The 144179-nt window shown below is 42.3% G+C and overlaps 1 protein-coding gene across 3 annotated transcripts; it reads left to right on the top strand.

Annotated features, from left to right (window-relative positions):
• Positions 1-90503: 90503 nt before the first annotated feature.
• Positions 90504-136267, top strand: LOC140200398 (pantothenate kinase 3). Of its 3 annotated transcripts, none has more exons than XM_072263672.1 (7): positions 90504-91025; positions 109709-110061; positions 113425-113678; positions 114050-114226; positions 117127-117250; positions 122685-122810; positions 126882-136267. In XM_072263672.1, exons 1-7 carry the CDS (start codon positions 90998-91000, stop codon positions 126930-126932), a joined length of 1113 nt encoding a protein of 370 aa, XP_072119773.1. In that variant the 5' UTR covers positions 90504-90997; the 3' UTR covers positions 126933-136267. The 3 variants fall into 3 exon arrangements, with proteins under 3 accessions (XP_072119773.1, XP_072119774.1, XP_072119775.1); XM_072263673.1 differs by lacking the exon at positions 90504-91025 and adding an exon at positions 107631-108501; XM_072263674.1 differs by lacking the exons at positions 90504-91025; positions 109709-110061 and having other exon boundaries at positions 113594-113678; positions 114055-114226.
• The last annotated feature ends 7912 nt before the right edge of the window (positions 136268-144179 follow it).

Genomic DNA, 144179 nt, shown 5'->3' with positions numbered 1-144179 from the left:
CAGTCTCATGTGTAGCACCTTATCAAAGGCCTTCTGAAAATCCAAATGAATGACATCCACTGCTTCTCCTTTGTCCATGCTGCTTGTTACTTCCTCAAAGAACTCTAACAAGTTTGTCAGGCAAGATTTCCCTTTACAGAAATCATGCTGACTTTGACTTATTTTATCATTAGTCTCCTAGTACCCCAAAAACTTATTCTTAACAATAGACTCCAACACTTTCCCAACAACTGAGGTTAGGCTAACTGGTCTATGATTTCCTTTTTTCCCTCTTCCTCCCTTCTTAAAGAGTGGAGTGATATTTGCAATCTTCCAGTCCTCCGGGACCATGTCAGAATCAAGTGATTCTTGAAAGATCATGACCAATGCATCCATTATCTCTTCAGCAACCTTTCTCAGGCCTCTGGGATGTACTCCATCTGGTTCAGGTGACTTATCCACTTTAAGACCTTTGAGTTTGCCTAGCACTTTTTCCTTTGTAATAGCAATGGCATTCACGCCTGCTCCCTGACACTCACGGACTTCCGGCACACTGCTAGTTTCTTCCACAGTGAAGAATGAGTGAAGTACTCATTATCTTCATCTGCCATTTCTTTGTCCTCCATTACTATCTCACCAGCATCATTTTCCAGTGATCCAATATCAACTCTCGCCTCCCTTTTACTCATTTTATAACTGAAAAGTCTTTTCATATACTGCTTTATATTATTGGCTAGTTTGCCTTCATATTTAATCTTCTCCCTTATAGCTTTTGTAGTTACTTTCTGTTGGATTTTAAAAGCTTCCCAATCATCCAACATCCCACTCACTTTTGTTGCCTTATATGCCCTTTCCTTGGCTTTTATGCATACTTTAACTTCCCTGGTCAGCCACGGTTGCCTACCCCTGCTATTTGAGAATTTCTTCTTCAGTGGGACATACCTATCCTGCGCCTTGTAAACTATCCCCAGAAACTTCAGCCATATCTGCTCTCCTGTCTGCCCCACCAGTATCCTCCTCCAATCTACCTGAGCAAGCTCCTCTCTCAATAGACAATAGGTGCAGGACTAGGTCATTCGGCCCTTCGAGCCAGCATTGCCATTCACTGTGATCATGGCTGATCATCCACAATCAGTATCCGGTTCCTGCCTTATCCCCATAACCTATGATTCCGCTATCTTTAAGTGCTCTATCCATCTCTTTCTTGAAAGCATCCAGAGACTTGGTCTCCACAGCCTTCTGGGGCAGAGCATTCCATTCATCCACCACTCTGGGTGAAAAAGTTTTTCCTCAACTCCGTTCTAAATGGCCTACCCTTTTTTCTTAAACTGTAACCTCTGGTTCTGGACTCACTCATCAGTGGGAACATGCTTCCTGCCTCCAGCGTGTCCAATCCCTTAATAATCTTATATGCTTCAATAAGATCCCCTCTCAGCCTTCTAAATTCCAGAGTAGACAAGCCCAGTCGCTCCAATCTTTTGACATATGAGAGTCCCGCCATCCCGGGAATTAACCTTGTGAATCTATGCTGCACTCCCTCAATAGCAAGAATGTCCTTCCTCAAATTTAGAGACCAAAACTCATTCCTCTGTAATTCACTTTACTCCATTGTGATACTGATACATGTGACTTATGCTTCCCCCTTTCAAATTGCAGTATGAATTCAATCATATTATGATCACTGGCTCCTAAGAGTTCCTTTACATTAAACTCCCTAATAAGATCTGGGTTATTACACAATACCCAATCTAAGATAGCCTTTGCCTGAGTAGGTTCAAGCACAATGCCATCTCATCAGCATTCAACAAATACCTTCTCTTGTGATCTGACACCAACCTCATTTTCCCAATTCTCTTGCATATCGAAGTCCCCAATTACAATTGCGACATTACCCTTATTACATGCCTTTTCCAGCTCCCTTTGCACACTCAACCCCACATCTTGGCTACTATTTGGAGGTCTATATATGATTCCCATAGTGGATTTTTTACCCTTGCAGTTTCTGAACTCCACCCACAAAGATTTGACATTCTCTAACCCTATGTCACCTCTTTCTAAAGATGCAATTCCATCTCTTACCAACAGACCACGCCACTGCCTGGGCCTTCCTGCCTGTCCTATCGATACAAAGTATATCCTTTGATGTTAAGCTTCCAACTCTGGCCTTCTTTCAGCCGCTTCTCAGTGATGCTCACAACGTCATACCAACCAATCTCTAATTGCACCATGAGTTCGTCTACCTTATTCCGAATTCTACGCACATTTAAATACAGCAATATCATCTATATCAACAATAAGGATGATAATGTGATAAACTGGATCAGCAAATCTGTGGATATCACCAAGATTAGGGGCACAGTGAACAGCGAGGAAGACTATTAAAGCTTGCAGCTGGATCTGGTCCAGCTGGAAGAATGGGCAGAAGAATGGCATTTGGAATTTAATGCAGAGGAGTGTGAGGTGTTGCACTAATGGAGGACCTACAAGGGTAGGTCGACCATGGTGAGCAGCAGGGCACTGAGAAAGGATCTCAGAATACAAATCCATAATTCCTCGAAAGAGGTGTCACAGGTAGATGGGGCCATAAAGAAATCTTTTGACACAATGGCCTTCATAAGTTAATGTATTCAGTACAGGAATTGGGCTGTTATGCTGAAATTGTACAAGATGTTGATGAGGCCTAAATTGGAGTATTGTAACAGTTTTGGTCACCTGCCTACAGGAAAGATGGAAATAAGATTGAAAGAGTGCAGAGAAAGTTTCCGAGGATGTTGCCGGGACTTGAAGATCTGAGTTACAGGAAACGGTTGAATGGGTTAGGTCTTTTTATTAAACATAGAAGATTGAGGGGAAATTTGATAAAGGTGTACAAAATTATGAGCAGTAGACAGAGTAAATGCAAGCAGGTTTTTCTTCCCACTGAGCTTGGGTGAACCTACAACTATAGAAGTCATGGGTTAAGGGTGAAAGGTGAAACATTTAAGGGGAACATGAGGGAGAACTAATTCTGTCAGAGGATGGTGAGAGTGTGAAACGAGCTGCCAGCACAAGTGGGCCGATTTCAACATTTAAGGGGAATTTGGATAGGGACATGAATGGGAGGGGTATGGAGTGCCATGGTCAGGTGCAGGTCAATGGGACAAGATAAATTGATGGTTCGACATGGACTAGACGGACTAAAGGGCCTGTTTCTATGACTCTATTATATAAGAGACCATTTGCTCCACTGTGACTATGCCAATTCTCAGAGCAACCTCATCAACTCCTTTCGCCCACTTATTTCCCTATAATCTCAGAGTTCAAAGTCAATTTATTATCAAAGTACATATATGTCACCATATGCATCCCTGAAATTCATTTTCTTGCGGGCATGCTCAATAAATCCAAAATAGAATAATAACCATAATAGAATCAATGAAAGACTGCATCAACTTGGGCGTTCATCCAGTGTACAAAAGACAACAAACCGTGCAAATACAAAAATAAAGAAATAATACTAATAATAAATAAACAACAAATATCCACAACATGAGATGAAGAGTCATTGACAGTGAGCCCATAGGTTGTGGGAACATTTCAATGATGAAGTGAAGTTGATTGAAGTTATCCCCTTTGGTTCAAGAGCCTGATGATTGAGGGGTAACAGCTCGTGAACCCGGTGGTGTGAGTCTTGAGGCTCCTGTACCTTCTTTCTGATGATAGCAGCGAGAAGAGAGCATGTCCTGGGCAGTGGGGATGCTGAATGATGGATGCTGCTTTCCTGCGACAACACTTTGTGAAGATGTGTTCAATAGTGGGAAGGGTTTTAGCCATGATGGACTGGGCCATATCCAGTACTTCCTGTTCAAGGGCATTGGTGTTTCCATACGAGGATGTGATGCAGCCAGACACTATACTGCCCACTACACATCTACAGAGGTTTGTCAAAGTTTCAGATATCAAGCTGAATCTGCACAAAAGCCTAAGAAAACTGCCATGCTTTCTTCATACAACACGCACAAGATGCTGGTGGAACACAGCAGGCCAGGCAGCATCTATAGGAAGAAGTACAGTCAACGTTTCCGGTCGAGACCATTCATCAGGACTAAGAGAAAAAAAGAGATAGTAAGAGATTTGAAAGTGGGAGGGTGAGGGGGAGACCAGAAATGATAGGAGAAGACAGGAGGGGGAGGGATGGAGCCAAGAGCTGGGAAGTTGATTGGCAAAAGGGATACAAGGCTGGAGGAGGGGGAGTATCATGGGACGGAAGGCCTTGTAAGAAAAAAATGGGGAGGGGAACACCAGGGGAAGATGAAGAACAGGCAAGGAGTTATTGTGAGAGGGAAAGAGAGAATAAATAAATAAATAGATAGATAGATAGATAGATAAATAGGGATGGGGTACGAGGGGGAGGTGGGGCATTAACGTAAGTTAAAGAATTCAATGTTGAAGTCATCAGGTTGGAGACTACCCAGACAGAATATAAGGTGTTGTTCCTCCAACCTGAGTGTGGCTTCATCTTTACAGTAGAGGAGGCCGTGGATAGACATGTCAGAATGGGAATGGGATGTGGAATTAAAATGTGTGGCCACTGGGAGATCCTGCTTCCTCTGGCGGACAGAGTGTAGGTGTTCAGCAAAGCGGTCTCCCATTCTGTGTCGCGTCTCACCAATATATAGAAGGCCACACTGGGAGCACGGGATGCAGTATATCACCCCAGCCGACTCACAGGTGAAGTGTTGCCTCACCTAGAAGGACTGCATAACCGCACAGGACAGGTCCTCCAAAATAATAACACAGAGGAATTTAAAAGTACCGCTATCCATATGCCCACCATTACTCAAATTACATTCAGAGTGATTTACATCAACCAATTAACCTACTAACCAGTCTGTCTTCAAGAAGTGGGAGGAAATTAGAGTAGCTGATGGCAGCAGGAAGAAAGTACAATGTCCATACAGAAAGCACCAGAAGCAGGATTCTGGAGCTGTGAAACAGCAGATCTACCAGATGTGCCAACTGTAACCTGAATTCCAATTAGATATTTACTCAGAACATTATTAACTGTACAATATGCATGCGGCAAAATAGTCAGAGTTAGGACTGAACGCTATTGTTCACTGCTTTACATATAAACTTACCAAGTTGTATAGAAGGGAGAAAGCTATTCTGGGTAAATGATAGCAAGACTAACAGATGTGTTCTGAAGAACCTGTGATATCTAAAATAAGATTCCACTATTTCTCAGCTGGTGTAAAGTGGAACTGTCTAGGTGTCAAAAGTTGGATACAGGTGACATGATTTAAAATACAAATTTAAAAATATATTGGAGGATTGTTTCAGGAATTTTCTTTAAGGGATGGGTGAGTTCTAACAGAAAAAAAAGCTGAAAATTCTATCACAATTGTAAGGTGAAATGAGCAGAAGGCAGAAAGAGATGGGATGGAGAATGTAACAAGATCACTGCAGGTGCAAGCAACAGACTTAGATGAAGTGATATACAGTTGATGACACCTCCAAAGACAAGAAGCAAAGGCACTGAGGAATGACACACAAGGTTAGAATATTTGTGTGTCTGTAACAAGTGAAGTTGAAATATCAATGTCACTGTGAGTACTGGGCTGTGGGAGATCGTTATGCCTATTTCAGCTGACTAGTTTATATGATATACCAAACCTTGACCAGGATCTTCAACACTTATTGTTACATCTAACCTAAGCTCAATTAAGTAAGTTTCACAAACATGAGAAAATCTGCAAATACTGGAAATCAAAAGCCTCGCAGACAAAATGCTTGAGGGTCCTGTTGAAGGGTTTCGACCCAGAACTACGGCTTAGCCTTTTCCATAGTTGCTACCTGACCTGCTGAGTTCCTCCAGTATTCTGTATGTCTTGCTTCAGAAATATTTTGTGTGGTTTATTTTGTGAAGAATCACACCACCACTATTAATGTTATGGTTTATAGGTTTCTCAGTTAGCAGCTTGGGTGATTTGAAAGTAAACGTACTGAGCACATTGACTTACAAACAATGCTGAATATCTTACAAGCATCACCAGCATGGTAGTTTTCCAGCTACCCTTAACATTCAAATCCTTCATAATTTCAGGCGATCACCTTTCTATAGGCAGTGAATGAAGCCATTATAAAAAGCACAGATTCAAGTCAACAGCATGTTTGTTATGTAAATTAGCTTCAGTCCCTCTGAACTTAATCTGATCATATTATATCAGAGGAACATTTCCACTTCATATGTTGCAAAATCTTCCTTGATAAATAGGGTAACGTAATGATTTTCACCTTCTTCGCATTCTTCTTTGAAATGCCCTTGAATTCGAAGATGGCTCAGTCCCTTCTGGTTTTGGGGGCTGTAGATGCGGTTGATGAGGCCAACGTGGGAATGATTTTATTAAATATAGTGCAGCCCTCTGAATTAAATGCTGAGATTTCAGTGAGCCACCAGATGGTGCTATTTAACCACAAAAGTTAACCAATCAATAAAAAATAATGACATTAAGATAAAGCTACAAACTCAGTCTAAAAGTGGGACTAACCAAATATGTCCTTATTAAACAGTGCTTCATGTCAGAACGTTAATCAATTTTTTCTATGAACTTTATTCGATGTAAGACAATTAAATCAAAGTATTGTGTACAGGAGATGTTATGTTGAAGTTGTACAAGATATTGGTGATCCTAATTTGGAGTATTGTGTGCAGTTTTTGACATCCACCTACAGGAAAGAAGTAAATAAGGTTGAAAGAGTACAGAGAAAATGTACAAGGATGTTGCTGGGTATGGATAACCTGAGTTACGTGAAAGATTGAATAGGATAGGCCTTTATTCCTTGGAACACCAAAGATTGAGAGGAGATTTGATAGAGGTAGACAAAATTATGAGGGGTATAGATAGGGTAAATGCAAGCAGGCTTTTTCCACTGAGGTTGGGTGGGACTACAAATAGAGGTCATAGGTTAAGGGTGAAAGGTGAAAAGTTTAAGGGGAACACAAGGGGAAACTTCTTCACTCAGAGTGTTATGACAGGATGGAATGAGCTGCCAGTGCAAGTTGTGCATGAGAAGTTTGGATAAGTTCATGTATGGTCAGGGTATAGAGGGTTTCAGTCCAGGCGAAGATCAGTAGGAGTAAGCAGTTTAACTAGTTCGGCATGGACTAGATGGGCCAAAAGGCCTGTTTCTGTGCTGTACTTTCCTATGGCTATGATTCCAATTAAATGTATTTGAGCGCTAGCATTCAACATCTGGTGTTGACTACTGCTGAATTCACCTTAAGACAATATAATCATCACTCTGTAAATGTCATAGAAACATAGAAAATAGGTGCAGGAGTAGGCCATTCGGCCCTTCGAGCTTGCACCGCCATTTATTATGATCATGGCTGATCATCCAACTCAGAACCCCGCCCCAGCCTTCCCTCCATACCTCCTGATCCCCGTAGCCACAAGGGCCATATCTAACTCCCTCTTAAATATAGCCAATGTACTGGCCTCAACTGCTTCCTGTGGCAGAGAATTCCACAGATTCACCACTCTCTGTGTGAAGAAGTTTTTCCTAATCTCGGTCCTAAAAGGCTTCCCCTTTATCCTCAAACTGTGACCCCTCGTTCTGGACTTCCCCAACATCGGGAACAATCTTCCTGCATCTAGCCTGTCCAATCCCTTTAGGATTTTATACGTTTCAATCAGATCCCCCCTCAATCTTCTAAATTCCAACGAGTACAAGACCAGTTCATCCAGTCTTTCTTCATATGAAAGTCCTGCCATCCCAGGAATCAATTTGGTGAACCTTCTTTGTACTCCCTCTATGGCAAGGATGTCCTTCCTCAGATTAGGGGACCAAAACTGCACACAATACTCCAGGTGTGGTCTCACCAAGGCCTTGTACAACTGCAGTAGTACCTCCCTGCTCCTGTACTCAAATCCTCTCGCTATAAATGCCAGCATACCATTCGCCTTTTTCACCGCCTGCTGTACCTGCATGCCCACTTTCAATGACTGGTGTATAATGACACCCAGGTCTCGTTGCACCTCCCCTTTTCCTAATCGGCCACCATTCAGATAATAATCTGTTTTCCTATTTTTGCTACCAAAGTGGATAACTTCACATTTATCCACATTAAATTGCATCTGCCATGAATTTGCCCACTCACCCAACCTATCCAAGTCACTCTGCATCCTCTTAGCATCCTCCTCACAGCTAACACTGTCACCCAGCTTCGTGTCATCCGCAAAGTTGGAGATGCTGCATTTAATTCCCTCATCCAAGTCATTAATATATATTGTAAACAACTGGGGTCCCAGCACCGAGCCTTGCGACACCCCACTAGTCACCGCCTGCCATTCTGAAAAGGTCCCGTTTATTCCCACTCTTTGCTTCCTGTCTGCTAACCAATTCTCCATCCACATCAATACCTTACCCCCAATACCATGTGCTTTAAGTTTGCACACTAATCTCCTGTGTGGGACCTTGTCAAAAGCCTTTTGAAAATCCAAATATACCACATCCACTGGTTCCCCCCATCCACTCTACTAGTTACATCCTCAAAAAATTCAATGAGATTCGTCAGACATGATTTTCCCTTCACAAATCCATGTTGACTTTGTCCGATCATTTCACCGCTTTCCAAATGTGCTGTTATCACATGTTTGATAACTGACTCCAGCAGTTTCCCCACCACCGACGTTAGGCTAACCGGTCTATAGAAATAGGCCTTTCAGCCCAGCATGCTGATGCTGGCTACAGTACTTATCGCCACTAACCCCATTTACATGCATTTAGTCCACAGCCTTCTATGCCTTTGCAGTTCTTCTACGGGTGCTTCTTAAACATACACCTCCACCACACACTCAGACAAATTCCAACCAGTGCTTGACAACCACATGTATCTTGGGTCATATCTAAAAGAGATGGTTACACCTTGGCCGCAAGAGCTCATTTCTGTGACCAAAGCACCAAGGCAGGGATTTTGCAATAATATGGAAACTTGGGAAGTCTTGATTGGAGTGTCAATGTGTCCCACTGTACTGAAGTTCTGACAGTATCAATTTCTCACGCAAGTGTGTTTAAACCTGAGTGTGGGCCAGATTAAGTATCATAAGAACATAAGAAGAAGAAGAAGCTGGAGAAGGCTACGACATCCTTTGTGCCTGCTTTGCCTTTCAATAAACTGCATGGCTAATCTTTTACCTCAGTGGCATTTTCCTACACTAACTCCTTTAAAATATAAAAGTCATCAAACTTGGGAGATTAAAAATGGAAAAAATGGAGTAGGAAAGGATGGTCTAGAAGACACAGTCAGTACCTGGTTGGATATTAAGGTCACATTGACCAGAAACGAGGAATGCAAGCACCTTGTTCTCCTTGGTATAACTTTTCAGAATCAGAATTAGATTTAATATCACTGGCATATGTCATGAAATTGGTAACTTAGTGGCAGCAGTACACTGCAATGCAGGATAGTATAGAAAAAAATGAATTACAGTAAGTGTATATGTTTTAAAATAGTTAAATTAAAAGTAGTGCTAAAACAGAAATAATAAAAAGTGAAGTAGTGTTCATGGGTACAATGACCATTTAGAAATCGGTCAGCGGGGGGGGAAGAAGTTGTTCCTGAATTACTCAGTGTGTGCCTTCAGGCTTCTGATCTTCCTACTTCACTGTAAAAGGTTCAAAGGTTCAGAAGGAGTTGCAGAAGTTCTGAAGCACATGCTACACTCAGGGCAGCCGATGTGCTGGATTCCATAACCCAAAACAGTTCTTATACAGTGTGATAGTGCCAACCCTGAAATGAGCCACATAAGCGGAACACCTGTACTTGAAATTTCTCAGTACTTCAGAAATAACTCCACCGCTAACCATTGCCTGTTTCTGAAAACTTTATCTGGTGCTGTGTGAGTACAGGGCTATTGGGTTATCTTCTCTTTCTTTAGAATTGCTATTGAGAGGAACCTCAATGAGGCTATTGGTGCTGTAGAAATCCGTCTGCACAAGGTGCATAAATCTCAGCAAATACGGATAGAATTAGGCCGGCAATAGCAACATTGCCAATAACATTGAATCAACATAAACAATAGGTTTCAATAGGTACATTTAATGTCAGAGAAATGTATAGAATGTACATCCTGAAAGTCTTTTTCTTCACAAGCATCCATGAAATCAGAGGCATGCCCCAAAGAATGTATGACCATTAAATGTTAGAAACCCAAAGTCTTCCCCCAGCTCCCCTCCCACGCACAAGCAGCAGCCAGGCAACGACCCACCAAACCCTACAAGCAAAAAGCATCCACGCCCTCCACTGAGCACTCAAGCGTGCAGCAAGCATCAATAAAGACACAGACTTGCAGTACCCCAAAGACTACTCGTTCACCCAGTAATTCGACATACCACAGGCTCTCTCTCTCCCTAATAAGGGAAAAAGAGATGTCCCCATTTCACAACGAGAGGGGAGACATAACAAACAACTCACTGATTTACGATGTTAGAAGTCTGTTGCATCGCTTTTTCTGAGCTCTGCACCCAGAGGTGGAGCCCCACAAAGGTGCAGCTCCGTGGACACACAGCCCATGACAACGAACCCGCTGCTCGCAATGTTCCATGTTCTCCCATGATGCTTCAGTCAGGGGCACTGGCCTAAGATCAGCATGTCTCCAGAGCAACGAAAATCCAGAACCCTCAAGGTGCGCTAGTCTTCCAGGCCGCGTACTTGGAATATCAAAAAGCGACCGATTGTGAGGCCCTGAGAGCAGATCCCATTCCCACAAAGAACCAAAGTCAGAGTGTAACTCCAGGTGACGGACTTCAAAAGGACTTTGAAAAAGAAAAAAAGAGATATCAAAGATAGAAATAGAGCTGTTTCTGAAGATGCAAGCAAAGGAGTTGCCATTTAGCACCATCTTGACTTTGTTCTGCCACAAATGTCATCCTTAAAATATTTCATTCGTGTCAATGAGTAGACAGACCAAAGCTGACACCAATTTCCAACATTCCTCTCTGAATCGCACTGCCCTTCACGCACAATTCCACCCAGACCTGCTAAACCACATTCTCCAGATCACTGAAAGAAACAAACACACTGATCCCAGGAGCTTGTCAGCCTCTGCATTAGTGCCACATCTTATGTTTACCTCTATTTCTTATGGGTCTTTCTTCTTGTTTTGCAATCCTGTGTCTGTAAGATAAAATTCTGGCAGTGAATCACACTACTGTGCACTCTCTCAAAGCCACATCTGCCTCTACCCATCACACCCCACAAGGCTAGATGCTGTTTGGACAATGGAGGGATCACTAGGCAAATCAGTTAAAGGACAGAAATATACTTTCAAGAAGGTTAACCTTATTGGAAAATACAAACGCATGCATTGTATTTTCTATGTATTACAGTATTTACTCAAAAGTACACATTGTATTTTCTATATTTACTATGTAACCACTGCTAGCTCAATAGAAGGTATTCACTATGTAGCCATGACTTTTGACCTGATCACTATTAATTCATGAAGAGAACTAGAATGAAACCAAGTAGAAAGATAACAGTGGCAAGTAGGGGGATGAAATATGTGGCAGTATGTCAATACAACACTAATTAAGAAATAACTGTGGTTAGGGATGAGAAGACATATGGTCTAAAATGTAAACTAGGACATAATTAAGTTGGGGAGTAAAACAATAATGGAAAGTCGAGAGCGGATATATTGATGATATGTAATCACAGGCCAATTGGATATGATAATGTAGCAAAGATAGGAAAATTGCTATAAAAAATGCTGTATACAAGCCTCGACGGGCAGTCAGCTACTAGCTTTCTGATTGTCTCAGCTTTGATTTGCAAATTAAAGTTTAAAACGTCTTGACGAGTTTTCTGCATCTCCTTGTCGTTTGTGAGAAATGAGAAACCACGACAAAATTGGCGTCACGAACAGGATCGGATAGAGACCCGCGAGGAAGGGAACGGCAGATTGGGACTCTTCCCGGTCCCTCGGGGACCCTCACAGGGCTAACAGAATTAAGGGTGCACCCAAAGAAAAAAGGTGAGCGCTTTTTGCGATAATTCGGACTAAGAATTCTGTTGGTTTTGGGGGTCTCGGGGACTCAGAAGTGTAAAGCAACTGCCGAAGGGTCTCTCCGATCCAAAGAATCTGGCAGAACTGGGGATAAAAGGAGGCTCAGAGGATTAATCAAGAGCATGGCAGTGCGGGTAAGTACGAATAAAGTAATAATAAGTTAAGTAAGAAAATTCCACGTGGTGTTGGTAAGTCCCTGTGGATACCACTTCGCACGAAACGAAGGTCTGAACAGGCAGGGAAGGAGAATTAAAAATCCTCGTGAATACCGCCTTAAGTGTAAGGGTCTGCATAGGCGAGGTGTAAAAGGTTCTGTGGATACCGCCCTAAGTAGGGGTCTGCACGGGCAGAACGTATTAAGAGATAAGGATAGTTTAATAGATAATTCAGACGCTGGTGAGATGAACCATAAGGCTAGGCATAGAAATAGAGTTAGAGAAATAGTATTATTAAATAGGCAAGTAGTGAGATTCTAAAAATACCATAATAGAAAAAGGAAAAAGAGAGCAACATGACAGAGAAAGGAACAGCAGTAGAAATATTGAGCAGAAAATTCCCGGTGTGTCAAGGTAAGATCGCGGAAATTTCAGAAAAATGTGAAAAAAGAACTAAAAAACTGGTCACGAAATGGCCAAGAGAAGGAACGTTTGATGTAAGCTTATGTGAGGAAATGGAAGTGCTAATTAAAAATCACAAACCCAAAGATAAATCTAAGAAAAGAGAAAAAAAAAGGGAACAAGAAAAGGAAGTGTTAAAACTCTTTAGGATGGAGGGAGAAAGGTTAAGAAAGACGGGAGGTATATTAATAGTAAGTAAAAAAGACACTGAGAAACGAAAGGAGCAGTCTGATAAAGAAAAGGAAAAGCATAACAGGGAGCCGGCTTCGGCTCTATACCCAGACCTGAAAGACGTAGAAAAACCTCCTCCCTATTATGCAGTGTCCGATGATAACAGGAAGAGTGGATCTAAATGGAGAAATTAAAGTCTGGGATACTGAGAAGGAAAGAAAGAATCACGAAAAAGAGCAGGAGGAACTACGGAAGGTAATCGAAGAAGACAGGGCAAAGATAGAACAGGAGAAAAAGGGAAATAGAAGAAGAGATCAAAGGGCTACAGGAATTAAAAGCGAAAAGGGATGAAGAGAAAGCTTTGTTATATGGGCACGGAACTGAACAGGCCAGAGCAGAAGGTAACTTGTCGGGAGAGCAAGAGTTAAGTAGCGAAAGAGAGGGTGCAGGAGAGTGTAGGCAGAGGATAGGAGATAGGAGCCTTGAAGGGGAAAAAGAGAGAGTGAAAAGGCAGATATTAGAAACAGAGGAAGAGATTAGGAAATTACAGCAGAGAATGAATTTCCAACGGGAGTTTGAGGATTTCATATGGGCCCAAGCAAATGCTAGCTCAAGGCAGAAAGGAAGAACTCCACGAGGAGGCCAAGGGAGAAAGAAAACCCCGGAAAGAATCATGTGGCAGCCAGTAAAAACGTGCTCAGAAACAGATGGGGAGTCAGGCGAGGAGGAGAGTCGGGAGATGTGGGAAAGGAAAGGGAGAATGATGCCGTGGTTAGTAAAAGGATTGGGACAAGTACAGTATATTCCTCGGGGATCCCAGGACCTGGAAGGGCTGAAAATCACCCTGCCCAACCTACATGAGGGTGCAGGGAAGTGGATTAGGGCCTTTGAGGAAGAAACCATGGGACGAATGTTGGCTATGGGAGATTTGAAGGTGCTGCTGATAAGGCTGATGGGAACCTCCAAACTACAAGAGCTGATGGAAGTGGCTGGCATACAGAATGCAGACAGCACACTGATTGACGGGGCCAGATTTGACACAGTGAGGCAGAGGGTATGGGGGGCCCTCAGGGAGCTCTATCCACCTAAAATGGACCTCAAAGCCATGAAAGGGGATCCACTGGGAGACACTGAAAATCCAGCAGCCTACATAGAAAATCAGTTGAAAAGGTGGTGACTGGAAACTGAACAAGAGGTGGAAGGCAACCCGTTTATGACCTGGATGTTCCCAAATACCGTTTTGGATGCAATGCCTCCCCAAGTTAAGTCTAAACTTGAGGAAGTGGCCGGACTGATGACAATGACCCCACAGGAATTCAGGGACAATGTAGTCCATGCGGTCAGAAAATATCGAAAAGACAAACGAAAGTTGACTGAGCAGCAAGAAGAAGTGCAGAGAAAGCTGATACAAATGCAGCTTGAAGAACTTAAAAAGAAGGAAAAAGAAAAAGGCAAGAAGATGCTGCCAGCAGTGACCGATTTAAGCACAGCCGTTGAAATGAATGAAATGCCATTATATGGAGGGACCGGTAGTGCCATAAGACAGAGTCCAGAAAACCCCATGCCAATAATAAACGTCTTTGGGGGAGCTTTTCTGCAAATGCCCTATCAGGGACAGGATAAATTTAAACAGCAGCAAAGACAGGACTGCAAATCCCAAGGAGGGAGGCAAAGAGGTTATGGGCAGGAAGGACCAGTAAGGAAACAAGGGGTAAGAGAGATACAGAGACTGTGCTGGGGATGTAACCAGCCAGGATACATGAGAAGGGATTGCCCACGTAAGCCATGGGCCGTCACATACCAGCGGGAACCAATGAGATGGGAACCACAGTCTAGCCAAGGACCAGTCCCCGCAGGCCCGAGTGGACCCGTGAACCCCTATGCAAGACATTAGGGGTGCCCAGAGAACTCAGGTGGGAAGGGACACTACCCAGTGATAACAAGGGAGGCAGAGGAGGAACCCATTGTTCAGGTTGTGTTAGAAGGGCAGCTGACACCAATGATGATAGATACTGGAGCCACGTATACTTGCGTACAGCCGCAGTATGCCCTTCACCTTCCCATGTCAGGAAAATTTATTAAGACTGTAGGGTTCTCAGGAAAAACACTGTTGACACAATGTACAGCTCCAGTGAGATTAAGGATGGGCAGCAAAGGAATAGTTTTGTCGATGTTAGTGTCCAAAGGAACTCTGATTAATTTGCTATGCAGAGATGCCTATTAAAACTAGAATTAAAATTAGAATGTACCAGAAGTGGGTTGAGTGTGGAAAGCGTAAATGCTCAATTACTAGTGCGGGAAGTCAAGAAAGCTAATGTCTTCTGGATAGGAGACATAGAAGATCAGATCTGGAAACCTGGGAAAAATGGAAAAAGGGCGTGCAAGCTATATTGCCCCAGGCTGTAGTGCCCAAATCCGAGTTACACTGCACAGTGATTTTTGACGGAACTCAGAACAAAGAGTTAAGGGAGAGATGGCACAAGGAGGCAGGCAACTAGCAGCACCTAACAGGAGAAGCTATAATAATTGGGAGACAAGGGGCAGCCCTGCAAGTCAGGTGGAATACCTTCTTAGAAAAATGGTACAGGATACCGGAAGCTGAGCCCCACATAACGCTGCTGGTAAATGAGGGACATCCGTCTAAAGACCTAGGACCCTTAGTAAAACATGTTGGAACCGTAGTGGTGTGGAGGAAAGTTATGCCACAGGTGTGGGTATCGGGAGACAACGACTACTTTAAAATAGAGGTAGATATAGATATAGTAGGAACAACAAAGGTGATCGAAGTAACTCCCCAACCACACCTGACGTTATTGGAAAAGGAAGAAGGCCAGCAGAGAGATAACAGGCTGGATAGATTACCATCTATTCTGTGGTCACAACATGACACGGATGTAGGGAGAATAAGAACAGCCAGTCCGGTAGAAATAAAGCTCAAAAAGGGAGCAGTTCCACCCAGGAGACCACAATATCCCCTGAAACCAGAGGCAGAAGAGGGAATAGCGCCAACGATACAGGGGCTACTGGAGGCAGGAGTACTCAAAAGGACAGACAACCCATGTAATATCCCACTGTTACCGGTCCTAGAAGCGGATAAATCTAAATGGAGACTGGTGCATGACTTGCGAGCGGTGAATGAGGTAGTGGAGGACTGGCCAGCGGTAGTTCCCAACCCACACACGCTCGTGACTAATGTTCCACCAGAGGCAGACTATTTTTCAGTGATTGATTTGTGTTCAGCTTTTTTCAGCGTACCCCTGGCAGATCAGTGTCAGTACCTATTTGTATTTACATACAGAGACAACCAGTATACCTACACTAGAATGCGGCAAGGATTTAAACATTCACCACACGTATTTAATCAAGTGTTAAAGGCGGACCTAGAGGGCATATCATTGGAAAGTACATTGATACAGTATGTGGATGATTTGTTGATTTGCTCCGAAAGTGAGGGACAGTGTGAACAGGATACCATAACCCTTTTAGAGAGACTGGCGCATGGAGGGCATAAGGTATCTAGAAAGAAGCTGCAATTTTGCAAGCAACAGGTAGAATACCTAGGTAGAGTGATAGCCAAGGGAGCGAGGGCAATAGCGCCGGATCAAATTGAGGCTATAACTAAAGCTCCCAAGCCCCAGACAGTGAGACAGATGATGACTTTTCTGGGACTGACAGGATATAGTTCAGATTGGATTGAGGAATATGCTGAAATTGTAACGCCACTAAGGAAAATAATGAAGGAGGCAGGACATACAAACTTGAGGAGTAATCTACAGTGGAATGAGGAGGCGGAAGTGGCTTTCAATACTATAAAGCAGGAATTGCAGTCAGCCCCAGCATTAGCTTTGCCTGACTACGAGAAGGCCTTTTATCTGTACGTATCCAACCGACAGGAAGGTTATGCCACGGCAGTTCTAATGCAGGAGACTGGCACAGGTAAAGCAAAGCAACCGATAGCATACTAAAGTGCAAAACTGGATGAGGTGGCTCAGGGGTACCCACCTTGTTATCAGGGATTCGCGGCACTATACTATGCATATGAAAAGGCATCATCCGTAACCATGGGCTATCCTGTGATTCTGTACACACACCACAAGGTAGCAGAATTACTGGAAAGAGGGAAATTCGTGTTGACACCAGCCAGGATAGCAGCATATCAGATGCTACTGATATTTCCAGATATAACCATACAGAGCTGCACCACCAGTAACATAGCTGATTATGTCCCTTTAGGGTATGAAGGAGAACCCCATGATTGTGTAGGGAAAACAATGACATTTGCTAAATTGAGAGCAGATTTACGGTCAGAACCATTAGAGGATGAAGATAAAAAGGTCCTGTTCGTGGATGGCTCTTGTTACAGGGATCACAATGGGAATCACACAGGGTTCTCAGTAGTGCAATAGGATCAGGCAGACTTCAAGGTCATCAGAAAAGAGGCATGTCCCCAACCGTGCTCCGCCCAGCTAGCGGAAATCAGAGCTTTGACAGCAGCGTGTGAAATGATGGAGGGAGAGAAAGTAGATATCTATACAGATTCAGCATATGCTCATGGAGTGTGTCATTTGTTTGGGGCAGTGTGGAAACAGAGTGGTTTTAAAAAGAGCAATGGAGATCTCATACAGCACTGTCAGCAGATTTTAGATCTAATAAAAGCGCTGATGAAACCTAAAGCACTGGTTGTAGTAAAATGCCAGGCACATAAAAAAGGAAACGATGCAGTAACAAAGGGAAATCAAGCTGCAGATGAAGCAGCCAGGAAAGCGTCTGGGTGTACATCCGCTGTTATCGCACCCCAGGTAAGTCTAGAGCCGGGACCTATAGTAGAGGACCTAATTGAAACACAGGGAAAGGCAACCTTGGCAGAAAAAACACTGCGCAGAATCATGTTCGGAAAGGAATTACAACCCCAATAGGTCATATACCCGTACCTGAAGGGCCATTTAAACACCTAGTGATTGACTATGCAGACATGATATAAACAGTAAGAGGGAAAAGATACATGTTGGTGGTAATCGACAGATTCAGCAGATGGGTAGAGGCAGTACCCTCGAAAGATCAAGGGGCAGGAACAGTGGTGAAATTCCTGACAAACGAAGTGATCCCAAGGTTTGGGATACCGACAGAAATTAGCTCAGACAATGGTCCAGCTTTCATCCAGAAAGTGGTCAAGTTAGTACTGCAAGCACTGAGAATAAAGCGAAGATTTGGATGTGTGTATCACCCTCAGTCGCAGGGTATGGTGGAAAGAATTAACGGGACCTTAAAAACCAAACTAAACAAAATCTGTGCAGATACTAAACTCAACTGGGTCGATGCACTACCGTTAGCATTAATGAGTTACCGCATGCAGACTAATCGGATGACGTGTCTAGCACCGCATGAAATGCTAACCGGAAGGCTCATGCCAGTGCCCCAGTGGAGAGGCCCATATAAAGGGCCTAGTTTGGAACAATTGGAATTGGAATTAAAACAATACATTCGGCAATTAACTATGATACATAAGTCTATCTATGCACAGGAAAAGCAGAAAGAGCCAGAGATCGATCAAGGGGAAGGACCAATCAAGCCAGGCGATCAGGTCTACGTGTGAGCGTTTGGAAGAAAGTGGAACGAACCCAGAAGGGAAGAACCCTTTACAGTAACCAAAGCATCACCCACCGCAGTTCAAGTGGAAGGATGCTCCACCTGGTATCATCTCAATCACTGCACTACAGCAGTCCCGCAGGTACAGTCAGGTGGGCCACCCGAGGTAAGTGATGAAGAGGAACAAACGGTAGGGGACAGACAAGAGCAACAAGAAGCTGACACTGAACCGCAGGAACTTGACCAAGTAATAAGGGAAATTTTTGGTCCTGAGGACAGGCCCGAAGATCCTAAGGATGGGGTTATGGATGGTAGTACTCTTTCAGATAATGGGGACAACTTGGGGGCGACCAGTCCCGCCCCCCGGGATGATACACTCAGATACTCTTGTGCAGATTTGGAGACCATTAATTTGGCAGATGTGGCATGGGACTGTTAGGATCCCACAAAACCAGAGAGAAAGGAGTAAGAGGAGCACAACGGTTACCTCCGTACTATGGTACCAGAACATGTGGTACCAATGGGAAAATTATACAGCAGGGATGATGAAGAGACAGAATTGTTATCTATGCTCAAGGGCAAGTCCGGTGCAATACGTAGCCCCCATGCCTTATAACTCCTCCACCTGCACGCAATGGCGAAAGGAGCGGAGGGGGCAGTGTGCGCAGCAGTGTCCAAGTGTAGTCAAGACCTGCAGCATGGGAATTTGCAGCGGGACGGATCCTTGTTATCAGAAACGTAATGATAACACCCCATATTGCCCTTATTGGTGTATGTTATACCAGGCTTCCTTGCAATTTGATCAAAACAAGCTTGCCTCTAACTGTAGTTACAGCAGACCGTGGGCTATAAATAAAAGAAGCCAGACACCCACTTTTGGAAAGCTTAAAATGCAGGAACATTTGAGTTATGAATGTTTCACACGGACGGGTGACCTCTCGGTTGGGCATTTCAGCGGCAACTGTGTTAAGATTTGGGATGTAACCCCAGGCCGAAGATACCAGACAGGTGCCCCTCTGCCCGAGGGGGCACTGAACTCCCAGACCATCCCATTAGCAGATACCTGGCGGCTGTGTGGACAGGAGGAGGGTCTGAGATCCACGCTTCCCCTTAACTGGGTAGGTACATGTACGCGTGTTATGCTGATTCAAGAAGTTGTAGTATCCCCTGAAATACAGTTTGACACCTCGAGGCAACAGATACTAAAACGGAGGAAGAGAAAATATGAGCCCCACCTGACGATTCGGATCAACAGTATAGGACAGCCGAGGGGTATACCTAACGAGTTTAAGGCAAGAAATGAGATTGCTGCGGGCTGGGAAGCACTTATACCTGTAATAGGGTTTAGCAAAAATGTTGAATGGATAAATTATATATATTATAATCAACAGAGATTCATTAACTACACCGATGATGCACTAGAGGCTTTGGGACAGCAGCTAGATGCAATCAGTAGAGTGGCGTGGCAGAATAGACAGGTACTAGACTGGCTACTGGCAGAGAAAGGAGGGGTTTGTGTAGTGTTCGGGGAACAGTGCTGTACTTCTATACCGAATAACACTAGTCCGGAGGGATCATTTACCAGAGCAATGAATAAACTGAAAAATCTAAGAAAGGAAGTTAAACAAAATGCAGGGTTTGGACACCAGTTCTTTGACTGGTTAAACAGTAAACTAGGAGGATGGGGAGCATGGCTGACCAAGATTGCAGTAACCATCGGTATTGTATTGCTAAGCTGTGCGGTCATTCTGTGTTGTTTTCTTCCATGCCTCAAGTCGCTTGTAGTGCGTGCTGCAATGAAACGGTTTCCGATGCTCCTGGAAATTGTTGGGTCAAGCCCTATGAAGAAGGAGGCACCGATGATGTGTTCGTACAGTCTACGAGACACGCAAGACGAACAGGAGAGAGATGAAATATGTGGGGATTAGACTGTGAAGGCTCCTGAGTCTTTTTCCCTGTCTCAGATACGAAGGGATAAGTTTTTGGCTCAGCAGCCTAGGGAGGTAGGGAGAGAACACTTTAAGTCCTAAGTGCAGGAAACTATAGTTTAACCCAAATTTGGGAGTAAATGCGGGGCTTTATTTCAGCTTTTGTGCATAGACTCTCAGTCCTCTCTCTTTCTGTATGACACCTTGTGGGTCTCAAAGGGGAGATTATATTGGAAAATGCAAATGGATGCATTGTATTTTCTATGTATTACAGTATTTACTCAAATGTACACATTGTATTTTCTATATTTACTATATAACCACTGCTAGCTGAATAGAGGGTATTCACTATGTAGCCATGACTTTTGACCTGATCACTATTAATTCATGAAGAGAACTAGAATGAAACCAAGTAGAAAGATAACGGTGGTGAGTAAGGTGATGAAATATGTGGCAGTATGTCAACACAAGACTAATTAAGAAATAACTGTGGTTAGGGATGAGAGGACACCTGGTCTAAAATGTAAACTAGGACATAATTAAGTTGGGGAGTAAAACAATAGTGGAAAGTCGAGAGCGGATATATTGATGATATGTAATCACAGGCCGACTGGATATGATAATGTAGCTAAGATAGGAAAATTGCTATAAAAAATGCTGTATACAAGCCTCAACGGGCAGTCAGCTACTAGCTTTCTGATTGTCTCAGCTTTGATTTGCAAATTAAAGTTTAAAACGTCTTGACGAGTTTTCCGCGTCCCCTTGTCGATTGTGAGAAACGAGAAACCACGACAACCTCTAAACTACCAGAGCGAAATTTCCACTGACATCTCCATGGCAAAGATACTGATCAGGTCAAGTAATACCACCATCTACAGCAATGGCTCAAGGCCCCCATCATTCAGAAGCTGTGTGCTTGCATTAGATAATAACTTAGCTACTTATTTACTACCTGATATACCACTGGCATTTAGAGCAGCAATGAAGGTTCTCCATTTCCAGCGGTGCTCAGGGCTTCCTTCATCATGTCAGCAGCCTCCTCTTGGTTTTCACTACTGTTAGTCATGCAAGTCCCGGGTGGAGACTCAAGAATACCATCACACTCAGATGTAGAAGGATTCTTCATTGCTGTTTCTGTAGCAATTTTGTTTTACCAGTCAGTGCTGTTAGCTTTGAGCTGAAGCACCTACCCTGGAGGACCTGTGGACCACTCTGAGTCTGTCTTCTACCCTTTGTGGTGTTTGGCATGGGTGACCCTTCCAAGAGCCAAAGCATAAAACCCTGATTCCAGCCAACGTAGCTTTCCTGGTCATTGAGGCACACAAGCCTCCAAACCCTACGGCAAGGTTGTGATCCTCTTGGACGATTAGAAAATTACAAGAGTGAATTCAGCTGTGGATTGCACCAACTCCATATGTAAGTGTGCTGCAGCCCGGACCTGGAACACCTGTCGGTGAAGTGTCGTCCCTACTATCTGCCACGGGAATTCACCTCAGTCATACTGACAGCGGTCTACATTCCCCCCAGGCGGACGTGGAGTGTGCTCTGAACATACTGCATGCCAACATCAGTGGACTTGAGACCAGGTATCCGGAGGCTTTGCTCATTACAGCCGGGGACTTTAACCAGGCCAACCTCAGAAAGGCACTACCAAAGTTATACCAGCATGTCTCCTGCCCCACTAGAGGCCCGAATATACTTGACCACTGCAACACAGCGGTCAAGGATGCCTACTGTTCCACCCCACGACCTCACTTCGGAAAATCGGACTATCAGGCCATACTCCTCCTCCCGGCTTACAAACAGAAACTGAAGCGGGAGGTCACGGTGTCAAAAGTAGTGTTGCGTTGGACAGAAGAAACAGATGAGGTCCTCCGTGACTGCTTTGAATCCGTGGACTGGTTAGTATTCAAGGACTCGGCAGCTAACCTCGATGAGTATGCCTCAGCTGTCACGGACTTTATTTGGAAATTCACGGAGGACTGTGTGTCTCGCAAGACGATCCGGGTATTCCCTAACCAGAAACCTTGGATGAATTAGGAGGTCAAGTCCCTTTTGAAGGCTAGAGCTACAGCTTTTAGGTCCGGGGATACCAGTTGCTACACGGAATCCAGGCATGAACTTCAGAAAGCCATTAAGGGTGCCAAGAGGCAATATAGAGCCAAGTTGGAAGCCCAGGCTAACCAAAGGGATGCCAGTAGACTATGGCAGGTTCTAAATGAGATCACTGGGCACAAAGAAAAGGCTGGGAACATCAATAGCTGTGGCACTTCTCTTCCTGACAAACTTAATGTATTCTACGCAAGATTCGAAAAGAAGAGGAGCGTCCCGCTCCCTCCGGATGAACCAGACCTGTTGGCATCGGGATTCATCGTCACCGAGGAGGACGTTAGAAGGGCCTTCCTGAAGATAAATCCAAGGAAGGCAAAGGGCCCAGATGACATCCCAGGATGGGTTCTCTGGGCCAGTGCAAGCGAGCTAGCTGGAGTGTTTGCTGACATCTTCAACTGCTCCTTGCTTCAGTCTAAGATCCCCTCATGTTTTAAGAAGGCAACGATAATCCCAGTGCCGAAGAAGAGCAAGGTGGCATGCCTGAATGACTATCGACCTGTGGCTCTGACATCAATTGCTATGAAGTGCTTCGAGAGATTGGTTATGGCACACATCAACCACAGCCTACCGGTCAACCTCGACACTTTGCAATTCGCCTACCAGAGCAACAGGTCAACGGCAGATGCCACCTCTCTAGCCCTACATTCCTCCGTAGAACACCTGGAGAATAAAGGTGCATACGTAAGGCTCCTTTTCATTGACTACAGCTCTGCTTTTAATACCATCGTTCCAAATAAACTGATTCCTAAGCTCCAGAACCTGGGCCTTAGCACTCAGATCTTCAACTTCCTCACAGACAGGACCCAGGCTGTAAAAATAGGGGACAAGCTCTCCTCTACAATCACTCTGAGCACCGGTGCCGCACAAGGCTGTGTACTCAGCCCCCTGCTGTACTCACTGTACACCCATGATTGTGTAGCCAAGTTTCCATCAAGCTCAATATATAAGTTTGCTGATGACACAACAATTGTAGGCCGTATCTCGGGTAATGATGAGTTTGAGTACAGAGAGGAAATTAAGAACCTGGTGACATGGTGTGAAGACAATACCTATGCCTCAACATCAGCAAGACAAAGGAATTGGTTGTTGACTTCAGAAGGAGTCGCGGACCGCACGACCCAATTTACATCGGTGGTGCGCAAGTGGAACAGGTCAAAAGCTTTAAGTTCCTCGGGGTCAATATCACAAATGACCTGACTTGGTCTATCCAAGCACAGTCCACTGCCAAGGAGGCCCACCAGCGCTTTTACTTCCTGAGAAAACTAAAGAAATTTGGCCTGTCCCCTAAAACCCTCACTAATTTTTACAGATGCACCGTAGAAAGCATTCTTCTAGGGTGCATCACAAGCTGGTATGGAAGTTATCCTGTCCAAGACAGGAAGAAGCTGCAGAAGATCGTGAACATGGCGCAGCACATCACACAAACCAATCTTCCGTCCTTGGACTCACTTTACACCACACGCTGTCGGATCAGTGCTGCCAGGATGATCAAGGACACGACCCACACAGCCAACACATTTTTTGTCCCTCTTCCCTCTGGGAGAAGGCTCAGGAGCTTGAAGACTCGTGCGGCCAGATTTGGGAACAGCTTCTTTCCAACTGTGATAAGATTGCTGAACAGATCCTGACCCAGATCTGGGCCGTACCCTCCAAATATCCGGACCTGCATCTCGGTTTTTTTGCAAACCTTACTTTCCATTTTTATATTTTCTATTTATGATTTATAATTTAAATGTTTAATATTTACTATTGATTTGTAATCCAGGAAGTGGGAAGCGCAGAATCAAATATCGCTGTGATGATTGTACGTTCTAGTATCAATTATTTGGTGACAATAAAATACGAAGTATAATGTAAAGTGTTTGCACAGGTGATTGTGATTATACTTCTGGAAGCATAATTATTCTGGATTAATGGACATAAATCAGCAAGACAGATATCATTTGTCCTTCCCTAGAGAAGGTTGTGTTTTTGCACTATTTCAGTCCATGTAGAGAAGATACTCATAATTCTGACAGGGGTAAAGAATTTCAGAAGGAGTAGCAACATATCTTAAGGATATGATAAAGCAAGATGGAAGTGGAATATGAGAAAATGATAAAAAGAACCATGCTTTCACTTTGGATGTATTCCATTGATTTTGCTGTTGCTGTACACTGGCTGATCTTCCATTTCTTGCTGTTGGGTGACCTGGCTGTTGATATATAATATTCTTTAGGGCACCATTACTGCCTCCATTTAGTAAAACAAAAGCAGGAAAATTCTATGCTTAGAATTCTAGGTGACTATTCTCCTTCTCCTTCACATGAGAAAGAATTCCTTGAGATGGTTATCTTCATATTACACCATACAATAGAAAAAAGAGCAAAACGGCTCTTTGTTATATTTCCATCAGCTAACCTAAGAAATACTGTGCACAGCAACATTCCACAAATAGTAATGAAATGGATGACTGCTTAATTTGATTCCACAAGCGCATGCATCTGACGCTGGTTCGAACTGTTCGGCAGCAGTCTCCTGCACCAATTAAGTGGCAGAGTGTCCCAAATAAACGAAGCGAGTCTCAGCAATTTTCTCAATTAGCTTTTGTTCTTTAAGAGTTGTCCCAGATAAGCAGCTGCCCCAAGTAACTGATGGCCCAATTAACCGGAATCCACTGTAATTGGATTAGTCTTTCTTCCCCATCTCAAGAACTAGATAGAGCGCCCCATGTGATAAAATGAAACAAGGTTTCCTTCTGGCTAAAACTCTATTGCTCCCTTCATTTGCCTTATTGATCTTTGTCAAAGTAAAATTTCCTATCAAAGGACAAACATACAGTGGATTCCAAATAATTGGGCCATCGGTTAATAGGTCAGAGGTGTGGGAGCTATGGCTTCTGAGCCTCCTGCCCAGTGGTAGTAATGAGAAGAGAGCATGGCCTGGATGGTGGGCTCTTGGATGATGGATGCTGCTTTCTTGTGGTAGCCCTCCACGTAAATGTGTTCAATGGAGGGGAGGGCTTTGACATTTTCCATTCCTGAGCATTGTTGTTTTTATACCAGGTAATGATGCAAAGTTCAAAGTTCAAAGTAAATTTATTATCAAAGTACATATTATATACAAACCTGAGATTCATTTTCTTGCGGGCATTCACAGTAAATACAAGAAACATAATAGACTCAATGAGAGACCACCCCCAACAGGATGGACAAACCATCTCCACTGCCTTAGTGCATTGTGTACAAAGCTGGGCAGGGAGATAAACACCTGCTCAAAAATCACCCGAGCTGGAAGCTTTCTTCAGGGTTTTCAATGAGGAAACTTGATGAAAATGCAGAACGTTAAATAAAACACATATTCAATTCAATACAGATCGTCACACAACTGAACATATTAATATCATCAACTTTTCCCGCGATCAGTGATGAACAAGGTAATTTACGCATGCAACTTTCTGTAGCTGTGCCATGGTCCAGAGCGAACACGTGGTGCAACAATAGCTTAATAGCAATGAACAATAAACATAATACTTCCTTCAAAGTACATCAACTAAGTACTTACCAATACTAGGAAAGCTTAAGACTCACAGATATTACTGATTCAAGGGCAAATAAAGAATGGATGGAGATGAATGTCTTTCTACCCTGTTTGCTCCAAATCGAAATCCGAATTAACCCGCACAGGTAATGATTTAAAAAACAGTTTACAAACCAGAACTAATGTTTGTACAAAACAAACAGCACCTCTAGAAGCAGAACACTCCCCGCCTGGCATTCCTGATGTCAAACTTACATTACTGAAACTAAAAGTCAAATAATCATTTCATCACGTGTTTAGCAAAAGAATGGACAGCCTCAGGGATGAGTCTTGAAACAGTCTAACTAACTGCACAGCCTTTAACCATTCTCACTTTAAAAATGTCATTCTTGAAGACATACTTGCTCATGGTAATGTCTGATGAGCAGACCAGTGACACAGTGCTCACCTAGAAAGACGACTAGATCAGGTTCCTCTGAAGTGGGTTGTGCGATCTTAATATGTCCCCCAACTTGCTGTAGCCCCTCAGAGTCAAGAAAGGGACAGAGTTTGGATTGGGAGAGGTTCCTGCACATCCTCTGCAATCACCTGTCTTTGAACAAGAAGGATTCTAACCTTTGAACCATACAATCACTCTGCTTTGAGGGGTTGCTGACAAATGTACCAACCATCACAGAAGTTGTCTGTAGCTATTCCTACAATCTTCGTTTTCACATAGATCTTACTTTCTCAGGGTCTGAAATGACTTGGGTGCCCATTCTCCAGGATATTAATCGTAAATACTCTGATAGTGGGCTGATGCATACCATCAAGGTAAAGTTCACCTGCTATGACCCAACCTAGGTCCAGTCATTGGGCATAAAGTGCACTATGCTGACCATTGTGCTGTTCATGTACTTTATGTGCACAGATGGTGCCTCTGCCAACCAACAGGAAAATCTCAGAAGAAGAGTCTAGTTGGGGAACATTGACTTCTCAAACTTCTGCTAATGTGAACATTGACTTCTCGAACTTCCGATAACGTGAACATTGACTTCTCAAACTTCGGCTAATGCCCCACCTCCCCCCGTACCCCATCCGTTATTTATTTATATACACACATTCTTTTTCTCTCTCTCCTTTTTCTCCCTCTGTCCCTCTCACTATACCCCTTGTCCATCCTCTGGGTTTTTCCCCTTCTCCCCCTTTCTTTCTCTCTCGGCCTCCTGTCCCATGATCCTCTCATATCCCTTTTGCCAATCAACTGTCCAGCTCTTGGCTCCATCCCTCCCCCTCCTGTCTTCTCCTATCATTTTGGATCTCCCCCTCCCCCTCCCACTTTCAAATCTCTTACTAGCTCTTCTTTCAGTTAGTCCTGACGAAGGGTCTCGGCCCAAAACGTCAACTGTACCTCTTCCTATAGATGCTACCTGGCCTGCTGCATTCACCAGCAACTTTGATGTGTGTTGCTTGAATTTCCAGCATTGCAGAATTCCTCATGTCGAGTTGCGGAATCTCATCAACTATGTCCTTAACAAACAGGAGAAATTCTGCAGATGCGGGAAATCCAAGCAACAAAACAAAATGCTGTAGGAACTCAGCAGGCCAGGTAGCATCTACGCAAAAAAAGAGTACAGTCAACGTTGTGGACTTCAGGAAGGGTAAGGCAAAGGAACACATACCAGTCCTCAAAGAGGGATCAGAAGTGGAGAGAGAGCAGCTTCAAGTTCCTGGGTGTCAAGAACTCAGAGGATCTAACCTGGTCCCAACATATCGATGTTGTTATAAAGAAGGCAAGACAAATACTTCAAAAACTTCTATAGTTGTACCGTGGAGAGCATTCTGACCGGCTGCATCACTGTCTGGTATGGAGGGGCTACTGCACAGGACCGAAAGAAGCTGCAGAAGGTTGTAAATCTATTCAGCTCCATCTTGGGTACTAGCCTACGAAGTATCCAGGACATCTTCAGGGAGCAGTGTCTCAGAAAGGCATCGTCCATTATTAAGGACCTCTAGCACCCAGGGCATGCCCTTTTCTCACTGTTACCATTGGGTAGGAGGTACAGAAGCCAGAAGGCACACACTCAGTGATTCAGGAACAGCTTTTTCCTCTCTGCCATCCCATTCCAAAATGGACATTGAATCTTTGAACACTACCTCACTTTTTTTTTAAATTTACAGTACTTCTGTTTTTTCACATTTTTTAATTTATTCAATATACATAACTGATTTGCTTGTTTATTTATTATTTAAATAAATAGATTATGTATTGCATTGAACTGCCGCTGCTAAGTTAACAAATTTCATGCCACATGCCGGTGATAATAAACTTGATTCTGATTCTCTGATTCTGGAAAAAAAAAGATGAGGGGTAGATTTAAAAGGCGGGGGAGGGGAGTGAGAAACACAAGGTGCACAGAAGGACCTGGGAGTGTTTGTGCATGAATTGCAAAAGGTTGGTTTGTAGGTGCAGCAGGCTATCAAGAAGACAAATGGAACGTCGGCCTTCATTGCTATAAGGATTAAATTTAAGAGCAGGGAGGTTATGCTGCAACTGTACAGGGTACTGGTGAGGCCGCACCTAGAGTACTGCATGCAGTTCTGGTCTCCTTACTTGAAGAAGGATATACTGGCTTTGGAGGCGGTGCAGAGGAGATTCACCGGGTTGATTCCAGAAATGAGGGGGTTAGACGCCTGGGACCATACTCGATGGAATTCAGAAGAATGAGAGGAGATCTTAGAGAAACATAAAATTATGAAAGGGATAGATAAGATAGAGGCAGGGAAGTTGTTTCCATTGGTAGGTGAGACAAGAACTTATGGACAAAGCCTCAAGATTCGAGGGAGTAAACTTAGGACGGAGATGAGGAGGAACTGCTTTTCCCAGAGATTGGCGAATCTGTGGAATTCTCTGCCCAGTGAAGCAGTGGAGGCTACCTCAGTTAATTTATTTAAGACAAGGTTAGATAGATTTTTACATAGTAGGGGAATTAAGCGCTATGGAGAAAAGGCCGGTAGGTGGAGATGAATCCATAATCCGATCAGCCATGATCTTATTGAATGGTGGAGCAGGCTCGACGGGCAAGCTCCCCCCTTCACTATTCCCCATCCCCTTTTCCCTCTTTCACCTTATCTCCTTGCCTGCCCGTCACCTCCCTCTGGTGCTCCTCCCTCTTTTCTTTCTTCCGTGGCCTTCTGTCCTTTCCTATTAGACTCCCCCCTTCTCCAGCCCTGTATCTCTTTCACCAATCAGCTCCTCAGCTCTTTACTTCACCCCTCCCCCATTACCTTGGGTTTCTCGCTCCCCGCCCCCACCTTTAAAATCTACTCATCTTTTTTTCTCCAGTCCTGCTGTAGGGTCTTGGTCCGAAACGTCGACTGTACTCTTTTCCATAGATGCTGCCTGGCCTGCTGAGTTCCTTCAGCATTTTGTGTGTGTTGCTATGTCCTGTAACTTCAGGTGTTGGGATTATGGTCACAGTCAATGAGAGTTGGCAGGGGTACGGAGACCTCCCCTCTGATTGACTGCACAACAAATCCACCGGCTCTGCTTCCAGAAACTTCTAATGTCATTAGAAAGTATGGTGAAGTAGTCTCATCTTTTGGATGCTCAGTGTGCTCACTTCATCAAACGTGGGATTGAGTTTAGGAGCCGAGAGGTAATGTTGCAGCTATATAGGACCCTGGTCAGACCCCACTTGGAGTACTGTGCTCAGTTCTGGTCGCCTCACTACAGGAAAGATGTAGAAACCATAGAAAGGGTGCAGAGGAGATTTACAAGGATGTTGCCTGGATTGGGGAGCATGCCTTATGAAAACAGGTTGAGTGAACTCAAGCCTTTTCTCCTTGGAGCAATAGAGGATGAGAGGTGACCTGATAGAGGTGTATAAGATGATGAGAGGCATTGATTGTGTGGTTAGTCGGAGGCTTTTTCCCAGGGTGGAATTGGCTAGCATGAGAGGGAATATTTTTAAGGTGCTTGGAAGTAGGTACAGAGGAGATAGCAGGGGTAAATTTTTTACACAGAGGGTGGTGAGTGCGTGGAATGGGCTGCCGATGATGGTGGTGGAGGCGGATATGATAGGGTCTTTTAAGAGACTCCTGGACAGGTATATAGAGCTCAGAAATACAGAGGGCTATGTGTAACCCTAGGTAATTTCTCAGGAAAGGACATGTTCAGCACAGCTTAGTGGGCTGAAGGGCCCGTATTGTGCTGTAGGTTTTCTATGTTTCTATCTGGGTCTAATCCTTCTGATTGGTTGGTCAAATCAAAAACAGCCAAATGAATTATATCTTGAAACACCTTCTGTACATGGACGATATGAAATTATGCACTCCTTCATCAGTAAAGCTAAAGCAATCAATTCAAATAGTTCATAAAAATGAACTTTGGACTAGATAAATGCAGAAGTTTAAACAGAAAGAAAGGTGCAATAGAACTAGTAGAATACAAAACAGAGCAGCAGGATACAATACAACCGATAAATGAATATGAAACATATACTGTAAGTATCTGGAATATAAACAAGCAAAGTGAATTGATCATAGTGAGATAAAGAGAAAACCTGACAGCACTTACCTCGAGGCTTAAGAAAATCTGCCAAACCGAAATCAAAAAATATAACAAAGGCAATAAACATTTTCTCTACACCAATATTAATGTATTCATTTGGAATAACATCTTGGTCCGAATCCAATCTGGAAAATTCACAAAGAAAAATAAGAACTGAAATAACAAATTTTAGAAAACACTATGTACACTCAAACACTCAGATTAACTCTCCTTAGGACAGGAGGAGGAAGAGGAATAGCAGCCGTAACAAAATTACACAACAGCTCAAACTTCTAAGGATATATTTTCATCATCAAAAGCAAGATTCAGCACTCCACATAGGCGTATGCAATTTTAACAAAAAGTACACACCACTAAACTTAAATGAAAACACAACCCAGAGAAATAAGGAAGTTATCACTATAGAAAGAAAAGTTAACCAATGGAAGAGTATGATCCTCCATGGAAGGCATCCCCACGATCGGAGGAGACTAGATGTTGATAAAGAAGCTTCGAACACTTAGCTCTGAGTTAGAGATCACTTCCCAGAAACTGAAAGGTTCTTTGTGGCAATACAGGACCAGCTGGTTAACACAATACATTATCAAAAATACATGTAATAGCCTGGTTAAGATTTTTGCTGCTACTGATGTAGGTTATTTCATTTAGTAGCTTTCTGTAGAAGCAGTGTGTCTCGCTGATCTGTTTGGGTTTTGGGTGAAGATAAGGAGCTGTGATGTTTAGCTTAGAAATGTTGTGTCTGCCAATCACAATGGTGGAATTGGGAGAAATTCTACAGAGAACTTGGCGGAGAGAGATTGTGATGGACACTGGTGGGGTTTGTGGGTTTGTTTGGCAGGAGCGGTGGAGAGGACAGGAGGGAAGATGACTGAGGATGCAGTGGAAGGAGCGTCCCTGTTGCACAATGTGTTTTGTGCAGATGAATGGCTCCAAGAAGGAAGGGCCAGTACTCCAGAGAGAGCATCTGTTTGTTCAAGATGGATTTTGAGCGGTGTTCGGGGTGTGCTGTGTGCTTTCACGTAGACCATAGGTCCAGCATGTGAGTAAAGAGACAACTTCAAGAGGAGTTCCAACAATGTGCACATTTGGACTGGGTTAACTGCAGCTGGCCCTTTTCTTCCCGCTACTAACTGTTCAATAAAGTTGAATTTTTTTAATATACTTTCTTTATAATTTTATGCGGTGTATGATTTGTTCTTTCTTGCTGACTGCCAATTGTGTATGCACAATATTTCCACAGCATTTGCTCAAATCAAGGTTTCTTTAATCAGAACATCACGACGTTACTGTTTGGTTGAATCCCAAATCAGACCGACCTTCGACGTATATTGTTTATGAAAGGTGGCCTTCTCATTGCTGAGTCTCGTGGCTGTTAGTAGTGCCGGCAATGAGGCAAGTTTCCATACGAGCCCGGTGAGGGGCTTCATACATAAACAACAAATTCAAGATGATAAGTGCAGAAAATGGCAAAGAGGAACCAGAAACAATCCAACACTTACGGCATTCTGCAGCAGTTTAACTCAATCTGATTACTTACACAGGCACAATCAAGTGGCAAACACCATTCAGCAAAATATTGCTTACTCATAAAAGACAACATACCTTACTATAAAAACAAGCTTGGTCCAGCTTTAGAGTCAGGGTCCAACAAATTATATTAGAACTGCTCCATTATTACATACAGGACAATCCATAGTAACCATCGGGATATAATATTACAGAATAAAAAATGCAAGAACAACTTATTTAATAGATATAGCCATTGCAAACACATAACATACCGAAATCAATAAGTGAAAAACAGCAGAAATATGATGAATTAATGGAGGAAATTGAAAGACTATGGAACACAAACAGGGTATACATTGTCCTTGTAGTAATATCCACAATTGGTATCAACCACAATAGTATTAAACAATTAAGTCTACACAACAATATTTACATAAATCTTCAAAAGCCACTATACTGAACAGCACTGGAATAGTGTAAAAGTTCCTAGCCATTGAGAAAATGAATGTGCTTAGCTATGCCTGTACTAGACTGAACATCAAGAAGGAATCCAGCCACTGACAAACAGATCACACATTGTGTTTTGATGTACTATAAGTCTGTAAGTTTTGTTCTATCTGGGAAATCACTGTATTGGCTCAAGCTAAGTAAAAAAAAACTCCAAACCTTTGCTCCAATTATTGCAATAAGGAGCTCAAAACTCAATACCAGAGCAGCAACTTGCTTACAAAATTAATTAAGAGTGCATTTATTTAAAATTAAAATAATTAAATGTTGCTTGCAAGTTAGACAGTACCTGGTAGTCTTACATATTTTTAAATACGTAAAGTAATAACATACCCCTTCACCTAACACAAACTGCTGGAAAGATCTCAAGAACACATTTCCTTCATAAAGATTAGCAGTGATTCAATTGGTGGCTTTTATTCAAGAATCACGAGCATCATTGTTCATGTCTCTCTGCTGGACCTTATGCACAAAACCTGAAAAGATGTCCCGGAGCTCTCCAATTTGAAACAGGAGCAATATTTTCCCTTGAATCAATACTGCAAGAACACCTTATCTAGTCATGATGTTGCTGATAGTCGGATCTTGCTCCGTATAGGTTGACCGCCTCATCTCCTCTATTATAATAACACCACACAAGTACCTGATCATAAACCCTTGCTATTGCCTTGCAAGTACACCAAAGTGTCTGTGAAAGTAGGAATACTTTTTTACTGTACCATACAATTCAGCTGCCTTGCTTTGTTGTCCTGTCTGATTGGTTAAGATTTTGGTTACTTTGATCAACGTGGTGGTTCAACCAACAATGGTCTATCCTACTTCTGTTGTTTACAACCTAGAAACTAAGACATGCTTGAAAACCACTGAATTCAGAAATAGAACATGGTTGTAATCATTCCCAGCTCAAATCACAACCTCTTATAACTTCTGTCTGGCGCTTCTGGTCACAAATCACCCTTGCATGCTTCATGCAATGTCAGTATCAGCCATTGTGACTCACCCTGAAAGAGAATGAGTTGAGTGAAAAATAAGCTGTAGGTTAATTTGACGATTGTGAAGATCATTTCTGATTAAATTTATTTACTGATCTGAAAATGAATGACCAACTCTGAATTAATCCTTAATTTTCAACAATTCAGGGCTAGCTGTGTATAACGAAGCATGCATCATCCAAAAGGTTATTACATTATGTTATATGGTCCTAACAGCTATGAGAAGCAACCTTCTATCACTGACACACTAATGTCATTTGCAGTATTTGTCCCTTCAGAGCTAAATCCATGCCTTCTCTTTCATTGAAGAGGATGGAAAAGTTCCTTACAACCCATGAATCATCAGTTTCTGAGTTTCTTTCATGTTGACGAGGCTTTGTGAAAGGTTTTTAAGTTAAAAAGGGGGACCACATTGTATGATCTACCAACCCATCTCTCATGCCTGTAATTTAATTGCATTTACAACTACTGCTGGTTTCTTGATACTTGCATGATTGGACAGAAATGGTTTAAGCCCACGACAGAGCAATATTGTCAATAAATATTGACAAACGTGGTTCAAGTTAGAATTTATTACGGTAATAAACATCATGTTTCCTTGCAAACTTTTGCTCATTCTGTATCCCTCACCACCAGCATTACATGCTATAATAGATCTGAGAGACTGCAGAAAACATCCACAAGGATGTTGCCAGTGCTGGAGAGCTTCAGTTATAAGGAGATACTGGATAGGCAGAGCCTGTTTTTCCTGGAGCAAAGGAGGTTGAGGTTTGCAGAGGCTTAGCAAATAATTAAGGGACATACAATAGGTAAAGTAGATGTTAGATGTTCACACGCAAAAGAAAATCTGCAGATACTGGAAATCCAAGCAACACACACAAAATGCTAGAGGAACTCAGCAGACCAGGCAGCATCTATGGAAAGAGTATAGTCAATGTTTCGGGTGGAGACCCTTCATCAGGATTGGAGAAAAAAAGATGAGGAGTCAGAGTTAGAAGGTGGGGGGAGGAGAGGAAGAAACACAAAGTGATAGGTGAAACTGAGGAGTGGGGGGGGGGGGAATGGAGGTGAATTAACGAGCTGGGAAGTTGATTTTGCTGCCCTATATGCCAGTGGTGTAATGGGCAGTAACGAACAGGTATGTGGATAGGGAAGATTTAGAAGAATATGGGCCAAACACAAGCAAATAGGACTAGCCTACTTTGCTCAGAATAAATGTGCTGGGCCAAATGGAATGCTTCCATGCTGCTTGACTCCATGGCTCTTGCCTTGGAATAGCTGGCATCTCTCTGCAGCATTCCACTGGGAGGAGCTGCAGTCTGGATTTCCTAAAAATGAGTCAAAAATGAGAGGGCTGAGGGCCAGTGGTGAGGGAGGTGCTGATATTCTGAGGGAGAACAGTACTTCGAGGGTCTGTAAAGCAACCAGACATCAGACAGCACTGAGCAAATAACATTGTCCAGACCTTCAGCAGCTCAATTCACACATGTACCTCTACAGTTGTCCCAATCCCAGCTAGCAAGTTCCACAATACAGCTCCCTGAGAACCATATTTTTCTCCTTGAAATCAACTCTCTTTTTACACAGGAAACCAGTCCCTGTAAAGAGCTTTCTGTTCCCAGGTGACGTCTCTGTTCCCGCGGGTGAAAGGTCAACTCTGGACAGTCTGCACTGATGTAAAACAGACGAAAGGCTATGTAGCTTTCATTGTTCTTTAATGAAAGAGGAGGCACATGGAAGATCTTTTAGACAGAACAGTCATAAGCACTGTAGTTAAGTGCCCTGTCTTCATCTGCAATGCTTGCTCGTATACCTGAAGATATGTAAACATGCACATACTCTCCCAGGTTGTCCTTCTCCTATACTACCACACTTGGACACAGATGGACAAGCAAGCATGCTTCCAAATCACCAGCACCTACACTATTGGACATATGGATACATGTACAGAGATAAAGCAACTTGCCAATATCATTGGTGGATTTAGTTAATTAAACCCTTTTTGTCGCTTGGACAACACTTGCTCACAATCTCACATTGATACAGCAGAAGGTGGGAACACTCTCCTGGCCTCTACCCAGCCTGAGGGGGAGGATAAAGTCCTTCTTGGCCTTTGAGTTTAATGTCCCAGGAAATGTAGAAGAAAATAATCAAACTTTTTTGTCACTCTTTGACTCGGTCCTGAAGAAGGGTCACGGCCTGAAATGTCGACTATTTACTATTTTCCACAGAGGCCGCCTGAACTGCTGAGTTCCTCCGGCATTATGTGCATGTTGCTTTGGATTTTCAGCGTCTGTAGACTTTCTCCTGTTTATGATTTGACATGATTTTCTTCTTTACTGCAATAGATAACTTAAAAATAGAGTGGCTTCACAGTTTTAATGTAATGAGCCCTTAGAGGGCACAAGTAGTATAAGATGCAACTCATCCAACAAAGAAAGTTAACTAACACTGAATGGTGGGTGGGGGGGGGGGTTAGAAATGAATGAAATATCATAATCTGATTAACAAAATTTACTTCCTACTGTTTTTCAAACCCATGCTGCAGTTCATCTGATGAGCCATATGCCAGTTGTTTATTGGCACTTCTGCTAATGCACCAATGACTTCCATGATCTCCTTCTTCCAATCTCTGCAAAAGCCATTGCTCCCACAAAATGCTGAAGGAACTCAGCAGGGTCAAGCAGCATCGATGAAAATGAATAAACAGTTGATGTTTCGGGTCAAGAATCTTCACCAGAACTGCCAAAAGAAAAGGAACTAAACCAGGATAGGAAGGTGGGAGGTAGGGAAGGAGTACAGGCTAGAAGGTGATAGGTGAAGTCAGGTAGGTAGGGGAGGGGGGTGAAGTAGAAGCCAGGAGGCGAAAAGTACATGAGAATCAGGAATGTGATAGGAGAGGAGAGCAGACCATGGGAGAAAGAGGAGGAGAGGCGCTCAGAGAAGGTGATAGGCAGGTGAGAAGAGAAGAGGTAAAAGGGGGTCAGAACAGGGAATTGAAGAAAAGGGAAGAGAGGGAAATATTACCAGAAGTTGGAGAAATCAATCATCATGCCATCAGGCTTAAGGCCACCTAGGTGGAATACAAGGTGTTGCTCCTTCAACTTGAGAGTGTCCTCATCATGGCAGTAGAGAAGGCCATGGACTGACATATTGGAATGGGAATGGGGATTGGAATTAAAATGGTTGGCCATGAGGAAATACTGCTTTTTGCAGATGGAGGAAAGTGCTTGACAAAACAACCCCCCAATCTATGTCAGGTCTCATCAATACAGCAGAGGCTACATTGGGAGCACCAGATACAGTAGATAACCCCAACAGATTCACAGGTGAAGTGTTGCCTCACTTGAAAAGACTGTTTGGGGCAAATGGGCAGATGTAGCACTTCTGCTGCTTGAAGGGGTAAGTGCCAGGGGAGAGATTAGTGGGGAGGGAGGAGTGGACAAGGGACTCATGGAGGGAGTGATCCCTGAAGAAAGTGGAGAGTAGGAGGAGGTAAAGGTATGTTTGATGGTAGGATCCCATTGAAGAAGGTGGAAGTTGTGGAGTATAATGTGAGTAAAGGAGGAATTCTATCCCTGTTAAGGCAGTAGAAAGATAGGGTGAGGACAGATGTCGGGGAAGTGGAGGAAATACGGGCGAGTGCAGCATCATTGGTGAAGGAAGGGAAACCCTCACCTTTGAGGAAGAAGGCCACTTTATTAAGTGCACCTGTACATCTGCTTATTAATGCAAATATCTAAACAGTCAATCACGTGGCAGCAATTCAATGCACAAAAGCTCGCAGACATGGTCAAGATGTTCAGTTGCTGTTGGGACCAAGTGTCAGACTGGTGAGCTAAGTGGCTTTGATCATGGATAGACTGTTGGTGAGTGTCTTAGAAAGTGCTGGTCTCCTGGAATTTTCATGCACTACAGTCGCTGGAGTTGTACAGAGAATAGTGAAAAAAAAAAGGAAAACATCCAGTGAGTGGCTGTTCAGTGGGCAAAAATGCCTCGTTAATGAGAGAGATCAGAGGAGAATGGCCAGACAGATCCAAACAGGCAGGCAGGTGACAGTAACTCAAGTAACCACACATTACAGCAGTGGTGTGCAGAACTGCATCTCTGAACACACAACACATCAAACCTTGAAGTGAATGGGCTCAGCGCAGAAGGTCACATTCGGTTCCACTCCTGTACCTAATAGACTGGCCACTGAGTGTGCATTAGCTTGTCTTAGTCCCTTCAAAGACTTATACATGTGATGTTTAGAAATGCCTGCTTCTGCTTCCCTTTAATATTGCATGATTAAGTTTATTATGCGTCCTCCAGTTTCCCATTTGTCCGAAATTAAGGTATAAGTGATTTAAAGAACACCACTGCACTTAAAACATTGAAGGCGGCAAATACTTGGAGAAAAATTAATGAATGGTGAAATGGCTTTTTTTTTCCCCCAAGGCAAGGAGAGTATTGCAAATAAGCTGTGTTAATGGTTCAGATTATCTAATATATTCTCTTATTTTTGCTTAGTATAATATTTACTTTTGCATGACCTGAGCTCAAAATAGATCCATCTGACATTGATAATTTTTCTTATGAGGAGTTCTGGATAAATATGTATTTCTGCCTCATTACTGTGGTTTATTTCTTTCAGATGATAGTAATTTATCAGCAAAGAATCAAGAAATAGCTCCTTTTATTCCTGCAGCGAAGTGGTAAATTGGTACATTAGTTTATTATTTTCACAGGTAGCGCGAAAACCCTGTCTTCTGTACCATCCGTACCGATCAATTCATCAAATCCTTCCAACAGTGCATTGAGGTAGTACAAGATAAAACAATAAGCCTCCTCAGTCCCAATCTCTTGACTTCTCCCCCGTATCTCTTCATACCCTGAATAATCAAGAATATATCAACCACTGCCTTGGCCAATGATCTGGCCTCCACTGCCACCCGTGGCAAAAAATTCCACAGATGCACTACTCTCTGGCTAAAGAAATTCCTCCTCAACTCCATTATAAATGGACTTCCCTCTATCCTGAAGCTGTGTCCTCTGATCTTAGACCCCCACCCCCACCATAGTAAACATTCTCTCCACATCCATTCTATAGAGGCCTTTCAACCTTTAATAGGTTTCTATGAGATGCCCCTCATTCTTCTCAATTCCAGTGAGTACAGGCCCTGAGCCATCAAACACACCTCATACGATAAGCCTTTCAATCCTGCAGTCATCTTCGTGAACCTTCCCTGAACCCTCTCCAATGTCAGCACATCCTTTCTTAGATAAGGGGCCCAAAACTGCTCACAATACTCCCCATTTTCTCCCCATTTAGTAAATGGTCTATGCTCTTATTTTTCTACCAGTGCATGACTAGACACTCCCCAACACTGTATTCCATTTGCCACTTCTTTGCCCATTCTCCTAATCTGTCTATGTCCTTCTGTGGCCTCTCTGCTTCCTCAAAACTACCTGTCCCTCCATCTATCTTCACATCCTCTGTAAACTTGGCCACAAAGCCATCAATGGCACCATCCAAATCAATGACATAACATAAAAAGTAGTCCCAACACAGATCCCTATGGAACACCACTAGTCACCAGCAACCAACCATAAAAGGCTATCTTTATTCTGATTCTTTCCCTCCTGCCATCCAGCCAATGCTCTATCCACAATAGTATCTTTCCGGTAATACTGTGGACTCTAAACTTATTATGCAGCCTCAGGTGTAGCACCTTGTCAAAAGCCTTCTGAAAGTCCAAGTACACAACATCTACTGATGTTCCTTTGTCTATCCTGCTTGATATCTCTTCAAAGAATTACAACGGTTTTGTCAGGTATGATTTTCTCTTAAGGAATCCATGCTGACAATAACCTATTTTATCATGCACCTCCAAGTACCTTGAAATCACATCCTTAGCAATTGATTCCAACATCTTCCCGTCCACTGAGGACATATTTCTGATCTATAATTTCCTTTCTTCTGCCGCTCTCCCTTTTTGAAGAGTGGAATGACTTGCAATTTTAAAGTTCTCTGGAACCATGCCAGTATCCATCGATTCTTGGAAGATCATTAATAATGCCTCGCAATCTCCTCAGTCACCTCCCTCAGAACCCTAGGGTGGATACCATCTGAGCCAGATGACTTATCTACTTTCAGACCTTTCAGTTTCCCAAGCGCATTCTCCCTAGTAATGGTAACTTCACACAGCTCTGCTGCCTGACACTATCCAACTAGTGCTATTGTCTTCCACAGTGACAACTGATGGAAAATACTTAATCAGTTCATCCTCCATTTCCTTGTCCCCCATTACTGCCTCTCCAGCATCATTTTTCCAGTGGTCCGATATATACTCTTATCGCTTTTTTTTACACTTCATATGTCTGAAGAAACTTTTAGTATTCTCTTTAATATTATTGGCTAGCGTACCTTCATATCTGTCTTTTCCTTCTTTATGACTTCTTAATTGCGTTCTGTTGGTTTTTAAAAGCTTCCCAATCCTCTGACTTCCTACTAACTTTTGCTGTATTATATCCTCTCTTTAGCTTTTATGTTGACTCTGAATTCTCCTGTCAGCCACAGTTGCCTGATCCTCTCTTTAGAATACATCTTTTGGATGTATCTTTCCTACACTTTCTGAATTGCTCCCAGAGATTCCAGCCATTGCTGCTCTGCCATCATCCCTGAAAGTGTTCCCTTTCAATCAATTTTGTCTTCTAATTCCCATTACTCCACCGTAATATTGATACACCTGCCTTTAGCTCCTCCTTCTCCAGTTACAGGGTGAATTCAATCATATTATGATCACTGACCCCTAAGGGCACCTTTACCTTAAACTCTCTAATCAATTCTGGTTCATTGCACAACACCCAATCCAGAAAGCTGATCCCCTACCTGCTCTAAAAAGCCATTTCCTAAGCATTCTACAAATATCCCCCCCAGTGATCCAGCACCAACCTGATTTTCCCAATCTACCGAAATATTGAAATCCCATTGCCCTTTTGACATGGATTTTCTATCTCCCATTGTAATTTTTAGACCACATCTTTACTACAGTTTGGAGGTCTGTATATAACTCCCATCGGGGTCTTTTTAGCCTTGCAGTTTTTTAGTCAGAACAGAAAATTGCTAATTTTATACAGTATTGACTAGCAGTTACGGATATTTACCATTTGGTAAGCTGTGTATGTTTGAATTCCTTACTTGCATTACAATCACCATTCACAAATGAGTTATCTGTCAATAGAAGCAACAAGCTAACAACTGATGACGTTTTGAAGTTAGGAAAGCAAATGACCCCCAGGTGGTGTGTGTGTTTAGCATCCTTTTGTTATATTCTTAACTCATCTCCAATAAGCATAAACTGCTATGCAAGAGGAAGCTATGCTCTTCAAATACCTTTCTTTTGGGTTGTCTGCACTCATCTGCAATGTATCCATGCCTGGACATAATGTTAATGCTTGCCTTGCTGCAACATCCACACTCCCTCCCTTTTGTCCTGTAGAGGGTAACACAAATCTTAATGAATTTCAATAGCACAGAGTCCCTGAAACTCCATGACAATTCCATCAGGGAGAATTGGCTGTTTGATCATGGAGGAGGCAGGTGTTATGTGAGCCATCACTCCATAGAGTAATCTCCGGCAAGTGATTAAGACAAATATTACAAATGGTAGGGAATATTATAACTATGAAAAAAAGAGTGAAGCCAGCTAAAAGGTCCCCTTGGTGACAATGGAGTTGTCCACTCCAGTTGGGTATGCACAGCTAAATCCGCGATGTTCTCAGGTGTATCAGGGATGTACATGCAATTTTCCTGGCACTCTTCTCAGCCAACAAAAAGCCTAATGCTAGTCGAATTAAAAGAACACAATGCAGATTGCCACCATTTCGATGGTGACGTCATTGATGGCCTGGCTCATACCATGCAGCGCCATGACTGTATCATTAGCCAATTTTTCCAGCAGCACTCAGGCCATATCAATGCTTTCACGAGCCAGTCAGGCAGGTCCCCAGACCAGGAACACTACAGAGCAGAGACAGCATAATCAAGTGGTTCATATATGGTACTACATCAGCCAGATAGCGACAATCCCTCCATGGATTCAGTACAGACCAAATATCCCATTTTAGAAGGGGTACCCCTGGCAGACAGGGAAAGGCCTGAGGCCCACTTACCCATTGGGGTTTTAAGGGTCACCAGTGGCATAGGCATTGAACGTACTCATTGGTGTCAATGGTTCCGTTTACTATCAGAGGATGTATACATTATACAACCTGAAATTCTCATTCACCACGGACATCCTCGAAACAAAAGAAAAACCCCAAAGAATACATGACAGAAAAAAACGTAAGAACCGCCACATCCCCCTACCTCCTCTCACGCACAAGCTGCAGCAAGCAGCATCAACCCTCCTGCCTCCCCCCTCCCCACTTATTCTATCATAAAGCATCGGCATTCCCACTCCCACCATGCAAGCAACAGCAAAGGCCCCAAAGAGAGACCATGGCCTACAGAACATCAAAAACTAGCTGTTTACTCCAACATTTCAACATCCCACAGACCCTCCCTCTCACTAGCAAGGGAGAGACAGATATCGCTCCTTCCATAGCGAGAAGGGAGACAAGCAGTCGCTGTTCCAATGTTACTGCCAGTCTGAAGCGTTTCTTTTATTTCAAGTTCCCTGACTCAAGAATCGGCAGCAAAATCTCACTCACTATCAAGAGAGAGAGCAATCGATCACTAAGTGCAGAGCCCTTCAACAGCTGCTCTCACTGTCTTCCATGTTCCAGCTCCCGCTACACCTCAGTTCATGACGCTGGCGAGAATTAGTGTCCACAGGCACCTGCGAGGCCGCACCCTGACTCAGACTGAACCTGGACATACTGAATGTTCCGCTCCCTCCAGCCAGTGCCTCCACTCTTCCAAAGCAAGTTGACCACCAGTAACTCCCAGTTCCATACGTCATAATTGCGTTTGGTGGGGGAGACAGCTGGCGAGAAAAGAAGGCACAGGGATGAAGTCTTTGGTCCAGGCCTGAATGTTGGGAGAGGACCGCTCCCACCCTAGAGTCGGAGGCGTTGACCTCCACAATGAATTGACAGGAGGGCTCTGGTTGAACCAGGATGGGAGCGGAGGTGAAACGCCTCTTCAGCTCCGAGAAGGTAGCATCTGGTTTGGGGTCCCAGTGAAACAGGTTCTTAGGAGAGGTGAGTCGAGTAAGGGGCGCTGCATGAAACGACAATAAAAGTTTGCGAACCCCAGAAATGGCTGGAGTTGCTTGTGTGTCGTGGGTGTAGGCCACTCCGCTACCGCCCGGATCTTTTCGGGATCCACCCTCACTTGCCCGCTCTTGATGATGCAGCCAACACACTTTTCATCCCTCTTCCCTCCGGGAGAAGGCTCAGGAGCTTGAAGACTCATACGACCATATCTGGGAACAGCTTCTTTCCAACTGTGATAAGACTGCTGAACGGATCCTGACCCGGATCTGGGCCATACCCTCCAAATATCCAGACCTGCATCTCGGTTTGGTTTTTTTGCACTACCTTACTTTCCCTTTTCTATTTTCTATTTATGATTTATAATTTAAATTTTTACTATTTACTATCGATTTGTACTCCAGGGAGCACGAAGCGCAGAATCAAATATCGCTGTGATGATCGTACGCTCTAGTATCAATTGTTTGGCGACAATAAAGTAAAGTATCCTAGGAAGCTAACTGACGGAACGTGAAACTTGCACTTCTCAGCTTTTACGAATAGTTTGTTCTCCCATAGCCTCTGCAGAACCTGACAGACATGCTGGATGTGTTCCTGAGGATTGCTGGAGAAGACTAAAATGTCATCCAAATAAACAAACACAAAGTGGTTAATAAAATCTCGAAGGATATCGGTTACCAGGGCGTGGAAAACGGCAGGAGCATTGGTTAGGCCAAATGGCATGACTAGGTATTCGAAGTGACCAAGTGGGGTGTTGAACGCTGTTTTCCTCTTATCTTCCTCCCTTATCCTGACCAGATGATAGGCACTTTGTAGGTTCAACTTGGAGAAGATGGTGGCTCCATGAGGTGGTTCGAAAGCAGAGTTGAGAAGGGGTAGTGGATATTTGTTCTTTATGGTTATGCTATTTAGGCCTCGGTAGTCTATGCAGGGACGCAGTGAACCGTCTTTCTTCCACATGAAGAAGAAACCTGCACCAACAGGGGAGGATGAGGGTCGGATAATGCCCACCGTGAGAGAGTCATTTAGGTAGGCCTCCATTGCTTTCCTTTCTGGCCGGGACAGGTTATACAGCCGACTGGCTGGTAGAGGGGCTCTGGGGAGAAGGTCAATAGCACAATCATAAGGGCGGTGTGGAGGCAGGGAAAGAGCCTGGTATTTGCTGAACACTTCTCCCAGATTGTGGTACTCTGCTGGAATCTTGGATGTCAGGGGTTTCAGCGGCAGACAAGGTCGCGGTGACTTTCACAGGGGAAAGGGCCGATTAAGGACAAGTGGAGTGACAGAACGGACTCCAGCTGGCTATCTTCCCAGTGGGCCAATTAAAAAGTGGGGATTGTGGTGGCTTAGCTAGGGGTACCCAAGGACGATAGGTGCTTGAGGAGAGGAAATTAAGTTAAATTGTACCTGTTCCGGATGGATTCCATAGAGAATAAGGGATAGGAGTGGTGTGCAGTGTGTGACCCAGGCCAGGAGTCTGCTATCTAGTGCCCTGGCTTCCCGAGGAGTACTCAACGGCTCCCTAGGAATTCTGGCCCGGGAAGCTACGCCTTCATCCAGAAGATTGCCCTCAGCACCGGAGTCCACCAGAGCTGACAAAGGCAGGGATTGTTTGTTGTAACAAAGTTGCCAGGATCTGCATCCAGGTTCCAGGAACGAAAGGAAATGTTGTCTGGCTCACCGGGGTCCCCCTTTCTACTGGTGAGAATTCCTTCTTTGGCCAAAGGGGACAGGTAGCACGAAAGTGGCCGGACTGGCTACAATAGAGACACTCCCCCGCTCTCAATCTCTGGAGTCACTCAGCGGGAGAGAGGCGGTTCCATCCCAGCTGCATGAGTTCCTCACCCGCGGCGGAGGAAATGGCCGGGCTGGGAGCTATTCTTGGAGCAGGAGAAGAGAGGCTTGTTCTTTCCTTATGGCATTCGCGAAGACGATTGTCTAACCTGGTGACTAGAGAGAGCAATGAATCCAGGCTGTTGGTGTCATCCCCCGCCACCAACTCGTCTTTCACCAGGTCACCTCAGTGAGACCTCTTGGAGTGCTTCGTCATTCCACCCCGCATCGGCCGCTAACGTCCAGAACTCCACGGAATAGAACATAGAATAGTACAGCACAGTACAGGCCCTTTGGCCCACAGTGTTGTGCCGACCCTTAAATCCGGCCTCCCATATAACCCCCCCGCCCACATTAAATTCCTCCATATACCTGTCTAGTAGTCTCTTAGATTTCACTAGTGTATCTGCCTCCACCACTGACTCAGGCAGTGCATTCCACACACCAACCACTCTCTGAGTAAAAAACCTTCCTCTAATATCCCCCTTGAACTTCCCACCCCTTACCTTAAAGCCATGTCCTCTTGTATTGAGCAGTGGTGCCCTGCGGAAGAGGCGCTGGCTATCCACTCTGTCTAGTCCTCTTAATATGTTGTACACCTCTATCGTGTCTCCTCTTATCCTCCTTCTCTCCAAAGAGTAAAGCCCTAGCTCCCTTAATCTCTGATCATAATCCATACTCTCTAAACCAGGCAGCATCCTGGTAAATCTCCTCTGTACCCTTTCCAATGTTTCCACATCTTTCCTATAGTGAGGCAACCAGAACTGGACACAGTACGCCAAGTGTGGCCTAACCAGAGTTTTATAGAGCTGCATCATTTCATCGCGACTCATATACTCTATCCCTCGACTTATGCGGGTTAACACCCCATAAGCTTTCTTAACTACCCTATCTACCTGTGAGGCAACTTTCAGGCATCTGTGGACATGTACCCCCAGATCCCTCTGCTCCTCCACACTACCAAGTATCCTACCATTTACTTTGTACTCTGCCTTGGAGTTTGTCCTTCCAAAGTGTACCATCTCACACTTTTCCCGGTTGAACTCCATCTGCCACTTCTCAGCCCACTTCTGCATCCTGTCAATCTCTGTCTGAAATCTTCGACAATCCTTTACACTATCCACAACACCGCCAACCTTTGTGTCATCTGCAAACTTGCCAACCCACCCTTCTACCCTAACATCCAGGTCGTTAATAAAAATCACAAAAAGTAGAGGTCCTAGAACCGACCCTTGTGGGACACCACTAGTCATAACCCTCCAATCCGAATGTACTTCCTCCACCACAACCCTTTGCTTTCTACAGGCAAGCCAATTCTGAATCCACCTGGCCAAACTTCCCTGGATCCCATGCCTTCTGACTTTCTGAATAAGCCTACCGTGTGGAACCTTGTCAAATGCCTTACTAAAATCCATGTAGATCACATCCACTGCACTACCCTCACCTATATGCCTGGTCACCTCCTCAAAGAACTCTATCAGGCTTGTTAGACACGATCTGCCCTTCACAAAGCCATGCTGACTGTCCCTGATCAGACCATAAATGCCCATACATCCTATCTCTGAGAATCTTTTCCAACAGCTTCCCCACCACAGAGGTAAGGCTCACTGGTCTTGGCAACACTGCGGGAGCCCTGATGGAGGGTCAGTAGACGCCTAGCGGCATCTTTACCACGGACAGAGAGGTCTAAGATCTTTCTCATCTCTGTGATAAAGGTGGGGAATGAAGAGCATATTTCTGGTTGATTATCCTAAACAGCTGTAGCCCACGCTAAGGCACTTTCCCGCAACAACCCCATCATATAAGCTACCTTAGTTTTGTCTGAGGCGTTCGTGGATGACTGCTGATCGAACACCAAGGAGCATTGCAAAAGTAAGACCCGGCACTTCCCCAAATCCCCAGCGCAGGGTTCTGGTTCAGGTATGTGCGGCTCTCTTGCTGGGGGTTTTGCTGACATGTAGGGGGTTGCCATTACAGACTGTCTGGCCTAGTCTGACAGAGTTCCAGGAGTGGATGGGGTAAGATTAGTGGACACACAGTCCATCTGGTCACAGATCTTCGTTATGTTAGCGGACAGGGAACGGAGGTTCCCTATGACATCCCGGAGAAGTTAATTATGCAGACCCAGTAGGGAACCCTAGCTGGCGAGGGCTTGTTGCAGGGTCTTCGTGTCCGCTGGGTCCATTTTTGGCCAGATCATTCTGTTACAAGGGCATAGGAAGCGAACCCAAGTGCAGGACACAGGCACAGAGATGAGTTAGGATGCTTACACGGGCGTAAACGCTGAAAAGCGAACAGGAAGAATCTTGACACGGAGCTCTGATATGTAACCTTGTCATGGAGCCTTGATATGAAGTCTTGATGCAGAGCCTTGACTCAGAGAAACGGAGTCTCATAGGTAAACCTTGAAACAGGAGCTAGAGTTAGAACAAAAGGTTCTAAGCAGTCAAGGAACATAGTTATCTCACAGGAAAAAAGACCAACAATCTGGCAACTGGTGGTTGTGACGCTGGGATTCTCATACTGCAGTTATTAATGGAGACCAGGTGTGCTGTCATCAAAGCAAATTAGCAGTAAATGGGAAATTAATGATCAGAATCAAGGCATAATCAAAGGAGATTAGGAGCAAAATAGGGAATTAATGATCAGGACCATGACACACCCAGATTAACCAAAATTTATAATGCATAGTAATCCCTTAAAGTCACAGGTAATGAAGATCAAATTCAGTTAATTAGTCCTTATCATCAAGGTTTGTCTGTCCACCAGTTCTTGGTCTGGTAGCACCGCTGGCTTAACTTGCAAAGCCTGTAACCACATTGACTTCCCTTGATCTTTTAAAGCAGGATATAGTATGTATCAGTTACACTTGGAATGGACCTGCCCAGGTGGTTCCTTTGTCAACCAGCTCTCACCAGTACCCAGTCTCTCAACTGGTAGGTAAGGCCCTCTGCAGTTGTTACAAAGATTTGAGCTTCTGATAGCTTGTGATGGAAACCTTTAAGAGTTTGCATTAATGCCATGCAACACTGTAACATGTTTCACTCACAGTATGGATGTCCATCTGTTTTACTGAAAAGGGAGTGGCAACTGGCAAGTGCATGAAATGTCCCAATATGATCTCATACAGAGATAAGCCTGTTACACGGTTTGGAGTACAGCTCATCGTCACAAGTGCGGGTGGAAGAGCTTCCGGCCACGTTGGCTCAGTCTCATTGCACAGTTCAGCTAATCTGCTCTTCAGGGCTCCATTCTGTCTTTCAGCTGCCACGATAGATCGTGGGTGGTAAGAGCAGGGGAAATGATGCTTGCACTACAAGGCTTTTGTCAACTACCCGTATATAACTTTACCCATAAACTGAGGACTGATTTTACTTGACATTTTCTCATGCATTCCAAATCCGAGGAAAAAATTCTCAGAATAGCAATTTTAGCAACAATTACAGTATCACTTCTATGGGTTTGATAAACTTACCACATGCAGATAACAAACAGATAACAAGTACATAATTATAACCCATAAATATAGATAACTCTATAAAGTCCATTGGAGATGCACAAATAACAGTGGCAAATACTGGCAGTGTCTTTCGGGATTCTGTCTCTGGCAAATCATTCAGTTACAGATCAAACAGGGAGCGGGGGGTCATGGTTGCGAAAAGGAGGATGGCGAGGGAAGGAAGTGGGAAGCGCCAGAGAGACATACTGAAATGATCAGGAAACAATTGTTTGGAATCAAATGACCTTGCCTGGTGTCTCAGGGCTGGGTGTGTCTGCGCCCTTGCCATCCCACCCCAGACTCCTACTTTGCCACCTGTCCCACACCCTTCACGTGGCATTCTACCCTCACCATTCCTGATATCCTTTGCTCCTGCCAGATTTCCAAACTCGCTCTCCACTTCACGTTGACAAATAGAGTACTGTGCAAATGACCTAGGCACAATACCTATATGAAATATATATATATATATATCTGTCTGTGCCTAGACTTTTGCAGAGTACTGTAACTGTGCCATCTCAGCTGCTATATGAGATGTACACATAGCATATCTACTAAAATCTTTCACTAAAATAAACTACATAGTCCATGGTGCTAGTGGTGGTGGAGGTGGAAACTATAATCAAAGTTGCCTTCATGCTGAGGGCATCTTCGAGCTGTGACGAGAATACACATAAAATTAAGATGTTTGCTGGCCTGGGTTAGCATCAGTGACATCAGCAGTTGGTCTGCCACCTGACCTCAGGGGAAGGAAAGATAAGAAACAATGGAGCAGCGTCTGGAGATGTGTAATGAAGGGATGGGTGAGAGAGCTGTCTGGAGCGGCTCCCCCTTTGAACCCTGAACTGTTTGAAGTGATGGACAGGCGATACCCCAGCAGGGGGATAAAAAGGGACAGGTTCGCTAAGGCAGGACACACACGACACCCGAGGTAACGAGACCCTGGAAGCGGCGCGCCTCTCACGAGTCGGTGGGAAATACCGGACAATGCACAGGGTGGAAAGGTACGATCAGCGGGAACCCGGTGTGTGTCCGCCCTTGCTTGGGTGCCGAGTTCACTGCAGAGGATCGACCGTATCTGGAGGAGGGGGTCACAGTCGGTGACCTCAGGTGACATCCAGAAGCTGCTTGTGAGCCATATCGCCGGTCTGTGAGTGGAAGCCGTGTCTGAATGATCAGTCGTTCCCGTTCTCTCTCTCTCTCTCTCCCCCCACGTTGTCCATCGCCATGGCAACGATTACTACAAACTGCACTACTAAATTGGACTGAACTTTGTGTCACTTTGAAATTGGTCATTTATCCCTAGACAACGATAGAGCTTGATTGATGCTGTTATCTTAATTCTGTGCACATGTGTGGTTATCATTGTTGAACTGTTGCATTTATTATCCTTTCGATTACTGTGTTGCTTGTTTCTTTAATAAAACTTTCTTAGTTCTAGTAATCCAGACTCCAACTGAGTGATCCATTTCTGCTGGTTTGGCAACCCAGTTACGGGGTACGTAACATAAGTGGGGGCTCATCCGGGATTTTGAACGCTAAATTTGGGATGGAGTAAATTGGTTGGGTTAAAATTCCTGAAAGAAAGAAAAGACAAACAGCAGAAATGGAGGCTGAGGAATTTATAAAGGCGCCGACCTTGGAGGCACTAGAGGATGCCAGGAAATCGGAATTGGTTGCTGTGGCCAAACGGTTGAATCTTGCTAAGGTGAAGTCGACAATGAGGAGAGAGGAGATACACAGAGCTATTGTAGAGCACTATGTATCTAAAGGTGTGTTTCCCCAAGGCGAGCTGGGAGTGGTGTCTATTGAAAAACCTGCTGGAGACGCAGTACAGGTACAGCTTGAAAAACTGAGACTCGAGCACGAGTTCCGGGTACGACAGTCGGAGCGAGAAGAGAAGGAGAGAGAGAGAGAAAGACAGTTGGAGAGAGAAGAGAAAGAGAGGGACAGACAGATGGAGAGAGAGAGGAGAAACAGAGGGAAAGGGAATTTGAGCTGGAGAAGTTAAAGATAAGGGCCGAGCAGGGGCTCGTGCGGAACCAAGGTGGAGGGTTCTGGGCGACCCAGGAGGTTAGGCTGGTTCCCCCATTTGACGATACCGACGTGGATCGGTACTTTCTCCACTTCAAAAAAGTGGCTATAAGTCAGGACTGGCCGAGGGATAAGTGGGTTGTCTCACTTCAGAGTGTACTGAAAGGGAAAGCCCAAGAAGCTTACTCCGCTTTGTCCGCTGAAGATGCCCAGAGGTATGAGGTGGTAAAAGAGGCCATCCTCAGGATTTATGAGTTGGTCCCGGAGGCATACCGGCAGAGGTTCCGGAATGCGAGGAAGCAGTGGGACGGCACGTATTTGGAGTTTGCCCGTGAGATGCAGACATATTGTGAGCGTTGGTGCGCCTCAAAGGGGGTAGAGGGGGATTATGACAGACTGCTACAGCTGATCCTGATTTGAGCAGTTTAAAGGTTGTGTCCCTGAGGGTATGAGACCCTACCTCGATGAGAAAGAGGCAGCCACATTAGCCGCAACTGCTAAGTTAGCGGATGAGTATGCGTTGATGCATAAAATGAAGTTTGCCCCGAGTAAAGGCTACCAGAAGGGTAGTCAGGACAGCGGGGAGAGTCCGCCGGAAAAGTCAGAAAGTAAGCCGGGGACTAGTGAAAAGGATGAGGTAGACTGGGAGCAGTCTGGTAGGAAGTCTCCTGGGGTCGTCTGTTATAATTGTGGGAAAGCCGGACACTTTGCGTCCAGGTGCTTTGCCCCAAAGAAGGAGACGGGAAAAGGAAAAACAGCGATTTTGAATGGCTGTATCGAGCTGTTAAGCGAACCGCTAGGGAAGGGCAGGTCTGCCAAGGTTCAGGAAGGGCGCGAGAGGTTTATCTCGGCCGGATTGGTGTCGGTGAAGGAGGGGTTAAAACCAGTTCCAGTGCGGATCTGGAGAGACACGGGAGCGTGTCAGTCACTAATACTGAAGAGTGTATTAGAGTTTAGCCCAGAGACCCAGACTGGGGAGGTAGAGGTCAAAGGTGTTGGGGAAGGGACAGAGTCAGTCCCTTTGCACCAGATACACTTACAAAGCAACCTGGTCTCTGGACTAGTCACGATCTGGGTGAGGTCCGAATTACCGATGAAAGGCGTAGAAGTCTTGCTCGGTAATGACATCGCCGGGGGAATCGTTTTCCCAGTCGTGAGATTGACAGGTCAGCCTGCCAGCAGTGAGGCCCCGCCCATGGACTCACAGGTTCATCATGGGGCTGCGGTAGTGAATTTAGCTGAGACGTTTCTGCCAGCGTTGTACGAGACGGGGGTAGAAAATGGAAAGAAAGAGTGTAGTGACACAAGAGGTAGTGAGGGAGCTGGGACAGACGTAGCAGTAGCCAGGAAAGAATTTGTGCAGACGCAGGAGCGAGACGAGGGGCTGATGGTTTTGGCGGAGACAGCTCTCTCTGACACAGCTTTAACAAGGGAACTAGTAGGCTATTGTGTGGAGGAGGAAGTGCTAAGGAAAAAAGGGAAATCAAGTACAGTACCCGTAGATGAGGAGTGGGGGGTGGTGCAAAAGAGTTATGGGGGTGAGGTTTTTAACATGGCCCACGAGGTACCCCCCGGTGGACATTTTGCGGTGCTGGAGGAAACAGTTGGTGGAATCATGAAAGAGGTTTACCGGCTGCCCAGGGGGAAGGATGTTATTGATCATGACCGACGCAAACTGAGACGGTCACGGGCTTTTGATATGCTAACAAACCTAGTCGGTGTTAGCGTGGAAATCAATGAAGCTAGGGACCCCCTGATAAGAGGAAAAAACCATTTTGAAAAGATTAGTATGGGATCGATCAGATGGGAGAAGGCTATTGTTTTGGCCAGGTCTACTGATAAGGTCTCTCCCTTAATCCCCGAACAAAGCGAATCTTTAGCAGAAGTAATTAAACGACTCGCACCTGTGTGCTTGATTGTCCCGAGGCGATGCAAAGAACTGGGACGTTGGGTGATGTCTGTTATAATAGAGCAGCCTAGCAAACAACATCTATATATAAAGATAATTCAGTGACTAAAGGGCTGATGAACACAGAGGTGTGTATTGGCAATTTAATACGGCTGTCTGAAGCCAGCTTGATAGTGAACCTTGAAAAAAATGAATTCGGCCACACGAGGGTCACTTACCTGGGAATTGTGGTGACACAGGGGCAGCTGGCAGCGATGCAAGCTACAGTGCAGGCTATCGCTGACCTCCCAACCCCGACAGACAAGAGGGCCCTCAGAAGGCTCTTGGAGATGGTGGGGTACTGTAGGAAGTTTTGCAATAACTCTGCGGTCACTACCCCTCCCCCTCCTACTAAGCCCTTGCGAAAGAAAACTGAGTCGGAATGGGACGACCCTTGTTATTGTGGTCCGGGACAAAACCAAATGAGAGGTTACATTGATCGAAATTCATCAGTGTTTTTGGCCACTATGAAGTTTGCTGAGTTGGAGCCTGGTCTAAGGGATTATTAATAACACATGTAAAAGGAACAGAAAATGTGATGACTGTCTGTCAAGGTGCTGACAACTTCAAACTCGCTGTGTTAGCCAAATAGCTGATAAAGATGTATATTTGTGTGTGTATCAAATAATGTATTCATGTTTGTAATTTTTACCTCCTGGTAAAAATCCTTAAAGGGGGGAAGTGTGACGAGAATACACATAAAATTAAGATGTTTGCTGGCCTGGGTTAGCATCAGTGACATCAGCAGTTGGTCTGCCACCTGTCCTCAGGGGAAGGAGAGATAAGGGACAATGAAGCAGCATCTGGAGATGTGTAATGAAGGGACGGGTGAGAGAGCTGTCTGGAGCGGCTCCCCCTTTGAACCCTGAACTGTTTGAAGTGATGGACAGGCGATACCCCAGCAGGGGGATAAAAAGGGACAGGTTCGCTAAGGCAGGACACACACGACACTCGAGGTTACGAGACCCTGGAAGCGGCGCGCCTCTCACGAGTCGGTGGGAAGTACCGGACAACGCACAGGGTGGAAAGGTACGATCAGCGGGAACCCGGTGTGTGTCCGCCCTTGCTTGGGTGCCGAATTCACTGCAGAGGATCGACCGCATCTGGAGGAGGGGTCACAGTCAGTGACCTCAGGTGACATCTAGAAGCTGCTTGTGAGCCATATCGCCGGTCTGTGAGTGGAAGCCGTTTCTGAATGATCAGTCGTTCCCATTCTCTCTCTCTCCCCCCCCCCCACGTTGTCCATCGCCATGGCAACGATTACTACGAACTGCACTACTAAATTGGACTGACCTTTGTGTCACTTTGAAATTGGTCATGTATTCCTAGACAACGATAGAGCTTGATTGATGCTGTTATCTTAATTCTGTGCACATGCGTGGTTATCATTGCTGAACTGTTGCATTTATTATCCTTTCGATTACTGTGTTGCTTGTTTCTTTAATAAAACTTTCTTAGTTCTAGTAATCCAGACTCCAACTGAGTGATCCATTTCTGCTGGTTTGGCAACCCAGTTACAGGGTACGTAACAGAGCCCAGTGGCCAGGCTGACTGCATACAAAAACACACCCCTCGCAAACATCCCCATGTTGTACCGCTTCCATGTGCACCATCCCATTTCCTTGGTCATTGACGTGAATCGTAGATCTAAAAACATACATTTAAAATAGCATTATCTAAATAACCAACTGTTCAAATCAAAAATAATACCAGTCACAAGTGGGTCATGTGAACTAAATGCATATAAAGCAGGTAATGTCAAAACTTAAGTTTACAGTGAAATTTTTTAAGCAGAAGTTAACCTGGTAATGATTAGCTAAAACATTAGTCACTCTCAACCAAGTTTAATTTTTATTCAACCATACATTAATATAGCCAAACGAAACAGTGTTCCACCAGAGCCAAAGTGCAAAACATATTACCAACAGCGCACAGCACATTGCACAAATAGCACATATAGCACAAAAAAACATCGTCATCAAAAGAAGAAAGAAGTAATTTAGCCCAAGTCTCTATGTGGCATGACAAGATTGTTGTCCTGGTCCAGCTTGTTCTAGTAAACACTAGAGGGCAGCATTGAGTGAAAACCAGAGAGCAGTATTGTCCCCTGAATGACTGCCACAGTCGGTTTTAAATACAAAACAAAACTATAAGTTAAAATAACATTCAAATTGTATCATACAGCTGCTGCAATACTTTTGAAACAATGTACAATATTGCCCAGAAGTTATAGTGGAGCTGCCAGGAAGTCTCACACAAATATTGTCCTCATTCCCCTGAACAGTTTTAATCATTTGATGTTGTAATTGCTTTTGGCTTTATTATAAAACCCACACAATTTTACTCAACATTTCCCATCTCACATAAGTAACAGTGCATGTTTTCCATTAACCCAGCTTGCAGTTTATCTGCAATAACATTTATTAAAATGGACATCTCACTTCAACAGTTAATTCAGAATACTTTTGAAAACATTTTTGCCCGCAGTCTATATATTCATTAACGTCATTGTCTTTTTACAACACTGTGTATCTTATTCCAAACTTAGAGCTCCTTCTAGATCAGTTCAAAGTACATTTAAATCAACATTTTGCTCATCCCCACAACACCCCTGTGCCTTATGACTCCCAGAGTGCTATTGGGAGCCTCTGCCTGTGGCAGGGCACCGGCTGACTCCGGCCTCACTAAGCACTCAGGAGGCACCACTTGGCGAGGGTTTTTTTGGAACCATGCCTGGGGAAGGTGGGAGTACAGCAGGTTACGGTTAGTGCCTTGTTTCTTTTGAAACACGGAGGATTATTATACTCTGCCTGTCCTTTCTATCTTTTCCTTCTTTAACTTCTGTTCAAGTTATCTGCTTTTTTTTACAAGATTCATCTAACCTTCTTTGCACTTCATACCTACATTAAACAAATACAGGCCAGCCTGCATTTTCTTTTCACTAACCACACGTCTGTAGACAGTCACTTGGTCTATTACACACACTCAATACTTTCTGGTTCATAATGCACGCTACCAGAGTCCTTTAAAGGTCTGGGGCAGGGGACTTTCACACTACCATTCACGCACACACCATCAGGGCACATACACATATGCAAACAGACACACACGTTTTCCTTTAACCACACAATTACCATGTTAACTGGGACAACCTCTTTTTTCCCTCTCCACTCTCACGGATTCAATCTGTACTGGGTAACTTCTTTTCTCTTGTTTCCTCCTGTGGGATCTGACACAGACCAGGCAACTTCTTCCTGTGCTTACACGGGATGTGACCCAGCCCATGGCACCCTCTCGTTTAACATGCTCCTGTGTGATCTGACCCGGTGCAGAACACCCTCTCGTTTAACATGCTCCTGTGTGATCTGACCCGGTCCAGGACACCCTCTCGTTTAACATGCTCCTGTGTGATCTGACCCAATACATTGTACCCTCTCGTTTAACATGCTCCTGTGTGATCTGACCCGGTCCAGAACACCCTCTCATTTACCATGCTCCTGTGTGATCTGACCCGGTCCAGGACACCCTCTCGTTTAACATGCTCCTGTGTGATCTGACCCAGTACATTGTACCCTCTCGTTTAACATGCTCCTGTGTGATCTGACCCGGTGCAGGACACCCTCTCGTTTAACATGCTCCTGTGTGATCTGACCCGGTCCAGGACACCCTCTCGTTTAACATGCTCCTGTGTGATCTGACCCGGTGCAGGACACCCTCTCGTTTAACATGCTCCTGTGTGATCTGACCCGGTCCAGGACACCCTCTCGTTTAACATGCTCCTGTGTGATCTGACCCGGTGCAGGACACCCTCTCGTTTAACATGCTCCTGTGTGATCTGACCCGGTCCAGGACACCCTCTCGTTTAACATGCTCCTGTGTGATCTGACCCAGTCCAGAACACCCTCTCATTTAACATGCTCCTGTGTGATCTGACCCGGTCCAGGACACCCTCTCGTTTAACATGCTCCTGTGTGATCTGACCCAGTACATTGTACCCTCTCGTTTAACATGCTCCTGTGTGATCTGACCCAGTACATTGTACCCTCTCGTTTAACATGCTCCTGTGTGATCTGACCCGGTCCAGGACACCCTCTCGTTTAACATGCTCCTGTGTGATCTGACCCAGTCCAGAACACCCTCTCATTTAACATGCTCCTGTGTGATCTGACCCGGTCCAGGACACCCTCTCGTTTAACATGCTCCTGTGTGATCTGACCCAGTCCAGAACACCCTCTCATTTAACATGCTCCTGTGTGATCTGACCCGGTCCAGGACACCCTCTCGTTTAACATGCTCCTGTGTGATCTGACCCAGTACATTGTACCCTCTCGTTTAACATGCTCCTGTGTGATCTGACCCGGTCCAGAACACCCTCTCATTTAACATGCTCCTGTGTGATCTGACCCGGTCCAGGACACCCTCTCGTTTAACATGCTCCTGTGTGATCTGACCCAGTACATTGTACCCTCTCGTTTAACATGCTCCTGTGTGATCTGACCCGGTCCAGGACACCCTCTCGTTTAACATGCTCCTGTGTGATCTGACCCAGTACATTGTACCCTCTCGTTTAACATGCTCCTGTGTGATCTGACCCGGTGCAGGACACCCTCTCGTTTAACATGCTCCTGTGTGATCTGACCCGGTCCAGGACACCCTCTCGTTTAACATGCTCCTGTGTGATCTGACCCGGTACATTGTACCCTCTCGTTTAACATGCTCCTGTGTGATCTGACCCGGTCCAGGACACCCTCTCATTTAACATGCTCCTGTGTGATCTGACCCGGTCCAGGACACCCTCTCGTTTAACATGCTCCTGTGTGATCTGACCCGGTACATTGTACCCTCTCGTTTAACATGCTCCTGTGTGATCTGACCCGGTGCAGGACACCCTCTCATTTAACATGCTCCTGTGTGATCTGACCCGGTCCAGGACACCCTCTCGTTTAACATGCTCCTGTGTGATCTGACCCAGTACATTGTACCCTCTCGTTTAACATGCTCCTGTGTGATCTGACCCGGTCCAGAACACCCTCTCATTTAACATGCTCCTGTGTGATCTGACCCGGTCCAGGACACCCTCTCGTTTAACATGCTCCTGTGTGATCTGACCCGGTGCAGGACACCCTCTCATTTAACATGCTCCTGTGTGATCTGACCCGGTCCAGGACACCCTCTCGTTTAACATGCTCCTGTGTGATCTGACCCGGTCCAGAACACCCTCTCATTTAACATGCTCCTGTGTGATCTGACCCGGTCCAGGACACCCTCTCGTTTAACATGCTCCTGTGTGATCTGACCCAGTACATTGTACCCTCTCGTTTAACATGCTCCTGTGTGATCTGACCCGGTGCAGGACACCCTCTCGTTTAACATGCTCCTGTGTGATCTGACCCAGTACATTGTACCCCCTTGTTTAACATGCTCCTGTGTGTTCTGACCCAGTACATTGTACCCCCTTGTTTCACATGCTCCTGTGTTATCTGACCCGACCCAGGACACCCTCCTTTTTTTACGCTGCATCTTTCCTACAGTATGTCAATGACAAAGGTGATGCCATGCCTGGAATACTCCACACAGGAGGAAATTTGCATTCCCGCAGCAAACTCAGTCCTTTGTCCAAAAATGAACTGCCTAGGATTTAGCTACAGGAGTTGAATTCCATTCTCCCACATAGCAAAGTCAGCCACCTCAGTGGAACCTCCAAGTAACTATTGTTGCCAATTAATGTGGACTCTGAAAGCAAACGCTCATTCCTCAATGGTACTTTATTTTGCTCACGCACAGGAGAACAGCATGGCCCCTGTCATCCATGCTGTTCTGAAGTCAGAACAGAAAAATGCTGCTTATATTCAGAGATGACCAGTAGTTACAGATATTTACCATTTGGCAGGGTGGTTTGGCATTGCCTAACCTAAGATTTTATTATTGGGCAATTAATATTGATGGAGACAGATGTGAAAGCACAGAGGAACATCTGGAGAAATTTCTGAAACGCAGGTTTGCCGCTGTTGTTACCGCGCGATCAAGAATCTTCCGGAGGGAAGGCCTCAAAATCCCCGGCTTTCCCTGCTGTTGACGACCGAGATTGAGGTCAGATCGTTCGGATAGAGATGGTGCTCGGTACTCGGTGTCGGAGAGCTGATCGGAGACTCGAAGTTTTCGGAGGACTCAGAGTCGGACTGTGGTCGGGCATGGCAGGGAGAGTTTTTCTTCCTTCTCCCATCTGCGTGAGATATGAGACATTTGAGAGACTTTGAACCTTTTATTGTGCCATGGACTGTTCTTCATCAAGTTATGGTATTGTTGCACTGTTGTAACTATATGTTATAATTATGTGGTTTTGTTAGTTTTTTCAGTTTTGGTCTGTCCTGTGTTTTGTGATATCACACCGGAGGAAATATTGTATCATTTCTTAATGCATGCATTAATAAATGACAATAAAAGAGGACTGTGTGTCTTCATAATCTAATCTAATTCATAATCTAATATTCGATATTTAATATTTTGGATGCAAGATTGGAATATAACTCCAAGCCCACATTGGGGAAACCATGAAGGCCACTCTGTACAGGGGTTTTCTTTAGCTTCCATTTTAGGAACTTCACTTCTTTTTGTACTATCTAAATTGAATAAACAAATGTTTAACCCTATAGTTAAACATACATTGCGAATATAGTTTCAATTTAGTAAATTTTTTGGCCTGAATGAATTTATGTTATCAAGTCCTATTATGTCTGATTTCTTTTTTCAACCGTTGGTTATGGACCAAGCCTTTTTGATATGGAAAATGAAAGGTATAATATGTTTTCGTGACTTATTTCTGGATAACTGTTTTATGTCTTTTGAGCAGTTATCTAAGAAATTTGATTTGCCTAGATCCCATTTTTTTAGATACTTACAAATAAGAAATTTTTAAAATACTACATTGCCTACCTTTCCGACTTCAAATCCTGCTGATATTATTGATAAAATTTTAGGTTTAAATCCTTCTCAGAAGGGATTAATAGCAATTATCTATGATATAATTATGAAATTACAGCCAGGTATATTTGATAAAATTTAAACTGAATGGGTAAGGGAACTTCAACTTTGTCTACCTATAGAGAACTGGGATAAAATTTTTCAATTAGTACTTCTTCTATATGTGCCAAACATACATTAATACAATTCAAAGTAGTACATAGAGCCCATATGTCCAAAGATAAAATAGCCCATTTTTATTCCCACATAAACCATACTTGTGATAGATGTCACTCTGAGGTGGCTTCTTTAACTCATATGTTTTGGTCCTGTCCTCTTTTGGAAAAATATTGGAAAGATATTTTTGATATTATTTCAACAGTTCTATGTTTTGATTTAAAACCGCATCCTTTTACGGCAATTTTTGGATTGCCAATGGTAGAACATAGATCTTTGTCTTCTCCAGCCTGTCGGATGATAGCATTTGTTACTTTAATGGCCAGAAGATCTATTTTGTCGAACTGGAAGGAAACCAATCCTCCTACTACATTCCAATGGTTTTCTGAAACGATATTATGTTTAAATTTAGAAAAAATTAGAAGTGATATTTTTGATCCTTCGGTTAAATTTGAAGAAACTTGGAAACCTTTTATGCAACATTTTCATATGATATAATTTGACCTTTCTGAATCTATTTTTTAACTTAAATTATATGAATAGAGGAGTGGAGTTGACGACATTACTGAACGTTTCTGATTCAAGATTTTGGTCTAGCCCTGTTTTGTTCTGTTTCTTTTTGGGTTTTTTTTTCTCTTTTTCTTTTGGGGGTTTTTCTTTGTTTATATATATTTTTTTCTTTGTATTTCTTTTTTTTTCTTTATGATTAATTTCATTATGAGTTTGGAAGTCTATTATACCTATGTCACTTAAAATCCTTTTAGTATATGCTTATTAAGATTATTCCAATCTCTGTATCAACTTTGTTATTGTGTTTATAATTTTGAAAATTAATAAAAAGATTTAAAAAGAAAGAAAGACCATTTGGTAAACCATGTATGCTTGAATTCCTCACCTGCAAGATCAATCACCATTCAAAATAAAGCTAAATGGTACTTTGAAGTTAGTAAGGTAATTGTGTGTGTTTTGCATCCTTTCGCTACTTTTTAATTTTATCTTCAGTAAGCATAAACCACTCTGCAAAGAGAAGCTATGCTCTTCAAAGACCTTCCTTGCCTGAGCTATCTGCACTCTGAACTACCGGGATATTTTGTTAACCCTTGCTTTGCTGCAACCTCCACACACATTTATCACGTGCAGTACATAAAATAATAACACAATATTAACAGAAATACAAATATATACTGTAGCTGTACAAGTTGACATAAAGTGCATGCACAACATATATTTAAATATACAAGAGTATACTGCAATACACACAAAATGCTGGAGGAATTCCACAGGTCAGGCAGCATTGATGGGCAAGACCCGTCTTCAGGACTGACAAGGAAAGGGTAAGATGCCAAAATAAAAAGGTGGGAGGAGGGGAAGAGGGCTAGTTAGAAGATGATAAGTGAAGCCAGGTGGGTGAGATAGGTCAAGGGCTGGAGAAGAAGGAATCTGATAGGAGAGTGGACTATAGGACCAAGAGAAGAAGGGGACCCGGAGAGAAATAATAGGCAGGTGAGAAGAGGTAAAAGGCCAGGGTGGGGAAAATGGGAGGGGGAGGGGATTTTTTTTACCATAAGAGCACTGTCAGAAATAATGCCTACTTGGTGGTAGCAGGGTGATCAGAAGTCTCACAGCCTGGTGACATGTGGAGGGTTGTTAAAGACCACTGCGCAGAGTACAAGACAGGCATGTTCCCATAAGAAAGGATAAGATAGCAAGGTATGGGAACCTTGGATGTTGAGAAAGGGGGGGTGAATTTAGTTTTCCCTCTTTACCTTGAAATGTCCTAGCAATTAGCACACTCCACACTTATCTGTCTATCCTCCATGTCCTGTTCTTGGTAAATGCAAATAAAAAGTATTCACTTAGTACTTCACCAGCATCTTCTCTTTCCGAACATGTTCCCTCCTTTATCCCTGAGTGATCCTACCCACTCACTAGATATCCTCTTGCACTAATGTATATATAGAATGCCCTGGAATTCTCTTTTTAATCCAAGGATTTATCATGGCCACTCCTGGATTTTCTAATTCCCTTCTTGCATTTTTTTAAATTATCCTCAAGGGCTCTGTTTTATCTTAGCTTCCAAGCTGTACATACATTTCTTTTTCCTTCTTGACTAAATTAACCACCTTTCCAAACTTCCAAGGATCTCTTACTTTGCCATCTAGTCCTTCCTTCTGACTGGAACATACCTGTCTTGCATACTGTGCAGTTGTTGATCCTTAAACACCCTCCTCATGTCAAATGTGAACTTACCCAAAAACAGCTGTTTCCAATTAACTCTCCCTAGTTCCTACCTCTACTCTTATAATTTTCCCTGCTCCAGTTTAATTACTCTCCCTGAAGATCCATACTTATCCATATCTATAGCTACCTTAAAACTTAAGGAGTTGTGGTCACTGTTCCCTAACTGTTCTCACACTTGTAGCTCCCCCCGGCCAGCCTCAGGGTCGCTCAGTTTGTTGTCATCTAGGGAAACAGCCCTTGGCCCCGCCAAACTAGGTAATAGTTTGTGTGGATGCTGTGTGATGTACCGCACCCCGCCCAAATAACAGACAATACACCAGATACGATTAAATGATTTACAATTTATAGATATTACTGGAACTACATAATAAAGAATCAAATATAAAAGGAAAATAAAAGGTGCCACACTTATCAAAGTTCAATCTCTTTGTGCACAAACAGTTGGAGCTCAGGACCCTTATTCTTCACCCTGCGACCCCTCGGACCACCTCGACTGGCCGCCTGGGACCAACAACGGTAGTCGACCAGACGCTCCACACGAGTCCGTCTCCATCTCCTCTCCTCGCCGAACACCCCACTGGGGGTCCGACCCCGTTAGCGAACTCACAGCACCTGGTCCATTCTGTCTCTCTCTCCTGCCTTCTGCCCCAAAACCCCGCGCATACAATATCTTACAGACACACCAAAAACATAACAACTATCGCAATTGGTTCATTCATCCTCTTATCAATAGATAATCCAAAACAAACTGTTAGTGGGAAGGACTTTCTCAGCAGTTAACTTAACAAAGAAGCCTTTTCAATTATAACATAACAAAGAAGCCATTTTAATTAGACTACGCAGTGGCACAAAAAAAAAGAAACCCTCTTACACACTGAAAGGCCAGTCACCTGGCCAGGCTCATTACCCATTACAATAACCCTGCTGTTTTTACACCTCTCCCTAATATATCTGCATATCTGTTCCTCAATGGTGGCTATTGGGAGTTCAGTACTGTGATCCCAACAAAGTGATTGTGCCTTTCTTATTTTTGATTTCAACCCATAGATGCACAGGATGAGCCTCCCATTATGTCCACTCTGAACACAACTTGATACGGTCCCTGATTAATAGTGCAACTCCCATCCCTCTTTATCTCCTTCTCTATCTTTTCCAAAACATCAAAAACCTAAAACATTAAGTATTCCTCTCCATCTCTCAACCAAGTCTCTGTTATGGCCAAAAAGTCATATTTCCATGTGATGATCCATGCTCTAAGTTCATCACTGTTACCCAAGTAACAGTGCCTTGCATTTAATTGCACACACTTCAACCCATCGTGTCTATTACATTGATCTTGCCTGTTTTTACTGGTAGTGACATCTATATTCTTCTCAATCCCTCCGCTTTCTGGTATGGTGCTCTGGTTCCCATCCCACTCCCAAATTAGTTCAAACCATCCCAAGTAGCACTAGTGAACCTCCTAGCAAGGATATTGGATGCCATCCAGTTCTGGTGCAACTTGTCCTTCTGCTACAGGTCACCCCTGCTCCAGAACAGGTTCCAGTGCAGATTCTCAAAGAAGGTTCTCAGAACTTTTGACCTCAGCACCATTAATGTAAACAGGAGCATTGCAGCACCACGCACCCCCCACCCCCCACTTTCCTGAAGTCAAGGACCAGCTCTTTTATTTTCCTGACAACGAGGGCAAGGTTACTGTCATGACACCAAGTTACAGGGGTTTCCTTCCTGTACTCCCACACATAATTATTTGAGATGCAGCCCACTGTGGTACGGTCATCTGTAAACGTTAGAACAGAACCTGACCACTCAGTCATTAATGTACTGTATAGGGAACAGAGGAGGTGGCTGAGGACACAGCCTTATGGGGAGCCTGTTTTGAGAATAATCATGGTATAAGAGTTGCTACTTATCCTTAATTATTGCAGTCAGGAACTCAAGGATCCCATTGCAAAGAGAGGTGATAAGTCCCACGTTTAGAAATTTGGAGATGGGTTTGCTTGGAACTATAGTACTGAAGGCAGAGCTATAGTCAATAAATCATAGTCCAACATGGTGACAATGAAGGAAGAGGATTACAAAGACAAATGAGGATGACTTACATCTTGGAGGGTGTAGCTGGTGGAGCTGGTATACCCATGAAACTGCAGCTACTGGAGTTTCCCTGTTGAAAGTCACAGAACTGGGAGCTCCTGCTTAGGTTAAATTAGTGAATTACTGTTTTGTATCTTGCAAGTATGCTTACGCACAAATCTTTGATGCTCTCTTTGCCCTGAATGACTTTGTAAGTACACTGCCCTTCATGATAAATGGATAATTGTAACCAACTATCTGAATGCTACCTCTGTATACACCATTTTGTATGGACATCCCAGCCACAGGAGGGCACTGACTGCTGATGCGTATGTGTGCCATGATTTGACATCTATGAAGGACAGGTAAAAAGAACGGGTTAATAGGATAATACTGTGAATAAATGATGATGTCAGTGTAATATTTAAAAGGATCTTGGTGTGGTAGACTGTAGTATAGAATTAGACTCAGTTTGAGTGGAGCTAAGGAGCAGCAGAGGGCAGGAAGCATTGGAGAAGTTATTTGTAGGTCTTCAAATAATAGTTTGTTACATAGGGTGTGGTATACACTAGAACATTAAAAGCAGGTAATAAAGCAATTAAGGAGAACTTTGTTCTGCAGACTCAGTAAATCGCATTGGTGCCAACAATGCTGTGATGGATATTCACTGTCTAGGCCCAGGGGACTTTTTTTTGCCGAGCTCTGTTTTCGAATATAGCAGCTGACATTTGCAGGGATCAAAGAGTTGTTTTTGAGTAATTTAAACTTCCAACCAGTTCTTTGCTCAGCTACTTGTTGTAAACAGGAACCAGTCTTCAGTTCTTAATGTAAATTGTGTGCAATAATCAGTCCGAAGTTAAAAGGACAGCTTTGCAAACAAACAGCACTGCCTATAGAACACAAGCCCACAGCACAGGGCTGACTGCTCAAGAGATCCAGTGAAAAACAATGGTGTTATATTATTAGGATCTGCATCAAACCAGACATCATTGGTTCACTTATTTAGTTAAGGAGGTCTGCAGTTCAGATCAGACTGTTATTATCACTTAGCATGTTGAATAGCTCATCTGTCAATAGTTGACAGATTCATGTACTCAGAGAGTCAGCCCTCACATCATTAATTTTGGGTGCCTGGGATCTCTGTCCCCAGAAATTTTTAGACCATCTGTGCGAGGTCACCAAGTGGCAAAAAAAAACAGTAAAGAATAGTCAGGCTTGTTAGGAATGGTCAAGGAACTACAAGAAGATTGACAGAAAGATGAAGTGACAGGAATCCATTCCTCTGCCTTCAATTTCTGCAACAAATGAGTCATTCATCTGCAACTATTGGTATGTATTTTTTAACTTGTAAGAATTTTCCTGTGTTTTGGAAATCCTTTGTGTTTTAGAAATCATTTGTAATTTCGAATCCTTTTATAAGATAGAAAATCTCTGGGAGTTTTAAATGTGTTTTAAGAATGTTATCTAAAATTTGAATGTATATCACTATAAATAAATGAACTGTATTTAAACTACTTTGATAGATGCAAGTATCTCCTCCTTGGTGGTAGTGAGAGTGAGGGGTGGACCTACCAGTCAAATAGTGGGTATTGGCAGCTAAGGTCGCCATGGAAGATAAACAGGGAAGTGATCTAGCCTTAGGCAGTTAAAGTATAACCTTCCTTTAGTGAGCGTACCCATTACTATCGATATCTAATAGGGCCTAAGATCTTCGTTTGAGTTGTGGACAGAAAACCCAATACCATCACAATGGAAAGGATAAGCTCCTGGATTATATGAAATAGAATTTCCTGATCAGAGTATTGGGGAGTAAACAAGAAACAGACTACTTAAATCCACACAAAAAGGATAATCAAAGATGATTATTTATAAGTTTAAAGGAGATTTGTATATATTTATATGTTTATATGTTTAAAGGAGATTTGTATACATTTATAAGATTAAAAGAGAGTTTAATGTTTTGGCCCTGTATTCAATAGAATTCAGAAGAATGAGGAGTGACCTAATTGAAACCTACTGAATGGTGAAAGGCCTTGGTACAGTGGATGTGGAGAGGTGGTGGGAGAGGCTAGGATCAGTGGAGACAGCCTCAGAATAGGCGGGTGTCCTTTTTGAATGGAGATGAAGAGGAATTTCTTCAGCTGGAGACTGGTGAATCTGTGGAACTTGTTGCCACAGGCAGCTGTGGGGGCCAAGTCTGTATCTATATTTAAGGCAGAGTTTCTGGCCTGAATGCTTGAAAATGCAGTGAGCAAAACCGTTCTGAATTGTCTTACTGCCTATTTCTCACCACTAATAGTGACAAAAGATCATTGTTTTTGAACATAAACACACACAACTAACGCTATTTGAAAGCTGTTCACAGTAAGCACATGGTAGTGTCTAACGGGCATACTAGTACACACGACTGTCACTTGTTGGAAACTGTTTGGGAGCAGGCTCCACCCCACTTAAGCGTCATTATGTCACAAATAAACAAAGGAAATTTTCTTGATTCGTTTTTGTTCTTTACAACTTGTCCTCAATCAATGGCTGCCCCAATTAACCAGAATCACAGTATTCATTCAATTTGTCTACTGATCCACAACAAGCACCAACCACCCATTTCCATTAATCCTATGTTAATGTTGTTTTAATTTCTTCGCATTCCCATCAATGATATCAGATCCTACAAATCACCTACACACTAGGGGGAACTTAAAGAGGCCAATCAATCTACCAGCTCATGTCTTTGGGATGTTGGAGGAAACTGGAGACATGGAAGAAACACAGACAGTCAAAGGACAACATGCAAGCACCACACAGACAGTACGGGAGATCGGAATTTCACTGGAGATGTGAAGCAGCAGCTCCACTACCTGCATCTCAGTGTACCTTGTCACATATTAGCCAATGCTGTCTAGATACGGCTGTAGGTTACTCAGGACTAGCTGTTGCTGGGAAAAAAAATAGTCTGTTGAATCAACCAGGTTCTTTAACATACAAATGAAAGGGACATAATGAAGCATTCAGAGTCAAATTTTCCTTAAACTGATAGGGGACACCTTGATCATGCCCAGTCACCATGTGCAGACCAGTTGGGCCAAAGGGCCTGTTTCTGTGCTAGAATGCTCTAAGCTCTATGGATAGGAAAAGTGTAATAGGCATGGAGTTTACTACATCACCTATATGTTCAAATTTTTGATCTTAGTGATCTATTTCTTAAATGATTACCTCACATGAAAAGGCTTGGATTGCAAGTCCCCAGTACCACACGAATCCAGCAACAGTGCAAAGGGGATTACTCCATTGATGTTAATTATTTAAGCTGTACAAATATAATGCAACAGTACATCTGTGATCTTTATCTTGTTTTATTGTCCCATATTAACTTACCTGCAACTTTTCTGATTATAGTAAGGGAGTGAAGCAGGAAACATCTGAAAGCAGTACTAGGAACTATGGGAGCACAGTTCTTGGAAATTATGCAACACAGCTCCATTCACGGAGAACTATTTGTTAATATCTTCATTAAGGTTATCAGGAAAGGCTAATAACTGTAATTCAGATATGGAAAGAAACAAGGTGAATTAATTTATGGAGCATTTTCACATTCTTAGAATGTCCCATAATACATTAACTTTTGAAATTCATCATGAAGTAGTATCATGTAGAGCTAGCTCCAACGAACAACAAATTAATGAAGTACCCAGTTAATTCTCTCTGGTAATATTTGCTCAGGAATGGATATTGGTCAAGGTATAATATTAGAACAATTCTCTTCAAATACAATCCAAGAAGATTTTCACCCTTTGGAAAGTAGTTGCAGGGAAGTGCCTCATGCAAACAAAAGTCCCTTCAAGAATGGAATACACTCTCAACACAGATTACATATTCGGGTACTGTAACTAAAACAAACTGAGTCACAAAGGAATAGGCCAGTAGAGAGTAATGCCAAGTAAGTAAAGCCCTTGCAATCCATATGATAACATAAAAGTCAATAGATATTAAGCATTTTCTACCCATTGACGGTACTGTATCCCAATGGCATTCAGAAAATTTACATTTGTGGCATTATACTGGGCAGAGGAGATTAAGCACATGACAATACATTGTATCAATGAACTGTACTTTCCATAATTCCTGATAATGTATAATACAGAAATAAAAAAGTAAAGACAATATTATTTTAAGTAACACACATAAAAGTTGCTGGTGAACGCAGCAGGCCAGGCAGCATCTCTAGGAAGAGGTACAGTTGACGTTTCAGGCCGAGACCCTTCGTCAGGACTGGGGTGTCGGCCTGAAACGTCGACTCTTCCTAGAGATGCTGCATGGCCTGCTGCGCTCACCAGCAACTTTTATGTGTGTTGCTTGAATTTCCAGCATCTGCAGAATTCCTGTTGTTTGCGACAATAATATTTTCATGCCTTTTTCAGAGATTTCGTTAATGAAGGATATGAGTCAAAAGGGAACGGTTTAAGATTACATCCTACTTACCGAAATCTAAACAGTTCCTGTTTTACTAATTTAGCAATAGAACGCCAATTGAAGTCTCATCAACAGGGCACCAAACATTTGGATTTGGAAATTTTTTTCATGTTGCAACAGAGGCTAAAATTGTTTCCACCATTTCCATATGGGTGATAAGTTGACATTCAGAAGACAATGGGTACCCACAGTCACATCAAAAGACACAGAATCCTCACTGGACATCACATGCACAAACCATTACAGTTCATGCAAGGTCTGGTCATGCTTAGTCCTGGCTAAAAAGTCAAGGATTATAGGATTAGACTTCTAGGAAAAGTCTCCCAGACCTTCTATCATCCTCTGCCTGAATGACTCATGCCATCATCTGCTAGACTTGCTGTCTGAGTCCTACTTCACATGATTTACTCAACCACTCAATCTTACAATGAGGAGAAATCAGTGAGGAGGATTTCTATGCTGTACACAATTTGAAAGTTCTTCCGCAGACCATACCAGAAGTTGGTCCAAGCTAAATGAGGCCCACATGCTACAGTTTGTAGTGCCTGACCTAGGGTGAACATCTTGACAAGTGAGTGATGCCACTGTAAGTACACATGATACATAACTTGTTAGAAAGCTAATCTTCATGGAGTTGATATAATACTCCAAACTAGTGCTTCAGTTATTAATTTTGAATAAAAACAATGGTTTTATGAGGCATTTAACATAAATTCAGTATCAACTGAGATGCTGTTTCTTGGACTTGAAAATTTAAAACGAGCAGTAGAAAGGATGGGAAATCGTTTCAGGATAAAGCATCAGCCATATTGGACTGAGAGGAAGCTTTGAGTCTTTGAATTCTGCATTGTGCCATGAGTGCTTCCAAGAATATATTTAAGGTGGATGTTGATAGATTTTGAAGTTCCAAAGGAATGTTTGGAAAAGAATATAAGGCTGGTTATGTGACCTCTTCATTCATTTTTCATGGCAAGCTGTACCTGAAAAAAGTGGAACCAATATCATAAAAATAAACTAGACTTGTAAGCAAGGCATTAGACTAATAATATAGAGTGAGAAATCTGATTAAAAATACATAGAAATGTAAAGAAGAATGAACAGGAATAGAAACCAGAGGAAAAATTAAAAAAAAGAAAAATTATTAATCAAATGGCCGAAGACTGGAGAAAGACAGAACGTAATAGTAATGGTGATTTACTGGTGAACCAGGAATAAAAACATTAATGCTCAGAGCTCTCAAGATAAAGTGGATGGCTGGGAGGCCTTAACATCTGGAAAGGAACTTGATACTTTGTGTGTAAAATGGCTTCAGGAAAGAGAGAGTGCTCATTAAATATTATTAGATATAACATACGTGAGAAGGAAAGTGTGGAGCAGCTATACCAGTTAAAGGTGCTATTTCGGCAACGCGGTAAAGGAGGAAACTTGCTGAAAGAGAAAATGAATTCATTTTGCCTGAGGAACTCTGGTTAGCATTCACTACAGACTTCTAAACAGCATGAGGAAATTGGAGTGAGAAATAAGCAAATCTGCAGGACATTAAATAATAACATAGAGGGCATCGAGAGGAAAACCAACAAGCACCTGCAGAGATGGTTGGGAGTTCCCCCAAGCTTCTCTTCAGTGGGCCTCTATATTCGATCTGGGCAACTGCAGCTTTCCCTGTCATCTGTCCTGGAGGAATTCAAGGTGACAAAATGCAGAGTCTTATTAAGCTTGAGAGATTCCAATGAAGTCTTGGTAAAGCAAGCGGGCGTTACAACCAGATCTGGGTGCAAGTGGGCAGCCAACGCAGCTGTGGAGGAGGCAGCATGTTCTCTGAAGCTGCGAGATATCATCAGCAACCCCTGTGTCGGGCGGCAAGGCCTTGGCTCAGTTCACTTCCAGTAGTGAGCAAACGCAAGCATAAGGAACAGGCGAGACATGGTACAGGCAGGAGTACGGATCCGTGAGGAAGAGAGGCAGATGTCAAAGGCAGTGGAACGAGGGTCCCAAGGTGCCTGGACAAAATGGGATCTGCCCAAGTGCAAGATCTCATGGGCAGAGTTACGCAGACTGGAGCCCTTCTGTATTTCCTTCCTCTTGCGATCCATCTATGACACCCTTCCTTCGCCATTACATCTTTACACATGGGGATGAGAGAGGACCCGAACTGTAAGCTCTGTGATCAATTAGCCCAAGTAAATGTCTAGCTAGAGACTTTCTCAGCTTTTAACATAACATAGAAGCCATTTTAATCTACATATGCAGCAGTTTAAAAGATTATGCTGGCATTCATAGCAAGAGGATCCGAGTACAGGAGCAGGGAGGTACTACTGCAGTTATACAAGGCCTTGGTGAGACCACACCTGGAGTATTGTGTGCAGTTTTGGTCCCCTAATCTGAGGAAAGACATTCTTGCCATAGAGGGGGTACAAAGAAGGTTCACCAGATTGATTCCTGGGATGGTAGGACTTTCATATGATGAAAGACTAGATCGACTAGGCTTATACTCTCTGTAATTTAGAAGATTGAGCGGGGATCTGATTGAAACGTATAAAATTCTAAAGGGATTGGACAGGCTAGATGCAGGAAGATTGTTCCCGATGTTGGGGAAGTCCAGAACAAGGGGTCACAGTTTGAGGATAAAGGGGAAGCCTTTTAGGACTGAGATGAGGAAAAACTTTACACAGAGGGTGGTGATTCTGTGGAATTCTCTGCCACAGGAAACAGTTGAGGCCAGTTCATTGGCTATATTTAAGAGGGAGTTAGATAAGGCCCTTGTGGCTAAAGGGATCAGGGGGTATGGAGAGAAGGCAGGTATAGGGTTCTGAGTGGGATGATCAGCCATGATCGTAATGGATGGTGGTGCAGGCTCAAAGGGCCAAAAGGCCTACTCCTGCACCTATTTTCTATGTTTCTATGTTTACTATTAAAAGGGGACACTGGCTTATATACTGTCCGGGTGTAAAACAGCAAGGACGTTATAGATGGCGCCATGATAAGGTGCTTCTGGCTCTTGCTGACACACTAGAATGAGAGAGATGCAAGAAGAGGGCGGCTGGCACAGATTTGAGGAAGGCCATCACCTTCATCAAAGAGGGAGCCAGGCCTTTTGTAACCAAACAACCAAAGCCCAATCTGCTGCTAATGGCCAGGTCCTGGCAGATGAGGGTTGATGTGGGGAGGAGGTTGCAGTTCCCAAATATGGTGCACACAACCCTACGCCCAGACATTGTACAGTGGTCAACCGAAGACAAGAAAATAATTCTGGTTGAGCTGACTGTGCCGTGGGAGGAGAGATGGGAAGAGGCGCACCAGAGAAAGGCCATGAAGTACCAGCCCTTAGTGCAGGAGTGTAAAGTCAAGTGATGGCAGGCATGGTTGTTCCCTGTGGAGATCGGCTGCAGAGGTTTCCCAGCCAAATCAGCATAGCAGTTGTTGTCAGCTCTGGACCTGGACAAAAGGAGCAAGAAACAAGCAGCTCATAGGATGAGAGAAGAGGCAGAACAAGTCTCTTGTTGGATTTGGAGTAGGCGAGAGCAGGGAAGCTGGAAGCCAGGAGCAGATGGGCAGTGATTTGGCCACCACTGCCGGCCCACCAACTGGAGAGTGTCGTGGTTAAGGGTCGAAACACTCTGTGAAGGTTGGGAACCACCTGATGACATCTGCTCCTGGCTGAAGGCTACGGTTACCTTATAAGGTAACTGGAGAATGCACCCTAAGAGGTGTATGTAACAAGCAAATAACTAAGGGAGATTTCAGCTCCCCACAATTACCCTGGCTGAGAGAAGTAATTCAAGGAGAGAAAGCGATCAAGAGAGCTCTTTCTCTCAGTGCACAAGAATGGAATCACCACTGTACCTTACAGCAGGAATTAGAGCAGATAGATCAACTTAAGAGCAGGAGTGCTTCTTAGTGATGCTGATCAGAACATCATAATGTTTGATTTTAGGACTAGTAGTAGTATAGAAAGAACAAAGAATAAAGCAATAAATTTAAATAAAGCAATTGAGAATAAAAAAATAAAGATGGGAGAAAACCATAGAAACATAGAAAACCTACAGCACAATACAGGCCCTTCGGCCCACAATGCTGTGCCGAAAATGTACTTAGTTCAGAAATTACCTAGGGTTACCCGCAGCCCTCTATTTTTCTAAGCTCCATGTACCTATCCAGGAGCCTCTTAAAAGACCCTATCATATCCGCCTCCACCACCATTGACGGCAGCCCATTCCACACACTCACCAGTCTCTGCGTAAAAAAACATACCCCTGACATCTCCTCTGTACCTTCTTCCAAGCACCTTAAGACTGTGCCCTCTGGTGGTAGCTGTATCAGCCCTGGGAAAAAGCCCCTGACTATCCACACGATCAATGCCTCTCATCATCTTGTACACCTCGATCAGGTCATCTCTCATCCTCCGTCACTCCGAGGAGAAAAGGCTGAGTTCACTCAACCTATTCTCATAAGGCATACTCCCCAATCCAGGCAACATCTTTGTAAATCCCCTCTGCACCCTGCCTTTAGTTTCCACATCCTTCCTGTAGTGAGGTGACCAGAACTGAGCACAGTATTCCAAGTGGGATCTGATCGGGGTCCTACATTACCTCTCGGCTCTTAAACTCAATCCCATGGTTGATGAAGGCCAATGCACCGAAAATAGAAAAAGAAAAACTTTGGAAAATGATTAAAGCAGCAATCAATGACATTCTACAACAATTCTACAAAATGCTTCTCTTCTCAGTTCTGATGAAGGGCCTCAAACCTGAAGTGTTAAATATTTTCTTCCTCACAAGCCTGCTGATCTTTTCCAGCATTTTGTTTTGATTTCAGATTTCCAACATCTGCAGTATTTTTTTAAAATTTTGCCTCTTCTAAAATATACCCATCATATACTAAATAGTGGGAACCTAAATAGGGATGCATTGGGTGAATAATGAAATAATGGGTAACATTATTACAAAGGAAGACAAACAAAATTTATATTCTAAATGAGAGAAGTATAAAAGGAATTACATGCGCTCCCTGAATTACAGGCAACTTGACTTATGGAAATACAACTTTACAAAAATTCTCCCACACATTTTTAAAGTGTTTTTCAAGGTGGTAATAATAATGAACGAAATGATAATTGGTTTATTATTGTCACATATACAGTGAAAAATTTTGATTTGCATGTAATCCATATACATCATTCCAAAACGTAAATGCAGAGCAATACATAAAGTTAGTACAGTACTGTGCAAAAGTTTTGGGCACTCTACCTGTATATACGTACCTAAGACTTTTGCACAGTACTGTAGTAGTTTTATATATTGCACGATACTGCTGCAGCAAAACAAAATCATGACATGTGAGAGATAAACCTGATTCTGATATGGGTCTCTTTTGTGCACTGAGATTGGGAAGGGGGTATGGAGGGGGAATCATGGTTGGGAAAAGGGGAAGGGAGAGGGGAGGGAGCAAGAAGAACCAGAAAGACATTCAGTAATGATCAAAGGACCTGGTATCTTAGGGCTGGGTGTGTCTACTACTCCCACCACCCCTCCCCTGGAACTCCTTCTCTGCCACCTATCCCATACCATTCTCAACATCCTTTGTTCCCACCAGATTTACAAACCTGCTCTCTGCACAATGTTGACAAATACAGTACTGTGCAAATGTGTTAGACACCCTAGCTATATTATTGTTTCTTGTTCCTTTTTGTGCCTTTTGGTGCATTGAGTGGCATTTCATACCAAATTTCTTGGTGTTCACCTGGCGAGGAATCTCACCTGGTCCCTCAACACGAGCTCCATAGCAAAGAAAGCCCAGCAGCGTCTCTATTTTCTGCGAAGGCTGAAAAAAGTCCATCTCCCATACCCCATCCTCACCACATTCTGCAGAGGTTGTATTGAGAGCATCCTGAGCAGCTATATCACTGCCTGGTTCGAAATTGCACCGTCTCGGATCACATGACCCTGCAGCGGATAGTGAGGTCAGCTGAGAAGATCATCGGGGTCTCTCTTCCCGCCATTACAGACATTTACACCACACACTGCATCTGCAAAGCAAACAGCGTTATGAAGGACCCCATGCACCCCTCATACAAACTCTTCTCCCTCCTGCCATCTGGCAAAAGGCACCAAAGTATTCGGACTCTCACGACCAGACTATGTAACAGTTTCTTCACCCAAGCCATCAGATTCCTCAATACCCAGAGCCTGGACTGACACCAACCTACTGCCCTCTACTGTGCCTATTGTCTTGTTTATTATTTATTGTAATGTCTGCACTGTTTTGTGCACTTTATGCAGTCCTGGGTAGGTCTGTAGTCTAGTGTAGTTTTGTGTTGTTTTACATAGTTCAGTGTAGTTTTTGTATTGTTCATGTAGCACCATGGTCCTGAAAAACGTTGTCTCATTTTTACTGTGTACTGTACCAGCAGTTATGGTTGAAATAACAATAAAAAATGATTTGACTTGACATTTGACTCTTTCTTTACGAGGCCAAGCTGCTAGCTCATTCTAGCACAGATGGAAAGCATGCAAGGAGCTGGCTGGATTCGAACTCAGGACCATTCACCTTGAAGTCTGGTGCTGGTGCCACTACACCACCGGCTGGCCACCCTAGCTATATATATGTGCCTAATACTTTGGCACAGTGCTGTACATCAATGTGGTACAAAAGTAAAAGCATTATACAATGCAGAATCTAGTGTTTCAGTTACTGTTACAGAAAGAGTGCAGAGCAGGTAGGCAACAACATAGTCATAGTCATACTTTATTGATCCCGGGGGAAATTGGTTTTCGTTACAGTTGCAGCATAAATAAATAAACAGTAATAAAACCATAAATAGTTAAATAGTAATATGTAAATTATGCCAGGAAATAAGCCCAGGACCAGCCTATTGGCTCAGGATGTCTGACCCTCAAAGGGAGGAGTTGTAAAGTCTGATGGCCACAGGCAGGAATGACCTCCTATGACGCTCTGTGTTGCATCTCGGTGGAATGAGTCTCTGGCTGAATGTACTCCTGTGCCCAACCAGTCCATTATGTAGTGGATGGGAGACATTGACCAAGATGGCATGCAACTTGGGCAGCATCCTCTTTTCAGACACTACCGTCAGAGAGTCCAGTTCCATCCCCACAACATCACTGGCCTTACTAATGATTTTGTTGATTCTGTTGGTGTCTGCTACCCTCAGCCTGCTGCCCCTGCATACAAAAGCAAACATGATCGCACTGGCCACCACAGACTCGCAGAACATCCTCAGCATCGTCTGGCAGATGTTAAAGGACCTCAGTCTCCTCAGGAAATAGAGACAGCTCTGACCCTTCTTGTAAACAGCCTCAGTGTTCTTTGACCAGTCTAGTTTATTGTCAATTCGTATCCCCAGGTATTTGTAATCCTCCACCATGTCCACACTGACCCCCCCGGATGGAAACAGGGGTCACCAGTACTTTAGTTCTCCTCAGGTCTACCACCAGCTCCTTAGTCTTTTTCACATTAAGCTGCAGATAATTCTGCTCACACCATGTGACAAAGTTTCCTACTGTAGCCCTGTACTCAGCCTCAGCTCCCTTGCTGATGCATCCAACTATGGCAGAGTCATCAGAAAACTTCTGAAGATGACAAGACTCTGTACAGTAGTTGAAGTCCGAGGTGTAAATGGTGAAGGGAAAGGGAGACAAGACAGTCCCCTGTGGAGCCCCAGTGCTGCTGATCACTCTGTCGGACACACAGTGTTGCAAGCACACGTACTGTGGTCTGCCAGTTAGGTAATCAAGAATCCATGATACCAGGGAAGCATCCACCTGCATCGCTGTCAGCTTCTCCCCCAGCAGAGCAGGGCGGATGGTGTTGAATGCACTGGAGAAGTCAAAAAACATGACCCTCACAGCGCTCGCTGGCTTGTCCAGATGGGCGTAGACACAGTTCAGCAGGTAGATGATGGCATCCTCAACTCCTAGTCGAGGCTGGTGGGTGAACTGGGGAGGATCTAAGTGTGGCCTGACCATAGGCCAGAGCAGCTCCAGAACAAGTCTCTCCAGGGTCTTCATGATGTGGGAGGTCAGTGTCACCGGTCTGTAGTCATTGAGGTCGCTGGGGTGCGGCGTCTTCGGCACAGGGACGAGGCAGGACATCTTCCAGAGCACAGGAACCCTCCGGAGCCTCAGGCTCGGGTTGAAGACATGGCAAAGTACTCCACATAGCTGAGGGGCACAGGCTTTGAGCACCCTGGTACTGACACCATCCGGTCCTGCAGCCTTGCTCGGGTTGAGACGTTTCAGCTGTCTTCTCGCCTGTTCAGCTGTGAAGCCCACTGTGGTGGTTTCGTGTGGGGAAGGGGTATAGTCATGAGAGCAGGGTGGGGGACTGTGAGGAGGGGTAGGAGGGGAGAGTGGAATATGTGTTGGTTGGGGGCCGACAACAGATGACTCATGTGGGGGAGGGGCAGGGGCCACAATGTCAAATCTGTTAAAGAACAGGTTAAGTTCGTTGGCCCTGTCCACACTGCCTTCAGCTCCTCTGTTGCTAGTTTGCCGGAACCGAGTGATGATCCTCATCCCACTCCAGACCTCTCTCATTTTGTTCTGCTGGAGTTTCCACACAAGCTTCCTCCTGTACCTGTCTTTAGCTTCCCTGATCCTGGCTTTCAGGTCCCTCTGTATTGGCCTCAGCTCCTCCCTATTTCCGTCTCTAAATGCCCTCTTTTTAGCGTTCAGGGTGTCCTTAATGTCCTTTGTTACCCATGGCTTGTTACTTGAATTACAAAGGACAGTTCTTGTCAGAACATTACAGTCCACACAGAAGTTGATGTAATCAGTGCTGCACTCTGTGAGCCCATCAATATCCTCTCCAGGTGGCTCACAGAGTGCCTAACAGTCTGTCACCTCAAAACAACCCTGGAGCACCTCATAAGCCTCCTCCGACCATTTCCTCACTGTCCTCGAGGTTGCAGGTTTACTCTTCACCAGAGGCACGTAGCAGGGTTTTAGATGCACCAGGTTGTGATCTGACCTTCCCAATGGGGGGAGGGGAGAGGAGCTGTATGCATCCTTAACGTTAGCGTACATCAAATCCAGAGTCCTCTCCCCTCTGGTTGTATAGCTCACATACTGCGTGAAGTTGGGCAGTGTTCTAGCCATGGTAACATGGTTGAAGTCTCCCGAGATGGTAATGAGGGCACTCGGGTGCTGGGTTTGTAATCTGGCTATGACGGTGTAAATGATCAAGGTCCACAAGGGACAGGTTGATAGATCAACAGTTCATCTTCATCATTCAAGAGTCATAAAACAATAGATAAAATATGTCCTTGAGCCTGGTGTCCAAGCATTTGTGTCTCTGTCCAATGGAAAAGGAGAGAAAAGAAAATGACAAGGGTGGGAGGAGTCATTCATTATGTTGGGTGCTTTTTCTGAGGCATTCATTAATGACTGGATACAGTACATATTGCATTAATTTAATTGTAGGTAGTGTTAAGGTTAATATTTGATGAAATAAAAGAATTATAGCAAGCGTCAATAGAATGGTTCTACATGAGTAGGAAACAGACATTTCTGACGTACAGAGAAATCGGTTTACAAACAGTTCTCGGGAACTTGGGGACTGCCTGTACCAAAAATATAATAGAAAAGTTACAAAAATCATGAAGACGAAGAAGAATTACAAAATTGAATTACCAAGGGATTAAAAAGTGTTGAAAGGTTCTGAACTCAGAGAAATAAGAAAGGAGAATTCAAGTGCCTCACTGTTCCTGATAAATGGATGAGGACACACTTATTCAATATGGACACTTAAATAGAGAATAAGCTTCAGAAGAAAATAAATATAGCTGGCACATAAAACAAGAAAACAATTGGCAAATCACTAAAACCAAAAGAGGATAAAGCCACAATCCTGTGGATTTCATCAGAGAAATGACTAAACATGTGCTTATACAATATATATATAAATGCTTTGTAGTAGTGTGTATAATAGCAGAATGTTTGCAGACAGCTGATGTTTAAGGAAGTTAAAATTACCTCTGGAGGCTGCTTCAAATTTTCCCAAAGGCACCCGAGAAATCCCAGTTCCTTAAATTAGCACCAAGGCAAGCCTCAATCTTCCACTGAAGGCCTCCTTCAGTGTTCTCAGAATGCAACACACTGTCAGTGTGGTACAAATTTCATAAGAGATATCAAAATGAGAATTGTGCACTATCATTGTGAAGAGTATCTAGGCAACAATATTTCCCAAATTTATAGCATGATTTTTTTTCCTCTCCCATGTTAATTTAAAAACTTTCTTTTATTGACCCCATGCCATTCTATGGAATATTTAAAATCTCTCAAGGGTGTGCAGTCTTCATTATTATAATAAGGTCCTACAATCTACCTTTAATCCTGTCTCTCTGGGCTCTCAAACATTTTCTTTATTTTTCCCTCCTCTGCTATCAGAGAGGTACCTGTAACCAGAATGTTAACCCAAGACAGAAGTGACCAGATAATCTTGTCATGCTGCTTCAGTAAGAAATTGGTTTTCTCAAAGTGAAAAGTGGAAATGTTACTGAAGCTTGAGAATCAATGGAAGGAAGTTGACAGAATTGGAATACAATGAATGTAAAAACAAAGAGTAATTTATAAATTGATCAAACTGTAACCACAAAATCCATAATTACACATAATTTCAACATTGAGGCCAGTTTGATAATAATATGTGTAGAGTGAAATTTGCACAAAGATTCTTCATCTTCGTAAGTTGTTTGGACAGATGCAGATCTTTATTTCAAAATAGGAAAGAGACCGGCAGCAAAAAAATTGAATCACACAATGTCAGAACACTGAGAATTAAACCTCTAATAACACAGGAAGAGCATTAGAAAGCAATATTCCCTGACAATTTGGACAATAAACAAGACAAAATACAAAATATACTCCGAGATATAAAAAAATATAGCATATAAAAATGAAAAAAAGACTGCCTCCAGTCACTGATTTCTTCCCTTGCCTTGCTACAAGGGAGTGTTGCTTCATTCTGTTGGTATATTGATTTATTCTCCCTACACAGAACCATGTTTTTTCTCTTTTCAGTTGATTGTTTGTGGAATGAAATGCCATAGGCAACTGAAAAAGCTGCAATGCTATTACAGATGAATTAACTTATGGGGTTAACAGGCTGCTTCTCTCACAATCACCACAACTCCTCTCATGGCCAACAGACATTACCTTGATAAATTGTTCTGCCACAATTGGGATTCTAAAGACTCTTCTAGTAGTTCCCCACTTGAATAATCTACACTCCATGACAATTGATTTTATTAGAGTTAGTTCAGAGGCATAAATTATTTGAAACTTTTGCCTTCAAAACAAGATAGAAATATCAAAAGCAGCTCAGTGACTCATTCCCAATGACCAACAGAGAGTACAACTGGATGGGTTAAAACTGGCCCTTATGTGGTTGGCAGTGACTTTCAATATTTAACTTCATCTGTGCTACTCTTGGATGTGAGGTGTAACTTACACTGCCCAGATGCAGAATGTACAGTTTCCTCAAATAAACAAGACTTTCTTAACAATATTCAAGATTCACTAGTGCATTTCAAGAAGTTTTCACTACTTCCTAAATGAATCCAAATCCTGCAATCAGAACAGCAAAAGGTTTGCTGCAACTGAGTCCAGATGTGAACTTCAAAAACAGACAGCTAATCCATGCAAAATGCTGGAGGAACTCAACAAGGCAGGCAGCATCTGTGGAGCTGGAAAAACAGTCAATGATTCAGGCCAAGACTGCTGTAAAATGTCGACTGTTACTGTATTTCCCTCCATAGATGCCACCTGACCTGCTGAGTTCCTCCAGAATGTTTTATGTGTTGCTCAAGACTTCCAGCATCTGCAGATTCTCTTGTGTCTAAGACTTCGAATTCAAAGTCTTTTGGAGATGGATCTGATACTTTTTAATATAAAAATTAAGGAACAAAAAGCATATCTCAGAAATTGAAATTTAATTCCTACACATTAGAGATCTGTTAATGGATACTAAAAATGTCTTCCACACTCAGCAATTCTCAGGCAGAAACAGTGGAAAAGAAACCACAATGCTGCAAGAGGAATTATTTTCATGAGACCAGGGTGAAAGCACGTTACACTGGACAACATCTTATGGATGTTAGGCTGCTGATCGTGAAAATCACCACGCCTTTTTTTTAAAATTGCCTATATTTGTTATTTCAATTCATAATTCAAGTCAGAATAACTGGTTCCAAGATTAAAGAAGGGATTTTTGATGGTCCCCAAATCAAACAGGTCATTAACGGCAGGAAATTTGAAGAACTTCTAATGGGACTGGAGAAAATCGCATGGAAGGTGAAAGACCTTGATTTTTTTTTAGCAACTACAGAGTACTAAACTATGTGCAGCTGGTTGATAACATGTTTCAAGCATGCAAATACATGAAGTGCAACATGTCACTAAAGATTCATTTTCTGCATTTCCATTTAAACTTCTTCCCTGTAAATGTTGTCGCTGTCAGTGACGAATATGGTGAAAGGTTTCAACAGGACATTGTGATCATGGAAAAACAGTGACAGGGCAACTGGAATCCATCAATGCTGGCTGATTATTGTTGGACTCTTAAGCGAAAAGTCTCACACACTGTATGCAAACAAAAACCATCAAGAAAATATTTTTAGCATACTTGAACAAACCTTAGTTTAGCAAAGTGTCAGCACCATTATGGAATTAAGCACATTATATTCAATAAAAGTTAATTTCTTGTTTCTCCAAATTCCTACGTGATACAAGTAGTCTGATATTATACTTGTGTTTGGCTTCAAGTGGTTTATCATAAACGAAGAAAATTTCTGAGGAAGCAAAACTTTTGAAAAAATTTGCTGTCTATTGTGATCATGGATGTGTAAAAATAAACAGCCCGCATGATCCTAGTCCTGTACTCTGGGACTATTGAATTCTAGACTTCCATACAATTTTCTCTGGGATTTTTTTGGGATACAGGAATTGCTGGGTAATTAAAGTACATCCTTAAAACTGTCAATCTTTTTCCATCACTTGTCTTCATGAAAATACATTGAAAACCATTTATAAAATCATAGACAGTATAGCACAGAAATAGTGTAAATCAGCCCTTCACCCACACCAATTTTTTTCAAAGAGCAATCAGTTAATCCAACTCCACCTGCTGCTTATGCATAACTGTTCAATACTAATGTCCATCCCTTTAGACAGGTACTACTGAATTTATATCTTCCACTCTGTATTCCAAATCCTAACTACTCTAGGTGTAAAACTTTTTTCACATTATTTTAGCTTCATTTGTGCCTTGCTGAAAATTTGAAAATATTTCCCTTTACTGCCTTCATCTAAAATGTCAAGGCTTTACACATCCCTATCAAATTAACTCATTTCCAAGAAGAACAACCCTTGCTCTTTGAGTTTATTCAAATAATTCTACTTTCCTCAAATCTGGAAGGATTCCAAGAAATCCCTTCTGTTTCCTCTACAAAGCAGCCATATTGTTCATACAATTTGCAGCCCAGAACCGAACTCACAGCTCCAGCAAGGGGTGAATTAATTTGTTATAATTTTTTTTCTTTATTCTATAACTTTGGCGAGATCTATGGGAATATCTGATTAATATAACCTACATTGATATTTTTTTAGCATGACATTTGCCAAAGTTCAAAACGGCCAAATCAATCTGAGAAGTAAAAATTCATTTGACCCAATGGAAAATGGCAATATTGAATCTAAAATTGGCTCACTAGCAGGCAACCAAGAGCTGACAAAATTTTTTCTACCATGAAGACGGGGAGAAGTGTATTTTAACAATACTCCTTATTTTTATAGTTAATTGATGACTTAGATCTAAATATGGAGTTCTTGATTAAAAATGTGTTGATCATACCAATATTGCTAGTGGATGATTGTTAGGAATGTGGCCAAGTGGTTAAAGCATTAGACTAGGGACCTGAAGGTTGCTAGTTCGAGCCCCAGCCGAGGGAACGTGTTGTGTCCTTGAGCAAGGCACTTAATCACACATTGCTCTGCAACGACACTGGTGCCAAGCTGTATGGGTCCTAATACCCTTCCCTTGGACAACATTGGTGTCGTGGAGAGGGGAGACGTGCAGCATGGGCAACTGCTGGTCTTCCATACAACCTTGGCCAGGTCTGCGCCCTGGAGAGTGAAGACTTTCCAGGCGCAGATCCATGGTCTCGCAAGACTAACGGATGCCTTTACTTTACTTTGATTGTTAGGAAGAAACCTACTGCAGGGTGCTTTTTCTATTCAGGTCAATTGAAAATAGCATATGAAATTCAAATAACACAAGAGAGTCTGCTGATGGTGGATATCCAAAGTAACATGTACAAAATACTGTAGAAACTCAGCAGGTCAGGAAACATCTATGGAAGTGAATAAACAGTCAACATTTCAGGCCAAGACCTTTCATCAGAACTGGAAAGGAAAATGGAGGAAGACAGAATAACAAAATGGGAAGATGGGAAGGAGTACAAGTTTGAAGCTGATAGGCAAAGTCAGATGGGTGGGGAGGGGAGGATATGAAGTAAGAAGCTGGGAGGTGATAGACAGAAAAGGTAAAGAGCTGGAGAAGAAGGAACCTGATAGAAGAAGAGAGTGGATCACGGGAGAAAGGGAAAGAGGAAGGGCATCAGGAGGAAGCGACAGGCAGATGAGAAGAAGCGGTAAGAAGGGAGTGGTGAATGGAAGAAGAGCTTGTAGTCCTCTTCCTCTTCCCCCCACCTTCTTATTCTTCCTAATAAAGGGTCACGGCCTAAACTGATGACTGTTTGTTCACCTCCTTAGCTGCTGTCTGACCTGCTGAGTTCCTCCAGCATTTTGCATGTATTTCTTAGCAGCCAGGACACTATGTTGCAGTTACACAAGTCATCGCTGAGACAGAACTTGAAGTATTGTGTACAGTTTTAGTCACCCATTTACAGAAAAAACATCGTCAGGCTGGAGAGGGTGCAGAAGAGATATACAAGGAAGCTGCCTGGACTAGAGAGCCTGAGTTATGGGGAGGGGTTGGCTAGACTAGAAATGGAGCATAGGAAAATAAGGGTGACACATAAAAGTTTATAAAATCATGAGGAGTATGACAGTCATAGTCCTCTCCATGGGGTTGGGGAATCAAAAATTAGAGGACTCAGATACAAGAGGGGAGAGATTTAAAAGGGACCCGAGAGATAGAGGACAGCATGTACCTGGAATAAGCTGCAAGTAGAAGAGGTCGATGCAGATACAATAGCAACATTTATGAAGCATTTTGGTAGGTACACGGAGGGGAGGGGCTTTCAGGTTTACGGCCAAATGTGGGCAACTGGGACGAGCAAGGAGTAAGCTGTAGCTGGCATGGATCAGTTGGTCTGAAAGGCCTGCTTCTATGCTGTATTACTCTATGAAATGGAATTTAATCCCAAAAGTACAAAGCTTAGATATACACAAATAGCACAAGAAAATGAGAGGAATGGAGGGACCTTGATGTACAAATTCAAAGATCCTTGAAGGTTTTATCATAAATAGATATGACATTAAGAAGAAACATGGAAACTTGCCGTATTTAGCCAAGGTAGACTGTAAGAGCAGGGAATTTATGGTGTAAGTTTATAAAACATTGGGCAGGCCGCCGCTGAAATAATGTAAACACGAGGAAGTCTGCAGATGCTGGAAATTCAGGCAACACACATAAAAAATGCTGGTGAACTCAGCAGGCCAGGCAGCATCTCTAGGAAGAGGTACAGTCGACGTTTCGAGCTGAGACCCTTCGTTAGAACTTACTGAAAGAAGAGAAAGAAAGAGATTTGAAAGTGGGAAGGGCTCTGTCAGCCAGAGAAAGTAGGATCTCCCAGTGGCCACACATTTTAATTCCACGTCCCATTCCCATTCTGATATGTCTATCCACAGCCTCCTCTACTGTCAGGATGAAGCCACACTCAGGTTGGAGGAACAACACCTTATATTCCGTCTGGGTAGCTTCCAACCTGATGGCATGAACATTGACTTCTCTAACTTCCGTTAATGCCCCACCTCCCCTTCGTACCCTATCCCTTATTTATTTTTCTCTTTTTTCTCCCTCTATCCCTCTCACTATAACTCCTTGCCCATCCTCTGGGCTCCCCTCCCCTTTCTTTCTCCCTAAGCATCCCGTCCCATGATCCTCTCCCTTCTCCAGCCTCATATCCCTTTTGCCAATCAACTGTCCAGCTCTCAGCTCCATCCCTCCCCCTCTTGTCTTCTCCTATCATTTCAGATCTCCCCTCCCCCTCCCACTTTCAAATCTCTTTCTACCTCTTCTTTCAATTAGTCCTGACGAAGGGTCTTGGCCCGAAACGTCCAGTGTACCTCTTCCTATAGATGCTGCCTGGCCTGCTGCGTTCACCAGCATTTTTTATGTGTGTTGCTGAAATAATCTATCTGGTTCTAGTTGCCAAACTATAGAAGGACACAGGAGGGTGGCACGGAGATTTCACCAAGTTATGCCTGGGGTAGAACACTTCAGTCCTGAAAGGTAGGATAGACTGGGCTGGTCGCCTAGGCACAGAGGAGGCTGAGCTGAGACCTGATGGAATTATAATAAATTCCGAGGCGTATAGCTGGGAGGTTTAGAAGGGTTTTCAGAATGATTTTCTTTTTCCCCACCCAGCTGATTGAAGTCTGGAGCATATTTCGTGACAGAATAACAAGCAAGTACTGCCACAACTTATTGCTAAGTACGTGTACAAGTACTTGAATTGTAGGATACAGAAGGCTGGAGAATGGGATTAGTGTAGATGGATACTTGATGGTCACCATAAAGGTGGTGGGAAAGAGCTATATCCGGCCCCGATGTTGGGTTAAAAAATATATATCATTTGATTCTTTCAATAAAATTGTGAAGACAAATTCCAAGGTATTCAAATATTTATGCCCATGACATTTCTTAGCTACTTGCATAAGAAGTCAAGAAAGGTTTTATCAAGGGCTGGTTTAAACTAGTTTGGCAGAGGGAATGAAACCAGAGCACCTGGTCAGAAAGTGGAGGGGTGGAGAGGAAAGGTGCAATCACTCCAATGGGATTGTACCACAGATGCTGCAATAACCACCAGGACATTGAGGAAAAGATGTGCAGGCAGTTTAAGGGATGGTGTAAAAACAATGGGATTATTGTCATGGGAGACTACAACTTCTCTAATATAAACTGGGATCTTAGTGCAAGAAGCCTAGATGGAACAGAATTTGTTAGGTGCATCCAGGAGGGCTTCTTAAATCAGTATGTAGATAGTCCAACAAGAGCAGGGAGATACTACTGTTGGGTAATGAGCCTAGCCATGTGATCATCCTCTCAGTGGGTGAGCAGTTAGGGAACAGTGACCACAAATTGTTAAGTTTTAAGTTAGCTATAGATAAGGTAAGTATGGACCTTTTCCGGAAGTATTAAATTGAAACAGAACAAATTACACAAGTATTAGGCAGGAACTAGAGAGAGTTAATTGGGAACAGCCGTTTTTGTGCAAGTCCACATCTGACGTGAAGGGTGTTTACAGACCAACTGCACAGATTACAGGACAGATATGTTCTAGTCAGAAGGAAGGACCAGGATGGCAAGATAAGAGAATCTTGCATATGCAGTAAGGTGATAAATTTGGTCAAGAAGAAAAAGGAAAAGTATATGAAGCTTAGGAAACCAGAATCAAACAGAGCTCTTATGAATTATAAAGAAGCCATTAAAGGAACTCAAGAAGGGAATTACAAAAGACAGGAGGGGCCATGACCAGTCCTTGGCAAGTAGGATTAAAGAGAATGCCAAGACATTCTATACATCCATTAAGAGCAAGAGGACAACTAGGGAAAGGGTAGGGCCACTCAAGGATAAAGGAGGGAAAATTTGTTTGGATGTGGAGGAGATGAATGAAGGCCTTAATGAGTACTTTACATCAGTATTTACCGAGGAAAATGATATGGTGGATAGGAAGATCAGTTCTGAGTGTATTAATAAGCTAGAGGGCACTTCAGGATTAAGGAGGAAGTAGCTTTGGGTCTCTTAAAGAGCATTCAGATAAGTCCCCAGGGCTTGATAGCATATACCCTAGGTTATTGAGAGAGGCAAGAGATAAGATTGCTGGAGTCTTGGTCAATATCTTCCTGTCCTTGCTAGCCAGAGGACTGGTGAGAGCTAATGTTGTTCCATTATTCAAGAAGGGAACCAGGGATAATCCTGGAAACCATAGGCCAGTGAGCGTCATTTCAGTGGAAGGGAAATTACTGGAGAGAATTAGGGATAGAATTTATAAACATTTATAAGTGAGGGGCAAGTCGTGTCTTACTAATTTGATTGTTCTTTTTGATGAGTGGTCAAGGGTGATTGATGAAGGTGGAGGCTGATGTCTAAATGGATTTTACTAAGATGTTTGACAAGGTCGCTCATGGGAGGCTCCTCCAGAAGATTAAGTTGCATGTGATCAATGGTGAATTGGTCCTTTGGATTCATAACTGGCTTGCCTACAGAGGACACCAGATAATGGTCAATGGGACTTACTATAGCTGGAGGTCTGTGATTAGTGCTGTTCCACTTGGATCTGCACTGGGACCTCGGGTGTTCGTGATGTATATAAATGACCTGGATGAAAATGTAGATGGATATGTTAGTAAGTTTACTGATGATATGAATACCAGTGGTGTTGTGGATAGCATAGAAGACTGGAAAAGAACACAGTGGGATATAGATCCGTTGCATATATGGGCAGAGAAATGGCAGATAGAGTTTAACCCAGCCAAATGTGAAGTGTTGTGCCTGGGTAGGTCAAATGTAGACAGACAGTATACTGTTAAGGAAAGACACTTAACAGTGTTGATGAGTAAGGTGGTTCTTCCTCTTCTTCTCCTTCTACTTCTTCATCTTCCCATCACCCCTACTGAGACAGAGGCCACCGACAGCAGGTTGTCAGAGTCCTTCGTCCTGGGCCAGTCTTTCAGGTTTTTGCAGGTGTACTCCATCTTCTTGGGGTATACTTCCTCTCCCAAGGATAAGGTCTTGGGAGCTGTCGTTGGCATTTCTGTAGCACTGGGTTTTACAGGATGGGGTTGCTAGCCCCATGCTCACCCTCCTCTTGCGGTTGGGCTTGGGACCGTTCATGGCAGTTAGGAAGTTATGTTGCAGCTTTATAAAATTCTAGCTAGGCCTCACCTGGAGTATTTTGTGAGTTCTGCCGCCCCCCCCCCCCCCATTATTGGAAGGATGTTGAGACTTTGGAGAACGTGCAGAAGAGGTTTACCAGCATGTGCTTTCATCATTCCCTTCGACCTTCTCCTCCCTGAGGCAGAATGTTCTGATCTCAGCAAGAACCTTACCTTTGACTCCCTTCGCCAGCTCCTCAGTGAGTTCCGTACCCGCCACAGTACCAAGCTTCTCTTCTTTGGCAAGAATTCCCCCCCACTGCACAGATGACCCCTTCTCCCATCTCCAACCTTCCTCCTCTTCTTGGACATCCCACCCTAGTTCTCTGCCTGCCCAAGATCTTTTCATCTGTAACTGTCAATGAGACATCAACCGACTAGACTTCAGCGCCTCGCTGTCCTCCTCAACCTTACCCCTCCATTCTCTCCATACCAATCCCAACCTTACCATCAAACTCGCAAAGGAGGTGATGTTGTACTGTGGCGGACTGACCTCTACCTTGCTGAAGCACCACAACCCTCCTCCATCTGGCAGAACTGCTCTTCACCCTCAACTTCTTCAGCTTCAGCTATTTCTCCTTCAGCTCCTCCCACTTTCTCCAAACTCAAGGTGTAGCCATAGTTACCCATATGGGCCCCAGCAATGTCTGTTTTCTATTGGCTACAGGGAGCAGTCCATATTCCAAGCCTTCCCTGATAATGCTGACTGACTCTTTCTGCACTATGATGACTGCACTGGTGCTACTTTATACACCCATGTTGAGCTTGTCAATTTCATCAACATTGCCTCCAACTTCCACCCTGCCCTTAAATTCACTTAGTCCATTTCCGACACCTCCCTCGATCACCTTTCTCGATCTCTCTGTCTCCATCACAGGAGACAAACTGTCTACCAATATCTTTTATAAACCTACCAATTGCCACGGCTATCTTGAATATACCTGTTTCCTGTAAAAATGCTATTCATTTTTCTCACTACCTTTGTCTCCACTGCATTTGTTGCCAGAATGAGGTTTTCCAGCACATTACCAGTGTCCTTCCTCTTCAAAGAACAGGGGTTCCCTTCCTCCAATATTGATGCTGTTCTCATCCCCACATCTCCTCTGCACCCCAGACATCTGCACTCATCCCATCTTCCCGCCCCCTTAGCAGGGATAGAGTTGCTCTTGTCCTCACCTACCATCCCATCAGCCTCAGCATCCAACATTCTCTGTGACTTCCGCCATCTTCAACAGGACCTTACCACCAAACACATCTTTACCTCTCCCACTCTCTGCTTTCCACAGGGATCTACCCCTCTGTGATTCCCTTGTCCATTTGTCCTTCCCCACTAACATTCCTCTTGGTATATATCCCTGGAAGCGACAGAAATGCTACGTCTCCCCACACCTCTCCTCCCTCACCTCTATTCAGGGCCCTGAACAGTCCTTCCAAATGAGGTAACACTTCACCCCCAAATCTCTTGGGGTTGTCTATTGTATCCAGTGCTCCCGATGTGGTCTCCTTAACATTAGTGCGAACCAATGTAAATTGGAGATCACTTTGTTGAGTACCTTCACTCCATCCACCAAAAGCAGAATTTCCCGATGGCCAGCCTTTTTAATCCCGTCCCCATTCTTGTTCCAACATGTCGGTCCACTGCCTCCTCTTCTGCCAAGATGAGATCACCCTCGAGGTGGAGAAGAAACACTTCATATTCTGTCGAGGTAGTCGCCAACCTGATGGCAGGAACATTGATTTCTCCTTCTGGTATTTTTTTTTTTACTTTTCCCCTTCCCTCTTCTTCTATTCCCCACTTTGGCCTCTTCTCATTTGCCTATCATCTCCCTTGGTGCCTCTCCTCCTTCCCTTTCTCCCATGGTCCACTCTCCTCTCCTATCACATTCCTTCTTCTCTTGCATTTGAACTTTCCTCCCCACCTGGCTTCACCTATCACATTCCAGCTAGCCTTCCTCTCCTCCCCCCCCCCCACCTATTTATTCCGGCATCTTCCCCCTTTCTTTCCAGTCCTGCTGAAGGGTCTTAGCCTGAAATGACAACTGTTTATTCAATACAATAGATGATGCCTACCTTCTGCATTCCTCCAGCATTGTGTGTGTTGCTGCTCTGGATTTTCAGCATCTTCAGAATCTCTCATGTTTACCAGGACGTTGCCTGGATTAGAGGGTATGTGCTATAAGGAGAGGTTGGACAAACTTGTGTTGATTTCTCTGGAATGGTGGAGGTTGAGGAGATATCTGTTCCCAACCTCTTTTATGCCCCTACCGTTAACCGACGGGTCTGTGGGACCCAGGTTGGGAACCCTGTATAGAGGTTTATAAGATTGTGTGAGGCATAGAGAGAGTAGACAGACAGTATCTTTTTCTCAGTGCATCCATTTAAGGTGAGGGGGTAAGTCTGAAAAAGATCTAAAGGGCAAATTTTTTTTTACAGAGAATGATGAGTGCCTGAAATGCACTGCCTTGGGATGGTGGTGGAGGCAGCTACATTAAGGACTTTTAAGAGATGTTTGGATAGGCACACGAATGTGCAGGAAATGGAAAGGTATGGACATCGTGTAGGCAGAAAAAAATAGTTTCGTTTGGCCATTTGATCACTATTTTAAGCGGTTTAGCACAACATTGTGGGCCAAGGAGCCTCTTCCTGTGCTGTACTGTTCTATGTTCTGAGAAACTGCCCTACCATTCAACAAGACCATGGCTCCCCTTCTGCCTCAAACATGACTTCAATACCATAATCCTAATGTTAGTTCATTTAACATGCAAACATCAGTATGCTTTGAGTGTAATAATTGAACAGGCCTCTACATCCCTGAAGTGCAAAAGAAAATTCCGAAGATTCATCAAACTGACAAAGCAGTGTTGACCTACACCACCGGCTCTTTCCCTTTCTCTTTCCACAGATGCTGACCGACCTGCTGAGTGTTCGCAGGTTGAGCTTTTCATTTGAGATTTCCACCATATATAGTTGATTGATTTTCATTCTTCTAAAGTCAATAGTGGCCAAGATAATTCAATCTCCCTTCAATGACAGGCCTGCCGTGCCTTAAAAAATGTTCTATGGCGAATCTTCCAATCATCTTCTACAATAAAGTGTCGCTTGTTTAGAGGCCAAATGACACATAATATTGCAAATGAAGTCTCACCAACTGTTACGACATATCTCTACTGTTGTGTTCAGCTATCTTCTAGAGAAGATCAACGAACCCGGATAAAATTGTGGATTACAAAACACAATGACAATTCAAAAAAAATTACCCTACTAAACCAATCTCATCACGAGAGTATTGAGCAACCAGTTGACTTGCTGCCCCACCTGTCAATTAAAGTCTGCCGTCGGCCCATGATGCCTGGCGAGCGCGCGGGGCGCCCTGGGTCGAGTTGTAGTCCGACTGCCCTGTCGTGAGGGAAGGCGGTGCGTGCCCCCGCCCGCCTTTGCATGACGTCGGCGGAATGTAGCCCCGTTCTCGCCGAAGTGGGAGCTGGTCGGTGACAGAGTGTCAGCCGCACCCCGGAGGGCGGAGGGACGGGGCCAATCTCTGCCTGTTCAGCAGCTCGTCAGGGGCTGCGGGTGCGGAGGAGGCCGTGACGAAGCTGCCGGCGAAAGGAAAAGGGTGAAGGAAGTGGGGACTGCACCCGGCGCCCCGAACGCCGGGCGGGCGGGAGTGGGAGGAGAAGGGAGGAAAGGAAGGCTGGATTGGTGCTGGTACCGGGCGAGGGCTGCGACCTGCTCCGTCCGATAACACTGCACCAATCCGCGCTAGTTTACCGTCGGTCGATCGTGACAGCCCCTTCCTTTCCTCCCTCCCCCTCGGGTAATCCGTTCAGCTCCGTCTATCAATAGCACTGAGGCGAGTCAAACTGGGCTTTACCGTGCCACTGGTAAATCATCCGTAACAACATGAAGATCAAAGACGCCAAGAAACCCTGTGAGTGCATTAATTTATTGATCGTGTCCCTTTTAACTTCGAACAATAACGTCATTACACGATACAATCCGTGGCTGGGATTAGTTAAAATTCCGATTTATTCTGCATCGTAGCCTATTTGACGATTAATCAGTGCGCGATGCCTTGAGCTCCGGGAGAGGAAGACAATTTATAGTAAATCGAAGTGAAATATCCACTGAAATGAAACGACGTCCGAGAACCATCTTTCAGGAAATAACTATTCGCTGCTCTGTTTCCCTCCTCCTTCCCCAGGAAGTAGAGCCACCATAGTAATGGAAGAGACCCGTTGTGTTCCCGTTTGCGAGAGGCGTGCAGATTGATTTGATGTTGGGTGATAGGATGTGTGAACGTGTATTTGCCACTTGAGATCACGTCCGCAGTGAGATATCCCTTTGACTGACAAAGGCGGAATTGGCAGTTATAGATTTTATTCACCATTTTTTCCTTTAACAGGGGAGCATTTATATACGAATGCGGTGTAGGGGTCGGTCTGATACGTTATCTGATGGAGATCGCTAAATACTGTAATCAAATTTACTATCAGTTTTGTCAAGAGTAACAGCTTGGCAAGCCGACATGTTTGTAAAAAATCCCCTCGAATGAATATGACATTAAATATTTTCAATTATATTGGTTTCTGGTCTGTGTAATGCAACTGGGAATTTAAGGATTATAAAAGAATTCAGTTTCTCTGTATTTCTGTATAATCCTTGGAAAATATTATGTATACAGTGGAGCAATAAGTTGACTTTCGATAACTGACCCTGGAGAAAAAGTAACTAAATGTACTGCTCTTTTATCATTTTGGTGTAAATTTTGACTTGCTTTTAAAAGTTAGCGAAATATTCAAATAAATAGGAATGAATGGCATCGAGGATAGCTTTCTCCAAAAATAAATAGTTAATGTATATATTGTAGTGAATTGGAGTAGCATGCACTTACATAACTGGTACGTTATCCTGTTGTCTTAATTCCAAATTCAAAGTAGACTATTAGCTCTTTCGTCTTACTGACATTGAGTGCCAGGTTATTGTTGCACCACCATTCCACTAGTTGGCATATCTCACTCCTGTACACCCTCTTGTCACCACTTGAGATTATACCAACAATGGTTATGAGCAAATTTATAGATGGTATTTGAGCTATGCCTAGCCACAGAGTTGTGTGTATAGAGAGTAGAACAATGGGCTAAGCACACACCCTGAGATGCGCCAGTGTTCGTCAACGAGGAGGATATGTTATCACCAGTCCACACAGATTGTGGTCTTCTGGTTAGGAAAGCGAGCATTCAATTGCAGAGGGAGGTACAGAGGCCCGGGTTCTGCAACTTCTCAATCAGGATTGTGGGAATGATGGTTTTAAATACTGAGCTATAGTCAATGAACAGCATTCTGACATAGGTGTTTGTGTTGTCCAGCTGGTCTAAAGCCGTGTGGAGAGCCATTGAGATTACATCTGCCGTTGACCTATTGTGGCGATAGGCAAATTGCAGTGGGTCCAGGTCCATGCTGAGGCAGAGGTTCAGTCCAGTCATGACCAACCTCTCAAAGCATTTCATCACTGTTGATGTGACTGCTACCAGGCGATAGTCATTAAGGCAGTCCACATTATTCTTCTTAGGCTCTGGTATAATCGTTGCCTTTTTGAAGCAAGTGTGAACTTCCACATGTAGCAGTGAGAGGTTGAAAATGTACTTGAGTACTCCCGCCAGTTGGTTGGCACAGGTTTTCAGATCCTTACCAGGTACTCCACCGGGACCTTCCGTCTTGCGAGGGTTCACTCCCTTTAAAGACAGCCGAACATCGGCCTCTGAGATGGAGATCACAGGGTCATCAAGTGCAGCAGGGATCTTCACAGGTGTAGCTGTGTTCTCCCTTTCAAATTACCATAATATGTTTATAAATTAAACTTGTAAAGTGTCAGTCATTGGCCTGTGTGAATTCTTCTACCTCATAGCATTAAGCATGTTTTGAAGAAATTGACTATTGACTTGTCCAATACACTAGATCTGTGTTTTATTTCTAGTAATCAATCAGTATTTCTGATTGCCATTCTGCTCCAGCAACTATCACCCATTTTGGTTCAACAGTCTGTGTTTTTAAATTGAGAGTGATAAACAGACTGAAGATGTATGCCAGTTAAGATTTAATGGTGTTCATTGTTTTACAATTTTCATCAATATTACAAATGAATCAAGCAAAAATTGAAAATTCAGGGTCCTCAATCAATTCTTTAAATGCTTAAAGTCCATCCATTCTATTTAATCATTTTGAAGATGGGTGGCTGTGCATTAAAATATAAGTTATGTTCAAGGATAATTAGATGAAAATGAACAAAACTGCAGGTGCTACCATTCTAAAAGGAATAAAGAAAATACAAGGAACAGGCAGCAAGAAAGAGAAATAAACTTCATAACTCAGGTCAGAAACAGTTTGCCAGAGAACCAGGTTAATTTCTGTAAAGGAAAGTGAATTTTGTAAATTGTGGGATTTATGACCTCAAGATATCGCAAAGTACTTTGCAGCCAATTTAGTATTTATGATTGCAAAGCTATCTGGACTATTCCTCTTCTCACCCTGTCTCTTGCAAAAATGCCATCCCCTTCTCGCAATTCCTCCGTCTCTGCCGCATCTGCTCTCAGGATGAGGCTTTTCATTCCAGGACAAGGGAGATGTCCTCCTTTTTTAAAGAAAGGGGCTTCCCTTCCGAAACTATCAACTCTGCTCTCAAACGCAACTCCCCCATTTCACGTGCATCTGCTCTCACTCCATCCTCCCGCCACCCCACTAGGAATAGGGTTCCCCTGGTCCTCACCTACCACACCACCAGCCTCCGGGTCCAACATATTATTCTCCATAACTTCCGCCACCTCCAACGGGATCCCACCACTAAGCACATCTTTCCCCCCCCCCCGCTTTCTACAGGGATCACCCCCTACTCGACTCCCTTGTCCATTCGTCCCCCCCCATCCTTCCCCACTGATCTCCCTCCTGGCACTTATCCTTGTAAGCAGAACAAGTGCTACACATGCCCTTACACTTCCTCCCTTACCACCATTCAGGGCCCCAGACAGTCCTTCCAGGTGAAGCGACACTTCACCTGTGAGTCGACTGGGGTGATATACTGCGTCCGGTGCTCCCGATGTGGCCTTCTATATATTGGCGAGACCCAACATAGACTGGGAGACCACTTTGCTGACACCTACACTCTGTCCGCCAGAGAAAGCAGGATCTCCCAGTGGCCACACATTTTAATTCCACATCCCATTCCCATTCTGACATGTCTATCCACGGCCTCCTCTACTGTAAAGATGAAGCCACACTCAGGTTGGAGGAACAACACCTTATATTCCGTCTGGGTAGCCTCCAACCTGATGGCATGAACATCGACTTCTCTAACTTCCGCTAGTGCCCCACCTCCACCTCGTACCCCATCCGTTATTTATTTTTATACACACATTCTTTCTCTCACTCTCCTTTTTCTCTCTCTGTCCCTCTGACTATACCCCTTGCCCATCCTCTGGGTTCCCCCTCCCCCTTGTCTTTCTTCCCGGACCTCCTGTCCCATGATCCTCTCGTATCCCCTTTTGCCTATCACCTGTCCAGCTCTTGGCTCCATCCCTCCCCCTCCTGTCTTCTCCTATCATTTTGGATCTTCCCCTCCCCCTCACACTTTCAAATCTCTTACTAACTCTTCCTTCAGTTAGTCCTGACGAAGGGTCTCGGCCTGAAACGTCGACTGTACCTCTTCCTAGAGATGCTGCCTGGCCTGCTGCGTTCACCAGCAACTTTGATGTGTGTTGTTAGTATTTATGATGTTTGGATACAGGTGAGGTTGGAAACTCTAATGCTTGTTTGCCAACTGATGCAACAGCAACCAGATCATCTACTTCAGTGCTATGAAATTGGGTTGTTTTTGTCACATGCGCCATGATACAATGAAAGTCTTGTCTTGAATATTCTTACAGATCAAGTCATTGCACAGTGCTTTGAAGTAGAACAAGGTAAAATAATAACAGAATGCAGCTACAGAGAAAGTACGGGTAAACAATAAGGTGCAAGATCGTAACAAGGTAGATTGTTGGATCTTATCAAACTAGGGAACAATTCACTCGTCTAGGTGACCTACCTCAATGACTATCATCCAGTGGCACTTACATTAACCATGATGAACTGCTTTGAGAGTTTGATTATAAAGTATATCAACTCCTGCCTGAGAAATAACCTGGATCTGTTCCCATTATCCTACCATCACAGTAGATCAACAACAGATGTCATTACATTGGATCTTCACTCAGCTCTGGAACCCCAGAACAATGAAGATATATATGCCTGGATGCTCTTCGCTGACTACAGCTTAGCATTCAACTCTCTCATCCCCTCAACTCATGACTATACTCCAAGAACTGGGCCTTGATACTTTACTATGCAACTGGATTCGCAATTTCCTCACTGGCAGACCTCACTCAGTATGGATTGACAACAACATCTCCTCTTCAATCACCGTCAGCAAAGATGCACCTCTGGGATTAGCCCCCTGTTCCATTCACATTTATTCTTATGATTGTGTGGTAATCAGGAGCCAATTGTAAGTTGGCCAATCAAAGACGGTGACAGATCAGCATATAGGAGAGAGATTGAAAATCTGGTCGAGTGGTGTCACAACAACAACCACTCACTGAATTTCAGCAAAACCAAAGATCTGATTTTCAAATACAGGAGAAAGAAGCCGGAGGTCCATGAGCCAGTCCTCATTAGGTGAATGGAGGTGGAGAGAGTCAGTAGTAGTGGTCGGCTGGTGGCGCAATGACATCAGTGCCGGACTCTGGAACGGTCCCTGGTTCGAACCCAGTCGGGGCCGCTCCCGAGTACGCCTTCCATCCGTGCCAGGCTGAGTGTCGAGCTCGCAACTCGACCTCGTAAAATAAAGGGGAACATACTGCGAAATGGCTGTGTGAGGAGTGGCGTGCCACACAGTCTCCCTCTCCCTCTCCCTCTCCCTCTCCCTCTCCCTCTCCCTCTCCCTCTCCCTCTCCCTCTCCCTCTCCCTCTCCCTCTCCCTCTCCCTCTCCCTCTCCCTCTCCCTCTCCCTCTCCCTCTCCCTCTCCCTCTCCCTCTCCCTCTCCCTCTCCCTCTCCCTCTTGTAAAGGCATGAAAAAGACATTGTCCTGCCAACGTTGCACGGATGCGCGCACACAAGCACGCACGCGCCAAAAAAAAAAGAGGGTCAGTAGTTTTAAGTTCCTTGGCATCAACTTAGCAGAGGATCTGTTCTGGGGAATGGGGAAGAAATGTGATCTAAGTGACTTTAACCGTGGAATGATTGTTGGAGCCAGACAAGGTGGTTTGAATATCTCAGAACTGCTGATCTCAGATTTTCTCTAGAGTTTACAGAGAGTAATGGGAGAAATAAAAACATCCACCTCGTTAATGAGAGAGGTCAGAGGAGATTGGCCAGATTGACAGGAAGGTGACAGGAACTCAAATAACCATTTATTACAACAGTGGTCTGCAGGAGAGCACAATACATTGAACCTTGGCAGCAGAAGACCACGAGCATACACTCAGTGAGCATTTTATTAGGTGTAGGGGGTGCCTCATAAAGTGTAAACTTAGACTGATATGCTAAGGAAGACAAACTGCAAATAAAAAAAACTGAGAATACGAGTCATAAATAGTCCTTAACAGTGGGTCTGAAGGTTGTAGAATCAAGTTAGAGTTGTGAGTGACGTTATCCACACCAACTCAGGAGCCTAATCGTAGGGTAAAAATGTTCCTGATCCTCAGTGTAGGACCTAAACTTATAACAGCAGAGTAGAAGCTATCCTTGAGTGAGGTGGTACATGCTTTTATGCTTTTGTATCTTCTGCTCAATGCGAGAGGGGAGAAAAGAGAATGTCCAGACCGTGTTTGCATTACTGAGGTATTAAGAAGTATAGACAAGTGTTCATAGAGGGGAGGCTGCTTCCTGCGATATGCTGACCTGTGTCCACAAATCCTCTGCAGTTTCTTGCAGGCACAGGCAGAGAGGTTGCCAGTTCAAGCTGTTATTCAACCAGGTAGGATGCTTTCTATGGTGCATCAGCTAAAATGTGAAATTTCTTTAGTCTCCAAAGGAAGTGAGATTTATTAGCCCTGGTTGGACCAGAATAGGTGTTTGATGATGTTCACTGCTAGGAACTTGAAGCTCTCCACCTCAGTAACATTGATGTGGACAGGAGCATATGCATTGCCCCCCCCCCCACCGAAATCAGTGACCAGCTCTTTTGTTTTGCTGACATTGAGGGCACGGTTGTTGTCATGGCATCACCAGTTCTCCATCTCCTTCCCATGTTCCAATTCATTGTTATTTGAGATACAGCTCACTGCAGTGGTATCTGCATACTTATAGAAGGAGTAGAGCGGGGGCTGAGATTGCAACCTTGTGAAGCACCAGTGTTTAGAATAATCATTGCAGAGGTGTTGCTGCACATCCTTACTGATTGTGGTCTATCGATCAGGAGTCGAGAATCCAGTTGCAGAGTGAGGTGTTGACCCCAGGGTCCAGAGTTTGGTGATGAGTTTTCTTGTGCTAGTATTGAAGAAGAAACAGTAGTTTATTAACAATGGTCTAATGTGTAGTTGCAAGAAAAAGTTTGTAAACCCTTTACAATTACCTGGTTTTCTGCATTAATTACTCATAAAATTACTCACTAATTAAACCACATTTTTATGAGTAACTAATGCAGAAAACCAGGTAATTACAAAGGGTTCACTAACTATTTCTTGCAACTGTATCTTTACAGTTCAGATGCTCCGGGGATGAGCCTGGAAGGCTGGAGTTAATGCATGCCAGACTAGTGCCCCATAGCATTTCATGATGTCAGACCCATCAGGTGGCAGTCATTAAGGCACATTATCTTATATTTTGTAGGTACTGGGATGATTGTGGTCTTGGAGAAAATAAGAACCATGGATTTAAAAACGTATGCAAATACTCCCAACCAGCCAATCTGCTCAGGATCTAAAGACATTGCCAGGAACACCATCCAGGCCAGATTTTGTTTCAGGGATAAATATTAATCAGAAGTATTCTACTTTGTTTTTGAATTAGTGTTTGGGGATCTTATGCTTCCTCTTGATGGAATGTTGATTTGATAGTGTGTCTGCAAGATGGTACACCAGCAGTTTCTCAGTTCCATATTGATATGTGAGTCAGCAGTTTATGCTCTAGACTGAGGAAGGAATCCATACACTAATCTGTAACAAAGGGCAAGGGTAAACCATAGTTGATCCATGCTTGTTTTAAGTGCTCCTACAGTTGTGTTTAATGTGAATGCTGTACGTGATAAACTTGCACTGAATATGGCGATTGATTGCCATGTCCTTTGTACAGTAAATAAGCAAGTTATGATTCTACTTTATCAAGATGGACTCATAAAACTTGTCCTGCGGCTCCAGTGATCTGAATTTAATCCTGACTTCAAATGCTCTCTGTCTAGACCAGGGGTTTCCAACCTGGGGTCCATGGACTCCTTGGTTAATGGTAAGGCTCCATGGCATTAAAAGTTTGGGAACCCCTAGTCTCAAGTGTGCACGTTCTTCCGATGACAGCAAGGGATTCCTTGGGTGGACTGGTTTCCTCTCCGTCCAAAAATATGTGGGTTGGTCTGTTAATTTGCCACAAAAATAACTTCTCCTGTCATGTAAGTGAGCATTAGAAACTTGGGGGTGGGGTGGGGTGGGGAGGGTTGATGGAAATGTGTGGAGAATAGAATGGAGTTAGTGTAAGTAGACAACAAACGGTTGGCACAGTGGGTTTGAGGACCTGTTGCTATGCTGTATGAGAGTGAAATCAGTAGGTTTGATACCTCATTTATTTAGAGAACACAGACATTATCCAAAGACAAAATTAACTTATGACTACAAAAGCAAGAAAGTGGCTTTGTACAGATCAGTTTGTTTACTGCTGTAGATATATTTAGTAGAAATGCTCTCTGTTTGTCCTCAGAGGATCAAATGGTCCTAAAATACTTTGTGCCATTAAGAATAAGCGGCAAAGTTGTGTTAGTCTGTAAATAATGACTTAAGAATTGTCAAGAAGGGCTGGGAACAGATTTCTTCTTTACTTTTTTATTTTACTTTAATGGTTCTACCATGTATTGTCATACTAGATCAATGAATCTGGAACTTTGCACTATGATTACAAAATCTTGTATCTAACTAGCTGACTTGTAATTTGGTTAGTTTTTACACTTCTCTTTAATGGTAACAGTTTCATTCATGTGGAGGGAAGTGTGCAACAGGAACTGAAAATTCCATCTCTTCTGAGGTTTCCAGTGGTTCCGCGTCATCTGAGTTTTTAGCCCCTCAATGTATTTTCACTCGATTCCTAATCACCATGTTTCCTCTAGCTTATACTAGCTGACTGAGCAAATAGTTTCTCTCTACTTCTACTTGAACATGGGGCCTCTCCCTCTCAGAATCCCTAAAACACCCTATCCCTCAAGTAAAATAAAAATACCTGTGACATCTTTCCTATCAGCGATTATTCTGTTGTCCAATTTTTTTTTTTCCCTTCAGCTCTTTTTTAAGTCTTCAATTCCGTTCATTTCATAGTCATTGAAAAGTACAGCACTGAAACAGGCTTTTCAACCCGTCTAATCTTTGCCAGGCCATATAAACTGCCTAGTCCCATCGACCTGCATCCCAGACCATGGTCCTCCATACCCATTCCAATCATGCACCTATCCAAACTGCTACTACATGTTGAAATCGAACTTGCATACACTTCCAGTAGTGAATCACTCCAGCCTAACCATGATACAGCACCATAAGTGTCCAACTTCAATGTGACAGTGATTTACTGTCAGTTTTCAATGTTTCTGCAGCATTGGGAGTAGTTCATTTACCATCTCATGGCACTGCACTCATTGAGTTCCGCTCAATCGTTACTGTGAGATCCTGTTCACCTCACCCACATCATACACTTTAGAACTCTTCAGTAGTCAATGCTTCCTCCTACCTTTTATGCAACTTTGTTGTATGATTGTGAGATGTGATGTTAGTTTTTCCATTAATACTGACAGAATCCCTTGTACCTGTCACAATGGATAATCTGCTTGAGAAAGCCACCAGGTTGAGCAGATTTGTGGGAGGAAAGGAATTGACAACATTTCAGGTCCAAACCATGCGACAGGACTGAGAGTGGAAAAGGGAGATGGTCAGCATAAATAGGAGAAAAGAAGCAAGAGATAAAGGCCAAGGTAGTCATTGGACTGAGGAGGGGTTTTAGCTGACAGGCCGTAGTTCATTTGGAGGGATTTGAGTGGTGGAAGATCTTAAATGATAGATGGAGGCAGATGGAGTAAGGTGAGAGAAGTGGAGTGTTAAGGTGGAGACAGATGGTGGAGGGAGTTAAGCAGGAACTCAAAGAGCTACAAGTGCTGTAATCTGATAAATTAAGGCGGGGATAAGGGGAACCGTTAGGGGAGAAGTGAACGGTACTTGGAACTGGAACCAGAAGGGATACAAGAGGTGGATGTCTGTGTTGAACTGTATATGCTTAGAAGATTGATGGAGCATGAATGTCAGTGGACGAAGCTGGGTGCTAAGGCACACCAGAGGATAATAATGCTAAAATGAAGATTCAGCTTCTTGCAGATACTTCTCACCATCCACAAGTCGCAGGATCGGATTGTGAGAGAAATTCTATGCAGCTACCAAGACCTAAATAATGCTCTTTATTGGTCTGTGTGTGCAGCTGCAAGACTATTGGGGAAGCTTTGAGTTTCTCAGAGCAAAGCTACCTCTCAATCACTTTGAGCTCCCATGTTGGTCCAACAGTGACAAATTTATTGGTGTAAAATGCCACTATCAAAAATGGCAACCACTTATTGAGGTTTAAGCTCCATCACAAGAGAATGTGTGACCTGTACCACACTGTACCATCTGGGGGGGTGGGGCAGAAACAACTGAGTCAGAGTGTAGAGAGATTGTTGGGAAGGACAGGCAATTGATATGGCAATATTTCAGTTAGTGGGATTTTTTTTTAATTCAAGGAGTATCAGGAGCAAGGGTGATGAGCTTTAAGCATGACTCAGTACATGAAACTATGGTGTTGTGATCATTACAGAGACATGGCTGCTGGGTATTATGGGGTTTAGATGTTTCAAAGGGGACAGGGAGGGAGGTAAAGGGGTGGGGGAGTGGCATTGCTAAACAGTGATAGTATAACATCTGCAGAAAGGGAGGACCATTTTTTTCTCCAAACATACCTTTGCTCATTGCAGCCAAACAGTTCTATTCAAAAGGTTCAAAGGAACATCTAAACAAGCCTGATGCATTTTGGAAACAAGTCCTGTGGACTGATGAAGTTAAAATAGAACTTTTTGGCTGCAATGAGCAAAGGTATGTTTGGAGAAAAAAGGGTGCAGAATTTCATGAAAAGAACCCCTCTCCAACTGTTAAGCACAGGGGTGGATCAATCATGCTTTGGGCTTGTGTTGCAGCCAGTGGCACAGAGAACATTTACTGGTAGAGGGAAGAATGAATTCAATTAAATACCAGCAAATTCTGGAAGCAAACATCACACCGTCTGTAAAAAAAAAGCCGAAGATGAAAAGAGGATGGCTTCTACAACAGGAAAATGAACCTAAACACACCTCAAAATCCACAATGGATTTCCTCAAGAGGCGCAAGCTGAAGGTTTTGCCATGGCCCTCACAGTCCCCTGACCTAAACATCATCGAGAATCTGTAGCTACCTCAAAAGAGCAGTGCATGCAAGACGGCCCAAGAATCTCACAGAACTAGAAGCCTTTTGCAAGGAAGAATGGGCGGAAATCCCCCAAACAAGAATTGAAAGACTCTTAGCTGGCTACAGAAAGCGTTTACAAGTTGTGATACTTTCCAAAGGGGGTGTTACTAAGTACTGACAGTGCAGGGTGCCCAAACTTTTGCTTTGGGCACTTTTTCTTTTTTGTTATCTTGAAACTGTAAAAGATGGAAATAAAAAAGTTTTCTTGCTTAAAATATTAAAGAAATCTGTCATCTTTAACTTTATGCCTTTTGAAAATCAGTTCATCTTTTACTCGCTTAGCTATTCACAGTAACAGAAGTTTTGACCGGGGTGCCCAAACTTTTGCATGCCACTGTATGTGAAGAACAGGTGAATGACTAGAATGAGGGGAGGACCGATTATGGGTAGAAGAGAAAACATGCCTGGAGTCAGAAGTCTTATTTCAGTGGTGGGAAAATTGTTGGAAAAAGTACTTGAAGATAGGAATTATAAGCATTTGGAGAAGCGCAGTCTGATTCGGGATAGTCAGGGGCAAGACATATCTCAGAGCCTGATTGAATTTGAGGATGTTACAAAGCAGACTGATGAAGCTATAAGGTTTTTGATAAGTTTCTCTATTGTTGCTTCATTCAGAAGGTCAGAAGGCATGGGTTGTTGTAAATGGAGCATATTCTGCCCGGAGCTTGGTGACCAATGGTATTTAGCAAGGGTCTGTTTTGGGGCCCCTGCTATTGTGATTTTTATAAATTACTTGGATGAGGAAGTTGTAGGGTTGGTTAGTAAGTTTGCAGATGACAAGAAGGTTGGTAAAGCTATGGATAGTGCAGAAGGTTGTTCTAGGTTGCAATGGGACATTGACAGGAAGCAGAGGTGGGCTGAGAAGTGGCAGATGGAGTTCAACCCAGAAAAATATAAAGTGATTCAGTTTGGAAGGTAGGATTCTAAGGTAGAATATGGAGTTAATGGTAGGTTTCTTAGCAGTAATGGAAATATCGTTGGGGGTCTACATCCATAGATCTCCCAAAAGTTGGTGCACAAGTTGATGTTTTTTTTAAGATAGCATATGGTATGTTAACCTTCAGTAATCGGGGGATTGAAGTCAACAGCCATGAGGTAATGTTGGAGCTCTGTAAAATCATGGTAAGCCCATGCTTGGAATATGGTATTCAGTTCTGGTCACTGTATTATAGGAAGGATGTAGAAGCTTTAGAGAGGGTGCAGAGGTGATTTACCAGGTGCTGCCTAGATTAGAGAGCATGTCTTATGAGCATAGGTTGAATGAGCTAGAGCTTTTCTGTTTGGAGCAAAGAAGGATGAGAGGTGACTTGATAGAGGTGTACAAGATGATAAGAGGGTGAAAATGGCCTGATTTTAAGGCGATTGAAGAAAATGTAGCGGGGATGTCAAAGGTGTGTATTTTACACAGGAAGTGGTAGGTGTTGTACTGTATTCAATATTTCAGTAATATTTGAGTAACATTGCAAATATATTGTTCGATCAAGCATTCTTTGCATAATTCATTATGTACAAAGTACATGAACAGCATATGTCATTATACTACCATGTCATATGTGAGCGTCTCACTAAAAAAAAACTAAGTTGACATGTTAGCCTGCCTCCCATGTTTTTCTGCCAATTACTTTCTGGAATTACCAAATGCAACAGTGGCAATGAGGAAATTTTAAAATGAACCCAAGACAACTACCTACCTGTTGAAGCACAGCATGTTTTTTTTCCCCCTTTGGAAGGCGAGGGAGACAGTAGAGTTTTAAAAATTTTAAAAAGGTAGAAATGGATGAAATTCACGGGTTCATAAACAGTGAGAACTGGGTGATAATAAATTTTTTAAAAAACAAATGGCTGGCTACATTGGAATGATACACATTTGACTGCATAACAGATAACTGGATAAAGTATACTGAATGAATTGAGCAGTATTTTGAAACACATGTAATAACCAATGAACGGAGCAAGCACAGAAAGAGAAATAATGTATGAGATCATGAAAAGGCAACGTAACTTCATTGGAGATGTGATTAGGAAAGAGGAGTTAGAGTGCATGGTAATTATGGGAAAGATTGAAGGGAAGAGAGCAAAAGGAAGGCACAGACAAATGATGATGGAGACAACAGCCAGAGAACTGAAAATGAATACCAATGAATTGATCCACTTGACCCGAAACAGGAGTATGTGGGCCATGGCAGTCAAAGCTCAAAATGGACATGGCACCTGATGATGATGACTAGCCAATGAAAAGCGAGTGTCAGTGTTTGAGTCAATAGAAAAGCATACAGTTTGCTCCACAGTTTGACTACCCCAACCAAACCAGCTGAAATGAGCATAAAGCAGGAACTTTTAGAACTGAAACCAACGTTGATTGCAGAATGCTTTAGGTTTCAAAAGTGGAATCAAAAGGAAGGAGAGGCCATTTCAGCTTGCGTGGTAGAAATGAAGAAATTGCCTGAACTTTGTCAGTTCAGTGATGGCTTAGGGATGCACTGAAAGATTATTTAATTTGTGAATCTTACAAAAAAGCATACAAAAACAGCTCCAAACTGAAGCACAACTCACCTTTAAAAGATCGGTTGAAATCACTATATCAAAGGAAACAACAACCAGAGACTTAATTGAGTTGCTGTCGAAAACGAAAGTGAGCGTGAACAGAATTGCAATGTCAAAGCAGAAACCTGCTTGACTGAACAAATTGTGTACTTTTGGGGAAGGGGTCCATCTACACTAGACCAGAGCAGTTGTAGAGGTGAAGTTTGCAAAAAATGCCACAAAGTATGACTCGTACCAAGAGTATGTCAGGCTGACAAAATAATTTGTCTGCACAGAGAAGAGAAAAAGTTAAATCATGTTGCAGTTTCAAAAAGAGCATTAATCTGTATGTTGTTGATGAAAAATCTGATAATGATGAGAGTGACACAGGACTGGTAGCTTTGAGATTTACAGTGTGATAACTAACAAGAGGCAAGCAATATGGCTTACAACAGAAGTGAATGGAAAATTAACTAAAACGGAATTGAACACTTAATCAGATGTTTCAGTCATTTCACAGAATTAGTTTGAATGGCATTTCAAAGGTACTGAATTGAAGCCTGTAGATATCGAACTAAGAACTTTAACTGGAGAAAAGATAACTCCTGTGGCAATGACATTGGTAAAAGTGAAATACAACAACAACAAGGCACATTGGGCTTGTATGTGGTTAAAAACAAGAGGGCCAGCATTGTGGGGCTGTGTTTGGTTGAGACAACTACATCTTGATTGGAGATCCATCCACTATTTGCCTGCCACATCCCCTGCAATAGAGTCAACTGAAAATGAATTAAGAAAGGTACTGGATGATGCCACAGCAGTGTTCAAGGATGGCAATGAAAAGCTCAAACATATCAAGGATAAAATAGTATTAAATGAAAATGCCACACCCAAGTTTTACAAAGCCCTTTCAGTTCCTTATACTATTTGTGTTAAAGTAGCCAGTGAGCTAGACCTCATGAAGGGTGAAGGAATTCCTTCCAAGGTTGAGTGGAGCCCATGGGTGATAGCTTTGGCCCCAGTAGCCAAGAAGAATGGGTCTGTCAGGATCGGTGGTGTTTTTAAGGTCACCATCAACTATTTCATGTATTGAAAGTAGATCAATGACCTCTGCCCAGGATAGGGGATATCTTTTCAAACCTTTCTGGAGGAAGGCACTTCAGCAAAGTGGACTTAGCTGAGGCCTACCTACAGATGGAGATGGAAGAAGAGTCCAAACTGTTCCTCATCATAAACACTCAAAAAGAGCTTTATCACTTTAATGTGCTTATTTTTGGAGTAGTATCTGCACTTGCACTCTGACAGAAAGCTATGTATCGGGTGCTACAAACCTGTCCAGACACTCAGTGACATCATTGCTACCAGTGAGGATGACGAGGAAAATCTCAAACCTCAAGACTGAGGTAAAAGACTAGATTAATGACTCAGAGCATGATGCAAGAAGTGTGAATTCTTTAAACCAAGCATCACTAACTGTGGTCATGCCATTGAAGAACAGGCATTACACAAGTGTGCTGAGAAAATTCAAACAGTGGTGGGTGCCCTAAGGCTAAAAAACATGGCGCAGTTGGAGTCCGTTTTAGAATTTGTCAGTTACTCTAACAGGTTCCTGCCAAACCTGGCTACTGTGCTCTACCCCTTGAACTGATTACTACAGATGGGAAAGACATGGCAGTGGACAAATCGGTGTGAGGTGGCTTTGCAAAAGACAAAGGAAATGGTGACGTCAAACTCTGTACTCACACATTGTGATCCACATCATCCAGTGAAGCTTGCCTGTGATGCCTCGCCTTAAGGTATAGGTGCATTCATGTCACATGTTATGAGTAATGGAACTGAACGTCTTTACATCCTGTTCCCTTACCAGTGCAGAGGAAAATTACACACAGATTGACAGAGAGGTCTTGAGTCTGGTTTGGCGTGTAAAGTGTTTCAATCAGTATTTGTTTGGGAGAGAGTTTACCCTCGTTATTGATCATTAACCACTAGTGTCCATTTCCACAGCACAAATGCAGAATTGGGCTCTGTTTCTTGGAGGAACAATTACAAGATGGAATTCAAGAAGACAACTAATCATGGAAATGCTGATGATTTGTCCCATTTACCCTTGGAAAGGGAAGTACCAGAAAAATTTACAAAAGAGGACACTGCTCTTGACCTATTCTCCTTAATGCAAATCAAAAGTCTCCCTATTACAATAGACAATAGGTGCAGGAGTAGGCCATTCAGCCCTTCGAGCCAGCACCGCCATTCACTGTGATCATGGCTGATCATCCACAATCAGTACCCTGTTCCTGCCTTCTCACCATATCCCTTGACTCTGCTATCTTTAAGAGCTCTATCTAACTGTTTCTTGAAAGAATCCAGAGAATTGGCCTTCACTGCCTTCTGAGGCAGAGCATTCCACAGATCCACAACCCTCCGTGAGAAAAAGTTTTTCTTCAATTCTGTTCTAAATGGTCTGCCCCTTATTCTTAAATTGTGGCTTCTGGTTCTGGACTCCCCCAACATCGGGAACATGTTTTCTGCCTCTAGCGTGTCCAACCCCTTAATAATCTTATATGTTTCAATCAGATCCCCTCTTATCCTTCTGTATTCCAGTGTATACAAGCCCAGCCGTTCCAATCTTCTAACATATGACATTCCTGCCATCCCTGGAATTAACCCAGTGAACCTACACTGCACTCCCTCCATAGCAAGGATGTCGTTCCTCAGACTTGGAGACCAAAACTGCACACAATACTCCAGGTGGGGTCTCACCAGGGCCTTGTACAACAGCAGAAGGACCTCTTTGCTCCTATACTTAACTCCCCTGGTTATGAAGGCGAACATGCCATTAGCTTTCTTCACTGCCTGCTGTACCTGTATGCATACGGCAGAGATGATCCAAAGGGAATCCAGAAAAGAACCCATACTGTCTCAGGTCTACCATGGCAAAACAAAAGGCTGTAATGTGAAGAAAAATCCCAGTAGCCCCATGTTTACCAACACTGGGATGAACTTGCCCTTGACGGGGTGTTGTCTTTTTATTGGGATTGAGAGTTGTTATACCATCTGAATTGAGTGCTAAACTGTTGGAGGAACTACATATCAGTCAACTAATTATGGTCAAAATGAAAGCATTGGCTTCAAGCTTTGTTTGTTAGCCTGGGATAGATCAGCAGATTGAGCAGCTTGCTATGCACTGATTGGGATGCCAACACGTCCAGAAAATGCTCATGACAGTGGCTGTCCATCTCTGGGAACGGCCTGCTTTGCCCTCACAGAAGATTCTTGTGAATTTTGCTGCCCCATTCATGGGCAAAAATTTGTTAGTAGTGGTGGATGCAGCTACAAAGTGGCCAGAAGTGTTCCCAATAGCCTCCACTACAGCCTCACACACTGTTGATGTGTTGACAAGCCTCTTCTCAAGGACTGGTGTTCTAAAACACTTAGTCAGTGAAAATGGACCACAGTTTGTTGCAGAATAGCTTCATTCATACCAGAAAATGAATGGAACATGGCATGTATCTACTCTGTACCACCCAGTTACAAATGGCTTGATGGAAAGATTTGTCCAGAGTCTAAAGAATACACTGTGAGCAATGTCAGCAGAACACATTACACTAACACTGAATCAGAATCTCGCCAATTTACTCCTTGCACATCACATTACAGCACTCTCTGCGACCAACAACTCACCAGCTATGTTGTCCCTTGCGCTCATGCTTGCATCTCCTCAAACCCAATCTCAGAAGGAGTATGCAGAACAAACAACTGAGACAAATTGAGGGGCTCCTCAAACAAGGGCAATTGATGTTTCACTCCTGGACAAGCAGTCCTGGCAAGGGACTACAGAGGTGAGCAAAAGTGGGTTGTTGGAAAGATTAAGGACAGAAATGGACCACTCTCCTACACGGTGGAGATTGCATCTGATGTCACCTGGAAACAACTCATCGATCAGTTGAGGAGAGTAGAGTCAATTGTTAGAGAAGAAAGGTGTTCGGAGTGATCAAACTACCTACTGCAGGGCCAAAGTCAACTCCTACAAGCACCACAGAGGAGGCCCCAAAACCTGAGATTGTTTCACAGCTACCTCCCACCTGCCAAGCAAAGTGACTGTCCATCCTTGTCAGGAAATACGTTATCCTACAAGAGTAAGAAATCCTCCACAGCAATTAAATCTTTAGGCCTGAATGGGGCAACTTAAAATTTACTATATTGTGGATATCTGTATAGTAGTTGTACTATGTAGTATACTGTGTAAGATAAGTAGAGACAATATTTGAGTTGAGATGCATTTTATACTGAGTTGGACTTTATAGCTAAACAGGGAGGAGTGTAGTGTATTTGGTAAAATTTGAACCCACAAACAAAGTTATTGCATTACCTTTGAGGCACTTCGCTGTTTTGTATATTGCAACTGGATTTAATAAAGTACGAAAGTCTCTTGGCTTTCTTTATAAAAAAACACATATTGTACAAATTTGATATGAAAAAAAATTGCTGGAGGTACTCATCTGTTAGAGTAGTTGTAGAATACACCTTCTGGTGCTACTTGGTCACGTCTTCAGTGATGTACCTGGGGTCTTAGGGTGTTTCGGGTCTTTAATCGTCAGACAGCCTCGACTAGGCGACCCAGCCGGGGGTGATCAGCCCCCGACTTGTGTCTAAGTGGCACACTAATCCACGGATCCCCCCCTCTAGATCCACAGCCACCACAAGGCCTTTTCAGCAGCCTCCAGAGAAAGTGTTATTCTTCTGACAAAGGATCTTTGACCTGAAATATTAAACTTCTTTTCCCCACAAATGCTGTCCGACTGCTAAGTGTTCATAGTATATCTGTTTTTTATTGCTTCTGTTTATTCTATGGTCACATTTGGTTCATCCTTTGATCAGTGAATCTCTTTTCAAGCTTGTGTAAATGTTTTGTTCTATATATGAAATTATTGTTGAATGTATCAAGACACGAGTATTATTAATTTTAGATATCAATCATTCACTGAAAGTTGCATTTATGGGAGAAGGGAAGGACAGGTATATTCTTTTAAAAATGAACACGGTAGAATTCTGTACAATATACGTTTAAAGAAAAAGGACTCTTTTTCAATTTTTAGCCATTTTAAAACCTTCTAAATATTGAATGTAGCAAACCAAGCCAGGTTTAAAGATGGCTGAAAGATTGTTAATTATATTAATCTAAATAAAATGTATTTAAAGGAGACTAAAAACCCATGAATAAAGCCCCAACTGAATGATGAATAAGTGTTTTTAGCAGCCATTTTTTTCCTTTCTGTTGTACATTAGTGCTTTTTTTTTTGAATCTCATTTGTTTTTCTTACATATTTTACTGTTCTTTTTCAGCATTCCCCTGGTTTGGAATGGATATTGGTGGGACTCTGGTGAAGCTGGTTTATTTTGAGCCAATTGATATCACAGCTGAGGAAGAAGAAGAGGAGGTGGAGAGCCTGAAAAGTATTCGCAAGTATTTGGTGTCAAATGTCGCCTATGGGTCTACGGGCATCCGAGATGTGCACCTTGAGCTCAAAGACTTGACGCTTTGTGGCCGCAAAGGAAACCTGCACTTTATTCGATTTCCGACGCATGACCTACCTACCTTCATTCAGATGGGGAGAGACAAGAACTTTTCAACACTACACACAGTGCTTTGTGCGACTGGAGGTGGTGCTTATAAATTTGAAGAAGAATTTCGTACGGTAATAACATATTAATGATGTCCTCCACAAAACTATTCTTATCCAATGAAAAGCATATTATTTCCAAGGATAAAGGGAAAAAATAATCTAATTGCCCCAATTCCATCTCTATCCCATTTTGTGGATGTGGAATATTCAGGATGTCTATCCGGTAAACGTTTGGTGATGCTCTTTAAGATTTGAGCCTTTGTAAATGATCACTTGAATGCAGAGATAATATTGCCAACTGTCACACTACAGAACTGGTGACCACAGGGCAGAAATGGAACAAAAATTAGAAAATTAAATGGTGAATGATGTTAAATGTATTATGTGCAATAGACTTACTGCAATTTTTTAACACTATTTTTGTAGAAACCTCAAAATTGTAGAAGGCGCAAAAGTAGATCTGTTGTTTCCACAATGCCAGCAGAGAGTCGTGCTAGAAGAATGCCTGCGTTAGTCAGTGCTACTACAGCATGAAACTGATTCTCTGCCACTTTTCAGTGACGTACTATTACACATCCTGCAAGCCTTTAAAATCTAATCTCAATTTGTTTAGTATTCCCTCCTGTTGCACCGCAAATTAGACTTAATGTCTGAGCTCATAAGTAGTCAGTTAAAGTGACTGCAAAACATTGGCTGCAAAGACTGTCTACTTTCAGAGCATAGCTGGTTGTAATCCAGTTTATAGGATGTTAGAATTGTCCCATGATGCACAGTAGGAACATTATGCATGCAGTTCTGACATTATGAAAGGTAATTATAACTCACTCTGAATGCGGGAGGTTGCAAAATGCTTTTCTGCACAGATGGAGGTATTTTATGCAGCTCTGATTCACAGCCTCCAGTGAATTCTCATTTGGAACTGAAGTAAGGTAGTATGCTTCAGATAATATGTAGTTCTACTGTAGCATACCTTGGAGAAAGTTGTTTTGGTACAGAAATAGGTGCTATTTTAGTTCTGAATAGTGAGTAGCAGTGCTTTGTCCTCAGCCTCGATAAATCTCATCCTGTCCAAACACTATTATCAGTATCTATCCCCTCCAGGTCTGGTTCATTTATCACTTTCTCCCTTCCACCTTGCACCTAACTTTCAATCCCCAAACACTACCCAAATTAAAATCCTCATCCTTAATACTTAACCTGCTCAGAACATTCAACCCTCTCACATTCTCTAATCTACCCAGCTCTTTCCTCCGAGCCTTCCTCCTCCCCGAGTCAACTTATTCAAGTGACTGTAACCTTTTCTGTATCTCTTTAATGATGTTAGAAGCCACGTCTTCAGCTACCTATGTTGCAAATTAAAGCATTCCCTTTCCACATTCATTGTATCCACATCCACATCCTCCCTCACAACAACTCTCTATTTCAGTTCTAGTTCTGGGTGATTATTCTTATTATTTCCTGTTTTATTTTTGGCTTTTGTGTGATTACCAAAGTAAGACAACTTTTGGTTTCTACGTTTGAAGCTGCCTTGTAATCCAGGTTGGTGCTTCAAAGGGAATTGTTTTGTACCAATAGCTGTCAGCATTACAGCATGGATTTGGTTCTTGCTTACTCAGGACACAAATTAATGCATTGCAATTTAAGTTGTATAACACCAGGATGGTGTTGGAGTGATTACAGTTTAGGTACTGATGCAAGTGTTAATTATTAGAGAATTTTAGATTATTGAACTAAGTGTCAACTGAAGCCAAATTCTTCCCATATTTGTTTATGTAACTGTGCTCAATCACAGAGTGATATATAGTATATTTATACCTGCACCACCAACACAAGTGATTCTGATGAAATGTACACAAGGCAGATTCTCTATTTTGTATTTTTAGCTGATCTCCAAAAGCAGGCAGCATTCTTAAAGCAACACACACAGATTGCTGGAGGAACTCAGCCAGTCAGGCAGGCAGCATCTATGGAAATGAACAAACAGTCAACGTTTTGGGCCAAGACCCTTCGGCATTCTTAAATACCAAAAAAAGCAAAAGCACAACCCTGCAGAAGCTAGCAGTCTGTAATAAATCCAGAAACTGCTGGAAATGCTCAGCAGATCAGGCAGCATTTGTGAAGAAAAATCAGCATTAATGCTTTGATGACCTTCCATTAGAACTGAGAAAAACGCAAACTATTAGCATGTTTTAAATTGCAGGGGAGGGATGAGGGAATCTCATTGTTAACGAGACCAAGAGATTGAATGATGTGCGTGGTTAATGCTGACTGAGAGGATCGTGATTGCCTGTTAATGCCAACTGACCTATCTGGAGGGGTAGTAGAGAGAAGATGAGAGGGAAATATGGAATTAAGATTGCAGGTTGATGACTTTGCATCAGAACTGGTTAGTTTTGATACAGATTGGAAAGGGTGGTTATCTGAAATTGATGTGTTACAGCCCTTGGAAAGTAGCATTTCCAGCTTGTGCAAAGTAAATCAGGGTTATTGCAAGGTCACCAATCTGTAGCGTTATGTTTTACTCTGTACACAGGTGCAGCCTGATCCACTTGGCATTTCCAACAAGCTGTCATTTTATATTTCCAACATCTGCTCAGTATGTCAAAGTTTCAACATTGTTTTTTTTTCTTTCTCTCCTGTCTCATTCATCTCCCTCATAGTTACACCTGAGGCAAATCAGGTGTAATTACCAAGTCATTGTCACTTTCCCTCAGATATACAAAATGGACTGCATGTGCTGGAAGTCTTGAGCGGCACATAAAATGGTGGAAGAACTCAGCAAGTCATGCAGCAACAATGGACAGAGATAAACAGCTGAAATGTCGTGCCGAGACCCTTCATCAGTGCTCTCAGCTTCTCTTAGCTGCTATTTGACATTCATTCTTTCTTGGTCTCCACCCTATTGCTCATATTCACTTTGTTCTTTTCACCACTCCCAGTCTCTGTAAGATTAAACATGTTTATTGTCTTAACTTTTCAGGTTTGTAAAGGTATCAGCTTAACTCCTTTTCCCTTGATGCTGTTTTAATTAGGTTAATGTTTCCTGCATTTTCTTCCTTCATTCTTAAAGTGCAGTTACAACTGGTCTGGGAGGTGTACTCAAGTTGTTTGTTTCAATTTGTATTTCTTTTCCCTCACACTCAATTTTATAAGAAGCAGCCAGAAGTAGATGGGGCCAACTACAGCCAAACGGTCTTCAACATTTGTTTTCATGTATGGTAACAAACATTGTGCCTTACTACTAATTGTCGTTTACCGAACAGAACTGTAAGGTTTGCCAGAAATTTACTTGCTGTTACATATCATTTCTGCCAAGCATCGGTCATAAAAGTGAACAATGGGATGGTAGAACTTCAGTGTTTTGTTATCAATTATAATCAAGTAAATATACTGGATCTGTTTTCCAGAGCAACTAATGAACTCAATTCCTTTCAGATTGGTAATCTGCAGTTACACAAACTGGATGAACTGGACTGCCTGGTTAATGGCCTTTTGCACATTGACTCTCTCAGCTTTAATGGCCAGGCAGAATGTTACTACTTTGAGAATGCCTCTGATCCTGAGAAATGCCAGAAGATGCCTTTCAACCTTGATGACCCCTACCCTTTGCTCGTGGTGAACATTGGTTCAGGAGTCAGCATATTAGCTGTTTACTCAAAGGACCATTATAAAAGAGTAACTGGAACCAGGTAAGGTGTCAATAATTATGAGAATTCAATGTTTTAACCCAATTAAACTTATCATCCTACATCACTGGAGTGCACATACTTTGGTGTAAGAGCAGTTGTACAGAGTTGCAGTTAGTTCACTAAGCTGCCTTGAAAAATCCAGCAACATTGTGGCTCTGACCCTCATCACTGTAGTCTCAAACTGCATGATGTCTCTCTCAAAGTATGGAGGTTGCCAAAGCCAGTTTGTTTAAAGGCCTTGCTCATCTCATCTGAGTGAAGAAGCAACAGATATATGAAAGGAGGCTACTTACTTTCAAATGTTCAGTTTAATAATCCTAAAATAGCTAGTCTTGCATTGGTTGTTAATTATTTTTTTATATTTCTTTTAGTTTAGGAGGTGGAACCTTCCTGGGCCTCTGCTGTTTGCTTACAGGTTGCGAGACTTTCGATGAAGCTCTTGAAATGGCCTCCAAAGGTGACAGCACAATGGCTGACAAACTAGTCCGGGATATCTATGGAGGGGACTACGAGCGATTTGGTTTGCCAGGATGGGCAGTGGCTTCCAGGTAGGAACAAATGATGGTGCAAATTGTTTTATTGTAAATGATTTAATTTAATCTTTTGATCGCTCCCGCAGCAGTATAGCTTTAATATTTTACACTTCATTCAGAAAAACAGACAGTGCTGTAAAGAACATTATGCCTTTAATGTGGGAAAAGAGGCAACAAAGTCCTCCGGAGACCTGTGAGCAAACAGTTGGATATTTATTTATTTTGTCTCTTCCTCTTCCCTTTGATCCTCATCAATTTTTACTGATGCACCATAGAAAGTATCCTGTCTGAACGCGTTACAGCTTGGTAAGGCAACTGCTCTGCCTGTGACCACAAGAAACTATAGAGGGTTGTGGATACTGCTCAGCATAATCATGGAAACCTACCTCCCCTCCATGGATTCTGTCTGCACTTGTCACTGCCTTATTGAAGCAGCTAGCATAATCAAAGATCCCACCCAAGTCATTTTCTCATTTCCCTCTTCCATTGGGCAGGAGATACAAATGTCTAAAAGCGTATACCACCAGGCTCAAGGACAGCATCTATTTCACTGTGATGAGACTGTTGAATGTTTCCCTACTATGATAAGATAGACTCTTGATCTTAGAATTTACCTGATTGTGATCTTGAACTTTGCATCTACCTACACTGCACTTTCTCTGTACCATAGTACTTTATTCTGCACCCTGTTATTATTTTACTTTGTGCTAACTCAATGTGTCGTTGTAATTAATTGATCCATATGAGTGTTACTCCAGGCAAGCTTTTTCATTGTTGCCTAGGTACATGTGCCAGTAATAAACCAATGCATCCATTAATTCTGCTCTCGATTACTGTTTTACCTCATACTACCTCAATGGACTGTTGTAATTAATTTGAGCAGTGTGCAGGACAATTTTCTTACTGAACCTCAGTACATATGACAATAATAAACCAATTTACCTTCTTTTCACAAACAATAGAAAATCAGCAGGTGCTGGAAATCCAAGCAACACACACAAAATGCAGAAGGGTTTCAGCCTGAAACATCAACTGTATTCTTTTCCTTGATACTGCCTGATCTGCTGAGTTCCTCCAGCACCTTGTGTGTATGTGTGTGTTACCATTTTTTTTGTTCTTCTGTTTTTCCTACTAATTGCCTGGAATGTTTACAATGCATGGTCATTACCATAAAAATACTTTGAAAAACACTTCACTACCATTATGCCTGCAGGGAGAAATACAAGATGGAGTGCAGTAATACTTACTAAATAAGCTTTTAATTAAAATGGAAAATCAATGTCTGTTTGAAGAGTATGTACACCAGCTTACAATGTTACAGTAGATGCCCACATTTTATTAACTAGTCTGAGTATTGCATCAGGGACTGAAAAGTTTACAGCATAGATGTAGGCCAGTAATCTCTGCCTTTACATGCTATAGAAGGGCTATCTCATCTTTTGATTTTTGGCTGTTTGTCCATGGCCTTTGTGCTCTGTACTTTATGTTCATCTGTCTAGTTTTTGAATACATTGCATGTTCCTGTTTTTACCATTCCTTTAAGCAGTGAATTTGAGAAGTCAAACATTTTTTTTGTAAAAATATCTCATCTGCTCTTTGATCCTTTGACCAATTACTTTTAAACCCTTGACCCATTCTTACAGCCCTTGTTGGTGAGAGAACCTGCTCCTTCTCATTATCAAAGATCTATCAGTTTTGTTAGCCACAAACAGTGACTGCTGTAATTAAGAAAATGATCTGAAGAATAAATAACTTCAAACTTCAAAGTTCATAGTAAAATTTATTATCATGGTATGTACGTGTCACCATGAACAACAAACTGCAAATTCAAATATAAATAAATAGCAATAAATAATTAGAGCATGACAAGCTATAGAATCCTTAAAGTGAAATAATTGGTTGTGGGAACACCAGAAATAGAATAGAAACAGGTTCAAGAGTCTGATGATTGAGGGGTAGTTATTGTCCTTGAGACTTATGGTGCCAGTCCTGAGGCACTATACCTTCTACCTGAAGGCAGCAGCAAGAAGAGAACAAAGAGAAGGGAGAGAAGAGTTTGCTCTTTTGAAATAAAGCTGTTCTTATTGTTTTTGATTTCTTGTGATTATACCTATGGGTCATGTGGATTAAGTTCCCTTGTATTTAAAAAAAACACCCTGATTTTCTCCTTGTGCAGCAGAACTGTATGGAGCTGAAGGATTGAATTTGTGCTCATCCAGTAACAAGAGTGGTTGGTGAAGTGCTAAAGCTGTCCTCTTCACCTCTTCTGGCATTTTTCCAATATGATCATTCATCAATAATCCCCAAAGAAATACCTGTTAGTTTAGGACAACATTCACTCAAGCTGAGACAACCCCACAGTTCAAGATACTGCTTCCAGGCTTTCTCAGGCTGGTACATATATAATGATCAAAGATTCAAAGTACTTTTATTATCAAAGTATGTATGCAGTATACAACCCTGAAATACATTTTCCTCACAGACAGCCACGAAACAAAGAAGAAGAGCTCTGAAACCAATCCGTTCGAAGAAAACATCAATCCTCCTAATTGCACAAATTGCAACAAAAAAAAGAGCAAAAATGTAGTATAAAACAAGGGCAAAAGGCATATTTCAGTACATTTCAACTCAGCGTTCATTATCAGTTTTATCCATAAGGGTACTCAGCAATTTCAGATTTTATCTCAATTTGTCAAGTTTTGAGATAAAAACAAAATGACAAATGGATTTCGTGTAGTGGTGGCAGAAGTTTCCAATTATAGTTCTCAAAAGGTTTCACAGTGAACCCAAAACAAAAGAGTTTGAGATTGATGAAGAGATGGACTGGTTCACTTTATTTAAAATTATTATGGTCAGTACCAAATGTGAGTTTGTTTTGAGTGAGTAATATTTATTTCTTTTTTATTTCCTTGTAGCTTTGGCAACATGATTTGCAGAGAGAAACGTGATCTAGTTAGCAAAGAAGACCTAGCAAGAGCTACCTTGGTCACCATCACAAACAACATTGGATCCATTGCACGAATGTGTGCGCTGAATGAGGTATAGTGGCTATCACTAATGTTTTGTAGAGGATAGTTTACTGGTTATTTCCATGAAGTCCCCAGAAACAAGAGGCACCATAGTTAATTGAGAAAATAATCAACTTAATCTTGTTTAGTTTTAATGTGGAAATTATTTTTAACATTAACTTTGAGCTTGGCCCTTTGGTGTTGTTTTGAAGCAGTGGATAAGTTCCTTTAATAAGATCATAAAGGTAACCTTTTAGCCATTCAATCATTCTCCTAAACTTTACATATCATAATGAATTGTTATTCTGATGTTGAGGTTCCTATTTGTATACAGAACTGATAGGAGTAGAGTTTTTGGCCTCTGGCTTTTCTCTATGTTTACTACAACTTGTTGTTGATCGCCATAAACTGATTACAGCTTTGGACTTACAATTGTAATTTATTAGAGCAATTTCTTCATTACCCATCATTTATGACTGTTTACTACTGATTAAGTGGTAACAAATTTTACATATTTTAGGTTATACTTTCTTGGGAATCAGATAATCAGAGCTCTATTGACGTAATAACTACTGAATTTGTAGGATATTTTAATGAACTATTGAATAGATCCATATTTTACTGGAGATTGAAAACATTTTTAAATGGTGCTTCTGACTTAAGATAAATTTAATGCAAGTTCAGACTAAGTTGCATTTTACGTATTAACTCAGTTAAAATTGTCACAATATCAAAAAGCTGCATGTTTTATCTGTTGCTAATTTGGGACTGCTTAATTTGTTCAAAAATGACCACATTACAAAATTGAGTAGTATTTTTAGAGATCATCATCATCGTAGCTTGTCACACCAGACAGCCAGCCACTCTAGTGTTGTTTGGTTGATGTTGAGCAGGTCAGTGTCAGTTAAATCAGGTGAAAGTGGGCAATTGCACGGAACGTGTTCAATGTTCTGCACCCTTTCACCACACTCACAGGATTTGCTGGTCCTTAAACCCCACTTCACCATATTGTCTCCCGTCCTACAAACTCCCGCTCTCGCTCTGTTGAGAGTGCACCCCTTCTGTCTGTCAAGCAGTGCCCCATCTGGCAACATTTCTATGGAGTCTTGCACTGTATTGTTTGGTGGGGTTCTGGCTTCTGTTTGTTGCCAGAGGTCAATCCTGTATGTTTGGGGTGATGTTCCGTGCGGTAGTTCCTCCACTGTAGCAAAGCTTTTCCTCGGTTTTAGGCAGTTGGAAACTGGCACATGATGGTGTAGTGGGTGCCGTGGATCCGAGTTCTGTTTACCTTTTTCAATTTTTGTTGTAGTGTGTCTTTGGATCTCTGGGGGAGCAATGCCTGCAAGTCTGTAAATGATGTTAGTGGGTATGGGGCGTAGTGTGCCTGTGATTATTTGGCAGGCTTTGTTAAGCAACCGGTCTATTTTCTTCGCATGGGCTGATCTGCCCCACACAGGTGCACAATATTCTGCAGGTGCATAGCAGAGTGCTAGGGCAGTTGATCTAAGTGTGTGAGCATTAGCTCCCCATTTCGTGCCTGCTAATTTCTTCAAGAGAGAAAGGGATTTTTAGAGATCATATCGTATCACATAATGGGTACCTGGTTTATCAATTTCATAATTATGCGTTCAATCAGTGATTTAAAAAGTAGACATTTGAGTATTGCGCAGATGAAACTTCAGTCACCTTGTTGTAGTTCCTGTTTCAGAAAGGTCACCAGCAGAAGTACCACCAGATCTGTTAACATTATTTTTGATATATGCCTACTTTGTTCATGCATTCAAGAGAATAATAAATTTTGTTTCTTTAAATCAATGCAATGTCTGCATATCTTATGAAATAAGAATCTCGATGTGGATGGTGTAAATTTGGTCAGAAATATGTGAATACATTTATGTTCATTCACTAATACTTTAAATGTAGGTCAACATTACATTCTTCACCAAATTCCTAAAAATAAATCACTCAAGTCAATCTCCATAATTAAGTAGATGAACACAGGTAGGAGCTTCATATTTAGCATGATCCCATCAGGATAATGAGATGAATGATCAACTAATTGCCATTTTAGAATCAGAATCATGCCATGTTGTGAATGTGTTTTTTGCAGCAACAATTCAGTGCAATACATAAAAATATAAAAGTGCCTTTTTGAAGATGTTCTCAATGCTGGGGAGGCTAGTGCCCATTATGAAGCTGGCTGAATTTGCAACCTTCTGAAGCCTTTCTCGATCCTGTGCAGTGGTCCCTCTGTACCAGACAGTGATACAAACAATTAGAATGCTTTCCAATCTGTAGAAATTTGGTAGTCTTTATTGACATACTAAATCTCAAATTCTCAATGAAATACAGCCACTGTTGTGCCTTTTATGTAATTGCATCAAAATGTAGGGCCCAGAATAGATCTTCATAAATGTTGACACCCAGGAACTTGAAATTGCTCACCCTTTCTGCTCCTGAGCCCTTGATGAAGACAGGTATGTGTTCCCTTAACTTTCTCCCTGGAGTCCACAGTCTTTTCCTTGGTCTTACTATTGTTGAGTGCAAGGTGGTTGTTGCAACACCTCTCAACCAACTGATCTGTCTCGCTCTTGTACTACTCCTCATTACCGATAGTTGTGTCATTGGCAAATTTATTGATGGTGTTTGAGCTGTGCCGAGCTACACAGTCATGGGTGTAGAGAGTAGAGCAATGGGCTACTTGCTACCTCCCATCCTTGGAGATACACCAGTGTTGATTGTCAGCGAGGACAGATGTTATTTCTGACCTGCACTGACTGTGATCTCCCAGTGAGGAAGTGAAGGGTCCAGTTGCAGAGGGTGGTACTAAGTCACAGGTTTTGAAGCCTGTTGATTAGTGCTGAGGATACAATGGTGTTGAATGCTGAGCTGCATCTGATTTTTGTCTCTCACTTCAATCGGAATTGTTTCTTCACTCTTAAACTAGCTTTCTGTAAGTTGTACCTGGATTTGTATAGTTCTGGATCATCAGTCTTGAATGCCACAGATCTAGCCCACAGTAGGCGGCGAATCTCCTGGTTCATCCACACAGGTCTTGAAGTTGGTGACAACTGTGGCATATTCGTTCAGATTCAAAGATGAATCCCTGAATATTGTCCAGTTCGCCGATTCAAAGTAGTCTTTTAAGCACTCCTCCACCTCGCTTGACCATATCTGCTGATGATGCAGCCCTCCGTCTCTGCCTGTACGCAGAGACTGAGAGAGACAACCAGGTGACTGGACTGCCAAAGTGCAGGTGTGGGATGTCACCATAAGTATTCTTGATGGTGGTGTAACAGTGCTCAAGTGTGTTAGCTCCTCTGTTTCCACAGGTGGTAATTGGTCTTCAAGCTGTCCTGGTTGAAGTCCCCCACATTGATCATGAAGGCATCCGGGTGTGCTGTTTCATGACTGCTGATCACAATGCTCAGGTCCTCCAGTGCCTGCTTGATGCTGGCCTAGAGTGGAATGTGCAACACTACCAGGATGATGGCAGAAAACTCCCTTGGCAGATAAAATGGAAGAAACTTGCCCGCTAGATGAGACAGAACTGCCACAACCATGAACTATGATGAGTTAATCATGAAGTATACTCCACCCTTTCTACCTTTTACCTTTAAGAGACTCAGCTGTTCTGACAATACGGTGGATGGTGGAGCTCTCAAGCTGCAGTGCTGTATCTGAAATGGTAGGGATGAGCCGTGTTTCTATGAAGCAAAGTACACAGCAGTATCTGGTACCGCAATCTTGCTCTGAGGTCTTCAATTTTATTTTCCAGAGACTGCATTTGCCACCAAGATAGTCAGAAGTGGAAGCCTAAGGGCCTTGCATTTCAATCTCACTTGCAGTCCAGTGTGCTTTCCCTGTTCCCTTTATCTTAAAGGAAAACTGCACTTGCAGCCTGAATCTAAAGTCTGAGAAATGCCAATTTTGAGGATTGATAGATATTTTAAACATCTTAAAGTGATGTTGCTTACGGAAGTATCCATGGCCATGACTGCAGATGTCAGCTGTAGTAGTCCTGAACAGGAATATTTGATGATTCCCTTCAGAAGGCATGCAGAGTTTCTCACCACTTTCCGGCACCATCTTATAAGTGCCTGTGATTGAGAAGACTGGTGTAGGTCTGATAAACATGATTCAGACAAATGGCCACCACCTAGTGGAGTTTGCACAGTAGATTGGGTTGTTTAGGGTAGGCAAATTCTTTTTTTGCCCCCCCCCCCGACTATTAATTAAGAATATTGGCCAAGGTGTCAGTAGATCTCGATAAATCTTTTTGCAGCGACAGCTTCGCCATCCACTTATACTGTTTCCTCCAAACAATGCAACATCACCCCACCATACTGCACTGGAACAACGGCAAGGATTGTCACTCAGGTCTTGAATCGAGGCTTAAGTGCAAAACCTTCTGACTTGGCTAAGGTTTCCAAATGGATATTAAATCTTAATATTTTCAGATAGGAATATCTGTACATCACACAAAGAAGAAATTTTTTTCTGAAAGCCACAATGGTGGTCAAAAGCTGTGAAAAGATCATAGATTCTCTATACTTTCGGCTTCTTTACAGTGCTGCCTTGTGACATGAAAATCAAGCAGCATTGTACAGGGCTATGAAGGTGCAGAGACTTTGCATCTTCTGAAGATTTCAAGAAATCCTCAGCTTACTCAGTGCAGCCATTACTTTCCAAATCAAGTTACCTAATTCTATATCGATTTGGCATTACATTATCATATCTACATGTACTGGTTTTTGAAAAAGCCCAAAGAATTTTATAAACTGTAACATAAGATGCAAGTTATTATTAATATTGTAGTTTAAGTTAGAAAGAAAACAACAAAGCAGGTGAAAATCATTCATCAGAAGGTGTACCTTATATTTCCCAGTTTTTAATACTAGCTTCAATAAATGCCAGCCTTCAAAAGCCTGTTTTTCAGGATTGTTTGATGATATTGTTGGAGACCTATGTATTACAGTTTGAATCTAACTTTACTTTAAAGCATGGTGAAGAAATATCAGAAAATGGTTCAGCTAAACTTGTGTTCAGTTGGCATAAATGCACTTTTATTTGTACCACTGGTGCTTAACTTCAGTTAAGTCCTGAAGCAACATCCTGAAAAGCATTCATTAAAAATCATACAACTTGTGATGTTCGCTGTGATCAACTGTAATGACCACATGATTTTAACTGCAAACTGAGATGATACACACAAAATGCTGGAGGAACTCAGCAGGACAGGCAGCAGCAGTTCTGTTCTCTGAGATAACACAAATGTTTATTTCAAAAGTTTAACCCTTTAGAAGCAATGTTTCTTGCCTCCTTAATCCGCTCTCAACATTTTTTTTGGTCAGGAATCAGTGTATCTGTAAAGGATCATTCAAACATACAACTTCAGGGTTATAATATTACAATCTAGGAATCAAACCCAATGTTTCATCCCTTTGTGCTTCTGTTGCTTGCAGAAAATAAACAGAGTTGTTTTTGTTGGCAACTTCCTGCGAGTTAATACACTGTCAATGAAGCTTCTGGCCTATGCATTGGACTACTGGTCAAGGGGACAACTGAAAGCATTGTTTCTAGAGCATGAGGTATGTACTTCAATGGATAGTTTGTGGTTTGTCATCTAAAGTGACATTGCTGTATGCTTTTGTGTTCAAATTAAATATTGCATTTGCTTTAAATTTACTTTCTAAAAAAGTGTGCAAACTCTTGGAATGTCCGAATGTCCGCTCTGTATGATCCTGATTATGGACTGGTGCCTGTTCTTGTCATCTGATGTGACGAGTCTGAATGAGCAAGCAGGTGAAACCTAAGCACCGGCTTTGGAAAGATCAGACTTTACAGATGTAGAACTCAGATTTTAAGGAAAACAATAACACCATAGATTATCATCCCAAATGATAATAGGAGAAAATAAATAATGCCATCAGGCATGCAAATAGTCAACTGTTTACTGTCCCAGTTTAGCATTGCTGGATACCAACCAAACAATCTCAGCTTTGAGGCATTGAATGTTCCTACTGAGCGTATGCAACCTCATTTGCAATGACAGGCTATAATTGGATTTAGAGCCCCAGGCAAGGAGATCAAAAAAAGCTACCTCGTTCATAGTAACATTGTTACTTTCAGACCTTGTGCATGTTGCTCCGTTCAAGTAGGTCATGGTAGTTCTGTGCTTCACACTTTCCACCTACTTTCATTTTGACTGATCGAGCATCCAATCCGTAAGGGAGCAAATTCTCGATCACCTCTATACACTCTGTGAAAATGTGCTCTCTGATTTAAATCCTGTGTGGACTGCTACTGATTTTAAAAATTATCTCCCCCGCCTTTCCTGTTTCTTTTTTGAATTGAATCACTATCATTTTAATCACGTGTCTAGATCATCCCACATCACTCCAAACTCAAAATTAATAAACATATCTTCATGACTCAATCCTTTACGTCCTGACAGTATTTTGGCAAATCTTCACTCTCTGCTTCCTGAGATGTTTTGTCCAAAACAAAATGTAGTATTCCAGATGGACCCTGACTGAGGTTATTACACTTGAAGCCCAGTGTTCCTATTGTTTTACACCCACCCAAAAAAAGTCAACTAACAGTCCGTTAGATTTATTAATTGATTACTTTTTACCTATGCAAAGTTTTAGTGATTTAAGCACTCAAACTCTAAATTCCTATCACTCCATTTTTTTCCCTAATTTTTCATCAAGGAAAGAAGTTTCCCTTCATTATTAAACCCTGACTAATAAACACACATATTCACCATTGTGCTACCCATCTCTCTCTACCAATTTGCTTAATCTTGTAACTCCCATCTGCATGACCTGAAGTATCTCCTAACACAGTAAATGCAAACTTGGCTGTAACTTTGTTCTTTTATCCACCTCGTTCAATAATGAAACTGCAGTACAGATCATAAGCAGTATCACGTTACAGTCCATGATTTGGGTTACATACCAATTTTCTGTTTTCCAGCCAGTTACTAGCTGATCCACCAACTAGCTATCATTGGAGCTTGGCACTATTTATATACACAGCCATTATGGGATAATAGCTAAGCATTGGGCAGTGATTTTCATTGGTTAATGGTACTGAAGTTATAGATCAACACCCAGGTAAATTTTGAGAGAAGGAACGCATATGTAGCTAGGAAATACTGCTGACTTTACGAGATCTCTAATATCCTGATAAGACAAAAATTGTGTATTTCACAGTAATAGTTTTTATACTGCTTTAGATAAATATGGTCAACAAAATATATAAAGAGCAATGTCTCAAAAATAGCATGATGTTGAGAAAATAGACTTTAAGTACAGTATTGAAAACAAGAAGAACTGTTTGCTCCTTACTGCCTTTTGAGATGTTAATAGTCTTGTTGTCTCTGGAATAAGATCTATGCTTTCTTGTTTTTCTCCATTTCAACAGTATTGCAAAGGCTACTACTTCATAAGACATAGGAGCAGAAGTAGGCTGTTCGGCCCATCGAGTCTGCTCCACCATTCAATCATTGGCTGATCCAATTTTTCCATTCATTCCCACTTCCCTGCCTCCTCCCCATACCCTTTGATGTTCTGGCTAATCAAGAACCTATCTATCTCTGCCTTAAATACACCCAATGACTTGGCTTCCACAGCCGCTCATGGCAACAAATTCCACAGATTTACCACCCTCTGACTGAGGTAATTTCTCTGCACCTCTGTTCTAAATAGACATCCTTAAATCATAGATGTCTTGGCCTCAGTTGTTTCTTTTCTGAGCACAGATGTGTTGTCCTGCATTCTATTGGAGAACAAGGTTGAAACTCAGTAAGAGTTTGGAGGAAAAGTAGTACTTTTTGGACCTTGTCCGAAAACGACACAACCTAAAGAATAAAGAATAGTAACTTGGAGCAAATTTGAGGTTTAGAAAATGCTGTAAGGGAAATACAGGTGTACATTCCTTTATCCAAAATTCTGAAATCCAAAAACCGAAGTTTTTTTCGCTAACAGCTTACATCACTCAGTTATGACGTGGCAGCACTAGCAGAGGCCGCCAGACGTCAGTTGTGGCTCAGCGCTCGTATTGGTTACATGTGCATTCTCTGTTCGCTGATATTTTGTGTTCACTGTTGACTTTGTGTTTAATTTCACTGTGAAAATGTCAAAAAGAGCTGCAGATACACCTATGGGTAACAATGAGAAAAAGAGAAGGAATCTTCTCTATCAATAACGCAGAAAGTGGAGTTATTGCAGAAACTTGATCGTGGTGTGTCTGTGCGGCTTCTTACTGAAGAAAATAGTGTCGAAACTACCACTGTATATGATTTAAATAAACAGAAAGACAAGTTACTGAAGTTTTACAGTGACAGTGACATTTTACATTTACTCCAATAAGTCATTTACCATGTGTTTGATTCCGTTCGTTTGAAGCTGTATATTCTTATGTTTTATTGAATGTGTTGGAAATAAAATTTCTTCTTGTCATTATTCCCTAAACAATATAATATAACAATTATTTACATAGCATTTACATTGTATTAGATATTATAAGTAACCTAGAGATGATATAAAGTATAGGGGAGGATGTGCGTAGGTTTGGTGCTCCGCTGGGTCCTAAACTCCACTGCACTGAGAAGGGTTAAATAAGGAACTTGAGCATACGTGTTTTTTGGTATCTGAGGGTGGCGGGGGGGGGGTTCTGAAATCAGAAAAATTATGAATTTCGAAGTGCAACTGGTCCCAAGGATTTTGGATAAGGGATTGTGGACCTGTACAATGTTTTTGATGCAAGTTGGTGCTTAGTTTCAGCATTTCAGAAATGAATGACCTTAGCTTGAGAATGGAAGAGGCAAAGAAGGGTTTTTGATAGATGAAAAATTGGGACTTAACCAATTGAGAAGAGAAAAGTCTATAGTTGTTCGCCAGAGTTTAATTCACGAATCTCAGTAGAATGGTGTCACTGAAATGAACAGATTTAATGTTGCTGGCTGCAGCGTGTTTGAGGGGAAGTTAGATATTGTGATTGAGCCATTAATATGCAGAGATGTAGAAATTTGTGACTACATAAAGTGTGTGATATGAGGAAAAAGTAGAGTGGAATTTCACTAGTTGCATAGAATGGGAACAGACCCTTCAGCCCAGTGAATCTACTCTGACCCTTGAGCACCTACTTAATCTCTTTTTTTCTACCCCATTTTACTCATCCCACATCTTTCTAATCCTGTACTTGCCCTTCACCAAGGACAATTTACAGTAGACAATTTACCAGTTCATACATCTTTGGGGTGGGGAGGAACCAAAGCACCCAAAAGTAACCCCAAAGTTGTGAGAACATGCAAACTCCGCACAGACTGGGCCCAACATCACCATTGAACCCGGGTTGCTAGAGCTATGAAACAGTGCTATATTACACCACTGTGTTGTCCAATAGCAGATGATACAGTAAAAGATGAAAGTGAGGAGCACATGAGGTCACCTGATCAATGTGAAGTCAAAGAGGAGTCAAACTTTCGTCTCCTTAACAAACATTTAGTGTTTGGGGAAGAAGTTAACTACCACATTTCTCTCTGGAAGGTTACTGTTTTGGGAAAAAAAAAGGAACTAAGTTTTGGTGAAAAGATATTGCACTGAGATTCTTGCTTCATTTTAAAATTGACTTGCTTCATTTTAAAATTGTAGGGTTACTTTGGAGCAGTAGGTGCACTGCTTGGACTTCTCAATTCTACTTGAGGTATTCTACATCTTACTGGTAACAGAAGAAATGTGCACAACTGGGAAACAAATACGTTCTTCCAGGGGTGAAAACCTGGTGAAGATATTTGACAAAATTGAGCCACACTACAGGCTGGTTTATATTACTGAAGTATTCTTTCTACTTGAATTGTGAAAAATCATAGTGTTTTAATTGGGTCCACTATATTGGGCATTTAAGTGCGGTTTAGTTTATTAAAACAATGTTGCTAAATACTTTGTATTGCCACATCAGCATATATTATTTGGGTTTGTCGATCTAATCTTGGTTTACTCTTTAACCTATTCAGGTAGTCTTCAAAGTACCCATAAACCTATGCAAATCAAGGCCTTATTTAGAATGATCATATCTCAGATTTATCTGTTGCTTAATAGAAAGATAAGTACTGATTTGCACAGGTATTATGAAGAAATTGTCTGCAACAAGATCTTTGATTGGGTATCTGCCCAATGGATAACATTAGGAAGTTGCAAGAGCGTTCACCTTGTAATACAGTGTTTCTTTTGGGACTTTCTTTTAGTAATAACTCTAGTGAAAATATGTGCAAAACTTCTTAATGTTGCCAGATTCAATGTCAGCAACTAAAATGTGACCCCAGGGAGGCCCACCTGATATCTCTGTATGTATTTGCCGAAAGTGGCTTTTATTTATTTTATAAAGTAGTTCTTAATTTTATTTGGAAAATGTGCATTTTATAAGGGAGGGATGGAAACCTACCTTTGTGAAATTACTAGAAATCTTTTGATCTCTAAAACGCCTTAAGCCTGTATCAGCAAAAGCTGCACAATGTAACATCCTTACAGAAAATGAGGAAACATAAACTTATATACCTTTTTTTTAACCACAGTTAAAGTTATACTTTTTGTTGAAGATCCTGAACATAATTTCATTGCTGGATATGGTATATCTGACGGTGTGTGGTTCTATAAACCATCAGAATCTGAACAAATCATTCTTAAAGTTCTTTGATGTTATTTGTTTTATTATATGTGAATTTTGTAGAGGATGTTAATTTAATGTATTTTTTCACTGAAAGGTGCAATAGTCCTAGACTGGTGCCTTCCACATTGATATATGATGATTTCTGACTGAGTGACTGTGACATGCAATAATTGCTGGAGATGTTGGTAATCATTTGACAATTACAAAAGGATGTGAGCGGTATTAAATGTACTCTGTCCATGTGTATTCTGCTAATTGGCTGCAACTGTCAGTCCTTCACTTGTATAATGACTATGTGCCAATTGTTCATCTAGTCTCCACTTTCCACTTGGATAGAGAATACTGTCATTTTATTCTCAGAAAAATAGACCACCAGTTTAAAAAAAATGGCCACAAACTTACCAGTGAATAGGTATGTATATCACAACCTTTATTTTCAAAATTTCTTGTATCTTCTGTAATTCTCTGAACTGTAATCTCATTAAACTCCACTGAAAGAGGGAATCCAGTTAATAGTTAATAGGATTGGACCAACTGTTAGAAAGCTCCAAAATTTGGTCTCCATATACAGGAGTGCATACAAATGAAAATTAGTAACAATACATAACTAAAAATATAAGCAGGTAGTGAGTTGACGCCTGGACCAATAGAGGCAACTCCAAATGCAAAACATTGCTCTTCACATCTTGGATAGGATATTACCTTAAGTATTTAGGACGGTTGAATTTTTGATGATCATTTTTGTCAGCAGCATTTACACTGTCCAACATTTGCTGTAGTCCTACTGCAGTTGTTTCGCCATGTCAGAGCACAGATAATTAACACAGGCCTGCTCAGCTAAGAATAGTAGGGTTCATTCTACAAAGCACATTTAGGTTTTTATGACAATCTGTATTCTCATTTGTTTGTACATTCCTACTTTTTCTTTAAACCAACTCTAATTCTGATCCATCCTGGCGTAACCTTAATTTGTATTATTTAGATTATGAATTTTCATGTCTGAATAGTGATAAAAATTTCAATAATTGATGTTCACTTTTTTCCTGCATTCCAGTCATTAGCATTTTGGCCAGAACTGCTTGCTGCAATTTTTTTTTAATGGCTAAATTTTAAATTCTAATCATGAGTAGCAATTTTTTAAAAAAATGCATATTGCAACAAAAACTAAACATGAGGCTTGTTTTATTACTTTGTTTTCAGGCCTTTATATTTTAGTTTGATGTTACCATTAGCTTCAAAGAGACAGAAAATTGTACCATTTATGTCAAAACAGTTCTTGCAGATATTGTTCCTCTAACTTGCTAGGATTCAATTGGCTCAAAGTTTTAAGCTCTTAATTTGAAAAAAGTGTTCCTGCTCGTCTTGCTGATATTAAAACATCCAGAAAGTATTTCTCTCATTTGAAATAGAGAAGTGCCAGAAGTCAAAAGCCAATTATGATACATAAAGCAAGAAAATCCAATCTAGGAGATCTTAAAATGGATTCATAAATATACAATGAGTCTCTATATTGAAAATTATGTTGGATATTGTGTGTAACCACAACTAAAGTTACCGTCTTTTGAAGTGTCTTGCAACATTGAAGAAAGTTATTTCATCCACTGCCTGCCCTCTCTCTTTTACACACACAATCTTGCAATTTTCTTCCTGTTGATTCCCATGTTGAAAGGTATTATGGAATTTGCTTCTAAATCTCATTTGCAGTGCATTCCTGTTTATGGCAGCCAGCCTTCTGGCAATCCAGCTATAAACATTTACTCCTTAAAGTGTAGATTTGTTTTCTTCTCTTGATGATTGTACTCCTGTAGCATAGCAAATATGCATTGCCACATTGAAAACATGATGTGGTAGAGATTAAGTTGCAGATGTATCCTTAGCCTGGTAGCACTGTGGCTCTTTCCCCAACTGTATTTAATGAACAGATGTGGTATATAAAACCATAAGACATAGGAGCAGAATTAGGCTAATATGACCCATTCCATCATTACAAAATTTATTATTGCTCTCAGCCTTCTCCCCATAACCTTCGATGCCCTTACAATCAGGAACCTATCATCCTCCACTTTAAATATACCCAATGAATTGGCCTCTATAGCCATACCATATACAATGCACAGTGTATTCATTACAAAGTCTGGTTGGTGCAAATTAAAATCTAACTTCAAATTCAGTTGTGGCTATGAAATATGTGCAGTTACTGTAAAAATTCAACCTCTACTGTTATTTCCAATGGGTGATACCATAGCTTTGTGCATCTAATGTACCCCAAAATCCATTACATCTGTGTGCTTTAGGATAAACATCAGGCTTATGAAAAGGAAAGAATACTGCAGTTGAGTCAACATTTTCATGACTTTGTACAATTTGTACTCATCCATGGAGAGAATGCACTTTCTGGCTACCCCACTTATTTATAATTAGTTACATTTTACATAGTAAAAATTGCAGACGGTACCAAACGGTTGTTCACAAGAAGGTTTCGGGCAGAATATTGGGGCATGGGCACCAGTTAGGCACGCCTTCCAGCGATGGGGACAAAGTCACTGAGGATGAGTAACAAGCCAGAAAGAGGGAAATATAGAGTTCTTGAAGAAGTACATCTTTGGATGAAGTAACAGAAATAGGGAGAGGTAATTCTTAACAGAGGGTTAGAACCTTAAAACTGAGAAGCTAGTAGTATGCCAACCAACGTTGATCAGTGAGACTGGTAAATTATGATATCTTTTGAAATCTTCAATGATTATCCATTGATCTTTTTCTGCTTCTATCTCCCTCAACTACTGTTTCCTTCACCTACTCGGAACAAATTCCTGTTAAAATACAGGCTACAAAGATACATAACACCTACAAATACTGAAAAAGGTGAACCCAACCAGCTAAATATTAACTGGTAATATGAAGACTCAGAGTTTCAGCAGCAGGTAGACTAAGGTAGAACAGATGGGATCTGTTTGTAGGATTGAATTGGGTGGGTATTGCGATGGAAAGGATTTTGCCTTTGAAACTGAGTTCTGAGGTTCCCTAGCCTGAAGCACTAGGGACAAGGCTAGAAATAGTGGTTAAGGAAACGATGGTGGCTGCAGACACTGGCTTTAGTCTTCCTAACGTGCAATTGGAATGAATAAATGCTGTGTCATTAAGGTGGTTGGTCATTACTCTTTAACTGCAACTGATTAATTTGCCTTTTTTTGATCTAACTACATTATCTCCTTGGCACACAATTTTAAAAACAATCAGTAGTAATTTAAGTTGTTGTACTTTATTTCTTTCTTTAAATATCTCCTCAGGCACCTGAATCCACTGGACTTTTCATTGGAATTCTTTGATCCGTTCTGCAACTAATGAGACTGATCAAATCATTAAGTTTAATTATTTATTTGCATTTTTAAAACATTTTTTGTAGAAATTGATGGGCAGAGCAGTTTTTTTAAAATATAGTTAATAAAAAAAAAGTGGTTTGGGGAAAAGGAGAAAATTCAAGTTTCAGATCTACCATAAATCCAAAAGTGAATTCCACATTGTACCAGTTGTTTTTTTTTCTGGATTTTAAAATATTCTTTCTCCTAATTGCCTTAATTTCAATAGCAAAGCATAAGATTTTCTTTTGAAGACTGATTTATTAGTTATTTTTCATCATTTAAGTATTGGTACCTTAGGGAATTGCATCACATCTCTCTGCTGTCTAGTATGCAGAAGCAGGGGAAGGACACAAATCTGTGTCTCACTGATAATTTCACAGAAATTTCTCTTCTAAACTTGTCATGCTGTAAAATCTATTTCCTACAATTTAAATAGACCATTGCTATTGTAAATTTCTCTGCCTACGTTCATTTGAAGCAAAAGGATAGTGAATCTGAATCAAGCAACCAATTAGAATGTTCTCCGCAGAAATTTGCGAGTCTTTGGTGACATACCAATTCTCCTCAAACTCCTAAGGAAATACAGCCACTGTTGCCTTCTTTGTAATTGCATCAATATGTTAGGCCCAGGATAGATCCTCAGAGATATTGACACCCAGGAACTTGAAACTGCTCATCCGTTCCACTTCTGATCCCTCGGTGAAGATTGGTGTGTGTCCTCTCAGCTTCCCCTTCCTAAGTCCACAATCAACTCCTTGGTCTTACCAACATTAAGTACAAGGTTGTTGCTGTGACACCAGTCAATGCAGTTGATCTATCTCGCTCCTGTACGCCTCCTCATTGCCATCTGAAATTCTGCAAACAATAATTGTGTTGTTGGTAAATTAATAGATGGTGTTTGAATTGTGCCTCATTGCACAGTGGTAGGTGTTGAGTAGGGCAGTGGGATAAGCACATATCCTTGAGGTGCACCTGTGTTGATTAGCAGTGAGGAGGAGATTTTAGTTCCGATGTTTGACTTTAGGCTGTGTAATAACTTGCATCTTCACAACCTGGTCCATATATTCCTTGCTCTGTTCCATGTCTATCACCACATAGAGTTTTAAAAACAGGATTTTAGTAAAATTTAAGCTGTGTGTAAAATTTTGTAGAAAGTTTCTATTTTGGCTCTAAACTGCTAGCTGTCATCTTACTAGGCATCATCTGCTTAGGCAGTGGCCTGAATTTTATTGAGAGGCTGTAATACAATCCTCAGAGTTTTTAATTTGTCTACAAATTGGTAGCTTAAATAGTAAACAATTCCAGTAGAATATTGGGAGCAAAGAACTGTGAAGTCACCTTAATTATTTCATAATGCATAAAATGTTATCTGGTTTTAGCATAAATAAGCAATAAATCCATGTTTAGTGACGCTGTGTGCTTTAACATAATGCATCAAGGTTCTGTTTTCTGAGTGCCTTGTTGAATTTTAGTATAACTAGACAGCATGCATATTGGAGCTTGACGATTACATTTATTTAAGGAGCAGTCACTGAAGATGTATGTACAAGGTCCAATTATGTCTGGATCCTCAAAATATAATTAACTTAGGCAAAACTCTACCCTGTTATTTAAATATGTAGCTGACATGCTAAATATTTCATCGTGCTATGATATGATCTGTTTCATTTGCGGAACTCGAGTCAGTGAGGCTTAACTGAGCATTATTTTTCCTGTAAACCATTGGTTCAGTCTTTAAGTACAAAGTTGTCATACAGTTTTGAGAGAAGCTTATGATAACCCATTTTGTACAGATGCTTTTCTCATTGATAGTGATAGCACATCAAAATAATAATAACAACTTTATTACAGAGCACAACTCATGCAGATGATGTAGTTCAAAGTGCTTTACATTGGGATAAAGTACAAACATAAAAATAAAAAATAAAAATAAACATGAAAATAAAAGACAATGATGTTGGCTAAGAGCAAGGTTAAATAAATAGATCTTGACCTGACATGTAAAAGTGTAAACTGAGTTTGCATTCCTTGTAGTTTTAGATATTGAATTCCACAGTTTAGGGCTGTAGTTCAAAAAGACTGACCTGCCAGTTATCTTTTAAGGGAGATTGTTTAAATTTAAGAGACTGGCAGAAAAATACCTGAGAGCTCGAGTAGGATTATAAAATGAAAACGACTGTGATGTAAAAAGTGCATTTTTGATAGCAAGTTTTGTACTGGGAGCAATGATTTTACACCCCACTTCAAATACTAACAAGTCTTCTACAAGTTATAACTAATATCCCCATCTATTGCCTGAAGCAAAGTTACTCTTGCAATGCCCCCCACCATTCTCTCTGTTCTTATTGAAGTTGATCTGTTTGGTAAAGGTGATGGATGGCTTGTACAGAAAATTTGTATCTGGAAAATTTGGCTGATACTACTTCTGATGTCATTTGGGTATGCCACACAGTTTAAAGTGTTTTTTGGAGAACATGGGATGGATTTAAAAGTTATAGTAGGGAAGAACTGTTATCAACCACATGAAAAGTGATGCAGGGCTGATTTCCTAATTTTCAGAAGTGCCCAAAACAAAAACATTGCCAAGGTAGAGTGAGGCAGAAGACAAGAAAAAACTGTTGCTTTTATTGGAGCAAGTTCTAACCTAATGTCTGAGAAGTGAATCTTAATGTGAGAATGAGGAATCTGAAAAGGGGACCCACATGATCTGATCATTGGTTTAATTTGTATAGTTTGGGCTAGTTTTCTGAATTCTGATTTTTTTTCCCCTAAAATTTGAATTGCATTCTAATTCGATGTGTACGTGAAGTAGTGGTTGTTATTATTTCAAGATAATGAGGGAAACTAGTTGATCCAGACATTTATAGGCATTAAAATCTGAAGGACCTAATCTTGAACTTTAAGGGGCCTGAAATGATGTAAATAATACAAATATTTCCTGATTTACTTGACAACTCTGTGATATAGATATCCACTTTTACCTCTACTCCATTACATTCAAAGCTACGATTTAAATTGCTATTGGTTAAAAATGTCACAGCATCTGTTTCATCCACCTTTTATTCTTAAGTTTTGATTTTTTGTATTCATGAGTATATTTCAATCTTATTAACCTTCTGTGCAATGATACACTTGGGTAAGCTGTCATTTAACTAGTATCAAACTGTAAATCAATTGGTATTAGTCTTAGATGGTTAAAACAGTCTCACAATAGACCCATGTTACCATTTGGTTAATGTAGAAGGATTGTGCTTGTGTGCAAAACTTAAGGAATTGCATAGTTTTGAGACAGTTGTTCAGAGCTGAAGGGTGTAAAATGTGGCTGATTTGGAATAAAATCCAATCTATTCTAAATGCTGTAACCAGTTGAATTGCAGATATTGAACCTTGTGTGCTGTTGAATCTTTGATAATAGTTAAAGGGAATCAAGAGGCAATATCTTTAAGATAATCCTTTCTGTCTCCACCTCCTTGTAAAATAGGTCAAAGCGAATGGTACATATAATCAGTCACATCCTAGAGGTTCAATTAATATTAATCAGAAATTTATCTAAAACATTGTTTATTATTCACACCTTGTAAAGATAAATGTTTCAGGATGTAGTTAAATATTTAAAGAATTTCCCATGTTGCTCAAGCATCATACATTTAAGACTTCCTGAAACACCTTGAACTGAATGGGCACTTGAGTAATTTTCTGTATGCAGAGTTAAATCTGGAAGCATTGGGCTTGATGATTGTTTTATGATATCATTCAAAGTCCGAATCCAAACAGGAACCCTGACAGATATATCCGATGTTTTGAGTGCCAGGATTTGCCTTTTTGAACAAAGTATTGCCTTCATCTAAAAGTTAAATCTGATGAATTAATTAGAAGTTATCAAAGTTAAAACAGGCTTTTGATTTCAGGATTGTATTCTTACCTTTAAAATAATAACTCTGGATTAACTCAGTTCAATATTCTGACATCTCAGCTATGTCTTGGAAATCAAGTTGATGAAGTAATGGATATTTTAAAAAATATTATAGTTACTTTATTGCATGCATTTGATAAGTTGCTGTCTTGATGTGAAATAAGAACTGAGGCCTGGATGAAACCAATAATATACCAACTTCAGTATGTTATGAGTTGCCAAGTTCACTCATTCCTTGGCAACACCTTATTGTTGCCATGGAACATTTTCTGTAGAGTGTATTTTTATGGGTTCCCTGAAGTCCAGCCTGACTCAGGGCAAACTTGAATAATTGCACCAAGATGTCAAGTTTTACCCAGAATTAAATTGTGTGGCTCCCTTAACAGCTTACCGAGTTTCTTTTGGAAAGACTTCAGCTCAGGAAAATAACACTCTTTGTAGCAAGTTTCAGGTACTGTGCAACATCAGCTTATTGGTTAACTAAAGCAATTACTGAGATAGGCAGTCATAAGCCACGTGAAATTATCAACCCGGAGCATGAATGAATTGGCCACTATGCTATGAGGAAAATGAAGATGTAATAAACAAATATTCTATTATGTATTAAAAAAAACTTGGATTTGGAATCTCTGCAATACTTAATTTCACTGCAATTCACTAACCTGAAATGAGTGTACTGCGTAAAGGTGCTGTTTAAATAACCTGGTTTAACACTGAACATTTGTACAGAAATTGATCAAATGAGTTGTAGATTATTGTTTTAACATTTATTTAGATACAGTTGTAAATAAATTTTAAAATGTTTTTGCCCAACTGAAGTTAGAGAGTACATGTGTTCTATGATTCATTGCCTTGCTGCACAAGCCTGGTTGTTTTGTGTATATATTTTTTTTTATTATCGTGAGGTGTCTTGCTCTTAAAAGCTATGTTTTATTTTCCTTCACAAAATTTCTTACAAAGGCCAAAACTTGTACTGGTAGCATTCCCATTTAGTTACAGTTTGTTGTGTTACCTGTTGCCTTATCTGTTCTTTGTTGTCTCTTACAAGATACATTGTATTTCTGATGTGCTTAATAAAATGAAATTCATTCTGTTTTAATCTATCTGATTTAATTTTGTTTTTATTACATTTTAAACTGTAGTCCACAATTAAAGTTCAAAGTAAGTTTTATCATCAGATTACGTATACGTCACCATATATAACACTGAGATTCATTTTCTTGTGTACGTACTCAGCAAATCTATAGAACAGTAACTTTAACAGGATCAATGAAAGATCAACTAAAGTGCAGAAGGGCAACATACTATGCAAATACAAATATAAATAAATTTCAATAAATAATGAGAGCATAAATAAAGAGACCTTAACGTGAGATCATTGGTTATGGAAGCATCTCAATGGATGGGCAAGTGAAGTTGAATATAGTTTTTCCCTTTTATTCAAGAGCCTGATGGTTGAGGGGTAGTAACTGTTTTTGAACCTGGTGGAGTGAGCCCTGCAGCTCTTGTACCTTCTACCTGATAGCAGCAGTGGGAAGAGAGCATAGCCTGTATGGTGGGACAAGACAGCATCTGTGAAAATGATTAAACAGTCAATGTTTCAGAACAAGTCCCTTCTTCAGGACTGAAAAGGAATGGGAAGACCCCAGAATATAAAGGTGGGGTAGAGGGGGGACTTGATAGATGAAGCCAAGTAGGTGGGAAAGGTAAAGATCAAGTCAAATCAAGTTTATTGTTATCAACTATATGCATTTATACTGTCAAATGAGATGTTTCTCCAAACCAGAATGTAAGGCACAATAGTACTCATAACACACAACTTTTGAAAGTAAGGATAAAGTTTACAGATTAAATGGCTGGAGAAGAAGGAATTGGATAGGAGAGGAGAGTGGACCATAGGAGGAGGGGACCCGGGGGAGTTGATAGGAAGCAGAGAAGAGTGGGTATGAGAGAAGGGGGTTTCACCGGATGGAGAAATTGATATTCATGCCATCAGATTGGAGGCAATCCAGGTGGAATATAAGGTGTTGCTCCTCCACCCCGAGGGTGGCCTCAACTTGGCACAAGAGGAGATCATGGACTAACATGTAAGAAGGGGAATGGGAATCAGTATTAAAATGTTTGGCCACCAGGAATTTCCACTTGTGGTGGATTGTGCTGAGTACTCGACAAAGTGGTCCCCCAATTTATGATGGGTCTCACCAATGTAGAGGAAGCCCGATCGGGAGCACTGACGCAATAGACGACCCCAGAAGATTCGTGGTGGAGGCGTTGCCTCTCCTGGAAGCACTGTTTGGGACCCTGAATGGTGGTGAAGGAGTTATTAGTCTGTAATAAAATGTTTATTTCACTGTTGCTTGTGTTTCTTTCAATATTCATTCACTAAATGTAAGTATATCTGACATTTATCTTTCCTGGTGTATATTGAGAGGACAGTGGTGGGATGCAGCCTCAGGTGAAGATTACTAGAGTGAGGGGAGAACTGATCAGGGATGGAAGAGGAAAGGTACCTGGGGATAGGAGAGGTCTTTAATGAATACTTTGCTTCAGTATTGTAGTAAGTGTCCATCTTACCTGTGCATCGAAAGCTGCTCCTCCGAGCTAGGTAGGGATTGGCCCATTTAGGGAGCATACAGCCCTTCCCACTAGCTGCAGCTCTTAGACTTAAGGCTCCTACGGATAAACTGAGGAGGTTTTAGATTGGACCTACAGAGAGGTGGTCATGCCGAAGTTGCAGGAGGCAGATAAATGGATGACTTCAGGAGAGGGAAGGGAAATGGGCAGACATACAGACTACTCCTGTGGCCATTCCCTCTAACAATAAGTATACCATTTTGGATACTGTTGAGGGTTCTGGGTTTCTGGCACTGAGGAACAGAAGGGACAAGAGGAGAAGGGCTGCAACACGTGCAAAATGCTAGATGAACTCAGCAGGCCAGACAACATCTATAGAAAAGAGTACAGTCGACGTTTCGGGCCGAGTCCCCTAAGCAGGACTGGAGAAAGAATGATGAGTCACAATTAAAAGGTGGGGGGAGGTGAGAGAGGGAAAAGGGGATGGGGAGTGGTGAGGGGGGGAGGGTTATTACCCAGAAGTTCAAGAAATCAATGTTCATGCCATCAGATTGCAGGCTACCCAAACCAAATGTAAGGTGTTACTCCTCCAGCCTGAGTGTGGCCTCATCACGACAGTAGAGGAGGCCATGGATAGACATAACAGAATGGGAAGTGGATGACAATGGGTGGCGAATAGGAGATCCTGCTTTTTTCTGGCAGACAGAACTTAGGTGCTTGGTGAAGCAGTCTCGCAATCTACACTGGGTCTCACCGATATGCAAGAGGCCATACTGGGAGTATCGGATACAGTAGATGACCTGAACAGACTCGCCTCACCTGGAAGGACTGTTTGGGACCCTGAAAAATAGTGAGGGAGGAGTTGTAGGGACAGGTGTAGCACTTGTTCTGTTTTCAAGGATAAATGTCAGAGGGAAATCAGTGGGGAGGGACGAATGGACCAGGGAATCGCGTAGGGAGCGATCCCTGCGGAAGGCAGAACGTGGGGGCGAGGTGGAATCCTGTAGGCAGTGGCGGAAGTTTCAGAAAATTATGTGCTGGACGCAGAGGTGTGAGGACAAGAGGATCCCTATCCCTGGTAGGGTGGCGGGATGGAGAGAGAGCAGACGTGCGTAAAATGGAAGAGGGCTATTGATGAGGAGGAAGGGAAGCCTCTTTGAAGAAGGAGAACATCTCCTTCATTCTGGAATGAAAAGCCTCATCCTGGGAGTGGAATGCGGTGAAGATGGAGGCCTGATAAGGCCATATTCAGGTCGGTGGAGCAACACTTTACATTCTATCTGGCTCGCCTCCAACCGGATGGCATGAACATCGATTTCTCGCACTTCTGGTAATGTGCCCCTCCCCTTTCCATTCTCTCACTTTATCTCCTTGCCTGCCCATCGCCTCCCTTTGGTGTTCCTCCCTCTTTTCTTTCTTCCATGGCTTTCTGTCCTCTCTTATTAGATTACCCCTTCTCCAGCCCAGTATTGCTTTCAACAGTCAACTTCCCAGCTCTTTACTTCACCACTCCTCGTCTCCGTTTCACCTATCACCTTGTGTTTCTCCCTCAGCTCCCCCACCTTTTAACTCCAAATCCACATCTTTTTTTCTCCAGTCCTGCTGAAGGGTCTCGGCCCAAAACTTCGACTGACCTCTTTTCCATAGATGCTACCTGGCCTGCTGAGTTCCTCCAGAATTTTGTGTGTGTTGCTTGGATTTCCAGCATCTACAGATTTTCACTTGTGTGAGTGAGAAGAGGACTGCAGTAGAGATTGGGGATTCCAAAATTAGAGGAGTAGACACGAGATTCTGTGGAGGTGATAGAGACATCCGATATTGCTTCCCAGGTGCCAGGGGCATTGGGTCCATGACATTCTAAAAAGGGAGGTTGAGCAGCCAGAAGTCTTGTAACATATTGGCACCAATAACATATGTAAGAAAAGCAAATAAGTCCTGAAGAGAGAATTTAGAGAGCTAGGTAAAAAGCTGAAAAGCAGGACCTCCAAGGTAGCAATCTCTACGATGAGTTGGCAGATGAATGCATGGCTGAGGAACTGGTTCAGGGGGCAAGGGTTTCAGATTTCTGGATTATTGGGATCACCTGAGGAAGGTGCAATCTGTACAAAAGGGACAGGTTACACCTGAACCCAAGGGCAACCAATTTTCTTACAGGCAGGTTTGCTAGAGTTGTTGGGGAAGGTTTAAACTAATTTGGCAGGAGGATGGAAACCAGCGGTTGGTTTACAAGCAGAGGCAATGTGTAGTGAGAGGCAGGAAGGACGGGCGAATGCTAAGGCAAAGTTGCATTCAAAATTCAAAGTAAATTTATTATCAAACTACTGACACCATATACAACCATAAGATTCACTTCCTTGAGGCTATATGCAATAAAGTCATAATGGAACAAATGAAAGATGAAACCAACTTGGGCATTTAACCAGTGTACAAAAGACAACCAATTGCAAATACAAATAGAAAGGCAACAAATAAATAATAATAATAAATAAGCAATAAATATTGAGAACATGAGATGAAGAGTCCTTGAGAGTGAGTCCATAGGTTGTGAGAGCACTTCAGTGATGGGGCAAGTGAAGTTATCTCCTTTGATTGAAGAGCCTGATGGCTGAGGGGTAATACAGTAACTGTTCCTGAACTTGGTGGTGTGAATTCTGGAGCTACTGTACCTTTTTCCTGAAGGCAGCAGTGAGAAAAGAGCATGAGGAGTCCCTGATGATGGATGCTGCTTTCCTACATTAATATTTCATGTAGATGTGCTCAATGGTAGGGAGGGCTTTACCCAAGATGGACTTGGCCGTATCCACTACTTTTCATAGGATTTTCCGTTTAAGGGTATTGGTGTTTCCAGTTAATATACTCTCCACTACACATCTATAGAAGATTGTCAATGTCATGCCAAATCTTCACAAACTACTAAGGAAGTAGATGTGCTGCCATGCTTTCTTCATAATTGCACTTACGTGCTTGGCCCAGGACAGGTCCTCTGAAACAATAACTCTGAGGAATTTAAAGTTACTGACCATTTCTGCCTCTGATGAGGATTGCCTCATGAATCTCTGGTTTCCTCCTCCTGAAGTCAATGATCAGCTCTTTGGTCTCACTGTCATTGAGTAAGATGGTGTTATTAAGGCAATGCTCAGCCAGATTTTCAATCTCCTGTATCCTGATTCATTATTGTGTGATGTGTTGCAGTATTAAAGGGGACAAAATTGAAAAGTGTGATTGGTACAAGACTGAAAATGTTATATTTGAATGCATGCAGTTTACAAAATAAGGTAGTTGATCTTGTAGCACAGTTAGAGATTGGCAGGTATGACACTGTGGGCATCACTGAGTCTTGGCTGACAGAAGATTATAGTTGGGACCTTACTATCCAAAATACACATTGTATCGAAAGGACTTGCAGGAAGGCAGAAGTGGTGGAGTGGCTCTTGATAAAATTGAAATAAAATCGTTAGAAAGAGGTGACATAGATGCTGGTATCTATGAATTATCTATAGTATCTAGTAGAAGATGTAGAAAACTTGTGGGTGGAGTTAAGAAAATGCAAGGCTAAAAAGACCCTGTTGGGAGTTTTATACAGGACTCTGAACGGTATATGGACTACAAATTACAATGGGAGATAGAAAAGGTGTGTCAGAAGGCCAATGTTATGATAGTCATGGGGGATTTCAATATGCAGGTAAACTGGGAAAACCAGATTGGTGCTGGATCCCAAGAGACAAAATTTGTAGAATGCCTAAGATATTGGTTTTTAGAACAGCTTGTGGCTGAGCCACTAGGGTTCTGCTATTCTGGGTTGGGTTTTGTGTAGTGAACCAGATTTGATTAGAGAGCTTAAGGTAAAGGAACACTTCGGGGTCTGTGGTCATTATGATAGAATTTACCTTACAATTTGAGAGGGAGAAGCTCAAGTTAGAAGCATCTGTATTACAGTAGAGTAAAGGGAATTACAGAGGCATGAGAGAGGAGCTGGCCAAAGTTGATTGGAAGGGGCACTAACAGGTATTGTGGCAGTGCAGCATGGTTGCAGCTGCTGGGAGCAATTTGGAAGGCACAGGATAGATATATCCCAACAAAGTATTCTAAAGGCAGGATGACAAGTGAAATCAATACCAACACAACAGCAAAAGAGTAGTCATATATAGAGCAATGACTATTGGGAAGTTAGAGGATTGGAAAACTTTTAAAAACCACAGAAGGCAACTAAAAAAGCAATAAGGGGAAAAAAGATGAAATAGAAGGTAAGCTAGCCAATAATATCAAAGGGGGTACCAAAAGATATTTCAGATACATAAGGAGTAAAAGAGAGGTGAGAGTAGATTATGGACCATTGGAGAGGCAGTAATGAGGAACAAGGAAATCGTAGACAAACTGAATAAGTATTTTCTGTCAGTCTTCGCTGTGGAAGATATGAGCAGTATGCAGGAAGTTCAACAGTGTTAGGGAGCAGATGTGAATGCAATTGCTGTTAAAAAGGAGAAGGTGTTTGGAAAACTGAAAGGTCTAAAGGTAGATAACCCACCTCGACCAGGTGGACTACACACCAAGGTTCTGAAGCAGGTAGACGAAGAGATTGTGAAGAAATTATTAATGATTTTTCAAGAGTCAATAGATTCTAGCATGGCTCTTGAGGACTGGGAAATTGCAAGTGTCACTTCACTCTTCAAGAAGGATGGGAGGCAGAAGAAAGTTAGCTTGACCTCAGTGGTTGGGAAGGTGTTAGAGTCAATTGTTAAGGATATGGTTTTGGGGTACTTGGAGACACGTGATGAAATAGGCCAAAGTCAGCATGGATCCCATAAGGGAAAAATGTTGCTTGACAAATCTGTTGGAATTCTTTGAGAGAAAAACAGGCAAGATAGATAAAGGAGAATTGGTAGATGTTGTGTTCTTGGGTTTTCAGAAGGCCTTCGACAAGCTGCCACATATGAAGCTGCGTAACAAGATAGGAGCCCATAGTATTGCAGGAAATATACTAGCATGGAATAAAAATTGGATAATTGGCAGGAGGCAAAGAGTGGGAATAAAGGGAGCCTTTTCTGGTTGGCAGCCAGAGATTAGTGGTATTCCACAGGGGTCAGTGTTGGGACTGCTCCTTTTTATGTTGTATGTCAATGATTCAGATGATGGAATTAATGGCTTTGTGGCCAAGTTTTCAGACAATATGGAGATAGGCGGAGGGACAGGTAGTATTGTGAAAGCAGGGAGACTGCTGAAGGACTTAGACAGATTAGGGGAATGGTCAAAGAAGTGGACCTTGATGGTGTGGATGTAGAAAGAATGTTTCCAATGGTAGGGAAGTCTAGGAACAGTGGGCGCAGCCTCAGAATAGAGGGATATCCATTTAGAATAGAAATGAGGAGGAATTTCTTTAGACAGAGGGTGATGAATCCGTGGAATTCCTTCATCAGGACTCTTCCCCCTTCCTTTCCAGTTCTGATGAAAGGTTATTCCCATCCATAGATGCTGCCCAACAAGCTGAGCTCATCCAGCACATTTTGTGTATTGTTATAGAATGTAGTAACAGGCACCTCGGTCAAACCGGTCTAATGCCGACGGAAGTTCCTACCTGAACTAGTAACAAGGTTCCCTGTGTTTGGCCCATCTCTCTCAATCTTCCCATGAATCTATTCAAATGCCCTTTAAACATATTCAATTAACTTCCTCTGCCAGATAGTCACCATCCTCTGTGTGACAAAACTGTCCTTCAGGTGCCCTTCAAATTGTTTCCTCTTGCCTTAAACCTCTTCTCTCTCATTTTGGAATCCAGAAACATCGAAAAAGACCAAATACTTTATCTTCGTCATTGGTGATGCTCTAAATCTCTATAAGGTCACCTCTCAGCCTCCTTCAGAGAAAACAGTCCCAGTTTATCAATTCTTTCATTATAAGCTCAAGCTCTCCAGTCCCAGCAACATCCTTGTTAATTTTATCTGCAACATCTCTACTTCAAACATATCCTATTGAAGAGCTGAACAAAATATTCTGTGTAGAGTCACCAACACCCTAATTAGTTGTAATATGACATCCCAGCATCTATACACAGTATCTCATCCAATGAGGTAAGTGTGCCATAGTCTTTCTTGACTTGTCTGAGTCACCACTTTCAAGGAACTATGTTCTTGTATCCCTTACTGTCTCTGTTCTACAACATTACCAAGTACCCTGTTATTTACTGTACTGGTCCTACAGCGCATCACTTTACACTTGTCTGAGTTAAACTCTATTACCCATTTCCCCAAGTGATCCAGATTCTGTTGTAATATTAAACAACTTTTTTTCACTGTCCATTAAACCACCAATTTTGATGCCATCTGCAAACTTACTAACCAAGCTATCTACATTGTCATCCAAATTGTTTATAGAGACAGAGTAATACAGAATGGAAACAGACCCTTCTGCCCCTCTTTTCAAAAATGATCTACACACACAAA

This window comes from Mobula birostris, chromosome 7 (genome assembly GCF_030028105.1).
Source record: "Mobula birostris isolate sMobBir1 chromosome 7, sMobBir1.hap1, whole genome shotgun sequence".
NCBI lineage: Eukaryota > Metazoa > Chordata > Chondrichthyes > Myliobatiformes > Myliobatidae > Mobula > Mobula birostris.
Note: the sequence above shows the minus strand (reverse complement) of the source record. Positions and strands in the feature narration are given on the sequence as shown.

Coding starts and splice junctions, on each gene's coding strand:
- LOC140200398 (XM_072263672.1), top strand. CDS start 90,998: ATGAAGATCAAAGACGCCAAGAAACCCT. Junction 91,026..109,708: donor CAAAGACGCCAAGAAACCCT/GTGAGTGCATTA, acceptor GTTCTTTTTCAG/CATTCCCCTGGTTTGGAATG. Junction 113,679..114,049: donor AAAAGAGTAACTGGAACCAG/GTAAGGTGTCAA, acceptor TATTTCTTTTAG/TTTAGGAGGTGGAACCTTCC.